A 121,896-nucleotide genomic window follows, 5' to 3' on the forward strand; every position below is an offset into this window, starting at 1 on the left:
ACTTGTACTATGGCCTGTAAGCCTCCTGGCCCCCATTTCTGGACTTTGGGACTCTCTGATTTGTGGACAGTGGCCTTTGGGCCCTGGAGATTGTATATATTTCTGGACTTCTTTTTGGACTTATTTCTGTTACTGGATTTGGACATTAATCATCTATTCCCGGATTGTGGACTTTGGACTGCTGCTTCTGGCCCTTGGACTCAGTACCTGCCTTGGGCTGCCGGACATCGGCTCCTGGACTGGCCCTTGGCCCTTGGACTTTGCATCCTGGACTCTGGCTTTGGATGCTGTTCCTGTGCTGCGTACTTTGGGAGGTTAATGTTGTTGTTGTTGGTTTTGTTTTTGTTCTTGTTGGTCTCAAGCCGCATGTGTAGTGGCTGAGTACCTTTTTTGTAGAATTCAATAAAAAAATTCATACCTAATCCTAACCCTGATTTCATGAGAGAAGGTGGCATTTTTTGGAGCTCCTGAGGATTGTTAGGTAAAACTTTAAAAGGTGCATTTAACATTTTGGTTATGCCTTCTGTCTTGCTTAAAGTGACACAAGCAATATTAGGAGTAGCACCAGAGTGGCTTCTAATTGACTTTCGATATAAAATGGCGATATATTTCCTGGTGACCTGACCCTTTCTCATTCCAGTGGCTCAAAGAATAAAAGCCGGTTTAAGCTGGAGATTTCCCTTCCCACTATTCCCTTTTACTCTTGTATCACACTGAAGTTGATTGCTTCGCTTATAGTTGCAAATCATAACATGTATAGAAATGTTAAAGCTCCCCAACTACCCCACAATCTTCTCATGTAAGTCTAGCAATATTAATCTGTCGTCACTTGAGGAGCGCCTGGTTGCAGCTAGGGGCTCCTGCTCAGTATCTCTTTTTGTTCCCATAGTCGCAGAGCGCTTATCTCAAGGACATGTGAAATACGCAGTCCCATAGTCTAACAGATATTTTATTTATTTATTTATTTATTTATTTTATTTCATTTTTAAACCGCCCATAGCGAATAGCTCTCTGGGCGGTGTACAAAAGATTAAAATTACAGAAATACAAAATATCACAATAAATAAACTGAAACAAAGAGATTTAAAATTGTAACATTAAACGCATTAAAATGCCTGGGAGCATAGCCAGGTCTTAACCTGGCGCCGAAAAGATAGAAGCGTCGGCGCCAGGCGTATTTCTTCGGGGAGGCTATTCCACAATTCGGGAGCCACTACAGAAAAGGCCCTAGATCGAGTAACTGTCCTCCGGGCTTCCCGATGGGTTGGTACCCGGAGGAGGGCCTTAGACGCTGAGCGAAGTGACCAGGTCGGTTCATAGCAGGAGAGGCGTTCCACAAGATACTGCGGTCCCACGCCGTGTAAGGCTTTATAGGTCAAAACCAGCACCTTGAATCTGGCTCGGAAGCAAATAGGTAGCCAGTGCAAATGGGCCAGAACAGGTGTTATATGCGCTGACTGGCTGGTCCTCGTCAGCAGTCTGGCTGCTGCATTTTGCACTAGCTGAAGCTTCCGAACTGTCTTCAAGGGCAGCCCTACGTAGAGCGCATTACAGTAATCCAACCTAGAAGTTACCAGAGCATGAACAACTGAGGCAAGGTCATCCCTGTCCAGATAGGGGCGTAGCTGGGCTACCAACCGAAGGTGGTAGAATGCATTCCGTGCCACCGTGGCCACTTGCGCCTTCAGAGACAAGGAAGGATCGAAAAGAACCCCAAGACTACGAACCTGTTCCTTCAAGGGGAGTGTAACCCCATCTAGAACAGGGTAAGCATCCACCATCTGGGCAGGGAAGGCATTCACCAACAGTGTCTCAGTCTTGTCTGGATTGAGTCTCAGTTTATTAGCTCTCATCCAGTCCATTATCACGGTCAGGCAGTGATTCAGCACATCCACAGACTCACCTGTAGAAGATGAAAAGGAGAAATAGAGCTGCGTGTCATCAGCGTACTGGTGGCAACGCACTCCAAAACTCCTGATGACGGCACCCAGAGGCTGCATGTAGATGTTAAAAAGCATGGGGGACAAAACCGACCCCTGAGGGACTCCACAATGGAGAGTCCAAGGAGTCGAGCAATGTTCCCCAAGTACTACCTTCTGGTGACGATCCGCCAAGTAGGAGCGGAACCACTGCCAAGCAGTGCCTCCAACTCCCAACTCCGCGAGTCTCCCCAGAAGGATACCATGGTTGATGGTATCAAACGCTGCTGAGAGATCAAGGAGAATCAACAGAGTCACACTCCCCTGTCCCTCTCCCGACAAAGGTCATCATACAGGGCGACCAAGGCTGTTTCAGTGCCAAAACCAGGCCTAAAACCGGATTGAAACGGATCCAGATAATCGGTCTCATCCAAGAGCACCTGGAGCTCTTTTGATGTTTCTACTTATGTTCTTCCTCTGCACCCCTTCACTTCCTCTACATGTTTTTAGGGATGATGACAATGAAATGCTCTGTTGTAGTTTATGACGCTGCTCCCCAATTTTGTAACTTTTCAGGGTAAAAGCTATATATTCTCTGACCTATCAATAAAACGGGTTCCCACGCTGACCTGCCTTTTGGCTTGTAAGTATTGGGTTCCCCTTTGCAAAGGAATTGTGTTGCGCTTACTTGATCTCTGATAGTGGGTTAAAATTGCACTCATCTCCGCACCCCCTCCCGGGTGAATGCGAGTTGAGGAGACAGAGACGGCTCGCGTGTTAACTTTGGACCTAACAGGATCCAAATAAAAAACATCACATTTTCTGAAATCCAGCCAACATGCCACTGCCTCAAGGCTTGTGGTAGGTGGAGAAGATTCTGGTGCATCTTTTGAGTCCAGGATGAACCCTGACAGTTGAGGAGATCCCCCAAAAAACACTGTTGAAGATGGACCCTCTAGGATTGCTGCAGAGGCTGCAGAGGCCTCCCTGGTAACAATGGCTGGCAGTGAGTATGAAGAGGGATTTTCAAAAGACCAGTTTTCCCTGGGAGGAGAAATGTTTGGAGTTCCAGTGATTGTAAAGGGTGGGGGAACCCCTGAAGCATCAGCAGCTGTTGTTGTGGGCCCCCAGGTCTCGTTAAATGAACCCACAAACATAGAAGAAGCTGACACCCCTAGGACTCCCATAGAACAAACAGAAAACAAAATGGCTGACTGTGATTCAGCAGTTTCTGTTAAAGCAATAGAGGCTAAGAGGACCTGTTGAAAGAAGCTAGCTGAAGATTTGCCAGCTGGAGAAACTTTAATAGAGCATGAAAGACTTCAGAGAGGGAGTGCTAGATGGGAAGATGTCAAACAGCAACAAATGCAGGCTGCTGACAAAAGACAAAAGGAAATTTGATCATAAACTAGAGACATTTCTTCAGAGCTTCAACAGGAGCTTCTGAAAATAAAAAGCGTTTTGCATAACATAATACAGGAAGAAACTGCTTTAAATAGCTTTTCAAATAAAGAAATTGAAGCATATGGAAAAGATAAATATGTGAAACAAAAAAGTATGCTGAGAAGATACAGAGTGGATTATGAAAAACAATATAACAAATACATTTCTGAAATACAATCTGGGGATTTTTTTTTCTCTTAAAGAGACATTACAAATAGCAAGCAGCCTGTCTGAGATTAATGTGGAAGAGACAGACAGATCTCCACATAAGCCACAGTTGATTTCTTCCGATCTTCAAGGCTTAATGGAAAAAGACATTATACAGTTTAGAGGGGAATCTTTAGAACTGTCATAAATGATAACAGAAGAAAATGTGAGTGAAGTAACTGAGGGACAAAATGCACAAGCTGTTGAGGTTTATATGGAAACTTTAATAAATCCTCTACAAGAACAAGTTTTGTTCCATCTTGAACTTAATCAGGGTGGTAGTCAACAACAAATAGAACAAAAATCTATTATTACAGAAATTGAAGATAATATGCAAAATAAATATGAAAACGTTGAAGAAGATGAGATGTCAGAGATAATGAATTTTGCTGAACAATCGAGTAGTGAAGGAGAGGATGATGAGGATAGAGGAGATGAGGAGTCAAAGGAGGGAGAGAGTAACCTCTCGGATATTTCTGAAGGAGAAGTGGAGTTAGAATTTCTCATAGACATTTTTGAAACTGATTGTGACATGCAAATGGCCCTCGATTCTGTTGGAGAACTAAAATCTGCTGTACCCAATGTGAAAGAGTCAAGGGAGAGACAAATTTTGGCAAAATGGACTGAGATATTACATAAAAATTTACCCAAGGTGGAAGATATTATTTTGCCGACTGAATTTGAAAAGCATGATATGTTGAGGCTTTGGGGCTACGTGGTGGCCCATGTGGCTTTAACCAATGTTCCGACAAAAAACTTGACCAAATATAGTCAGCAAAAAGTAGTACAATTTTTGAGTAGAACTCATAAGCCCTTAAAAGATGTGCTTTCAGGATTACGGGTAAGATTGCGACTGAAAGAACTATGCTATTTAAGATCACTAGCGCTCGGTTGTGTGCTGAGACTGTTAGTGGCGAGGAAGCCAAGGACGTCTATGGAGGTTTATCCCGATTGGCTAGAAGAAAAACATTTGATAAAATATTTCCAAGATATTCACAGAACCCGACTTATTGCGCCTTCTGATGCGGCTCCGCCCCTCTTTTGGAGCCAAATTGACGATAAGGACACTTATGCCGCCAAACAAGATCAGCCACACAGGGCCTTCTCTCAGTTCCATCAGCTAAATCAGCTCGGCTGGTGAGGACTAGAGGGCATTTTCGGTGGCGGCCCCCACTCTCTGGAACTCCGTCCCGTTTGATCTTCATCATGCCCTTTCCCCGAATGTTTTCTGCCGGACCTCAAAGACCTGGCTCTTCAGGCAGGCCTATGGGATTTCTGTGGCGAGTTAGTTTTGCTGCTGCTGTTAATTATAGTTCTTGGTTTTAACCTATTAATTATTGTGTTTAATTATTGTTATATTGTATTTTATTAATGGATTGTACGTTGCCTAGAGTGGCCGTTTTTTGGCCAGATAGGCGACTCAGAAATAAAATTTTATTATTATTATTTATTATTAGTGCCAGAAGAGGACTTTAAAACATGGTTGGAGAAAGTAATTGATTGTCTAAAGCAGAGGTAGAAAATCATAAAACAGAGACGAGGAGATAAACAAGAACGAGTGGAGTCAGCATTGGTGGCAGTGACGTCGAAAACCGAATCTGAGGCTCGGATTGAGATTTCAAAAGATCCCAAGAGGAGAACGGAAGCGGTGGCTGCGATCAATGAGGAAGAGAGACAGGCCCAATCGTGTCTTCTAAGAAAGCGCCCCCAACAGTCGGTGAGGTGATAGGGATGCAGGGAGATGTGGAAACAATGCAGGGTGGTAGATTGAAAAATAAAGGGAAAAGCAGACAGCTTATTGATAAAGGAGGGGATAGCAGCGACAGTAGTTCGGAGCAGGAAAAAACACCCGAGACAGTGAGAAAAGACTCAGAACTGGCTTGAAATGGAGTGAGGAAGGCGGTGCAGTAATCGAGAGTGCTGAGGATTCTATAAAAGATATACCTGATGAGTTGTTATTGGAGGGAATCTCAGTATTAGGACCAGAGGTGGGAGGTCCAGGGAAGGGCAATGTGGCTAATGCTGGTATGGCTTCTGGTGCTTGTGGGTTTTCTTCTTTTAACAGGAATGGAGAAGAATTCCTGGGATCGAGCTTGGAGCGGAAAAAAAGAGTGAAAGCACGACAAGAGACATTTCTAACTGACATTGAAAGAGGAGCACGATCAAAATTAACAACAGACAATACTCTTTTGAAAGGAGATATGAGGGCAGATGTCGTGAGTATCGTGGAAAGCTCTCGCTCACCTGTAACACAAAGATTTATTCAAACATCATCAGTGCAAACAGGACATGGAGACACCGGTGTAACTTCTGAGTCTTTAGGTCAGTCCCGTCCATGAGTCTTTAGGTCAGTCCCATCCAACTGGATCATGTCCTCCACAATTTTTTTCATATGCAAAGGTAACAAAGGGTAATACACAAGGGAAAGATGTTAATCCATTAATGCCCAGATTGTTTTTTGAGGGGGATGAAGAAGAATATTTAGAGGGGTTCTTCAATGCTGCTTCGAATGACAGAGATCCTAGAAAGCGATATGTTGTATGTTTTCGCTATGTAGGAACAGAGGTTGGAAAAGACACGAAGGCTTACCTTACTAAAGTATTTTTAAGGGATACTTTGAATTTCCCTAAAGAGGATGTTACTTGGTTCCAAGGAGACAGGTGTCTGCCTTGCTTCAGAGCATGCTTACAGACAATTTTGGATGGCCAGTAGGGATGCCTGTAGCGTAGATAATTCACTCTTAAGAGGTTATGAGATCATACCACTATTTTGTGGTGATACTAAAGTACTCACGATTAGTTTTCGTACTATGACTATTCCGGCACAGGATGTAGCAATTTGGGTGATGAAATATGCTGACATCCTAATGGGGCCTGATAAAAAGTATGATGAAGAAGTTTTCTGGACTGGAGAATACCGATGTGTGGTTTCTTTTAAAAACTGCACTGAAGAAGCTAGGCAGGGTTATATACCAGAGTATTTCTTTGTAGGATCGGAGCGTGGTATTACAAGATACAGTGGCCAACCTGCTGTTTGTTTTCAGTGTGGGGCGTACAACCACAACACCACTTTGCACGAAGTGTGGGGAGTGAGGCCACCAAACAGTACACTGTCATCGTGGCATTACATGCAATCTGTGTGATGAGGTGGGACACACATATTTTTGGTGCCCCATGGCATACTATAATCAACAAGATGCAGATAGATGGGCAAAGGCAGAAAAAATTGCAGAGGCAGGAAAACAAAAAGCTGCTGCGCAAATGAGAAGGAAGGCTAGACAGGAAGGAGGTATAGGAGTAGAAGAGAGGGAAGGTAGAGTACAACCTGAATATCGGGCAGAGTCTGATACTCGAGGGAGGAAAACCGATTCTACCTCATTAGAATCTATAGAAAAAAGTCTTCAAGAAAAGCAGGATGAATGGAGTATGGTTCAGAAAGGAAAAGGAGGGAAAAGTAAGCAAAAGACAAAGCATTTAGAAACAGTAGATAATGGGAAATTACTTCCTGATAAAAATAGATACCAAGTCTTAGGATAATTAGAAATGGTACAGGATGAAAGGTCAGATAGGAACTTAGATCATGGTATTACAGACACAGAACAGGAAAGTCAGATTGTAAATGAGGAGATGGCTCATGGCAACAAGGAAGGACAACAAAAGAAACAAAAAAATATTCAGGACAGAGATTTCATAAAAGAACAAAGGAAACATAAGGAAGAAATTAATCAAAAAGAAGAGCAGAGGAATGAAAATGATAGGGAAATAGATTCTCAATTGTTAGATTCTCAGTTTTTAGAATCGCAGCAAGAAAATTCTTTGCATACTGAGCCGGTTGCTGAATCTACAGGAAGAGAGGAGTTAGACAAATCGCAAGATGTTAATTTGTTACAAAGTTTGTGTGTACAGGAAGTTTTGATAGATGGCAGTCCGATCAGGAGCCCGTGAGGGGTAAGAGGTGCCGGGGGGGGGGTTGCAACTAGGGAACCCCTGGAGTGTAGCAGAGCCCCTGGGGGAGCATCAGGAGAGCTTGGGGGTCCCCAGGAGAACTGAGGTGTCGGCTGCCCCTTTGTTTGCTGAAGCCTCCTTTGGCTGTATAGAAATCCTTGAGAGTTCTGCAGGCCTTGTGGGGGGGGCAGGCCTACAAACTGCCAGTAGCAGTCTTATTGAGCAGGCCTGGGAGTGTTCCCAGCTACATGCAAATCCCGGAGTGGAGCTGCCACATGCCAATCTCAGTGTGCATCAAGCTGTTTCTATTTCTGTTCCTCTTCTCCTACCCACAGGAGGGGAAGAGGCGTCTGGGACCGTAGGGAGAGGGGAAGAGGGGGGAGCGCAGTCAGGAGAGGGTGGAGTACCAACCTCCTACACACACACCTCGCTTTTCTCCCAGGACCCGATCCCATCCCAGCCCTCATTGACTGCTGTAGAGGCTGTTTTTGCAGTACCCTTTGAAAGCCCCTCCACACCCCCTATGGAGCGGGGGCAAGGGGGCAGAGGGCTGTACGCTGCTGTCAGTGGCATGTCCCAGAAGAGGGTGGGCCCCCATGTGTCAGGCGACCCCCACCCCCTCCAAGGCAGCCCACAGAAGACCTCCCCGGCCTTTTCCTCCTGGACGCCTCTCTCCTTTAGGATGGAAGATGCTACTGCTTATGTTGTGGCGCCTGCCGCTTTATCAGACCCAGACAGGGCAGTAGTACATCCTGGAGCTGTGGGATGCACCCCCACCCTGTCCTGCCCCTCGCAAACGATGTTGGAAGCGGTCTTTGGCACCTCTCTGCAACTAGAGCTTGAGCAGACTGATGCTGGCGGCCCAGTGTGTAGCCAAGGAGTACCGGCGGGTGAGTTGGAAGAGATAGAACCAGATGCTCCAGTGGAGCTACGAGTGGGCAGCACTGGAACTGGACCTTGTGCTGGAAACAGAGACCCTGCCCATAGGGCCATGGCAGTCCTGCTCCCTGCTGCTGCCGGGGAGATGGGGTATCCAGAGCAGAGTGATGGAAAGGAAGTGGAGCAGGAGAAGCTGGTTGACCCTCTGGCCATGGCAGGGGAGGGAGGGGGACTGGGAGCCTCTTAGACCTCCTGTGCCTCCAGCTTTGGTAGCTGCGACACTGAACGAGCGACAGAGGCTGATGCCCCCGATATTGTGATGGAGGACGTCGAGATGGAGGTCTACGGACCCGAGGGAGTACCGGCAGCCGAGGGCGGGGCCAGGGAGGCCCGGATCCTGACACGCTGGAAGGAGCAATGACTCTGGATGGCTGGACTATCATGCCTGGCTGCTAGCTGCGCCTGGTGGGCCCTGGGACATGTTGAAACCATGGGGCTTCCTTGCCACCTACATTGTGGTGCCGCCGACCCTGCCGGCCTGAACCTGGCCAAACTCAGTTGCGATGCCATTCTCAGCTGGCTGGACAGGACACACCCAACAGTGCTAGCGGCCCTGCAAGGGAGCATCCCAGGCACCATGGAGAAGATGGCGCTGCATCGGTCGGTGATGTTGGCCGTAGTGGAACGGCTTCTAGTCGGGAGGTGTGCACGCACTTCCACCTGACAGCTGCCGGCCTGGCTTGAACTGGCAGCAATGGAGAGAATGGTTCAGAACCTGGCCAGGGGCTGGGAGGCAAAGGCCAGTGCTACTCGTTGCCCGCTTGTCTGGCAGTCAGTGGGCCAGGCGAACTCTGAGATACGGCACCAGGACTGTTGAATGGCTGTGGTGCCTAGTGGGACATCTCAAGTTTTGGCGACGGATTGCACAGCAGGCAATACCCTCACCAGGCGAGCGCGGCGCAGCGGAGAACACCTGTGGCAGCGCCCTTGGTGGTGGCGGAGGCGGCAATGACAGAGGGAGAGCAGAGGGAGCCTCCAACGATCACGACGGTGACTGACGGTCTGAGCCAGCATGAGCAGCGACCCCTGACGGCGGTGGCAGTGAGCAGAGGGCGAACAGTCTCGACAGACCCCAACTGGCACATGATGGCCTGGAGTGTTTTGCAGGGGGCTTCCTCGAGCGGGCAGCCCCCACAGAGTGGTGAGGATCAGGTGGGGTGTTGGCGGGATAATGAGGGGACTGTTGCGGTGATGCGGGAGGAGGGCAAGAGAGTGGCGGGAGGGGAACTCATGGAAGAAGCATGAGGAAGGAGGCAGGGGAGCACAGTATGGCAGGAGAGAGGCGAGGGGACAGGGAGGATGGAGGTTGGAGAGGATGAGGGAGGGGGGATCACTGGTCCAGGCTGCGACCCCGGTTCTCCCTCCTGTCTTGCCTTCCGTCCCTCTGCAGGAGGAACAGCGATGGCCCAGAACAGCTGACAGCAGTGATGCAGGGCTGGCAAAGGAGGACTTCCCACCACCCCAGCCCCACACCCCCAGCCCAAATGCTTGCAGCGAGGGCCCCAACCCCCGCAGTTTCAACAGCAGTGGCAGCAGTGACAGCAGCAGCGGCAGCAGCAGCTACGGCAGCAACAGCAGCAGCAGCTGACACGTGGCCTCGATGCTGATGTGGAATTGGCCACGGCTGTGGACTCTGCTGTGGGCACGGATGGTGGCTGTGCTAGTGGCACAGGCATGGACTTACAGATGGATCTGCCGGTGATCTCACATGGGAACTTGCCGCAGATGCTGCCCTCAGTGGTGGGGGAGGATGGAGAGCCGGCCACAGCTGGACAGGAAGAGCGCAACCAGGTGCTTGGTGTGAAAGGGGCTGTAGGGATGGTGGGACAGGGAGGGGGCAGGGACTCGGCAGAGCTGTGTGTGGGGGTTGAGGATGTTGGAATGTATGAGGTTCAACTCCAACTTGGTGGGTTGAGGCTGCACGGGGTTAATAAGGGTAGCTAGGGAGGAGACCTCCTGGTTGCCAGGCTATACCTATCCCTTTGATCCTGCCGTCTCTCCCCTTCCTGCTAGGCTGATAAGCAAAGGAATGTTGATCTCAGTTCCTTCCTGCCTTTCTCAGTGTTCTCTTTCTCTCGAGAGGGGAGCAGACATCTTCTCTTTGTCTCTCCTCTCAACCAGGATGAGGGCAAGTACTGGGACCAGTGCTCATTGCTGCAGCATAGCTAGGTAGCTAGTTATGGAACTCTTTCCTATCAAGCATGTACTTCCAGAATAAAGTAGTTGTTTCTTATTTTAAAGCTTAAAGTCTCTGTCTGACTAATTTGCAAGGAAGGTAGAATCTTAGCAAAGATTCAAACACACAGACTAAGCTCGGTCAATACTCTCCGTTCTGCAGTGCTATGCAACTTTGCTACACATCTCAACAGAGAAATTCTGACAGGTTGGGGGCCCAGCCATGCAAATGGAGATTTGAGCACTTAAAGGAGCTATTGTGTTTGAATCAAGGAAGCTATTAGAGACCTTCAGAGTTTTTAGTCAGTGAAGAGTTGAGGCTTTTACTTCAGGATGGCCAGCATGACAGAGGAGCGGCTAGGTGTCCAGAGACTGGAACCCAGAGGATGGAAGCTTTGGGAATTTCGCATGCAGAAACATCTGAGACAACAGAAGCTGTTAGAAGTAATTACAGGATCGGAACCAGGAGAAGGTGCTTCTCGGGAGGAACAAAGAATTTGGACTGAGAAAGACGAGAAAGTACAAGACCTCATCACTAAAAGTGTGAGTAATGCGCAGATTCCTTTTATTATGAATTCTAAAAATGCCAGAGAGATGTGGAAAATTCTTGAATCCCATCATACTCCGAAAAGCCAGGGACAATGTTAAGAAGCCTTATTAACTTGCAAATGAAGGATGATTCTTTTGAGGAACATCTTACAAAATTTATGGTGTTAGTCCAAGGGATAGAGGAAAAAGGCACAGTTTTGGAAGGACCAGTTCAAACAGCTTTATTTCTGGACTCCCTTCCAAAATATATGGAGACTTTCGTAGTTATAATGCAACAACAAAACAAAACTCTAAACGACATTATTTCTGAAGTTAGAGCGCAGTTCTTTCAGAAGAACAAAGGAAAAACTGATGCAAGAGAAGACGGAGTCTCCTCTTTCTTAAGCAAACAAACTGGCCAGGCTTCTAGCCGACAGCCAGTCAAATGCAGATTTCAGGAACAAAGGGAATTCAAAGGTGTGAAAGCCAAGCGTTGCTATCTATGCAATTCAGAAAAACACCTTAAAGACCAATGTGACAAGAAAGGGAAGCCTGAAAGAAATAAAGAATTTAAAGGGACAGAAAAGAAAAGAAAAGTGCAAAGGGCTTTCAAGTAACTCATGTTGAAAAATATTATGACAATAAATTCCATATTGATTCAGGAGCCAGAAGGGGCACCATTCCAAGATCACAACAGTGAAGAAGATGAAGTAGAAATACCATACAGCACTACAGATTACAGCAACATGCCAGCACTGGAGGACAGTGAGGAATCAGAACAAGAAGGGGAACCTGCACAGCCAGAAGGGGCAGCAGAGAGTCCTGTACCAAGATGCTCTAACCACACCAACAGAGGTGTACCTCCACTGAGACTGTCTTACCTTGCAAGAGCTGATGAACTTCCAGAGCCTGAGACCTGGAAACATATTGAAGCCTTACCCAAAGCTGAAGCTGAGAGGTGGAGGCAGGCAGCCAAGGAAGAGCTGGAAGCTCTACACAAGAACAAAACTTGGACACTTACCAAGCTTCCTCAAGGAAGGAAAGCTGTAGGTTGCAAGTGGGTATTCAAGAAAAAGCCAGATGCTGAAGGGAACATTGAGAGATACAAAGCAAGACTAGTGGCCAAAGTATGGACAAGACTACTATGAAACCTTTGCTCCTGTAGTCAAACATACAACAATCAGAACTCTCCTCAGTGTTGCTGCTAACAAGAAAATGCGGTGGAACACATGGATATAAAAACAGCGTTCTTGCATGGGGAGATAGAAGAGGAAATCTACATGCAACAACCACCAGGCTTTGAAATACAAAGAAAGGAAACCCTAGTATGCAAACTGCAGAAGAGCATCTATGGACTGAAACAAGCTGTAAGAGCTTGGAATGATAAACTGAACCAAATGCTCTTGAGACAAGGCTATAAAAGGCGAAGCAGACCAATGCCTATATAGCAGATTCAAGAACAAATGGACTTATATTTTGATTTATGTAGATGATTTACTACTGGCTTATGAGAATCCACAAGACAAGCAAGAGTTAGTAAATAATCTAAGCAAGGAAGTTGAAGTGAAATGTCTAGGCGACATCACGTACTACCTTGCAATACAAATTGAAAGAGAGGGTGATGGATCCTTTCTTCTAAACCAAAAACAAAAGATTCAAGACCTACTTGAGAGTCTAGGACTGAAGGATGCACATCCAGCATCTACACCAGTGGAAGTAGGATACTTGAAACCAGACCAGAACAATCAACCTTGGGAAGACAACGAAAGGTACAGACAAGCTATAGGGAAACTCCTGTACATCAGCACAATAACCAGACCAGATGTGGCAGTAGCAGTGGGATGCCTTTGCAGAAAAACCAGCTTGCCAAACAAGAAAGACTGGGAAGCAGTCAAGAGAGTGGCAAGGTATCTGAAAGGCACTGCAAACTTAAAACTAAAGCTATCAGCTACTCGAGATCCTAACCTTCTAGGATATGCTGATGCTGACTGGGCTGGAGACACCAAAGATCGCAAGTCAACCAGTGGAAACTTGTTCTATTATGGACAGTCACTTATCTGCTGGACAAGTCGAAAGCAAGAGACTGTAGCACACTTATCTACTGAGGCTGAGTACGTATCAGCTGATGAGGCATGCAAGGAAATGTTGTGGCTACGCAAGCTTCTGGTAGACTTGGGCATATCTGAACCAGAGCCTATCAGAATACTTGAGGACAATCAAGCACAGCTTGGAAGTAACTAGTTACAAGCAACGAATTACTTGTAATTCATTACTTTTTTGAGTAACAAGTGGGTAATTCCTTTACATTTTGATTGCAATAGAACTAGGAGTAATTTTACTACTTTTGTGGAGTAATTGTAACATTTCCAGAATTACTTTTGGGCATTACTTGGGGGGGGGAGCAGGGGAAGTCTTCTGCTCCTCTGATTTGTGGATGAAAATCATGTGCCTCAAACTGGGCTTCTGTGCAGTGTCACTCTTTCCTCATGCTCTGTGGATGGGCAGGAGGCGACGAGGGAGAAGGCGGAGAGTGAGGCGGGGTGGAGTGGAGAAAACAATTATTTAAAAAAACGGATAGTGGTGGTGAAGAATGGAGTGGAGGGGAAAAGGATCCAGAGGCCAAAAACATGGATAAAGGAGGAGAAGGAGGCTGCAGCAGAATGGAGATAAAGAACTGTAGAGGTGAAAGATGACGTGTGTTAAGCTCGCTTAATACTCTCCATTCCGCAGTGCGAGAAATTCCAACAGAGGATGCGGGAACGGATGACACAGGGTCGGGGGAGTGGAAGTGGCTGGTAACCAAGGGGAGACGCCACAAGGGGGTGCAGGAGAGTTGCCAATGCAAAAACTGGCCCTGAGCCAAGGGGGAGAACAGCACCAGCAGCAGGGGGAGCACCCGCAGCAACAACAGCGACAGCAGCAGGGACAGGAGGAACTGCCCGGGCAGGGAGAGTGACCTAGGAGGGACCATGAAGGAGTGCCACCTGAGAGAGCATTGCCCGAGGGGGCAATACCCGGGGCTGCTGCCCAGGCAGCACCCCCAGAAGGGGAGGCGCAGCCTGGAGGAGGTGTGGCACCAGGCCCCTCGCCGGCGGCAAATGTGGGGAGTGAAAGCAGTAGAGTCGGCCCGGGGTAAGGCCGCTCCTATGCAGCCGCGGCTGATGGGGGAGCCGGAGCGGCACCGAGAGGAACTTGGGAAAGGCCTGATGGACCTATGTGCAGCCCATCGTTGGGATCGGGCTTCAGCTTTGGTTTTGACTTGGAGACTGAAATGCTAGAGGATGCCTGGCGCCACCATAGCTGAGGGCGCTCAACTCAGCGAGCGCCAGGGCAACCGGCAGGATAGGAGGGGGGAAGGAGGGAACCTGAAGCATCCTCATGGAAGCGTTTAAGATCCTCTCTTGGAACATCCGTGGCCTCCGCACCTGGGAGTGCCGAACAGAGATTCTAAGGACCCTGCAACAGATGGGACCGCAGCTGGTGGTGCTCCAGGAGATGTGGTTTGCCTCTGAACGCGAACGCAGTCATGCAACTCTGGACAGCAGGCCCGTCTTACTGGAGCTATGCGCCAGGGTCACCATGCTCTTCGGGAGGCCGCCAGCTGGTGGCACCTGGAAGATCGACCGAGTCCTGGAAGCCGTGCCTGGGCGACTGCTGGTGGTGGACTTCGCGTTCCTGCCGATGACTGGCCGAGAGGGAGAAGGCCCTGAGGGTGCCTTCCACATCTGTGGGGTCTATACCCCAACAACGGGGGCGGGCAGACGCCACCTGTGGCCTTGCCTGTCTGCACAGGTATGCACGTGCGGCCACCTCATGGTGGCAGGCAACTTCAATAACCAGAGGACCGCACCATCATGAGGGGACGGGTACCTCCACCCGTGGTGGTGGAGGAGCGCCACTTGGCCGCCGGGCTCCTGGACAGGGGCCTGGCAGATGCAGCACTGTGGACCCCCAATGGGCTGGCCTTCTGGAGGATGGATGCTATGGGTTACCTCACAGGCAGGGGAAGGTGGCACGCTTCACCTTCCACCACCCTCGGGTGGCCAGCCGAGTGGACTGTGTTTATGCTCCGGAGAACTAGGCGGTGGAGAGCTGCTGCCTCGTAGCGTCGGAGTGGTCTGACCATGCCATGCTGGAGGTGGCCCTCTGGGTTGGTGGTGGCCAGCTGGGGGAGGCTGCGAGGGCAGGGAAGCAAGAGTGCCTGCTCTGGCGGCTGCACGCCTCAACCCTCAATGCCAGCGAGGAGCTGCGCCAGCAGCTGGAGACTGCCATGGTCATGGCAGGGACCCCAAAGATGGAGATCTTTGGGAGAGCTGGCAACGGCTCAAGTGCCTTCTGGTGGAGAGCTGCTGTGCCCATGCCCGGCGGACGGGCCACCGGGAGCTGCGAGACTACCAAGACACGGTTTATGCAGTCCTGTGGTGCCACTGCTGGCGGGATGCAGGACTACCTTTTCCAACTGAGGAACTCTTGTGTGCACAGGAGCGCATTGCAGCCTACCACGGGGGGGAGTGGCGGCGAGTAGCGCAGCCGCACCACTGCCGCAGCTGCACACCCCTCATGGCGGCCAATGAGTGGGAGTGGGCACGCACAGGGGCTACCGGCTCGCAGGAGACACTGACCTGCATGGGACTCCGCGATGGCCCAGAGGGGGAGTTGCAGACCACCCCGGAGGGAATGCTCGCTGTGCTGGAGCGTCACTTTGGTGGCCTTTTTGCCCGCAAACTCATCTCTACCGAGGAAGTCCATACCTTCCTCAAGGAGGTGGAGACCCGGGCAGGCAGAGGACCGGGGCTGACACAAGAGCAATGTGACACACTGGAAGTGTCCATCACAGCGGAGGAGGTGCGGGTGGCAGTTGGGTGCGGCCGGGTGTGCTTGGCACCTGGGCCTAACGGTCTGCCCTGGCGCTTCTATCAGACTTATGTGTCCCTGCTGGCACGTCTCTTTAATGCTGTGCTGCTGCGGGAGGAGGAGGGGCCGGCAGGGTTTTCCCAGGCGCTGTTGGTGCTGTTCCCCAAGAAAGGAGACCTCATGCTGCCGAGCAACTAGCGCCTCATTGCCCTCGCCAACATTGACAATCGTATCCTGGCTAGCATTCTTAATGCACGCCTGGCAGCGGTCGCTGCATGGGTCATACAGCCATGTTAGACGAGTGCGGTCCCCGGGCGGCGGATGACAGATTCGCTGTGCCTCCTTAGGGAGGTGTTTTCGGCATTGGCGACGGCAACTGGGTGCGGGGGCAGCAGGAAGGGGGGGCAGTGACAGGGGCCTTCTCCTGCTTCAACTTGACCAGGAGAAGCCCTTCGTGTGCATCACGAGTACTTGTGGTGCACGTTGCGCTGGAAGGGGGTCCCTGACAGCTTTGTTCGGATCCTGCAGTGGCTTTACCGGGAGGCAACTGTCGTCCTGCAGCTAAACAGCTGGCGCGATGCACTCCGGGGTCCGGCAAGGCTGTCCTCTTAGTGCTGTCCTGTACGTCCTGGCCCTTGACCCCGCTCTGGCGCTGGTTGAGGTGTCGGGGCTAGGGGGCTTTACGGTACGGCTACCGATCCCTTGACTAGGGGGGGAGGGAGCAGCCAGACAGGACGTGAACCGGCAGAGGGACTGCCAAGGAGAAGGTTGACGGAAGAACCGCATGTCGCCCAGATGGGGATGGTGGCTCATGCCGATGATGTCACGGTCCTCGTCCGCGAGCGCACAGCGGTGACAAGAGTCTTGGAGGCCTTCCACTCTTATGGTCATGGCTCGGGGGCAGGCATCAATCTGGCCAAAAGTTATGTGGTTGGCTGGCAGTGTATGGGCAGGGGGGAGCCAACCCAACTCACTACATGGGCCCTGGCGGAGGTGCTGATGGAGAGGGAGGGGTCGGAGCCTGCCGCGGCTACTGCAGAGGGAGAGATGCCAAGGCCATTGGTGACACCAGCTAAGGTGGTTGAAGGGTCTCCATCCTGGGGATCACCTTTTCCCTCACCAATGGAGCCAGCAGGATGCAGGAGTGGGAGTGCTGGGTGACAGCCGTTGAGGCCCGCCTGGCTGTCTGGAGTTGCTGGAGGTAGGGCACCTTTCAGAAAGTCGCCTTCCTCCACACCTGCTTGTACCCGCAGGCCACGGCATAGGCCCAGGTCTACCGTTTGCCTGAGGCTGTGCTCCGACGGGTGGACCACCTGGCCCTGAAGTTTCTATGGGAGACTATCCACTTCCCCCAGAGCAGGGCGGTAGCCTCCCACCCGCGAGAGCAAGGAGGCCTAGCACTGCCAGCCCTAGGCCCCACCTGTCTAGCTGAGTTCCTTGCTCAGAACTTTGGGCCCTGGAGGGACTGGGAGGAGAGCCTGGGGGATGGTGGACAGAGAGGTACTACCACTGCCAGCCTGGGTGGCGGCCTTTGCCCGCGGCTGGCACGATTTGGCCTGGGCGGCCTGATCGTGGGATGACGGCCAGATGCACTACCGTGCTGCAGCAGCATGGCGAGAGGCGGCGCCAGCCTACCTGGCGCCCCTCTTCACAGCCATCAAGCAATGGTCAGCGCGCGCAGAGTGGGTCTGGGCCAGCCCGCTGGCCAGCCGTCCGCTCCGCTGTCACCTGTATCAGCGGATGGTGGAGGAAGGCCTCTTCCACCCGGAGGCCGAGTGCTGGGCTGCGCAGACAGACATCTCCCAGTACCTGCGGGACACCCGCTATCCCTTCCCTCTGTTCCAGGAGCGGTGTGTCCCGGTGTGCCCCTGGGACATCCGATGGTGCTTTTTCCATCAGGTGGTGGCGGTGGAGGCCGGCCGGCCATGGGTGGGAGAGGGGGAACAGTCCTGCCGATGGCTATGCTGTGTCAGGGACCGCATGGTGGGCCACTGTCCGAGGGGGCGGCTGGGAGACTGTGCAGCACTTTGTTGCCGACTGCCCCGCTTCGCATTTGGTTTGGGAGGGGCTGGCCGAAGAGATGCACTGGCCAGGTCTGGCCCATCAACAGTGGGAAGTGGTGGTGTCAGGTCAGGATCAACTGGGGCTCGGGGAGCCACAGCGGCCAGGAGAGGGGCCTGCAGGAAGGGGGCGGGGCTGCTGGCAGGTTCCGTGGTCAACTATCTGGCTCCTCAACCTGCACGTTCTGCAGGCGCGAGGATGGGAACGTTTGACAGGCAAGGAGAGTGCTCCGGAAGGCACCGTGTGCCGTCCTGCGCGGCCTATGAATATGCGCGGATGCAGGTGGCAAGCTGGGCCCACCTCTGGCCCTGGATGGCTGACGTCCCTCCGCCCATCACCTGAGCGATGTTCACCCGCCTCTGGACTATAGCCGCTGCTGGACTTTACATTGACTTCGTTTTTCGACAAGTGCTGTACATTGACCTTGGACTGGCCGATGCTCTGCTGCTACAGCTGCTGCTGCACCAAACAGATTTGGACTTCGGAACTGTGGACTTTGGAGCGGACTTTATTGACTGTTTCTGATTTTGGATGCTGTTCCTGTGCTGGGTACTCTGAGGGGTTAATTTTGTTGTTCTTGTTCGACAGGCCACATACGTAGCAGCTGAGTACCCATTATGTAGTATGGTTTATTATTAATAAAAAAAATTCATGCCTAAAAAAAATCATCCCTAACCCTAATCTAGAGCTGGGAAACAGGTTCCTGCCACTTTTTCTGCCATTTCGGATCCTGCGCATCATTTTAGGGGGGGGTTGACACACTTTGACCACTTTTCATATTTTTTGGGACTCCTGACCCTCGGGTCATGTTTTTTGCCTTTTTTTTGTCTCCTGAGCTGCACTCAGGTTTGTCTAGAATCTAGAGCTGGGAGACAGGTTCCTCCCACTTTTTCTGCCATTTTGGATCCTGCACCCAGTTAGTTGATGATTTCCAAGGCTTTGAAGATCCTGTAGCTAACGTTACTGAAAATATTGTAGAGATGGCAAAGCAGTTAGAGCTGGAAGTGGAGCCAGAAGATGTTGCTGAACTTCTGGCGTCCCATACTTAGCCCCTCAGCAATGAAGATCTTCTGGAACTTGAAGAGGAGAGAGAAGATGTGCAGGATGAGGTTGAGACCATCGAACAGCCTGAAGGCCTAACTTCAAAAATTCTCTTGGAAGCTTTCCGTCATCTTGATAGCGCCATGGCTCTTTTTGAAAAGCATGATAGGGACTTTGAAAGAAGTTCCAAAGTCAACGCTATCATTTCGGGGGTTATGCCTGTTACAAAGAAATCTACAGGGAAAAGACCTACAGTTCAAACCTCCTTAGACACCTACTTTTGTAAAAGGCCAGCAGCAGACCATCAACATCCACTGAAAGTCCATCTCTAGCATCGACATCAGACATTATTGCTACTTCAAGTAGTCCATCCAAATCGCCAGCAAGAAAGCGTCTATCCCTTGATGACTCAACTTACATAACAGAAGATATGCCCTCTCCTTCATCCTTCCTACAATAAATTTTCATTCATCCATTTCGCAAAGATCAGCCGACATTAAAAGTAAGCTTACCCTTTTTCTTAAAATAAGGCCTACTGTGTTTATTTTAGTTATAAATGCGTTATTTATATCAGTTATGCCCATAGATGACAATTGCAGTGCAGTATATGCATCAATAAGTGAAAAAATGTAGTGCTTCACTTTACATTTTCAGTTTACGTACTTGCTCTGGACCCATTGCATACGTTAATGAGGGGTATTCCTGTAGCCAGTCCAGCAAAGTTGATGGTGAAGGATCATTGTTTCAACAATGGTAGTCTTTGATGCTGAAACAATGCCCTCCTTTATAAATCCATCTTGAGGAGAACACTTACAGGTGGCATTTAGAGGTTTTCAAATAGCAACTAAAAACTGATTCTGGCCCATCAGCTCACACTCTCTCATTTTGCCCATGCTCTTAGTTGACAGCGCGCACCTGCTTCTGTCTCCTGTATATGAACAGAACAGCAGCTGCGTAAGCACTTAGATCTTAAGAATTTCCCTTTTCATCCTTCGATACAGATCCCAAATGACTGTTCAAGCTATCCTGATGTTCAGCTGTAAGCTTCTGCTTTGGAACAAGGGACTAATATCACCACTTCAGATTTAAGAGAAAGTGAAAAAGACCAGTGTTGTCTGCACTGACTGGCAGATGTCTAGCCCTACTTGGCAGATGCTGGGGCCTGAAGTGGGCACCTTTTGCATGCAAAACAGGTACAGCCCTTCCCCAAAACTTTAGGGTTGGAGTCATTTCACAAGAGCTGCACCTTCTCCCCACTAAAGAAGTTTACAGCTCTGGGTTCCAGGAAGTCCCTAGTTTGCATGCTAAATAAATTATGCAACCTGTGCATAATTTATCCCGGTTTTACTAGGGCATAGAAGTTCTGCTTCAAAGCACTGGCAATAGATTCAGCCATCCCGCTTATGTTTTCAGCACCAGGTCAAGACTTTCCTCTCTCCCAGGCATTTTAGCATGTGTTTTAAATTGCTTTTTAAAAATGTGTTTTTAAATTTGTATATTTGTTTTTAATGTTTTTAATTGTTGTAAACCACCCATAGAGCTTCGGCTATGGGACGATATAGAAATGCAATAAATCATCATTATCATCCCTCTGACTTCTGAAATTTCAGCAGGCATTGGCCATATGTGGTATCTTTGTAGCCAATTTAAAAAATGTTTTGTTTATAATTGCAAACTGACATTTTCAGGAAACGTCAACTCTGTGGCTGGATGTTTTCTTTGTTGTCCCAAAGTCATGGCAAAATGCCCAGCCCTTTAAGGTAGGCTAGTATAATCACCAGTATGACGAGGCTGAAAGAGAGAGAAAATCATTTAATCCACTGAGGAAGCTCATTGCCAAGATGAGATACTAACTTTCAGGGATTGTGCTCTAGTGCTCTCTGGTGCATAAAACTAGCAGCTTGGGGTTTGTTCTGTTTTTATCCTATCACCAGATGTGGCAGTATGGAAAGGTAACTCGCACTGTACAAACTCTGGAAGGGTAGCAGTTATTATGATTTTAAAGTCATTTATTACTGATGCATTGGTATAAACATTCTGGACAGGTCAGGCAGGTTCAGAAGCCCAGAACAGCCTAACAGGATGACCGTGTGATTTAAAAAAAAAAAACTATTATTCCTATTACATGCTTTGAACTCAAACAAAGCATGCTTCACTCCCTGTCCCAGGTAAGGATTTCCCTTCATCACATATCTGCTATAAGCAACTTGTGCCATCTGAGATTTCTGCTAGCTGATACAACACACAAGGTATCATTAAGAAACTCGCAAAAACCTACCAATAAAGCGAATATCAAGCAGAAGGATTAGAAATCAAAATGTACATGGTGAGGGTTCTTTTTCCAACAGGTTAATGCCACTATGAAGTTAGGAAAAGCCTTTTTAATTCTTCTACGCCTATTCTTACACATGTGCATTGCAAAACAGAAACACAGCCAGGGGAAAGACATGAAATAACCTCATGCAACTACTACCCTGTTTCACCATTTACACATACAATCAGAATTAGCAACCATGGACTAACAATAGGATTTTTTTTATCTGTGCGGCATTTCACTGCAAAGAAAGATCATGTAAAGCTTACCATTTAAATATTGCATAAAAATTGGGGAAGAGGAGCTGGTATCTAACCCCATTTATGCTCCAAAGTAGGTAAATATCAATCTCTAGATTCTAGAAAGCCAACACAGAAGAAAAAAAGTAAAATGCCCTACTGGATGCAAAAACTCTTAGTGGGGATGGGGGACAAGAGAGGAATTGTTTTATACTTTTGTACACATTTGGAATAGTCCAAGTAGTTATTTTTTACCTGTCACCAAGGCACAACCCCAGCTAAACATCCTTTTAAAAAATACAGAATACAGAATGAAAACTTGTGCTAAATGCACACACAATCACAGGCAGTTCATGCAAATGAGATGTTACAAAAGCTCAAGACTTGTTATTTAGCAGATATTACATGAGATATAGCCAGGACTTGTTCTCCCTGCCCCCCCGCCACGCTCACCACACCTGCCCCTGAGATGTTCACGTCACAGCCCAAGAGACATTCTTCACTAAGCAGCTGGACTTGTGCAACACAATCTCATTTGCTTTAGAAACTCCATGAAGGGGAGATGCCTTTGCCACCAAGTCCATCTGAAAGGAGAGATTTACTGCTTTTCAGTTTGGGGGAACTTGAAAAGTTCCTTCTGGCAAGCCCCACATCTGTGTCCAGAGAGCAGTTAGGGAGCTAATATGCTGAGTCTCAGTGACAAAGGAGTCTTCATTCCACAAGGAGGCCAAATCTCTCTGCTTCTTCAAACTCTGCATTCATCTGGGTGGCCCACTCATCTAGCTCTGCTTCCTGAAAAGGCAAGGAAAGATGTTTCAGCAAAAAGGGTGGCTCCACTTTAGTGACAGTACTTGATGGCAAGCAGACCTGGTGCACCTTAAGTGCCAGAAAAAACAACAGTACCACTACTTCTAGTTTAGCATCGGAGAGCTCAGTGTTATAACAGCTGAAGGGGAAAAAGTGACATTCTGCACTAAGGTAATCTGAATTTTGCAACCTAGATAGATTATTAAATTTATTACCCAGCCTTCACCAGTAGGTCCCAGGACAGGTCACAACAATACAATATGCATTATTAAAAACGCACAACTAGAGAGGGTCCTAAATACAAATGGATAGATAGAGATATCAAGCATCAAAAGCCAGGGTGAAAAGGTGTGTTTTCAGCATATGAAGTGAAGGTGCCAAATACACCTCTGTGGGGAAAGAATTCCACAGCTTAGGGGTTGCCACAGAGAATGCCCTCTGCCGAGCCATGCCCCCAAACCTCTGAGGTTGGTATAACTACCAAGAGGGCTCCCTCCTGTCAATCTCAACACTATAAAGGGTCGGTGGGGAAGGAGGCGGTCTTTCAAGTATTTGGGGGTTGAATCAAGCTCCTTGAATTGGGCCGTTTTGGTATCCAATGTAGCTGTTCTAAAACAGGGGTTCTATGGGATCTAAATGGAACCCCAGCCAACAATCTAGCTGCTGCTGCATTTTGGACCAGCTGATGTTTCTGAGTCATCTTCAAGGTCAGCCCACGTACAGCACATTGCAAAAATCCACTCTGGAAATTACCAGAGCGTAGAGTACTGGAGCCAAAAGGGGCCAAAGCTGGCAAACCAGATGGAGCTGGGAAGAGGCCCTTCGGTGAATAGGCTGAATCCAGGAGCATCCCCAAGATACAGGCCTGATCCTTCCAGGGGAACAACCCATCCAGGACAGGCTGTCTCCCCGCCTCCTGGACTCAAGAACTCAGGGCACATATCTGCAACATTCAGCCTCAGTCTGTTGGCTGACATCCAGCCTACCAGTCCAAGCACTGATCTAACACTTCAACTGCCTCTCCTGATGGAACAGACAGATACAGCTGGGTGTCATCTGCATATTGTTGACACCTCACCTCAAATCTCCTGACGACAGTTCCCAGCAGCTTCATATAGATGTTAAATAGCATGGGGGACAAGATGGAACCCTATGGGACACCACAGGACATCTCCCATGGTGCAGAACAGTAGCTTCCCATAGCTACTTTCTGGATATGGCCCTGGAGGTACGAGTGGAACCACTGAATCACAGTGGCCCAACCCCCACCTCCCTGAGACACTCCAGAAGGCTACTGTGGTCATCAGTATCAAATGTCATCAGCCAGGGTCACCAAAGCAGTCTCAGTGCCATGGCCAGGCCTGAAGCCAGACTGGAATGGATCAAAATAATCCGTTTCCTCCAAGCACACCTGAAGCTGGACCTCCACCACTTTCTCAAGCACCTTTCCTGAAAAGGGGATATTTACCACTAGGTGATAGTAGTTTAACACTGCTGGGTCCAGAGAGGTCCCACTGCCTTTTTCAAGGCAGGTGGCACCTTCCCTTCTCCAGTGAAGCATTGATCACTCCCTGGACCCTCCCAGTCAACCCCCCACGGCTAGTTCTCAGCAGCCATGGTGGGCAAGGGTCAAGAGAGCAGGTGGCTGACTGCACTTCTTCAAGCAGCTTGCCTATATAAATGAAACTGACAGGACAGATGGGATAGACAGTGCTGTGGATGCCTCCATTGGGCTTGCTCTAACTATGGCATCCAACTCTGTCCAAATCTGAACGACTGTTCCTGAAGTGCGTCACAAAGCTGTTACAGCATGCTGCTATAATGTGTCCAAGCAACACTCTCATAACCGGATCACAAAAGCCCATCTATCACTTGGAAAAGGTCTGCCGGACGGCTACTTGTCAATAGTGCCACCCTGGCTCCTGCTGGGAGGAAGGGTGGGAAATAAATCAAATAAATAAAATAGTGGCAGAGAAGTAAGCTTTCTTTGCCACCACCACATGGTAGGCACAGAAATGTGTTCACACATTTTCAGTCAGATTCAATCAGAAATTTAAGCCACCTGTGTTCTAGCCACCAACCCTCCCGTTTCATTGCACACAGGCCACTAGAGTACCAAGGTGACCTACATGCTCCACAGCAACCATGAGGGCACTCAGAAGCAGTCGTGCCATGTCAGCCAGAAAATCCCACAGAGCATTCAGGAACCCATCAGATTCCATAAATCTCTGAGGGCAGACTATCTCAATGGGTCCCCCCACCTCTGCAGACAGGAGTAGTCACATTCAGTCCCTCACCAGGGAATGGTGCATCTGTGACAAGGGATTAACAATGAGCCCCCCAATCATTGCCCAATGGTTGTCATGGAGACCATGAAATCCCAAGTCAGCCAATTTGTGGCAACCTCAGTGTGCATATTGAAGCCCCTCAACACCACCGTGAAAGAGTTATCCAACACATTGAGACTACCTGTGCTAGCTTAGTCAGGGGTGGAGTGTACATTAACATCATTCCTGTTCTGTCTCTCTGGCCAGCAACACAATCCTAGACACAGTATGGAACATTCTTCTGATGAGGGAGATGGAATTTTTATAGATAATCACACACCCCTCTGACCTGGAATGATGCTGCACTGAGTACCAAGCTCATCCGCCCAGGTTGCAGTCATGCATGACAGTTTGGCTGCCTCATCCATGATCAAATAGTGAATAATAGATTGGACAGACCTGGCATTTAACAACACCACCACCACAAGGCCATCCCGATTCTGAGACACAGCAGGCAAAGTACAGGGGGCAAGGGACTTGAAGTAAATAGCTCTCCTCCCCCCATGCATATCTTTGCCCACCACCACATCTCCCCCATCTACCATCACAGGGCCACTCCCATCCCCGCCCTTCGCTAGACACTTCTAGTAAATGAAAGGAATACAGCAGAGGTTAGTGGCAAAGAAAGAAAACTATTGGACATAGCTCATATCCCGTCTTTCACCTGGGATAAGAACTTACCATTCCTCCCCATCTCCCACATCCAGGAAGGGCCCAGTTTCATGCTGGATTGGGCTTTGACTCCACAGGCATGAAACTACTTTCCACTAACACACTCCAGACCATCTCTGGCCTCCCACCCTGGAAATGGCCTAGAGAAAAGCACAACCACCCCACCAGAGGAAAAGACAATCACTAACAAACATAAAACACAGCCCCATAAAGCTAATTAAAAGGGGGTGAGCCCTTGCCCTTGTTGCACTCCAACAATACGACCCAAAGAGGCAACCTGCTTGGTATCGTCCCTGCTGACAGCACCACCTGCTGTTCCCAGCGGTCTTGGCTTATATCTTCCCCTTCCACAGCACCACCGCAAGGTGCGCTGGCTTGAGGAGTGTCTTGGGCAGCTGCAGCCACTGAGGTAGATGGAATACAGCCTCAGCAGGGACTAGTCCTGAAGTTAACTGTCTCCCAAAGACAACAGCCTCTTGGAGGGAGCTGCTTCTGCAAGAGGATAGGGGGCCTGATGTTAAACTCTGCACCTCTCCCTATCTCAGCTAACTGCCTCTAATTCACTCACCTCCTTATTTTCTTGCTTGCTATGTTTAATGGCACCCATTTATTTCAGCTGCGTGTTCTTGTGCATTGACAGGCTAGGTCATCAGCCCCTCTGTCCATCATGACAGCAAGATAGGCAATGTGCATTGCACTGTGTATGTGCCTGGCCCATTCCACACCTTAACAGAGTATCAATAGGTTGCAATTGGCATTAGACAGACAGGCAAGGGCCAGAGGGGACCCAAGGACTGAGCAGCATCTCCTGCTCTACCAGCCTGCCCCCGTTAAGATCATCAGCCAATGCCCTGCTCCATCTGAGGTGCGCTGACTTTAATGCCTGTGTTACGTCTCTTTCTCTGGCTCCACCTATAACACCATACTCACATCAAATTGAGGCATCTTCTTTTTCCTCCGTTTTTCCTTGACAAATGAAATACCCGGGATGTCAATGTCGAGCTCCTTGATGGTGCTAGGTTCTGCCACTGTTGACTTCTGGGTGGCATCTGCATTCACAGGAGACACGTTGACCAGCTCTTCTGGAACAAGGAACTTCTCAAAGCCAAAGAGAGTTTGCCGCTTAACGGGGCCGTGGTTAGGTGTGGAAGTATCCGAGTGGCCAGAGTTGGGAGACTCTTGCTTCTCCAGGAAGCTGCGGGTCAAGGAGATCTCCATGCGGCTGTAAGACCGGCGCACTCTTTTTGCCATAGCCAGATCTCGTTCATCATCTGGCAGGGATTCACCTGTGTTGGCACTGATTGGAGACAGGATGCCTGTCCCTGATGGCAGGGGTCCTACCTCGAGATCCAAAGAGCAGCATGGGGGAGAAGGCTTCAATTCCATCTTGGCATTACCCCCATCAGAACTTTTAACCTTAGTGGTTCTCAGAGGGATGTTTTCCTTGTTGTCTTTTAAGGAAATCTGTAAAAGGAGAGGCAAGCTTAGCCTTCAATAGGAATGAGTCCTACTGGTGACAGAAGTAGTATCCTGTACTGAATAATGCTGATAAACAGTACACAAGTCAGGCTGCCAAGTGATTGATGAATTTTAGTTGATTAATTACCTGCCATGTAACTGATCCATTTTAAGTCATTTGCATATCACCAAAGTATCTCCAAGGCACGTAAACTGATATCAAACACATCCATAAAATTGTAAATTAACAATGCACATTTTGAGATAAGCTGTGTACACATCATACATTAAAAGCACATTATTCCCCCCCCCCCAAGAATCCTGGAAACTGTAGCTTGTTATGGATGCTGGGAATGGTAGTTCTGAGGGATAAACTACAGTTCCCAGGATTATTTGTGGAGTAAATGCATGCTGTGGACACAGCCACAGAATCATCTTCTTTAAAAAGCAGAATTGCAGAGGCCTAAAATAATAAAAGCAAGTGTGCCCTTCACTCACAGCATCACTATTTAAAGCTCAAAGCCCTAAGAGGAAGGCACGACCTTAACGACAGAACCCACTGCTTCACACTTACCCTCGGACTCCTTCGGGAAGTTAAGGCCATCTCCTTTACCTGATTTGAAAAAAGGAAAAGAAAATCTAAATGAAACCTACAGTGAATCTTGTACAAGTAAACAAAATTGTCAAGGGGGCGAGCCTTCCTAATCCAGTTCTGGACTCCCCCACCTATGGATTATGGCTTCAGTTTGCCCAGAATCAGAGAGAAGACTTGTGAGAGTTTTTTCTTCAGTTTTACACCACAATCTTGAATTCCAAAGGGCAAAAAAGGCATTTAATTCAAAGTTTGTGTTACATCAGTACCTAACACTTTGCAGTAGATACGCCAGAGCAGCAGTGGATGCCTGATAAGCAAACCAATCCCACTGACTCACTTTGCCCTTTGTTAGGGCCTACTCTGTTTGGCAGCGTTTTGCGAAGATTTTAGTAGGGGATCTTTCCAACCCCTTTTGGGATATCCTTTGACCAGACTGAAGAATCTTTCACCAGATGCCAGGATATGAACTTGGGACCCTTAAGGAGCCAACCCAGTCCCGGCACCTCAAGGTCAAGGACCTGTGCCCTGCCACTTAAGGAGGCTCATTCTTTTCAGCGCACTTTCTCTGCAATCTTACCAGGGCAAAGGAGGTGGGAAGGAGGCGTAGCTCAGGGGTAGAGCACATTCTTCGCCTGCAGAAGGCCCCAGATTCAGTCCTCAGCATCGCCAGGCATTGCTGGGAAAGATCCTCTCTGGCAGCAGCTCTCTGGGGTTTCAGTCAGTGTAGACAACGTTGAGAGAGATGAGCCAGGAGTTTACCTCCCTATAAGGCAGCTTCCTGCGTCCCTCCTCTCACTTCAGTAAAGAGCTCTTCAACCTGATCTAACTGGCCAGCCTAAAGCAGTGATGTGGGGTGGCTTATTTTTCTGTGGAAAATTTTCCATTTCATAACTTCATTAGTAACAATGAATGGATGTGAACTGCAAATGCAATGAGGCAAACTTGACCATTTCAAAATCTTCAGTTTTGTTTACAAAATACAAGTCAAATAAACATTCTGAATTTTCTAGATCCATTTCAGTTGGGGTTTAAGCCTGGTTTTCGCACAGAAATTGCCTTGGTCACCCTGTATGATATCTTTGTCAGGTCCCTGTTAATCCTCCTTGACCTCTCAGTGGCTTTCGATACCACCGTCCAAAGTATTCTTCTGGAGTAACTGTCCAAGTCAGAGGTGGGTGGCACTGCTTTGCAGTGGTTCTAGTCCTACTGAAATGGCCATTGTCAGAGGGCGGTACTTGGGGACTGTTATTCAGGGCCGTGGAGCCTTCAGTGTGGGGTCCTACAGGGTTCAGTTCTATCAACTAAGCTGTTAGCATCTACATGAAACCGCTGAGTGGGGTCACCCAGAGTTTGGAGTACGTTGTCAGCAATATAATAATATACAGTTCTATTTCTCCTTTACATCTGCAAGTGCAGCAGTGGATGTGCTAGTTGCTCCATCCTCTTGATCACTTTAGACTGGCAACCGCTCTCCAGAATTTCAGATGGGAGCCGGCACATCCATTGCCTTAAAACAGCTTTCTTCGCCGCCGCCAGTACCTCGCAGTACCCCCAGAGGCAAGAAAGGGAGTGCACGCTATCACGGGGTGGCTAGTCCCTTTGGAGGCATTCAATGCATCATCAGAGAAAAGCAGACAGAGTAATCTTGGCTTTTGAAAGTAAGATATTTGAAGGAATTTCAAGTGAACAGTTCCTCTGCAAGTCTCTTGTCTCTAAGTTACAAAATGGAGGATGGCGTTTTTGGGAGTCATGAAGATCAGGTCTTGAAAAAGCTGAAGAAGAGCCAATTTGTGTCCTTTCAAATTGAGACTGTCTTACCTCCGGAGCAGAGCATATCTAGTATAAAAAACCTGGCTGAATGTGGCTCTCTTATCATGACACATTTATATGTTTTTTCTTTTTTTTAATAATGTTATTTGTTATTTAATTTTGAAAATTGCATTATTGTATTGATGTATTATGATGTTATATTCGTGTTTTTGTAAGCCGCCTTGAGGGCCTTTTGGCCATAAGGCGGGGTATAAATTTAATAAATAAATAAATAAATAAATAAATAGTTCAATGTCTGACCTCAGTAATGGACTGAATGAGAGCCAGCAAAATGAAACTTAATCCAGGTAAGACTGAGGAACTGTTAGTGGGTGGTTCCCTAAACCTGCTCTGGCCTGGGTTACACTCCCTCTGAAGAAACAGGTGCATAGCTTGGGGGTACTTCTGGATCTTTTATGTAGTCTAGTGTCACTTGAGGCTTCAGTGGCACGAAGTGCCTTCCATCTGCTTCAACTGGTGGCCCAGTTACTTCCCTTTCTGGACAGGGATAGCCTAACTTCTGTTGTCTACACTCTAGTAACCTCCAGGTGAGACTACTGCAATGTGTTATACATGGGGCTCCCTCTGAAGACAGTCTGGAAACTGCAGCTGGTACAGAATTCAGCGGCCAGATTACTGACCAGGGCAAGACAGCTGAAAGACATAACACCAATTCTGGCAAGGCTGCACTGGCAACCAATTCATTTCTGGGCCAAATTCAAAGTGCTGGTTTTGACCTGTAAAGCCTTATGCGCAGGGATGTGGAGTCGGAGTCGTGAGCAATTTTGGGTGGAGTCGGAGTCGGTAGAAATGTACCGACTCAGACTTCAAAATAAATTTTGATTGACAAATTTTTTAAAATATAAATTCAAAATGTCAAAGAAGCTTCCCATGAAGTCAGCTGTATTTGAGCATTTCACCATAACTCAGGATGGAAAACATTTTGTGTGTCAGTGTATGACACAGGACCCAGATGAAGACAAATGCTGTGATGCCAAGATCAGCACATATTCAGGCAGCAATAGAAATGCTCCTACAAGAGCTTCCAATTTAAAAAGACATTTACAGCCCTTTCCAGGGCTGTGGAGTCGGAAGCAATTTTGGGTGGAGTCGGAGTCGGACAGTAGAAAAACAGAGGAGTCGGAGTTGAAAGTTTGGCGTACTGACTCCACAGCCCTGCTTATGCGGCACAGGGCCCCAATACCTCAAGGACCACTTCTCCCTACACGAACCCAGCCAGACACTGTTTGCTTCATCTGAGGCCCTTCTCCGTGTGCCCCCTCCAAAGGGGGCACAGAGGGGGCAGCACAAGAACAGGTCTTCTCAGTGGTAGCTCCCCATTTGTGGAATGCTCTCCCCAGGGAAGCACGCACGATGCCACTGTCTATCTTTAGGTGCCAGGCAAAAACATTTTCATTCACCCAGACCTTTGCAATTTAATTTTCTATTTGGTTTTAGTCAGGTGGGGAGAAGTTGGACTTTGTTTTTATGTAGTCAGGATATTCTTATTCTTGTTTTTATATCTATTTTTAATAAGTCACTTTGAGTTTTCAGTTTGGAAAAAGTGACTAATAAATATAATATATAATATAATATCAATCTCTAGGGCATTTTTTCTTATAGAAATAAACCTGATTTCCAAAAAACAAAAACCCACATCACTGATCCAAAGAACTGTAGGTTGGAAAGGAGATCATTTGCTTGTGCTTGTCATCAGTTGTTAGAGACAGAGGCCTGAGTAAAGCAGCATGGGCTGCTCCAAAGTAGTGGCACTCTGGAGCCTGGACAGATTTTGCCCGAGGGCTAACGCTCCCTGGCCTGGCTGGAAGATCCTTATTTATTTAATGGCATTTTTACCCCATCCTTGCTCCGCATCACAGAAACAACTCTGCATGGTATGATCAGATGGGAGCAAGTTAATGGCAAAAGATTACCCAGGAAGTTGGAGCACAGGCTTGCCCAAGGTCTCAGCATTATCAGCTACACCATTCTAACTCTCGTCCAATTAGCATCCCTTCTCAACAGCATAAACACACACACTTTCATGAAAGCTCCCTAAGTCTCCAGCTCTCTATTCTCTCAGGGGCATTAATCCTACAGGGGCAACCCCAAATTCCCAACAAGAGAACATTCTTCAAGCATTATTTGGGCAGTGCACATGCAGACACACTAACATGCACTGCACTGGAAAAGATGTAAGCAGTTTACACTGCTTAAGCTTTTTATGTACTTATTTAAGAACATAAGAAGAGTCTGCTGGATCAGGTCAATGGCCTACCTAGACTAGCATCCTGTACTCACAGTGGCCAACCAGTTGCTTAGGGGAAACCCACAAGCAGGACCCGAGTGCAAAGAGGGAGGTTTCCAGCAACTGGCATTTGCAAGCACACTACCTCTGCCTATGGAGGCAGAGCACAGCCATCAAGGCTAGTAACCACTGATAGCTTTTTCCTTCATGGATTTGTTTATTCCTCTTTTAAAGCCATCCAAGCTGGTGCCATCACTGCCTCTTGTGGGAGCCAATTCCATAGTTTAACTCTGCGCTGTGTGAAGAAGCACTTTCTTCTGTCTATCCTGAATCTTCCAACATTCAGCTTCACTGGATGCCCACAAGTTCTAGTGTTATGAGAGAAGGAGAAAAATGTTCTCTATCCACATTCCATGCATAATTTTATACACGTCTATCATGTCACCTCTTACTCACCCATTCTCTAAAATAAAAAGGCCCAAATCTGCAACCTTTCCTCATAAGGGAGTTGCTCGATCCCCTTAATCATTTTGCCCTTTTCTGAACCTTTTCCAGCTCTACAATATCCTTTTTGAGGCGAGGCGACCAGAATTGTACATAGCATTTATTTAAAGATTTGTATAAACCCCAACAAATGCTTCCAAAGCAATGTACAACAAATATCAGAATACATATATGAAAAATCAACTACTCATAACAATCTAAACAACAGATTGTAAAAGCACTGCATTACGAACTCCCAGATAGTATACAATATACAATGGCCAAACCACTCTTCAGGAAAACCCCTCTTTAAACTATGTTTTCAACAGCTGCCTAAAAAAAAAAGTGCAAAGTGTTTTAAGGTCACTCTGAAGCCCATTTCTCAGAGCTGGGGGCAAAATAGTAAAGGCCCAATTTCTAGTTGATGTCATGTGTACCTCTGGGCTTATGGAACTCTTATCAGGGGAACACAATTGCCAGGAAGGGACATATGGAGCAAGGCAGTGCTTAGATAAACCCCATACAACAGATCAAAATGCAAAAAGGAAAACTTTGACCTGAGCCTGGTAACACACTGGCAGCTAATGCAGTTCTCTTAAGCAGATGTTATGTGCTGTTGGGAAGATGTCCCAGCCAACAGCCTGGCTGCTGCATTATGCACTAGTTGCAACTTCCAGACTATATCCAAGGGAAATCACACACAGCACTCTGTAGTAATCCAGTCTTGAGGTTAATAACGTCTGGGCCACAGTGGCCAAGCTATCCCTACTGAGGAACAGTGACAGCCATCTTACTATTTATTTATGGATTTATAAACCACTTTTCAGGGGCACCTCAAAGTGGTTTACATAAAACTATAAAATTATTGCTGTGAAGACAATTGGTTTGCTCAAACAAAATGGCTCTGTGGCAATGCATTATGGGGAACATCTTCCCTAGATTAAGGACTAAAAGTGCTGGGAAAGAGCAAGAGCTCACAGCTGAACTGAGTTAGCTGGAAGCAGAGCGAACATATCCGTGTTATCAGTTCCAAGGCTGGTGCCTCAAGGCCACTGGCCTGAAAAACTGTACATCCGTTAGGGGGCAAAAACACTGGAATATTCCATCACCAGGAAGCCCTCTGAACAGCTAAGAAGGTTCTAACCATTGGCAGGGTGGGGTTCCCCATTAAAGTGATTTGGTGCATTTGCTAAGTGCCCCATCTTGACTAATGCTATCCAAGATGTACATCTCTGGGGAGATGTGGAACCATAGGGTCAATCTGCCTCCCTTCCTATGTTCCTAGGCTAGGTTAGACAGACGTTATTTTTGCCTGTGACTTGAACTCTGTACAGGCATACCCCGCTTTCATGTATGCAATGGGACCGGAGAGTATACTTTAAGCGAAAATAACCTTTTTAAGTGAAGCAATTGTCTTCACTTGTACTGCAAGCAATCACCACTAGATGGCAGTGGCATCATGCCAATAAAGTATACGTTATTGCAAAGCGCGCCAACATTAAGCGGGGTATGGGGATGAATGGAGCGTGTACGTTATAGTGGGGCAACGTTAAGCGGGGTATGCCTGTATTTGGCATTATACCTAACCTTCTGGGTGTTTGGTTTAATTATTATGAGGTTATGTTTTTGCACTTATTTTCATTTTAATAAAGTTACTTCTTATTTCTTCTGTGTGTGTTCATGGCTAGAGAGGTTTTGGCTCTAAATCCAGTGCCTTGGCCAGGACGCCACAAGCTACTATATAACTGGGATTCTGGTCTGAGGCTCCAGGACACTGAGTGTAGTTTGGCTCTTGTCCTGTGGAATCTCTGGCAAGTCAGTCATCCTGGCACTTTGGGTTTCCCCTTGATCCAGAGTGGGAGACCAGGTGAAAGGGGTGGTGGCAGTCTACCTGCCTTGTTGGGTTGGCGTTTGGCTTCAAGTCAGCCCTAGCAAGGATGGCACAAGGTGTGCCTGGCTGGGACCAGTTATTCTGGATAGGGTGGCTGGCCCTGGATTCTTCAAAATTACAACAATAAGTACTGTGGGTTGTTTTTTTTTAAAAAAGTTACCAACTAACTAGAGTTGGTAAAAGCACTCCTAGCCACCGACTATCTGTGCCTCCAGTGACTGAGATGGATCCAGGAGCATCCTCAGAATGCATGCCTGTTGATTTAGAGGGAGGGAAGGCAACCCTGTCCAGAACAGGTAACTCAGCTGTTGCTTGGACATGGGAATCACTTTCCCATAGAGCCTCCATCTTGCCAGTTTATTGGCCCTCATCCCATCTATCGCAGCATCCATGGTCTGCCTGGCCCCATCTGATCTTGAACTGATGGCTTACAACCCAACTTAAGAGATTTCTATAGCACTATCATTTGAGGGTTATTTGGATTCTTTTAAGAACAAAGTGCAAGTGAGAAAGAAGAAAAAGTATGAGCAGATGCAAAGAAGGAGTTTCACACAACTATTAGACGTAGAGATAGATATTTTGGTAATAACAGCCTTGCCACCAGCACATGAGAAGCAGCAGCTCCAAAAATTCCTGTTTTGAGACAATTATTCAAAAGCGATTGAATTGTGTCCTGAGGTTACATAGAAGTTCTATTAAAGCTGCAAACCAATATTTTTAATTATTAGAGCAACCAGTTAGAATGCATAATTGCTAAGGAAACATGGGAATTTCAAAGCTGATTTGTTTAAAACAGTTTTTTTCTTGCATCTGGTCACCCTAACAAGAGGCAAAAAATGGTCACGTATAGAAACATAACGTGAAGGTGTTTCTGTGTTGCACTTTGGGGTCACAGCTGGGTCCTGAGTGTGAAAAGCTAAAGACCACTGAGAGAGAGTGTACATCTATGTATTGCTCCCTGCAGCAAAGGAAATACCACCAGGTTTGTAAAACTTCACATACCAGCCGATTTTGTGGCATGATCTTTTTCACAGTTATTGGCCGCACCACAAACGGACCAGGCTTCTGTGGAAAAGACAGACAACTCAAGTGAGAATTTAAAGAATCTTAGTAGAAAGGGTTACACTCCTTGTTTTCACAAAACAAAATCAGCCTCTTACCAAGGCCACTGGGATTTCAGTCTGGAAGCCACCTGTGGGAAAAGTTTCTGCCTTTTCTTCTATTCCGTAATACACCACATGCTTTGAGGGTAGTGCATAAATGCTATGCAATATCTTACAGTAGGGCCCCGCTTTCTGGCACTTCACTAATGTGTCAGTTTTGAATTGTATTCATGTTCCATATTTTCGGCGCTTGTTCCGTTTTTGTGGCGGAAAATTGCCAGAATACAGAGAGACGCTGAGTGCACAAACTGATGGCGCCCGACGCCCTTCTCGGACTCAGCTACTGAGCACGTCGTCAGAGCTTGGAAACGTTCCTTTTTTAAACTACAGTTGGGCTGATGGGAGTTGTAGTTCAAAAAAGGAATGTTTCCAAGGTCTGACAACGCGCTCAGCAGCTCAGTCTGAGAAGGGTGTCTGGCGCCATTTTATTGTCAATGGAGGCGGCAGAGGGCGAGCGAGCAACAGGCATGGGGGAGGGCGAGCGGGCAAGGGGGGCAGCAGAGGACGAGTCAGCAGGCACAGGCAGGCGGACAGCTCACTCCCTGTGATCCGCAACACCATAACGAGGGCGAGTGAGCGAGCGAGCAGGGGGAGAGTGCAATGCACGGAAAAGTGGAACATCAATCAGCTGTTGCGCGGGGAGCTTCAGGGGCCAAGCGCTGTCAGCTGGAGCTCCCCGCACTACAGCTGATCGATGTTCCACTTTTCGGCGGTTTTCGCTTTTCGGTGGGGATCTGGTCCCTGACCTGCAGTATAAGTGGGGCCCTACTGTATTTTGTTTTGATATCTACTGGATTAGAAGCACAATTTTCATTGCAAGAAAATGTTATTTCTTATAAGCAGGACTAGATCAAGATATTTTGATGCCAGATGCAAAAAAACACAAAACCAAGTGGAATCCCTGCATGCTGAACAAACGAGGCACAATTTGTCAGAAAACTCTGCTCTGCAAGCCTTCTAATGGAACCAATCACCTAGGGAGGTGGTGGTCTCTCCAACACTGGAGGCATTCAAAAAGCCACCTGTTGGGTTTTCCTGCATTGAGCAGGGGGTTGGACTCGACTGCTTTATAGGCCCCTTCCAACTCTACCATTCTATGATTCTAAAAATCAACAGGAGCTGGACCTCCATTCCTTCCACCTTAAATGATACCCAAAACTTGCTACCTGAAGTTGGCACCTGCCCTGCCTAACTATAAGGCCAACTACCATTTATAAGGCACCTACAGTAGCTCAGGTACTCACAATTACTAGGCACATCAGCAGTCGGAACAGCACCTTGGTAGCAATAGTCAAAAGTTCAAACAGAATAGGCCCAACTAGGGAAAGTGTACACCGCTGAGTCATTGGAGGACAATGATACCAGGTGCAGCCTAAGCAATTTCACTTCATTGCTTTTGAAGGCAGAAGCCAAGGTGACTTATTCCCTTTGTGGTGGGAAATGGAAGGAGCACTCCCTGCAGTCCTTCCGGCGTCAAGCAAAGACTTTCCTATTCCAACAAGCTTTTGGTACTGACGGTTGCTAAAGTTGGGACTGCTGGGAACTGCACTACTAATACTGAATTTTACTATTTTTAAATTGGTTTTTATTCATTTTTATCTAGCAGTATGATTGGTTTTAATACTGGATGTAGTTTAATTTCATTTTAATGTAGATTCTGTATGTTTTAATTATATGTGCTTTTATCTGGAAGCCGCCACGAGTTCCAGTATTGGAAGGATGGTGGGATATAAATAAAGAATAACTAACCAACTAACACTCTTACCCACTCCCCTGCCCTTTAGTACTGTAGTGCCCATCTCGATTTCTGACCAGAGACCCTCTGGATATTGTTGGACTGCAGCTTCCATCATCCTCGATTGTTGGCCATGTTGGCTGGGGCTAATGGGAGCTGGAGACCCAGCTACCTCTGGAGGGTCAAAGATTTCCCAACCATACCTAACCACATTGGCCCTTGGCATCATGGGTATCATTTGGAAGCAAGCCCATCTACCACATCCTGAGGGGATTGTATACAGAGATATGAGGGACTTTAGGGAGGATTGCGCAAAAGAAATAATGCTTATGCTTTGCAGGTTGATCAGCTCCAAGTTTCACAAAGAAAGTAAACAGCCTCACTAAACAGGAAAGTGGAGCAAGGTTTGTACTCTGGACGCAGCCATACCTTGCATGACTTATCACAGCCCCCCCTGAAAAACAAGACAAACGTTTTTACGCACCGGGCTGCACATCATTTTCCTTGCCCCCAGGCTTGGCTTCCCCTGCAACATGGACTGAGCAGCAGATGCCATATTCCTTTCAGACCTGCGCCTTGTGGGAGAAGAAACCACATCTGTGGAAAGAGAATGGAAGGAGGTTGTGGAATCACATATGTATAACTTTGTTAAGAGAACCCAAGATTTCTTTGGATCCATTTAGCCGTTATACAAGAGCAATCATTTTTATTATAATTTATTATTTTATTTTTATTTATTTTATTATGAGATTTGTTAGTCGCCCATCTGGCTGGTTGGCCAGCCACTCTGGGCGACGTACACGTTAAAACAGTATATAAAACAGTTAAAAGTTTAAGAACACAGTAAAATTAGCCCGTTCCACAAGCCTGCTTAAAAAAAAAAGTCTTCAGGGTCCGGCAGAAGCTCATTATAGACGGGGCATGGCGTAGATCATTTGGGAGAGAATTCCATAGGGTGGGGGCCACAATTGAGAAGGCCCTCTCTCGAGTCCTCACCAGTCTAGCTGTTTCGACTGGTGGGATCCAGAGAAGGTCTTCTGAGGCTGATCTTGTTGAGCGGCATCCCTGTCGATGCTGGAGGCGCTCCTTCAGATAAGCTGGGCCACAACCGTATAGGGTTTTAAAGGTTAAGACCAACACCTTGAATTGGGCTCAGTACACAACCGGTAACCAATGTAACTCCTTCAACACAGGAGTGATGTGATCTCTACGGCGTCCGCCTGTAATCAGACGCGCCACTGCATTTTGTACCAGCTGTAACTTCCGAACCGTTTTCAAGGGTAACCCCACATAGAGCGCATTACAGTAGTCTAAGCGAGTGGTGATCAGGGCATGTACCACCGGTGGGAGCAGATGATTGGGAAGGTAGGGGCGTAGCCTCCGTATCAGATGGAGTTGATACAGAGCTGCCCGGCTCACAGCCGAAACTTGAGCCTCCATGGACAGCTGGGAGTCAAGAACGACCCCCAGGCTACGAACCTGGTCTTTCAGGGGCAGTCGTACTCCGTTAAGCACTAGGTCTATATCTCCCAGCCTTCCCTTGTCTCCCACAAACAGCACCTCGGTTTTGTTAGGGTTCAGCTTCAGCCTATTCCTTCCCATCCAGCCACTCACCGACTCCAGACATTATTTATATTTGTTATATCATAACTTTATTTTAATAGTGTATCAACATCATCTACACCAGGAGTGGGCAGAAGGCAGGCTCTCTAGGTGATCTCAAGTAGATAGGCAAGGTTTTCAGACTGCCCAGCTTTAACAACAACTAAAGAACACCACCACCACGCCAAATTAGGTAGCTGAAAAAGGCTGTTGGCAGTGGGGAGAGACACCAGGAATTGAGTTTGACGCAGAAGAACTTCCGAGGTCAGTTCTGGTACAGATTGCAAATGCCTGTGGCTCAGAAGTGCCATCTTCCTTAATTCTTAGAGTATGTTTGCCTTGCTGACCCACTATTTTTCACCAGGCTCCTGTTGGTGGTCTTGGAGCTTCTAATGAAAAACAAAGTAGATCTCTCAAGCCTGAAGTCTCCCCAACCCAAGCTGAGGCTAAGCTAGATGTTGCATAATAAAAGCACAGTCCCGTCTTCAGGCTAGGGATGGGCAGACCCATTCCACCCGAAGATGGGACCTCCATCATGTTCCATTTCCATGCGGATTGTAAAGGAAAAATCCTTTAAAACCTGTGGGAAATACAAATGTTAAAAGAAGTAAAACCATAAAAAATACAAGACAGTCTGCAGACTGCAGTGCTGCCTCTGTATGGTTTTAATTACCCTTTCAAAAAGCTCCAGAAGTCATCCAGGACCCCAAGATGTTGCTTGCTGCTGCACACTTTGAATAGGACAGAACAAGTCCCCCTTGAAGTGATGGGAATTCGCTTGCTCTCTCAGAGGGAATCGTACAAAAAAAAAAAAGCACAGCTGCGCCCCCGGGAAACACTCGGCGCACCTGGTGAAGAAATCCGCAGGCTGAGGATCCAACGTGGTCACGGCCACTCAGCTCAACCCAGGCAAGTCCACTTGGGAATAGGGGCCCTGCGGATTCCTTCTCCCTCTTCCCTCCCGCTTAAGAGAGCAACACGCGATCCTCACTGTCAGGCGAGGGGGCTGGGGCTGCACGCGCGCCCAGACCCGGCTGTAAAGACTGGGGAGCAGAGGAGAAAGAGTCGGCCGACAACAGCACGGGCCCGCGTGCTCAGAAGTCCTGCTGCGGCCGCTGCGGCGCCCTCCCGGCAGGCACGAGCCGGGCTGCGCGGCCACCTCGGGCGCTCCCTGCGGGGAGGGAAGCCCTCGGGCGCCGCCACCCGCATCGGTCCCTCCCCCTAAAGAGGCTCCCGGCCTGCCGAGGGCCCCCCCGCGCCCACAGCCGCGCACTGGGCAGAAGCTCCGGGTACCGCCGCGGCGGAGGCCCAGGCAGGCAGGCAGGCCGCTCCGACCAGCAAGCGGGGACCGCTGGAAGCATAGATGAGATACCCTCAGCCTCACGGCCCCGTCCTCAACCGCCCCCCCCTCTGGGAGGAACCGAGGGCGTGCGCGTCGTCGGCTCTTCTCTCCCCAACTTCCCCCGTTGTAGTGCTCCTTTGGTGACGTCATTATAACGCGCGCTCACCTGCCCGGGCCTCCCCAGCGGAGCGAACCCGCCTCAGGCGCCGCCCGCCGCTGCCCGCTTCACCTCCCGCCATAACGGCCTCTCAAGTGCTTCGCCGTTGAAATCGCCCGCCACGGCTTCGGCGGAAGTAGCGTAAGGGAAGAGGCGGGGCCAGCTAAGCAAAAAAGGAACGATGCGTCGGTGCCATCTTGGGAAAAGCAAGGACAGCTCCCGCCTCTCTGTGATACGTTTCGCGACACCAAGCACGACGTCATCAGAGCGCGACCTCCCCGGAAGAGACGTGGCAACCGGGCCAACAGGCGAAGCGAGTCTCCTTCCTTTCCGGCATTATCATCGCCACGCCCCTCCCTTGGGATTCGCAAGTGTCGAAAACCCCCACCCCTCGCTCCGCCGGTCCCTTGAGCAGGGTGGGGAGCCGCCGGGACAACGGTAAGATAACGTCTGGGTTTTCCTGGTCGGGTGTGGGGAGGTGTTGTCACTCGGACGCCTGTGTTCCTTTCCTGATGGAGGGTGAGGGGAGACATGTTGTCCTAGCACCGGGCCCCTTATTGGGGGTGGTGGTGGTGGCGTGGCGGTTTCTCCTGGCACCTTTGGGTAGGAGGCGAATGGGCCAGGCCCGGCTTCCCTCCTATTCGGGCTGCTCCAGGGCACTTGGGAGGCTTCGGTTCGCAGAGAGAAGGCAGCTGCTACTCGGGGGAAAACATGTTTTTAAAACAGCCCGTCCTAAGCATGGCTTGCTGGGAAGTGTCTCCGGTAAGCTGGGCAGTAAATGGATGTAGCTCCGCGGCCTGGGAGGGTTTCCGGCAGAACTCTTCCTATGTCAGGGTCACAGGTGCTGCGAAAACCGGTGGGAGTTCAGCAGATCTGCCGCCTTTTGCATCTCCGTTTTCCTAGATGTTCCCTGCTGTGTTTCTGTCTGTTGTGCAGCTCTGAAAGGCGGAGGAGCACTACCAGGAAAAAAAGAAAGTAAAGGGTGGCCACCGGGAGAGCGGTGACGCTCCAGATTTCGAGATTAAAGTGCCCAGTTGGGGATGCAGTTAGAATGTCGGAGGGAGGGGGAGGAGTGGCTCTCTTATTTTGGAAGGAGAATGTTGTGAAGGGATAAGATAGTTTAGACTGTGGCAGTACAGACTCTGGACTCTGCTGGTGAGGAACGTGCAGGAACTGGGACAAATGAAGTAGATTTGGGGTGGACGTTGCCTTCTGCTGAGGGCTTAGAAAGGCTGCAGCCAGGCAAGACAGTAATCCCTCTTTCTTTGTCTACTTCTCTCCTTACTCAGCTTGCTTTGGTTTTGAGCTGGCACTGTGCTTACCACCATGGGCCTTTGTAAATGTCCCAAGAGGAAGGTCACCAACTTGTTCTGTTTTGAGCACCGGGTGAACGTCTGTGAGAACTGTATTGTTGCCAATCATGCCAAGGTAAATGGGATCATTGAATTAAGTATGGATGATTGAAATTGGGTTAGGGAGTTATTTTTTGCCAGGAGATATAATGTGACATGACCTTGGAAAGGGAAATATTGGATTGCAGGGGTGAAGAGAAATGTTATTTAAATTCTTCATTTTAGAGTTTTTGCTCTCCTCACCCCTCCTCCAGTTGTGTGTGTTATGTGGCTTCAAGTTGTGTACAACTTATGGTGCCCCTATAAATCAGCAACCTCCAATAGCATCTGTCATGAATCACCCTGTTCAGATCTTGTAAGTTCAGGTCTGTGGCTTCCTTTATGGAATCAATCCATCCCTTGTTTGGCCTTCCTCTTTTTCTACTCACTTCTGTTTTTCCCAGCATTATTGTCTTCTAGTGAATCCTGTCTTCTCATTGTGTCCAAAGTATGATAACCTCAGTTTCATCATTTTAGCTTCTAGTCATAGTTCTGAGTTAGTTTGTTCTAACACCCAATTATTTGTCTTTTTTGCGGTTCAAAGCTCTCCTCCAACACCACATTTCAGATTAGTTGATTTTTCTTTTATCAACTTCTTTCACTGTCCAACTTTCACATCCATACATAGAGATTGGGAATGCCATGGTCTGAATGATCCTGACTTTGATGTTCAGTGATACATCTTTGTGTTTGAGGACCTTTTCTGGTTCTCTCACAGCTGCCCTACCTAGTCCTAGCCTTCTTCTGATTTCTTGACTATTGTCTCCATTTTGGTTAATGTCTTGACAAGTTGGATGATCTCATTGTTGACTTTAGAAGCAAGAAAACAGAAGGCTGAAATATATTTACCTTTATGATGGGGATGAGGAACATGTAGCCTTCAAGATGTTAGACTACAACTCCTACCAGACCCAGCCAACATGGCCCAAGGGGCAGGGATGTTTGATTATTATGTCTGCATTAGAGTTGCTTTTAATATGTTTTTAACCCTTTTGTTTTTTTTAAAAAGATCTTTTTAAAGCTTTTTTAAAAATGTTTTTACATTGTTTTGTTTTAATGTATTTTAAGGTGTTTTTATGATATTTTAAAGTGTTTTTAGCATCTCTGTTTGCCACCCTGGGCTCCTGCTGGAAGGAAGGGCGGGATATAAATCAAATAATAGATAAATATATATATTTATATCTTGCCCTTTTTCCCAAAAGGAGCCCAGGGCAGCAAACAAAAATGCTAAAAGCACTCTAAAACATCTTAAAAAATATATTTACAACTCTCATAATACTAGAATCCATTGTGGCCATTCAGTTGAGGTGAATTCAGGGCAGACAAAACCCAGTACTACTTCACATGATGCATAGTTAAACTATGGAATTCGTTCCTACAAGATGAAGTGACGGCTATCAACTTGTTTGGCTTAAAAGAGGGTTGTTGTTGTGCTGGACTGCCTTCAAGTCGATCCCGACTTATGGCGACCTTACGAAGAGGGTTTTCATGGTAAGCGGTATTCAGAGGGGGTTTCCCATTGCCTCCCTCTGAGGATGAGAGGCAGTGACTGGCCCAAGGTCACCCAGTGAGCTTCATGGCTGTGTGGGGATTCAAACCCAGGTCGTAGTCCAACACTCAAATCACTACACCACACTGGCTGTCTAAAAGAGGATTAGACAAATTAATTCATGAAGGATAAGACTGTCAGTGGCTATATTCTACCTCCACTGTTAGAGGTATGTCTCTGAACACGTTTCTGAAAACCACAGGAGGAGAGAGTGCTGTTGCACTCAGATCCTGCTTGTGGGCTTCCCATTGAGGCATCTGGTTGACACTGTAAGAACAGGATGCTGGACTAGGTGGACTTTTGGCCTGATCCACCAGCCAGGCTCTTCTTATAGTCTTAAACTGTGCACTTCTCCATGGGGTTGTGGCCCCTCTCAAAACAGGCAGGCAGACGACCCTGCCAGACACCCCACACTCGTCTCCAGCTGCTTCCTGGAACCTTGATCGCTTCCAGTTTGAGAGTTGCCTAGCTTTCCCCGCTGCCTCTCCTTTCGCCTCTTACCAAGTATTTGCTTCTTTTCCAGTGTATTGTCCAGTCATACCTCCAGTGGCTTCAGGACAGCGATTACAATCCCAACTGTCGGCTGTGCAATACCCTCCTTTCCACTAAAGAGACAGTCCGGCTGGTCTGTTATGGTCAGTAAAATCTCTCTGTGCTCTCAGATTTGACATACATCCAAGTATGCTGGAGGGCCAGCAAGCTGGTCTTCTGGTGCCACCCAGCAAGTGATCCCCCTTGCCTAGAACTTGACATGCAAGTGAGGCAGCTTTTCAGTTGGCAAGGGGAATGTTAATTGTGAAAAGAGAATGGAAAATGAGGCAGAAACCTGCCTTGTTGGTGGAAGGGGTCCCCTACTCTGGGTCTGCCAGTAAGCCAGCACTGGATAAAGCCTGCTCCAAACAAATGGTTCAATTTTTTTATTATTTTAGACCTACCCCAAAAAAGGCAGGTGAAAACTTGGAACATGTTCTGTTTAACATGGGGACTGAGACTTTTGCGATGTAATACTCTGTTGTTTTGTTTATTTATGAACTTGCCTAGTTGCCTTTTCTGTATGCACTCTAGGCAACATATAATCATAAAACTAAAAAGTACAATAAAATAAATTTGAGCTTACATTAAAACAGGGAAAACATAAAATTTAGATTAAAATCCACTTGCTAAGTTCCAGATGAATTGTAGCTACAGCAGAGTGTCTCTGTGCCCTCAGCCCAAGACCTGCCTGGAGATGCATGCAGCCCCTTCATGTTCAGGTTGACCCTGACAGGCCCTCCTCCTCTTCCTTGTAGATCTCTTTCATTGGTCCTGCCTCAACGAAATGGCAAACCAGCTGCCGAAGAATACTGCCCCCGCTGGCTACCAGTGCCCCAGCTGCCAGGGCCCCATCTTTCCCCCGGCCAACCTCGTCAGTCCAGTAGCATCGGTGCTCCGAGAGAAGCTGTTGATGGTCAACTGGGCTCGGGCTGGGCTCGGGCTGCCCCTGGTAAGAGGTAGCCCTGCGGTGGGTTTCTCTGTTTTATGCTAGAGAGCACTGCTTGGGAGCATAAAAGCTGGCAGGATGAAACCTCCAGTTATTGGAAGGGATTCCTGTTCTGTTGCTGTATGATATGAAGATACTGGGGAGGAGCAAAAATGTATATAAATTACTGCTAAAATGTCTACAGCGATAATCTTTAATCTTGCAAGAACTGTAAATATATAACAAACCATTATTAGTGCTAAAGGCCATTAATCCATTCATAGTTTGTTACATCAGCTTCATGTTCAGGCATCATTCTGGATAGCTGAGATAGAGCATTGTATTTTAAGAATTTCACTCATATATTTACTGTACGTTCGTACTTTTTGTAACATGAAAGCTGAATTTTATCTTTGTATACATTTTGTAGTTTAGCAGCAATTTGTATGCATTTTTGCTCCTACCCAATTCTGTGCCTAAGTCTTTTGAGGCTGGGATTTGCATATCCTTTGAGGGGGGGGTCTAAAATGAAGATAAAACAGGGATGGCTACTTGTGGGGGGGTTGGGGAAGAGAATCATCAAATGGGGGGTGCACAGCCAGTTATCACAACAGGAATGTAGGAAGATGCCTTACACCAAGTCAGACTCTTGGTCCATCCAGCTTGGTATTGTCCGCAAGAGAGGTGGCTAAACGTTTTTGGTCTGAGGGCCACATTGGCCAACCCGCCAGGGGCCACACAGCATGGCTAGGTGTGACCAAGAGTGGGTATGTTCACACCACACCGTTGCACACTCTTTCCCCCCCAGCTGAAGCTGAATGGTAAGGTTATTGCCCCTGTCCACTCGTCAGTGGATTAATCTTCTGACTGGGAGGGGGTGATTTGCATCCCCATCATGGCACTGGGCTCCACCCACCCCAGAAGCTACTTTTGAATTAGGTTCTTCTTCTTCTTCTTCTTTTTGCTGCCACTACCGAAATTCCCTGCCAGTTTTCTTGGGTTGGGGCTCTCTTGGTAGATCCACCACCCTCAGAAATGTGGGGGATGGTAGCCTGGGAGTGGAGAGGCTTCCTCTGTGGCAGCCCCTAAACTGTGGGACTTACTCCCCACAGAGGCTCATCTAGGATCTTCATTGTACAGCTTCTGCCATTTGATGAAGCTACACCTCTTTACAGTTAAGGAATTATATTTTGTGCGACATCCCTCCCTTTTGCTGAATTTATATTTTTCTGTCCCATTTGGAATGGTTTTACGTATTTGTAATTGTAATTATTTACAATTATAATGCTGTAAACCATCCTGGGACCTTCAGTTGAAGGGTGGGTAAGAAATCTTAGACATAAATAAATGCGGGTAGGGAGCAGGGATACCTTTGCTGGACTAGGCCCCCAAACTGGGGGTTAGCCACTCCTGGTCTACACCAACTGGCACTGGATCTCCAGAGTTTCAGACAGAACTTTTCCAGCCCTGCCTAGAGATTGAACTTGGGGCCTTCTGCATGCAACACGTGTGCTCTGCCACTGAGTTAGTCTTTCCACAGCATCAGGGACAAGGATGCTGCCGGGGGGGGCAGTGGCCTGGCCAGTGCCTGGATGGGAGACCGCCTGGGAACCATAAGGAAGCCGCCTTACGTTGCTAGCATGAAAAGAAAGGCGGGGTATACATGTAATAAGTAACTAAATAAGAACGAATAAGTAGGGACGCCACAGATCTGTTGCCAAGGCAGAATGAGCATCTAAAGCATGCTACCAGATGAATGGCTCCCTAGCCATGTTTAGTTTCTGGGATTGGCTCATGTGGGAGAAAGAAAGTGGTGCAGCAGTCAGGACAACCAACCCCTTGATGAGGAGCCCACATTTGATCTGTGCTGCAGACCTTGGGGAGGAAAGAAGGGGGTCTGAAGCAGGCAGGTAAATGTGGCCCCTTGTCCTCTTCAAGGGGTTACCAGTTCATAGGGTTCCCTTTTTACTTCCCCCTGCAAGAGAGCAATGTGCTCTTACCACTTACATGAGGAACGAGGATCTAATTCCACATGAGGGCATGTGTAAACCATTTCCATGCATGGGGGGAGAGACATAGCCATGGAATGGCGGGCTGGGTTGTGTGCGTCCCTAAAAACCGGAAGATGTACCTCTGCTGGGTGGAAGACAAAGATTCATGGGCTAGGGCAGCAAAGGTACCCACACAAGTGTGTGATTCTCACATGCAGTCTGACACTCATTTCTAGGGATCTTATTGATGTTGAGACCTGTACGTACTCTAGAGTTTAGCGCCACAAGAATTAACTCAGACACAAAGATAAAACAAAAGTAAATGTATCATATTGGGAGGAAATTAGCTTATTGTTTAAAAGTGGAATTAGCAAATTTAAACAAAATCAAGAAACAGTATTGGGCTGAGTTTAGGAGAGTTTAAAAACAGTACAAGAGTTACTCTTAAAAGCATTCCTAGGTACATGCAGGAAAACTAGGATGTAGTCAGGGAAAGAGAAGGGGGTGGCAGGGAGAGTGTGGGTTGACCCGGAAAGGGAAAGGAAGAAGAGAGGTTTAGATAGTGATTTTGTGGGGCTTTGGGAGAGGTTTTAAGGCAAGAAATTGGAAGAGTTTGGGGTATGGCAAGGGGAATAAAGAGACCCAGACTCCCCAAGAAAGAGAGGCCTGATGGGGCTTGAATGTGGAAGGGAGAAGAGAGTGAGTTTGGCCTTGAGAAAGAGTTTAACACCTTTCCTTGTTCTGTGAGGCTGGAGTTTGATAGTGGAGGTGAGGGTTATTCTTAAGCAAAAAAGGGTGGGGAAAAGGAAGGAGAAGCGGGGGAGGGGGTGTCCACAGGAATGTTCCTGGGTAGAGTGGTGAGGTCTCTTGGATATACAAGGATTCCTAATAGGAGAGGTGAAAAGCATCACTGCTTGTGCTTGAATTGGGTTCAAAAATCAACAGTATATGGGTGTTAAAATGGATTTTTTTATGATGGTGCTAGCTGGAAAGAGTTTGTCTAAAATATTTGCAAAATGGCTCATAGAAAAATATTATTTTTATTATTTTATTATTATTATTTTATTGTTATTTCATTTGTTAGTCACCGCATACCTAGCAGTCTCTAGGCAACTTACAACAGATTTAAAAACATAACAATACGAAACAAATTTAAAAGCATACACTCTAAAAATTTTAAAACCCCAAAAAACAAAGACAGCACACCTCAAGGGCCAAAGGCCTGAATGAAAAGGAAGGTCTTTGCCTGGCGCCTAAAGATGGATAAAGAAGGCGCCAGGCATGCCTCCCTGGGGAGAGCTTTCCACCACTGAACAGACCCGGTCTCATGCTGCCACCCTCCAAGCCTCCCATGGAGCCTCCGATGATGAACGCAGGATCTGGGTCTGCTCGTACAGGGAGAGGTGGTCCTTGAGATTTTGAGGTCCTGGGCATCATAAGGCATTAGAGGTCAAAACCAGCACTTTGAATTGAGCTGGGAAACTAATTGGCAGCCAATGCAGCTGTGCCAGAATCAGTATTATGTGTAGACTGACTTACCCCAGTTAACAATCTGGCTGCCGAATTCTGCACTAGCTGGGGTATAACATGCAGTAATCTAACCTAGAATTTACCAGAGCGTAGACAACAGAAGTTATGCTACCCCTTTCCAGATAGGGTATTAAAATGGTCCGCCCCCAGAGACTAATGGATCCTGAAGGTTTTCAAAGGGCTCTGGGGGATTTTCCGGCTGATAGGACTGGCGCTCCTGCTGAAGCCCTGGTCGCTCTGTGGAATACGGAGATGACCCGGGCTGTAAACACGATCGCTCCTGCACGCCCTCTCCTGTGTAGAGCTCATACAGCTCCATGGTATACTCCGGAGCTGAGAGCGATGAAGCAAGATAGGAGGAGGCTTGAGCGGAAATGGAGACGAACTCCCGACGGATACAATTATGCGCTGGTTAGTGCTTCGACTAAGCTCTATGTAGGAGCAGTGAAGGCAGCTAAAAAACATCATTTTGCTGCCATTATTAAATCATCTCTTTGCCGCCCAGCGGAGCTCTTTCGAGTTGTCCGGGGGCTTCTCCATTCAAACCCTCCGGACACGGTGGAATCATCGGAGGCCCGCTGTAATCAGTTTGCCGATCACTTCCAGAATAAGATCTCATGTATCCGCCGGGACCTAGATTCTCAAGTTATAGCAGTAGATCCTAGTGAGATGTCCGGAGCACAGTCTTGTCCTGTTTTGTTGGATGAGCTTCAGTTGGTTCAACTCGAGGACGTGGACAAGGTGCTTGGACAGGTACGTGCAACCACTTCGATACTGGATCCTTGCCCCTCCTGGCTGATAAAAACTAGTAGGAATGGAACAGGTAACTGGGCCAAGGAAGTGATAAATGCCTCTTTACGAGAGGGAGTGGTCCCGGGCTGTCTGAAAGAGGCAGTGGTGAGACCACTCCTGAAAAAGCCTTCCTTGGACCCAGACAATTTTAACAGCTACAGGCCAGTGGCGAATGTTCCATTCCTGGGCAAGGTCTTGGAACGGGTGGTTGCTGGCCAGCTCCAGGCGCTATTGGATGAAACCGATTATCTAGATCCATTTCAATCGGGTTTTAGGCCCGGTTTTGGCACTGAGAGAGCCTTGGTCGCCCTGTACGATGACCTATGTCGGGAAAGAGACAGAGGGAGTGTAACTCTGTTGATTCTCCTTGATCTCTCAGCGGCTTTTGATACCATCGACCATGGTATCCTTCTGGAGAGGCTCGCGGAGTTGGGAGTTGGAGGTACTGCTTGGCAGTGGTTCCGCTCCTACTTGGCGGGTCGTCTCCAGAAGGTAGTGCTTGGGGAACATTGCTCGACACCGCGGGCTCTCCAATATGGGGTCCTGCAGGGGTCAGTTTTGTCCCCCCTGCTTTTTAATATCTACATGAAGCCGTTGGGAGAGGTCATCAGGAGTTTTGGAGTGCGTTGTCATCAGTATGCTGATGACACGCAGCTCTACTTCTCCTTTTCATCTTCTTCAGGTGAGGCTGTCGATTTGCTGAACCGTTGCCTGGCCTCGACAATGGACTGGATGAGAGTTAACAAACTGAAGCTCAATCCAGACAAGACTGAGATGCTGTTGGTGGACGGGTTCTCTGATCAGATGGTGGATATATACCCTGTCCTGGACGGGGTTACACTCCCCCTAAAGGACCGGGTTCGTAGTCTGGGAGTCTTTTTAGACTCTTCCCTCTCACTTGAGGCTCAAGTAGCCTCGGTGGTTAGGAATGCGTTTTACCAACTTCGGTTGGTAGCCCAGCTACGTCCCTATTTGAGTAAAGAGGACCTTACATCAGTGGTACATGCTCTGGTAACCTCACGTTTGGACTACTGTAATGCGCTTTACGTAGGGCTACCTTTGAAGACAGTTCGGAAGCTACAACTAGTGCAAAATGCGGCGGCCAGATTGCTGACAAGGACCAAGCGGTCCGAGCATATAACACCTGTTCTGGCCAGCTTGCACTGGTTGCCAATATGTTTCCGGGCTAGATTCAAAGTGTTGGTATTAACCTATAAAGCCTTATACGGTGCGGGACCACGATACCTTGCGGAACGCCTCTTCCGATATGAACCGGCCCGTGCACTACGTTCTGCTACGAAGGCCCTCCTCCGGGTTCCAACTCACAGGGAGGCCCGGAGGGTGATGACAAGATCTAGGGCCTTCTCAGTGGTGGCCCCCGAACTATGGAACAGTCTCCCTGAGGAAGTACGCCTGGCGCCGACTGCTCTCCTTCCGGCGCCAGGTCAAAACCTTCCTATTCTCTGAAGCATTTTAAGTTATACTGATTTAATTTTAAAAATGTTTACTGTGTTGGATTGTTGCTTGTATTTTCGTATTGTTTTGTTATTTATTGTATTTTTATGTTTTATGTTCACCGCCCAGAGAGCTATTGCTAGTCGGGCGGTATATAAATTTAATAAATAAAAATAAAATAAAATAAAATAGGAGCGCAGCTGGGCCATGGGTCAAAACTGATGGAAGGCACACCTTGCCACCAAGGCCATTTGAGTTTCAAGCAACAGTAATGGATCCAGGAATACCCCCAAGCTTCAGAGGGAGCAAGCCACAACCCATCCATCCCGTCTAAAGAACCACCCACTAACAGTGCTTCAGTCTTATCTAGATTAAGCTTCAGTTTTTTGGCTCTCATACAGTCCATTACTGAGGCAAGACACCAGTTTAGCACATCCACTGTCACACCTGCAGATGTAAAAGAGAAGTAGAGCTGTGTGGCATCAGCGTATTGCTGACAACACACTCCAGATTACTTCACTTAATGGTTTCATGTAGACATTAAATAGCATGGGGGATAGAATTGGACCCTGTAGGACCCCACATTGAAGGTTCCACTGGGCTGAACAGCATTCCCCAAGCACCACCCTCTAAGAATGACCATCCAAGTAGGAGTGGAACCACTGCAAAACAGTGCCACCCACCTCCAACTTGGACAGCCACTCCAGAAGAATACCATGGTCGGTGGTATCAAAATGACTGAGAGATCAAGGAGGATTAATAGGGACATGTGATGTTCCTATATTAATGTATATATGGTAAGTGTTGTTGTTTTAGAAGATACATGGTAAGTGGAGTGAAAGAGGAGGGGGAGTGAATGGGCAGTAGAATGCGAGATGATTGGCTGAGTGTTTAAAATGGCTGAATGTATAAAAGGAAGAGTGAGAGTCGAATCGGGGGGGGGGAGAAGAGAAAGAGTGGATTGCTTGGTGGGGTTTAGAGAGTTGTTTGCCAGGAGGGAGGTGGAGTTCGGATTAGTATTGAGTAAAACCATATGCTTATGTGCCTTAAGAAGAAATCTTGTTAATCTTGTTAGCTTTGTTATCTTTAATAAATACTTAATTTGGTTTACCAAAGGCCTGATCCTTGGCTGGGGTTTCACAGACCAGAAGGGAGGGTAAGGTAATGACCAAGGCTGAAGGGGAACTGTAACAAATGGTGGCAGCGGTGAAGAGAAATAACAATACCAGTATTCAGAGTCTCTGGGAATACTAGTATTAGGACGTTACTGGTGGTTGCCTAGCAGGGGGATCTGTTGAGATCTGTGCTAGAGCGGATAGGTAAACCAGAAGAGAGTGCGGTCCGGACTGGTGGAGTCCCTGGTGGTGCCTAGAGACAGGCAGTAACCACGCGCAGGTAGGAACCTGACAGGGAGAGCCAGGGAAGGGAGCGTCACGTGGTGTCAGTAGCGGTGGGATACAAACAACAGAGAATCCAGATACGAACCAAAGAGAGTCCCAAAGACACGTGGTGACAAAGGAGACTACGTCACAGGTGTTGGCTGTAGCAGTGAGATACGAATACTAGAGAATCCCTAACAGTGGTGTGGCAAACAGAAATAAAACAAGATTACTTGTGAGAGTGACTGGCAAAGAGTGTGTGGCAAAGAGTGAGTGAACTCAAACACCATGGCTGAATACATAAAAATGAAAAGAGAGGAGCTGGTGGAGAAGTGCATAACATTCAATTTACCTCACAAGGGTAAAGGGGTAGATGAATTGAGGGGAGCACTTATAGGATTTGCAACTGCCCAGCAAAAACAACCTGTCAGGGAAGAGACCCCAGAAGGATATTTAAGCAATCCCGCTTATATAGAGTACTTGAGAGAGAAGTTAAGATGGGAGGCTGAGGAAAAAGGCAAGCAGAGGGAGTTGGAAGCTGAAAGATTGAAGATGGAAGCTGAGAGAATGAGATTGGGGTTTGAGGAGAGGGAGAAGCAACGAGCAGTGGATGCCGAATTACAAGTAGAAGAGTTAAAATTTGAAAGAGAGAAGTTTCATTCTGATGAAACAAGAAAGGACAGAGATGGAGCAAAAATAAAAATTACTCCAAAGGACTTTGCTGTCTATGAGCCTGGTCAAGATCCTCAAATTTACCTCAGCACCTTTGAAAAAGCAGCTCAGTTGTGGGGGCTACCTGAAGATAAATACATGCAGTATTTATCAAACCTGATTAAAGGGGAATTGGCCAATATTAAAGGGGAATTGGCCAATACCAATATTTCCCCTCAGACAGGCCCGTCACCTATGCTGAATTCAAAGAAGCAGTGTTTAAAAGATTCAGACTGGGGCCTGAGTATTTTAGAAAGCTTTTCAGAAACTGCCAGATACAGACAGGGAGGTCTTTTGTGGAACTGGGAGCAAAGTTGATGGATATATTTGGAAAGTGGATGAGTAGTGCCAAAGCTCAGTCAGTGGAAGAGGTGAAAAGCCTCATGATACTGGATCAATTATACCATCAGTTACCACCAGAAATAAGGCTCCTGGTCAAAGACCGTTCCCCTACATCTGTGCAGGAGGCCGCAGAGATGGCGGATCACTTCGCCTCCAATAAAACTGGCTGGGTGGGGAAAACATCAAGAGAGTTTAGACCCAGACCATATAGTGCTGGCAGAAGGGATGTGGTACCACAGCGAGTGAGTCCTCCATTAAAATCTGAAGGGCACAGGACACCCCAGAGTGGATCTGTGTACCCTAAAAGTGAGGAGAAATTATGCTACAAATGTGGTAGACCGGGGCACCTACGTTTTCAATGTGAGGTTGCCAACCCCATTAGTAATCCTGCTCAGACAAGGGCAGTGAAAACAGAGCCCAAGGCTTTAGAAACAGCGAAAAAGGTTCAGTTTTGCCAGATAAACTGGACAGAAGTAACAGACCTTGATTCAAGTCTGAGAGAGGGTGTACAAGGGGCAACTTATTGGGCATTGCTTGACACTGGTGCCGCTCAGACGTTACTGAGGCCAGATTTAATAAAATCTGAAGAAATGTTACCTCAGGAAACAGTGACTATCCAAGGAGTGAGGGGTCAACCAGAGAGTTTGCCTGTGGCCCTAGTGAAAATGGAATGGAGAGGCCGAAAGGGCCAATATAAAGTTGGTATTAATGCCCAGCAACAAGAACCAGTAATACTGGGAAGAGATGTTATGGGGGCACAGGGGAAAATATATGTAGTGACCAGACAGCAAATTGGCAGAGAAAAAGAAGCCATATTGAGGGGGGCTGAAACAAACAGGGTGGAATCTGTTAACCAGCCTCAGGTCACCATAGCAACCACTAGCAGGCCAGCTGAAGAAGACAAACTGTATCGAGTGGTCTCTGGGGAAGAAGCAGAGCAATTCAGGGAAGAGCTGCATAAAGATATAAGTTTGAAGCAGATAAAGGAACAAGCTCTGACCCAACAGATTCCTTTCACTGACAAACTGAGGAATCAAGTTGTGTGTGAGAATGGGATTTTATATAGACTGTGGATGCCTGCTGAGAGAAAGGGTGAATGTGAACCAGTGAAACAAATGATGGAAGTAGTGAAAGAGAATTTGAGTCATGCACAGGAGAAGCAAAGTTACTGGTATGACAGAACAGCCAGAGAGCGTGTGTATGATGTGGGAGATATGGTTATGGCGTTCATACCCAGGAAACATGACAAATTACAGGCTAACTGGGAAGGACCATATACCATCAGATAAAGGCTTGACACAGTGACATATGTAATCACCACAGACCAATTAAACAAAAGCAAAGTGGTTCATGTAAATATGTTAAAGCCTTACCATACCAGGGATGCAAAGGTGTTGCAAGTTACCTTATTCCCTGAGGGAAGTGGGCCTGAACTTCCAGATTTGGTACAGGAAAGCAAAGACAAAGGAGGGGTAGATCAAGTGGAATGGTCAGAGGAGGTGAAGGAGGAAGTAAAAGAGGAGATTCTGAGAGCTTTGAAAACCTATAGGAATCTCTTTAGCAACAAACCTGGCCGAACCAGTATAGTTATACATTCCATTGATACTGGAGATCATGCCCCAATCAGATCTGTTCCGTACCGTGTGAATAGGAAAGTTTTGAATGAGATCAAAAAGGAGGTGGAAGATATGCTGGAATTAGGAGTGATCAGGGAATCCATCAGTCCCTGGGCCTCAAGTATTGTCCTGGTTCCGAAAAAAGATGGAACGACAAGGTTTTGCATTGATTATCGGCTAATCAATACAATTACTGTCCCAGATGCGTATCCTATGCCTAGGGTAGACGCTATGTTAGAGTTATTGGGGGCAGCAACCATTATCTCTACACTAGATCTCTGTAAAGGATTTTGGCAAATGGAACTAGACGAGCAATCCAGAGCCAAAACTGCCTTCAGTACACCAGATGGGTTATATGAGTTTGTGACCTTACCCATGGGACTAAGGAACTCACCAAGTTCATTTCAGAGGCTAATCAATACTGTGTTGCGAGGCATGTCAGATGTTGCAGTGGCCTATATCGATGACGTGGCCATTTTTAGCAAGTCGGTGCCTGAGCATGTCCAACACCTGACAACAGTATTGGAGGCCTTAAGAAAAGCAGGCCTCACAATAAAAGCTAAGAAATGCCAGTTAGGACTAAAGGAAGTAATCTATTTAGGACATAAGGTGGGGAGTGGGAAAATCACCCCCTTATGGCGCAGGGTGGAGGCAATACAAGCGTGGCCGATCCCCTTAACCAAAAAACAAGTAAGGGCATTTCTGGGTTTGGCTGGATTTTATAGGAAGTTTGTGAGAAATTTTGGGGAAATAGCAACCCCCTTGCATGAATTAACAAAGAAGAAGTGTTCTGAGCGTGTGGTATGGACGGATGAATGTCAGAAGGCTTTTGATCTACTGAAGCAAGCCTTGTGCCAAGGACCCATATTAATAGCACCAGACTATGAGAAACCATTCATCGTGGCTACAGATGCGTCGGACCTCGCGCTGGGAGTCGTCTTGCTACAGGAGAGAGAAGGCACCAGACATCCAGTGGCATACCTGAGTCGCAAGCTGACGCCGAGGGAGAAAAACTATTCGTCGGTCCAGAAGGAGTGCCTAGCGGTCGTGTGGGGACTGAACAAGTTGCGCCCATACGTGTGGGGACGAAGATTCACAGTGACTACGGATCATCGGGCCTTGTTATGGTTGCAGACTATGAAAAACCATAACACTATGCTGCAGAGGTGGTCCTGGGCCCTACAGGACTATCAAGTGGACTTCCAGTTCATCAAAGGCAAGGACAATGTACTGGCCGATGGACTTTCCAGGCAAGTGGCTGGGACTGCAGTGACGTGACCAGACAGAGGAACAAAGAAAGACATTTTCCCCATAGAGACTTTTATTTGTTAACGCGACGTATAAATCCTGGAACAGGAATAATACTCTGCTGTTGTTTAAGGGGGGGGAAATGTGATGTTCCTATATTAATGTATATATGGTAAGTGTTGTTGTTTTAGAAGATACATGGTAAGTGGAGTGAAAGAGGAGGGGGAGTGAATGGGCAGTAGAATGCGAGATGATTGGCTGAGTGTTTAAAATGGCTGAATGTATAAAAGGAAGAGTGAGAGTGGAATCGGGGGGGGGGAGAAGAGAACTGAGTGGGTTGGTTGGTGGGGTTTAGAGAGTTGTTTGCCAGGAGAGAGTGGAGAAGGAGGGGGGTGGAGTTCGGATTAGTATTGAGTAAAACCATATGCTTATGTGCCTTAAGAAGAAATCTTGTTAATCTTGTTAGCTTTGTTATCTTTAATAAATACTTAATTTGGTTTACCAAAGGCCTGATCCTTGGCTGGGGTTTCACAGACCAGAAGGGAGGGTAAGGTAATGACCAAGGCTGAAGGGGAACTGTAACAAATGGTGGCAGCGGTGAAGAGAATAACAATACCAGTATTCAGAGTCTCTGGGAATACTAGTATTGGGACGTTACTGGTGGTTGCCTAGCAGGGGGATCTGTTGAGATCTGTGCTAGAGCGGATAGGTAAACCAGAAGAGAGTGCGGTCCGGACTGGTGGAGTCCCTGGTGGTGCCTAGAGACAGGCAGTAACCACGCGCAGGTAGGAACCTGACAGGGAGAGCCAGGGAAGGACACCTCACAGGACACACTCCCCCATCTCTCTCCCAACATGGGTCATCATGCAGGGCAGCCAAAACAGTTTCCATGCCAATGCTGAGCCTAAACCCCAATGGAAATGGATCCTGCTGTCCAAGTGAGATGAGGAGAAGAGATTAACATATATTTTGGGCTCTACTGACAACAGCCTTCAGGCTAATGACAACTATTTGATTAGGAATTGTGAGGAGCGGTTAAGCAAAGAGTGATATTTGGGTGATCATATCTTGGCTAAACACTTGTAGAAGGACTCTGGTTATCTTTTGTTTACCTTTACATTGAGGGATGGCAGAGATTTACAGTGAAAGGGGAGGATGAACTTACCAGGTGCTCTTGCATCTCTCTAATTGCTTGGAACATGTAAGCCTGGCTTCCTGTAACGGTGTCTCTCTTGAGACCTCTCCAGGCCTCAATGTCCACCGGCTTGTATACTGTGGGTTTTTTTCTCCTTTTTCTATATCTATATCTATCTATCTATCTATCTATCTATCTATCTATCTATCTATCTATCTATCTATCTATCTATCTATCTATCTATCTATCTATATAATCTTTTATGTTTACTTTTAATTTTTATAAACTGTATGTTGCTTTGAGTGCAAAGTGACTAACAAATTTCATAATATAATAAATGGAAGCTTCCTTCTGAGGTGCAGGCTATCATAGCACCAGCTGGATGTTTTTGGGGTGCTTCCTAACAGTGGGCCTCTGAAGCACAAGGTCTGAGTTTCTTACCCCGTCATTAGCCTCAGTCTGGTTTTTTGCCTTTACTCCCTGCAGATTGATGAAATGCAGGCGGTCCAGGAAACAGATGCTCACGACACCACCAACTACACTGATTGGTCCAGCTTCACCAGTGAGTATTGCCGAAGTGGAAGGGGCCAGGAGCTGGGTCGGATGCTTAGCCGCTGGACGCCCTCACACAAAGTCATGCCCTCTCCATTCCTCTGGCAGTAGCTTTGTCTGCGCTGTAGAAAAGAAGTCCCATGTCTGCAAGAGCCTTGTGAGCCCAGCAGTCCTGGGGCTGTGCCACACCCATGGAGACAGCGATGCTAGGAAGGGGTTCCACAGGTCGCCTCCCGATGGCAACTGCCCCTCCCTCCCATGACTATGGCAAGCAGGGAAGGGGGTATCCCTATAGTTGCACTGTGCTTCTGAGGCCTTGGGGAGCGCATTGTGAAAAGGACAAGCCTTGGGGGAGTGGGTTGGGGGAGTCATCCCAGCATTTCTGTTGTGTGTTTGGGGCGCAGTGCCACAGCAGGAGCCGTTCCCCGCCTCCCCCCTCCTGCAGCCACAGCTGCCCTCTTTTCCCTCAGCTTCACGTTTGGAGCAAGGGGATTGTCCCTGATCTTGCGCTGAGATTTGGAGGGGTAGCACTGGGTTGGGGAGAAGGGATGTGGTCCTGGCGACTCCCAGGATTTGGATGGGCTGCCATCGCTGTGGCCTAACCCTGTGGAGTTCCCTGCTTAAGAAAGTGTGAGCCTTTTGCCCTTGCCTCACCAGCCTCTCTTTCTCTCCATATCCAGTCCTCAGCTCTGAGGAGGCTGTGCAGCAGAGCTCTCTGTCAGCCTTCTCTTACAGCCCAAGCTCTGGCTTCCCCTCCTCCTCCTCCCAGCAGCAGCAGCAGCAGCAAAGCCTGAACAACGGTGGCGTGCAGGAGCATCATCCGCACACAGTCATCAGCATGAACGCCTTGGGCAGTGACCCTGTCGCCATCCATGCAGGTATGCATGCAAGTGGGAGCTTTCACCAAAAGAAGGGAGTGGGGTGACTGGTTCCTCACCCCCACCCCTGATGGAATTGGAGCTGAGGGAAAGTCTTTTTGCATCCTGCCTCCCTGCCTGTGGCCAGCTTAAAAGGTTCTTATAGGGAAGGAGCAAAGCACTGTGGTGTGGAGAGCAAGGTTCTCATACTTCCGTTCCCAGAAAGGGTCCACTGTTCCTTTTAAATGTGGAGTGGACAAACAACTTTTGCCAGTGGGCTGTGTTGGTTGGTTGGGGGGCTTCCATCCTATTAACACGGCCAGTGGATGGGCAGAGATTTAAGATGGACAAAAGGGAAGACCTTCACTCAGCACAAACTACACTTTATGGAATGTCTACTAATACGGTACTAGATACAATTAGGGAGGAAGGTTGGTCTGTCTCGGAATCCATGAGTGCAGTGTTCCTCAGGCAGTAGGCCAGGGATCGCCACTGGGCCCCTAACGCCTCCTCACTCGCCTTCCCCAGCGAGTGCAGTATCCCAGTGAGTGCTGTACTGGCTGTGCTATATCCCAGCAGTGGGGAACCTTTGAGCCTTGGGCCTATTTATTATTACACCTGGCAGGGGTCCTAATTTGGCCCACAAGGCTGTTTTTCACAATTTGCCCACCCACCCATCCACAGGCTGAAAGAGGCAAAGGAACAAACAGGAGTTTCAAGTTGCTCTCGCAGTTGGCTCATTGACAGCGCTGACTGATCTGCACTGACTGCATACCCCTTTGAAGTTGCTCATTTAGAAATGGAGTTTGTTTCCCTTGCAAACAGTTATTTTTCCTCTGCTGACCACTTTGCAAATAGCAAGTGTCTGAATCTAAACCACACCTTCAAATGGACATAATGGAGCTCCCAGTCAGCACCAGTGAGCCCCTTTGAATTTGTCACCCAATGTCATAATGACTGCAGGTGACTGACAGGTAGGCAGCCCCATCCACTTAGCCAAGGGGCCTGTGGGAGGGGTCAGGATCTGGCCCATGCACTTGCTGGACAAGAGTGAAGGAAGGCAGGGAGAAGAAATTGCATGAGTAAAAATACTTTGGAAGGCACATTGGTTATGGTTGTACACCGCCCAGAGAGCTTCGGCTATGGGGCGGTATAGAAATTTAATAAATAAATTAAATAAATAAATTGGAGGAGGGGAAAATATAAAATAAAAAGCTTACCTTTGAGTCATTAAGTTCTGCCTGAGAGCCAGTATCTAGCTTGAAGAAAGCTGAGCTGTGGAACTCCTTGTCAAAAGGAAATCGCTGAGGTGAAGAATTTCGCAGTTTCCAAAGAAAGGTTAGTTATCAATAGGAAAATGATGTCCATAGTTGCCACCTGATTCTGCCAAACTCCGCCTCAATCTGCCACAGTTCTGTGATTGCCTCCTCCCCTGCACGGCCTTTTTCTGTCTCGTGGGTCTCAGCCATTTCCAGCCCTCTCATGTGGGCTCTGGAAGCATAAAGTTTGAAGATCTCAGCATAAGTTAGGTCAGGAGTGGAGAACACCAGGCCTGGGGGCCAAATTTGATCCTTCCGGCCTCTTTCCAGGCCACGCCCACTTACCAGCTCAGCTGCACACTCTCAAGTGCTCTTGCCTGGACGAAACATGTCTTGAACTGTCATCGTGGCTTTGGTTGGTCTGGCTGGATGATGGGAAAGCGTGTGTGTGAAAACCTCTGGCTGTGGCGTGGCTGGAATGAAGGCCCTGTATAAAAGGGAGGGTTGCATCCATTCTCTTGCTCCCTCTTTTATCCCCGGCCCAATCCTCCCCGGCATGTGGCCCCCAGAAAGTTGCCCGCGAGGAGTGAAAAAGTTTCCCCACCCCTGAGCTAGGTGAAATCTTGTTCAGACGTAGCATACCTCCCAAGACGAGCTGCTGGAGACAAGTCACAGGGGAAGATGATGGCTTCTGTGTCCTTATTGGGGCCACCTATGGGAGGAGGATGCTGGACTGTGTAGCACTTGAGTGTGATCTAGCGGGACTGCCTTTTCCACCTTGTTGCACCACCCGCTCTGCCACAAATTCTTTGGAAACTGTCTGAGCCTCTTTCTCTGGGTAAGAGGAGGGTTTTGTCTTCCCTGCCCCCCTTTGCAATAAAAGAGGTTTCCATTTGTTTGGATGTCAAAAGCCGCAGCCCGCATTCAGGCTGTGTAAGTTTAGACAACAGAATGAACATGGGTGGGGACCGCTAGCTGTTGCTTTTTTTGCTCAGCCAGGCCAACAAGGAAGGAAGAACTGTGGCTCTTCTGCCCCAGCCTGTGTGGTGGCAGCACCAATGATGTTTATTTAATGAAGTACAGGCATACCCCGCTTTAACGTTCGCAATGGGACCGGAGAGTATACTTTAAGTGAAAATCTACTTTAAGTGAAGCAATTGTCTTCACTTGTACTGCATGCAATTACCACTAGATGGCAGCGGCGTCATGCCAATAAAATGTACGTTATTGCGAAGTGTGCGAACGTTAAGCAGGGTATGGGGACGTATGGAGCATGTACGTTATAGCGAGGCAACGTTAAGTGAAGCAACGTTAAGCGGGGTATGCCTGTATTTTGACCCCACTCTTCAGCTGAAAAAGACTCCCAGAGCAGTTTACAAAGACCAGCAATCTAAAAGGCATGACACTAAAGGAAAGGGGAGCAGGAGAGACAAGGAAAAAAGCAAACTCGGGCACTAGATCTTAATTACAGAGGATTGTTTCCGGTGTTTGTCATATTCACAGCAGGCCTATTGAAATGAAAGGACATGACCAACTTAGGCTCGCCTGAGTAGAACTTGGCTGGCTCCTACCCAGAGTTCTTAAATCTTCATCTCCTTGCAACTGCACCTGCATTGGCCAGTGGATGGTGCAAGGTTGCTCTCCTTGCCGCAGTGTTCTTCTTCCCAGTGGCCCCTCTCGGTCAGCAGGAGAGGCCAGATTGTGTTGCCCTTTAGCTCTGCAGTCCCAGGGCAACTGCCAGTTAGAGCAAAGCATTTCTCTGGCAGGGAGGGGTGGAGCAAGCTGGGGGAGCATACATGTCTGGCATGCAGAAGATCTGGGGTTCAACTCCCACTGGCATCTGCAGTAGAAAGGGTGAGATAGCAGCAGGTGACGGAAAGACCTTTCTGTGTCCAAACCCCCCCACACACACACACAGACACACTGAGAGTCATGGCTAGATGGACCTGCTAGCCTGACCTGGGATTAAGCAGCTTCCTGGGTGCCCACTGGGCCGTCATCTTGCAAATCGGGGTTCTTAAAATGGGTTATGCCTTTTTGTGGGCACATTTACCAGCCTGTCTCCTCTCTGCCATTACCCACTCCTTTTCCGGTAGCCTCCTCGCCACGGAAAGTTTATGACACCCGGGAAGGTGGAGGCAGCAAAGCTGTGGATGCTCACGTGGACTTTGACGAAGACAAGTACCGCCGGCGGCCAGCACTTGGGTGGCTGGCCCAGCTGCTTAAGTAAGTTCAGGAAAAGTGGGCCTACTAGGATGAGGGGGGAGGGGAGGATGGAGACATGTGAGCCTCCCATGACCATGAGGCTGTTGCAGGATTGGGAGTGCTTTGGCACAGGCTTGGCTAAGAATGGAGAGACCAGGTGCTGACGGGGTCTGGGCTTGTACCAAAAGGAGGCCAGGACAGCTAAGCCCATAGGGAGGTCAAGAAGGTATGCCATGGTATCTGGAAAGGCAGTTACCCCCTGCCCCCCACACTTTTCGTGTGAGTCTTCAGTACATTCTGCTTCCACATTTTCAGACCTTTCATGAGAGCTGCATTGTTCAGAGCAGAAGTCAAGATGATATATAGAAAGCCAAATTCTGCCCCAGGGACTGAACTGTGTCATGCTTTGCTTGCAAGTGTGTCTGTCCACCCCTGTTCTGTTCTGAATTGTCTCCTCCTTGTAGACAGGCAAGACTGAAATCAGGGTAGCAGCCTGGGAGCTATGAATGAGATCTGTTTCTCCCTACAAATGTCCCCCCATTGCCCCCCACCCCACCCATCTTGTCTTCCTTTCTTGCCACTTGATGCTGAGACAGATTTTGCTTTGAGCTCTTAGGCCCTGCTTAAATGCTAATAACGTTAACATCTGTTTAGCCTTCTGATTACTTCCTATATGCTTTTTCTTTTAGATTGTGCCCACAAAGGCAGGCACTTGTCTCTTTAACCATTGCACAGTATCTCCTTTCCAAAACGGCATTGTTTCTTCTTATTCCATCCCTAATGCTTTCTTCCTCAGCAGAATTTTTGACCGCTGTGACCTCACAGCAGCTTTCCCAGTCTTTGTACTGCCTTCAAGTCAATTCCGACTTATGGCGACCCTATGAATAGGGTTTTCATGAGGCTGAGAGGCAGTGACTGGCCCAAGGTTACCCTGTGAGCTTCATGGCTATGTGGGGATTTGAACCCCGGTCTCCCAGGTCGTAGTCCAACACCTTAACCGCTATACCACACTGGCTCTCTGCCCAATCTTTAGAAGGAGCTCACAAACCAACTGTCTGGGTTGAGCCTGTCCTGTGCTTGAAGGATCTCTTTCTAGCACTTACTCTTCCTCCTTCCTTCGGCAGGAATCGCTTCAGCTCCAGAAAGCAACCACGCTCCCTGATGCAGAGGTTCATCATCCTCTTCCTAATTGGTGGGATTGGTTTCCTCACACTTGTTGTCGTCATGATGAAGCTGGGCCGGGCCTCTGCTGACAATGACCCCAACCTGGACCCCATGTTCAACCCGCACATCCGGGTTGGGCAGGAGTGAGAGGGGCAAGCCTCTTCCTTGCTGCATGCCCGTCTCTGACCTGGCTCTCCTGCCGCTCCTGGACCAAGGAGAATCCTGGGGCAGCTGGTTGGTTGCAACCATGGAAGAAGACAATGACCAAGGCCGCTCTGGCAAAGCTCGGACAAAGATGCTCTGGACAAGGGGTCGCCCTCTTCCTTCTCTTTGGTAAACTTCTGCTGGAGCTGGAAACTCTTTTGCACTTTTGGTGCCCAAAGGAGCAGCCTTTTGTGCTCTCATCCAAATGCCAGGTGGGCAGCAGGGGAGGGCCACAGATGGGTGGAGGCTGGCATTTGCTTGACAGCTCACTGTGACGCTGCAGAGAAGCGCTGCTTGGTGGCCCAGATCTTTTCCTAGCTGCCAATCACTGAAGCCCCCCCTGCCCACTTATTGCAGGGTCTCCATTCACTAACATGAAATGACAGCAGCTGCTGAGTAAGGTGAAGGTCTCTCTCCCTCTCCCCCCCCCCCGTTGTCACCAGCCTTGCCAGCCCCTTGCATCACTGTGGCTTTCTTCTGCAAAAGGCGTTAGGCTGGCTCTTTGCTCAGCTTTGCCAGGGCTGAAAGATCTCCTGTTTTGTTTGTTTTCCCAGTTTTGGTGTTCAAGATCATAATGGCATGGTGGAAACCAAGCACACCTCCGTGGCTGTCTTTCCCTGGCCTGCAAAGCAGGGGGCCAGTTTGGGGTGGGGGCTGCCTCTCCCTAATTTAACTGAGGCTTGCCTCAATACTTGGCTGTGGGGGGCCCAAATTCCAGGAACGGGAAAGGTCTCTCTGGATAGCTTGAGATCCCGGCAGGGCTGGCCCTTGTGGTTGCCCTTTCCTAGCCAAGTGCTTCACCTGAGAAACGGTTGCCTTATGCAGGCCCAGACAGCCTGCCCAATATCTTTCCCAGCACAGCTGTATTCTTAGGGAGCGAGTTTTGCTCAGCCCGTCTCTGCCACTCCAGGTTGCACTTCCCCCACGCACATGCTCTGTAACACCCTGGCAGTGACGGCAAACGTGAGGCTTTGCTCATCACCAGCTGCCAATCGCCAGTTGGCCCCAATGAAACATTTGTGCTCTCGGTCACTTGGCCCCTTTTGTGCCAGGGTGGAAATCCCTTTCATAGGACTTAGAAGGCTCAGTATTGGAATGCAGTTCTGGACTGAAACCTCAACTAAAACCTGGCAGTGCAACTTTTTTTTCTGCTTAAGGGTAGAGTTGCTGGGATTGTGGGGTGGGAGGTTCCATGTTTTTTCAAGCAACCCTGATTCATGTATTGGGGTACAGCCATTGGGGTGGAGGTGGCCTTGTCTCATCCCAATCAGCCTCCCCCTCCGGGCTTATATGCTGGTCCCTCTGGAGGGCTGGTGGCAAGTGAGTTGCTCTCCAAGTGGAGGGGTGCTGGTGCCATCAGTAGCAGTATGGCATGGGGTGTGGGGCATGCACCCCCATGATCCCTTGCAGCAAGTGACGGTTATTTCAGGAACGGTTATTTGGAGGTGTCTGTATGGCTGGTGACGATGCCATAGCAACAACACAGAGCAAAGTGGCCATGTGGCTCACTCACCACCTCGATTCTCTCTTGGTGAAAATGCAAGAGTTTATTACTCGGAAGCAATAGAGTTGTTTGTTGGTGTTCCATTAAACTCTCTTGGTTAACCCCAGGCTGTTTCTGCTGCCTCCTTTTTCTTCAAAGATGAACTGAGGAGTAGTGTTCCTCCTCTCCTTCCTTTTCCCCTCTCTTCGGAATCATAGCTCAGTACTGCTCCTCTCTGTAATCGATGGTAACGTAGTCCATGCAGAAACGGGCAAGGAAGAGGGCAAAATTCATGGCTAGGCAGAAAGAAGGGGACTGCATGAACAACTGCACGGAGGCAAACCGCTGCTTTTCCTCATGGAAGGATGGAGGGCTCCTAACTTCTGAAGTCTTCCACACAACTACCACCATCGTTTAGCACTATGGTGGTAATGAGCCTTTCCCTCTCATAGGCTGGCATGAGGTGATTGGGAGCACCCAGTTTTAAACTAATTAGGGTTCCTTGTTGCCTCAGAATTTAGGGGAACTCTGTTTCATTAAAACTCTAACACGGAGCTGCTTCAGTCTGAGCTCAGTTTGTCCGCTTAGCTGAATGTTGTCTCCTCTGCACTGACTGGCAGCTCTGCTGGGTTCCAGGCGAGGGACGTTCCCAGCCCCCCCGGGGACAAGCAGATGCTCTGCCACTGTGCTACACCTCTGCTCCTGGTTTGTTAATAAGCCAGGACCATAAGCTATGGTTTGATCCGGGCACACCAGAGTTCCACAAAGTTTGGCTATAATTCCCCATTTGAAAGTGGAAACAAGTTGTGCTGAAGGAGACTCATTCCCAAAGTGCTAATCCATGGCTTGGCATCGTATGCTAAAAAGGATACAGTGGGGGAGGGGGGAGCCAGGAGTCCCGATGGACAAAAGGGACCCAATATTTCTCCCCTCCTCCACTGGAGGAATAATGATTAATAATATATTTATTACCTTTAAAACGCATCACAAGAATGGGTCCTAAAAACATCGCACATGCCAAAGGCCAGCATGAAGACGTGCATCTTTAGCATACACCAAAAACTATACAGTGAGTTTACTTGTCTCTGGACACCGGAAAAGGTGGGCTGGCCAACAGGAGCCTGCTCTCAGATTCCCGAGCCCCAGAACAGCTTCAGCTGCTATGCGTGTTAGAAATCTGTGTGACTGTGTGAAAGACGTGGGAGGTCCAGGGAATACCCTCCCAGAAAGCTCGCATCATTAGGCTGAAGCAAGTCTCCTCTCCCTTGGTACAGCACCTTACCGAGAGATGTCAAGGCAAACCACATCAGCACATTGTCCTCTGCATGTAAGGTGTAGACTGTTGCCAGCTGTGCCCAGTAGAAGCTGGTCACGTGTGAGAACTGCAGAAAGCCAAGAGGAGCAGAAGTGAGAGTGGGGAAACGGGGGAAGAACTGTCTCTACCAATTGTCTAAATGTTCTTTGCCAGAAGGATTTATTGCAGGATTTCTTCATTCTGTTTGGCATGGCTTTCCCTCTGCTGCCTTTGCTCCTGAACTGGAAGTTGGATTTTTGCCCACATGGGTTTTGCTATGCTGGACTAACGGGAAATCAGCCTTCCAGAAAAATTACTACCCTGATAGGAGGAGAGAAAAGGATAGAACACATCTTTCTCTTCACCTAGAGGTGATTCTTGTGTGCACGTGGTGACCAACAGCATGGTATGGTGGAAATGTCATTCCTTTACACCCTCAGTCTTGCTCACACATAGTAGGAACTATTGAACGGTGAGATCTTGTACCTCATTGCCATTATGGTACACTTTGATGTGGGACCATCTGTAAGGGTCAGGTGAGGGGGTGGGGAGATGAAGCCTCTTCTATCCTCTAGGTGTTTTTTTCTCACATTTGTGAGAAAGTTAATTTAGGATCCTGGACCACATACGCAAGATCTCTCCTCATAAGCAGCATCTATTTAATCTGGAGTAATGACCACCCTGCTGGTCATATCCAAGTTCTCTCCCTGAAACTCTGTTTTCCTTAATCCAGAGTCATGGGAAACCTTTCTGGTTTTGGATGTGCAAGGGATAGAATTAGGGTCACTCTTAACCAGCAAAGGGTAAGTAAGGCAGGGTGTTTAAAGTAAGGGCAGGTAGAAGAAAGAGTAGGATGTATTGTGAGATTTCTGGGTGGTTGGCAGTATTTTATTTCTTAACAGTATTTTTAAAAGCTGCCCGATAACCATGTTTGTGGGGGTGGGGGGTCCTGCAATAACAAGCATGCATGAAAATACAGTTACAAATCATAAGAATATAAAATGTAGAATAACAAGATTCCAGCAACAGAATAAAAACTGCAATCTCAAACTCTCAAAGCAACACTAAGAATGTTTTAAAACAATTTTCAAGGTTTAACTTTTAAAAAAATGTTTAAAAGCCTGGGAAAATAAAAAGTCTTTGCATGGTGCCAAAAGTACCACAAAGGTGGTGCCAAGAGAGCCCCTTTGGGGAGAACATTCTATAACCGAGGTGCCACCTCCGGGAAAGCCCTGTGCTCCCCACTTGGCGGGGGCACTCAGAGAAGGTGCTCTGAAGATGATCTCAAGGTCTGGCCAGGTATGTGGGGCAAGAGATATTCCTTCAAACATGTAGATCAGAGGTAGCCAATGTGAGGCCCTCCAGATGTGGTTGGACTATACCTCCCATTATCCCTGTTGCCTGCTGGAGCTGATGGGAGTTGGAGTCCAACAAACCTCTGAAGGGCACCACATTGGCTATCACCGTTTTCTGACTCCTACATATGTCAACAGAAAAAACAAAGAGGTTGCCTCCCCCACAATACATTATGCTGTTGAAGCCATGAAAGGAGGAGAAACAGGAGAGGTGTTTTGCGTATCAGAAACACCTTCCTTGGATAAGCAGCATGTGCTTTATTTAAGTTCTAAGGGTGCATCCTGTCACCTTCTCCACCCCCACCCCAATATTATTTGGTGCCTAGCTCGTTATTGGGCTTCAGGGTTCCTGTAAAACAAAGCCCAGAAGCCTGAGGTCTGCCAGTTGCCCCTGGTTTAACAGAGAGGAAAGGACCTCTATTCTGTGCCATGCAGGTATAGTTTCATGCCTGCAAGATGGAGGTCCCTGCTGTAAATCTCGCCTCAGGCAGCAAAGGGGAGAAGAAACCTGAGCAGTGTATGAAGAACATATCAAGCCCCACAGCATTTTGAGTTAAACGACTGCTGTGGGAGCAACTGAGTAGTCCATCTCCCCAGCGGAAAGGTGCTAAAGCCATTTTGGATGCTGCTACCTGACAGAGTTGGAGTCTGCTCATGCTGAAGAAGAGTCTCGTGATTCAAGGTATGTTGGGCCCTAGCGTATTACACCTCGTGCACCTTTGAGTGTCACTCCTTTGTGCCCTTGCTTGACCCTTCCCCCTACCTCAAATTGGCCATTATTAGCTGCCTATGAGCTACCGGGCTAAGTTCAAGGTTCTAGTTTTGGTGTACAAAGCCCTATACAGCTTGGGACCAGGATACCTGAAAGACCATCTTATCCCTTATATACCCAGTCGATCACTGTGCTCTGCAGGTGAGGGCCTCCTGCAGATACCATCTTATCAGGAGGTCCGTTCCACACAACAGAGGAAGCGGACCTTTAGTGTTGTGGCACATGCCATTTGGAATTCCCTCCCCTTAAATATTAGACAGGCACCACCTCTGTTATCTTTTTGGTGCTTACTGAAGACCTTCCTCTTTCAACAAGCCCTTTAAGTAGAGACCCTATCCCAGCCTGCGTCTGTGTTGGAATTGCTTTTTAAGATGTTTTTAAAGCTTTTCTAAAAAATGTTTTTAAAGATGTTTTAATGTCTTTAAAGATGCTTTAATATATTTTAAAGTCTGCTGTTATGACATCTTAAAGTGTTTTTGGTGCTTTTGTTTGCTGCTCTGGGCTCCTACTTGGGAGAAGGGGTGGGATATAAATCAAATAAATAAATAAAATTATATCTGGGCCTCCACTCTGTCCCTCATCTGCTAAATGCGGGTAATCCTTCCAGCCTGACCTACTTTACTGGGGAGTTGTTCTAAAGCAGGGTTGGAAGGTCCGTGGCCCTCCTGATGTTGTTTGACTAAATTTCCTTATTACGCCTGACCATTGGCCAAGCTGGCTGGGCTGGTGGGGGCTGGAGCCCAACAAATTCAGGACCACAGATGTTCCACGTGTTGAAAAGGTTACAGCAGGGACAGCCAAGGTGGTGCCCTTCAGATCTTGTTGGATTCCAACTCCCCTCAGCCCAAGCAGCATGGCATCCTGGGACAAGTAGCCTCATTGACCACCTTATCCTCCATGAATTGGTCTGTTCCCCTTTTAGTGCTGTCCAGTTGGTGACCATCACCTACATCAGATGGTTGTGAATTCTATAATTTAACTTGGTGCTGTTGGAAGAAGTCCTTTATTAATGTCCTGAATCCCTCTCCGTTCAGTCTTCCTTGGATGACCTTGGGTTCTTGTATTAACAAGAGAGAGAAACTTCTCTCTGACCATTTCCTCCTCATCATGTGTAATTTTTTGCACTGGTATCATGACTCCTCCCCCTCCCGCTACCCTTTTTTAATATCTAAACTAAAAATCCCCAAATGTTGTAACGTGTCTTGATGGGGGAGTTGCTCCAGCACCTGACAATTTTAGTTGCCCTTCTCCAGCTCTACAATATCCTTTTTTGAGATGTGGTGACTTGTGAAGATTTGAAAGCACAAAATAAATGCTAGTTATTTCTGAAGGTTTAATGCATCAGTGTGCTGGTCATTATGTGCCATTATGTCCAGCCAGACCTCATCTATTTTCTATGGTCACAGTTGCCACCAGGCAGTTTTTATTATTGTTGTTGTTGTTGTTATTGTTATTTGATTTATATCCCGCCCTTCCTCCCAGCAGGAGCCCAGGGCGGCAAACAGAAACACTAAAAACACTTTAAAACATCAAAAAAGACCTTAAAATACATTAAAACAAAACAATGTTAAAAACATTGTTACACAAGCTGCTTTGAAATGACTGCCTGCAAGGTGGAAGAAGCGTAGGGGGAGGGATTGAACCTCTCACCAATAGCAGTACAGTAAAACGGAAGCTCATGAGATCCCCCCTTTGGGAGATGAGGAAGTGATATAGGTCGGCAATTATAACACCCAAGTGAATAAGAAGCAGGATGATGGAGCCAATAGTGAAGATGACTTTGCTCGGGAAGGTGAGGGTTATAAACGGATCCTTCCAGCTCATCCTCTCTGTCTATGTCTCTCAGCAGCCGGATGCTTCTTCTTTGATTGAAGAGAGTTGTGAGGAAGGAGGTGCTGAAGGTTTCTGGAGGGCTGAAAGCTTCAGCACATAACAAAAGCACATTCAGCCAACCAAGTCCCTGAGGGATGTGGGTCCTGCCTGGCCTGACGAAGTCATAAGGATCCAGAGGTTCTAGAACCATTGGCAACCTTGAAAGCTCCCAGAGTCCTTCTCGATCCCAGAATCCAGCCAACTCTCAGCATGTGAGACTGCTTTTCTTAAACCTCACTTTCCAGGGGGAGAAAGGCAGATCATGCAGCCATGTATAGAAGCCCAGTAGATGGGCAACTGAATCCCCCACTGCACTGGAGGGCAGCCAACTCGCTTAGGGACCGCAGCGCAAGCCTCATGGGTGCACACAGCTCTGACTTCCAACATCTTGCTGGCACCTGAGCCAGCTGCCTCACTGCCTCTACCTAATGAGGGGGCTGATCCCAGTGTTGTAAAGAAGGGATGCTTTGGTTCTCCCTCTTGCTCCATGCATCTCAGCCGTTGGGATCTTGTGTGTATAACCTAACAAAGCCAGGACAAACTGCCTCCCATTTTGCCAGCCGCTAGGTTGATTATTTATATATATTGAGTAGATATATCCTGCTTTTCAACTAGAATTCTCAAAGTAGCTAAAAACATCTATAAAACATAACAGCTCCACACAAGCTCCACTGGAGCAGCGCTCAAAAAAGCAAAGCAATCGGGCCCATGGAACAGACGGCCTATCAGACGCTCCCTCCCACAGTGCAGTTGCTCTAAGTTGGTTCTGTGGGAATCTTTAGTCCCCAGAACTGTGTCTCTGTTTCAATAGGCTGCTCAGATGAAGATTTTATACTTTGTAGCCATGGGAGATAGGACCCACAATTTCGTTTCTGCTATTCAGTTCTACCTCCATAGCTAAAAATGAGAAGGGGAATCACACAGTGAATAATGCTGGACTCTTCAGAATTGTCCGGGGCTATTACACGCTGGCCCCAGGGACATGGTAGAACCATCTGAGGCTTGCTGTAATGAATTTGCTAGGCACTTCTACGATAAAATCTTTAGCATCCACCAGGACTTAGACTCAGTGTTATAGCAGGTGAATCAAGTGCGGTATCCAGAGCACAGCCTTGTCCCGAATTCTTGGATGAGTTTCAGTTGGTGCAGCTTGAGGACATTGACAAGGTGCTTGGACAGGTTCGTGCAACCACTTCTGTGCTGGATCCTTGCCCTTTTTGGCTAATAAAAGCTAGCAGGCATGGAACAGCTGGCTGGGCCAGGGAGGTGATTAATGCCTCTCTGCGAAAGGGGGTGGTCCCTGGCGGCCTGAAAGAGGCGGTAGTGAGACCACTCCTGAAGAAACCCTCCCTGGACCCAGAAAATCTTAATAACTATAGGCCAGTAGCAAATGTTCCATTCCTGGGCATGGTCCTTGAACGGGTGGTTGCAGGCCAGCTCCAGACACTCTTGGATGAGACCGATTATCTGGATCCATTTCAGTCGGGTTTCAGGCCTGGTTTTGGCACAGAAACAGCCTTGATCGCCCTGTATGATGACCTTTGTCGGGAGACAGGGGGAGTGTGACTCTGTTGATTCTCCTTGATCTCTCAGCGGCTTTCGATACCATCGACCATGGTATCCTTCTGGAGAGACTGGCTGAGTTGGGAGTGGAAGGTACTGCATTGCAGTGGTTCCACTCCTACTTGGCAGGTCGCCTCCAGAAAGTGGTGCTTGGGGAACATTGCTCAGCACCCTGGACTCTCCAGTATGGGGTTCCGCTGTCCCCCATGCTGTTGGGGGACAGTGCTGTCCCCCATGCTGTTCAACATCTACATGAAACCGTTGGGTGCGGTCATCTGGAGCTTTGGAGTGTGTTGCCATCAGTATGCTGATGACACGCAGCTCTATTTCTCCTTTTCATCTTCTTCAGGTGAGGCGGTCAATGTGCTGAACCGGTGCCTGGCTGCGACAATGGACTGGATGAGGGCTAATAAACTGAGGCTCAATCCAGACAAGACTGAGATGCTGCTAGTGGGTGGTTCTTCTGACCGGATGGTGGATGTCCAACCTGTCCTGGATGGGGTTGCACTCCCCCTGAAGAAGAAGGTTCGTAGCTTGGGGGTTCTCCTAGAATCATCTCTGCCACTTGAGGCTCAGGTAGCCTCAGTGGCACAGAGTGCCTTCTACCAACTTCGGTTGGTGGCCCAACTACGTCCCTATCTGGACAGGGATAACCTGGCTTCAGTTGTCCATGCTCTGGTAAACTCTAAATTAGATTACTGCAATGTACTCTACGTGGGGCTGCCTTTGAAGACGGTTCGGTTTCCTCTTCTCCCAGGCATTTTAGCAAGTGTTCTATATTGTTTTCAATTTTTAAATTGTGTTTTAAATTGTTTTTTAAAAGATGTATTTTAAATTGTATTTGTTTTTAGTTATTGTAAACCACCCAGAGAGCTTCGGCTATGGGGCAGTATACAAGTTTAATAAATAAATAAATAAATTTAGGGTGCCGACAGAATGGGGGTCATGTACTTTTAATTTGAATGTGTCTGTGTGTGTTATGTGCCTCCATGTAGATTGTGACTTATGGCAACCTCCAGTAGCATCTGTCATGAACCACCCTGTTCAGATCTTGTAAGTCCAGGTCTCTGGCTTCCTCTTTTTCTACTCCCTTCTGTTTTTCCCAGCATTATTGTCTTTTCTAGTGAATCATGTCTTCTCATGATGTGTCCAAAGTTTCATCATTTTAGCTTCTAGTGATAACTCTGCTTTAGTTTGATCTAACAGCCAATTATTTGTCTTTTTCGCGGTCCATGGTTTTCGCAAAGCTCTCCTCCAACACCACATTTCAAATGAGTTGATTTTTCTCTTAATCCACTTTTTTCACTCTCCAACTTTCACATCCATACACAGAGATCAGGAATACCATGGTCTGAATGATCCTGACCTTGGTGTTCAATGATACATCTTTGCATTTGAGGACCTTTACTAGTTCTCTCATAGAAGCCCTCCCCAGTCCTAGCCGCCTTCTGATTTCTTGACTATTGTCTCCATTTTGGTTAATGACTATGCCAAGGTATTGATAATCCTTGCCAAGTTCAATGTCCTCATTGTCAACTTTAAAGTTACATAAATCTTCTGTTGTCATGACTTTAGTCTTCTTGATGTTCAGTTGTACTCCTGCTTTTGTGCTTTCCTCTTTAACTTTCCACCCTGCTGCCCAACAGCCTCCCTAACTGAGCTGACGGAGGTGGTCTCGGGTTTGGTGTTGCGATCCCCCAAATTTTTGGTATTGGGGGATCTCAACATTCATGCCGAGACCGCTTTGTCTGGGGCGGCTCAGGACTTCATGGCCTCCATGACAGCCATGGGGCTGTCTCAATTTGTTACTGGCCCTACGCATATTTCGGGGCACACTCTAGACTTAATTTTTGCTACTGGAGCAGGGGATGGTGATCTGGGAGTGAGGGATTTTACATCTATTCCTCTGTCATGGACAGATCATCGCCTATTGAGGAGTAGGCTCACAATGTTTTCCCCCCTCTGCAAGGGTGGAGGACCAATTAAGATGGTCCGCCCCCGGAGACTAATGAATCCTGAAGGTTTTCAGAAGGCTCTGGGGAGTTTTCCGGCTGATAAAACTGACGCTCCTGTCGAAACCCTGGTCAATCTGTGGAATACGGAAATGACCCGGGCAGTTGACACGATCGCCCCGGTGCGCCCTCTCCTCTGCAGAGCTCAATTGGCTCCGTGGTTTACCCCGGAGCTAAGAGTGATGAAGCAAGAAAGGAGACGGCTTGAGTGCAAATGGAGACGAACTCCCGACGGCTGTGGTCTTGCACTTGTGAAGATCTCTACCAAGCTCTATGTGAAGGCGGTGAGGGCAGCGAAGAAGCAGTACTTTGCTGCCTCCATTCAGTCATCTTCTAACCGCCCAGCGGAACTTTATAAGGTTGCTCGGGGACTTTTACACTCTGGTCCTCAGAACGCAATAATACCATCAATAGCCCGCTGTAATGAGTTTGCGAGACACTTCCAAGATAAGATCACAAACATCCGCCGGGACCTTGACTCCAATATTGTAGCAGTTGAGCCTAATGAGGTGTCCGGAGCACAGTCCTGTCCTGTTTTATTGGATGAAATTCAGTTGGTTCAGCTCGAGGACGTGGACAAGGTGCTTGGACAGGTGCGGGCGACCACTTCTGCTCTGGATCCTTGCCCCTCATGGCTAATAAAAGCTAGCAGGAACGGAACAGCCGGATGGGCCAAGGAGGTGATCAATGCCTCTTTACGAGAGGGAGTGGTACCACCCTGCCTGAAACAGGCGGTGGTGAGACCGCTCCTAAAGAAACCGTCCTTGGACCCTGAAAATCTTAACTATAGACCGGTAGCAAATGTTCCGTTCCTGGGCAAGGTTTTAGAGCGTGTGGTCGCTCACCAGCTCCAGGCTCTCTTGGATGAAACTGATTATCTGGATCCATGTCAATCGGGCTTTCGGCCGGGGTTTGGTACAGAAACAGCCTTGGTCGCCCTGTATGATGACCTCTGTCGGGAGGAAGACAGAGGGAGTGTAACTCTGTTGGTTCTCCTTGATCTTTTGATCAAGCTTTTGATACCATCGACCATGGTATCCTTCTGGGACGTCTTGCGGACTTAGGAGTTGGAGGCACTGCTTGGCAGTGGCTGTGCTCCTACCCCGAGAATCGTCTCCAGAAGTTGGTGCTTGGGGAGCATTACTCGAGTCCCTGGATACTCCAATATGGGGTCCCACAGGGTTCAGTTCTGTCCCCCATGCTCTTTAATATCTATATGAAGCCGCTGGGCGAGGTCATTAGGAGATTTGGAGTGCATTTCCAGCAATATGCTGATGATACGCAGCTCTACTTCTCCTTTTTATCTTCTTCAGGTGAGGCTGTTAATGTACTAAACCACTGCCTGGCCGCGATAATGGACTGGATGAGAGCTAATAAACTGAGACTCAATCCTGACAAGACTGAGATGCTGTTGGTGGGGGGGCTCTCTGCCCAGATGGTTGATGTCCGACCTGCCCTAGATGGGGTTACACTCCCCCTAAAGGAGCAGGTCCGTAGTTTGGGGGTCTTATTAGATCCGCTCCTGTCACTGGAGGCTCAAGTAGCCTCGGTGGCACGGAATGCGTTCTACCAGCTTCGGCTGGTAGCCCAACTACGACCCTATCTGGATAGGGAGAACCTTGCCACAGTTATCCATGCTCTGGTAACCTCTAGATTGGACTACTGTAATGCACTCTACGTAGGGTTACCTCTGAAGACGGTTCGGAAACTTCAGCTGGTGCAGAATGCTGCGGCCAGAGTTCTTACTGGGACAAAAAAAATGATCATATAACACCTGTCCCGGCCCAGCTGCACTGGCTACCAATATGTTTCCGGGCCAGATTCAAAGTGTTGGTTCTTACCTATAAAGCCCTTAACGGCATCGGACCGCAATACCTGGCGGAACGCCTCTCCCGCTATGTACCTACCCGGTCGCTGCGCTTGACGTCGAAGGCCCTTCTCCGTGTCCCAACACATAGGGAGGCACAGAGAACGATAACTAGAGCTAGGGCCTTCTCAGTGGTGGCCCCCGAACTATGGAACGCCCTCCCTGATGAGATACGCCTGGCGCCTTCTTTGTTATCTTTTCGGCGCCAGGTAAAGACCTACCTCTTCGCCCAGGCATTTTAAAAATTTAAAAATTTGAATTTAAAATTGAAAATTTGTAATTGTTTTATTGTGTATTGTATTTACATCCACTTGTATTTTAACCTGTTTTATTATGCTGTACACCGCCCTGGGAGCTTATTGCTATAGGGCGGTCTAAAAATGTAATAAAATAAATAAATAAATAATAAACTTTCAACAGCATTTGTTTCAAATCATTACTGGTTTCTGCTAGTAGTATGGTATTGTCTGCATCTCTTAAATTATTGATATTTCTCCCTCCAATTTTCACACCTCCTTCCTCTTGGTCTGATCCCGCCTTCCATATGATATGTTCTGCATATAGATTAAACAAATGAAAAATACACCCTTGTCTCACACCCTTTCTGACTGGGAACCTATCAGTTTCTCCATATTCTGTCCTTACAGTAGCCTCTTGTGCAGAGCATAGGTTGCGCATCAGGACAATCAGATGCTGTGGCACCCCCATTTCTTTTAAAGCATTCCATAGTTTTTCATGATCTACACAGTTAAGCCTTTGCTGTAATCTATAAAGTACAGGGTGATTTTCTTCTGAAATTCCTTGGTCCGTTCCATCATCCAGCATATGTTTGCAATATGATCTCTGGTGCCTCTTCCCTTTCTAAATCCAGCTTGGATGTCTGGCATTTCTCGCTCCATATATGGTAAGAGCCTTTGTAGCAGAATCTTGAGCATTACTTTACTTGCATGGGATATTAAGGCAAAAGTTCAATAATTACTGCATTCCCTGGGATCCCCTTTCTTTAGAATTGGGATGTATATTGAATGCTTCCAGTCTATGGCCATTTTTTTTCCCCGTATTTGTTGACAAATTTTTGTCAAAATTTGGATAGATTCAGTCTTGGTAACTTGCACCAACTCTACCGGTATGCCATCTGTTCCTGGTGATTTGTTTCTTCCAAGTATTTTATTATTATTATTATTAATAATAATAATAATAATAATTTTATTTATATCCCGCCTTTCGGCTAGAGGCCCTCATTTTAAGAGCAGCTTTCAGCTCACATTCTAAGATTTCTGGTTCTTCATCATATGGTTCCTCTGTGAATGAATCTGTCATCCTGGCATCTCTTTTATAGAGTTCTTCCGTGTATTGCTTCCATCTTCCTTTTATTTCATCTCGGTCAGTCAGTGTGTTTCCCTGTTGATTATTCAACATCTCTACTCTTGCTTAAATTTCCCTTTCATTTCTCTAATCTTTTGGAATAGGGCTCTTGTTCTTCCCTTTTTGTTGTCCTCTTCTATTTCTATACAATAAACTATTGTAATAGTTCTTTTTGTCCGTAGGTACTAGTTGCTGTATTGTTGCATTTAAGGTTCTGACCGTGTTTCTGTCTCCTTTCGCTTTCCTTCTCTCTTGAACCGTTTTAAGAGTTTCTTCAGTCATCCATTGAAGTCTTTTTCTCTTTTTAACTAGAGGTATTGTCTTTTTGCATTCTCCCTTGATAGTGTCTCTGACTTCACTCCATTGTACTTCTGGATCTCTATAAATTAAGTTTAAAGCCTCAAATCTTATTTGATCTTTATATTCTTCTGGGATGTTATATAAATTTATTTAAATTGTATCTCTGTCAGCTCCTGCGGCGAAGGGACGGCGGACCTTGACTCGCAGCAATTTAAAACAAAAATACGCTTTTAGAATTCGGGCAACGGACAGGCGTCGCGCCACAAGGAGCCTCCTCCAGCCCCGCCATTTACACACAGGCTGCCACGTAAGCCTGTTCATGCGGGCGGGGGGAAGTAGTCCGTCAACCCCGCCGCGGCCTCCGTCGGCCCTTCCCATCAGGGGCTTCTTGCTGTTTCTCTGCGCGGCCACCGCAAGGCGGCGCCAAAGAGACTGAGGGACGGGGCGGCCGCTCTAGGGATTCGTGGGTGCAAATGGAGTGGCCGCCGGAAGCGGAAGCGCTTCATCAAAACTTTGGTGCTCCCGGAAATATGATGCGTTGTTTCCGGGAGCTGATTTCAACTAAGCTTTATTGTTCCCGGAAGCGGCGCTCTTCGCCGATTGGGTCCCAGGGAGGGGAGCGCCGCCGGTCCCGCCAGCTGAGGGCGGCCATTGCGGCGCTTCCCTTTTCCCCAAGCGTGTCATGTCGGTGCCTCAGGCCGAGCGTGGCTCGGACCCTCCGGGTGGAAAGCGCAGACCGCACGGGATGCTGAAGCTCTACTACGGACTCCCGGACCCGTCGGGGGAGGCCTTGGCGGGCCCGCCCTGGGGGGACCTCGGGGGCCCCACCGACATCAACGGGCCTCACTTCGACCCGGAAGTCTTCCTCACCAAGGCGAGGAGGCGCCCAGGGATCCCCCGCCCGCCCCTTCCCTCCCGGTGTCCCCTTCCCTCCGGGCTGCCTGTTTGCAAAGCCGCCCCTCCCCCCGACTTGAGCAGGGAGGTTGTCAAAATGCTCTTTTCCAAAATTTCTGAACACCTTGAGCCGAGTGTCTCTGAGCATGAGTAGAGTGCTTTTTGCCTCAAAGGGAACACATTTGTGGTTGCTTTTCGTAAATGCAGGATGGTTCTCACTGGTGAAGGGAATCGGTTGCTGTATTACTGGCTTTGTAAAAGTAGAGCTAATGACAGAGCACCTCTAAACATAAGCAGAATGCTTTTCACCCCAAAGGGAACAGATTGGAGAGGAGAGGGGTGGTCTATGTGTCTGTGGCTGTACATCTCGGTTAATTACATTGTTTTTAGTGAACATATTAACCAGTTAAATGTGTATGTGTTGCGCTCGTCATCATCTCTAACGCACACAATTTCTTTTCTGCGGGCGATAGAATGCTTCTCCTAAAACAGTGCTTGGTATCTGAAGTTTTTATGACCACATGCATTTAAAATTATTTTTTAAATTATGAAATCCTGCTTACTGATTTATCAACCTATCAGTTAATCTAACAGACTAATCAACTAAATATCATAACCCTACAAACGTGTGTGTTTCAGGTATGTAAGGATACTTTATAAGGATCAATTGAAACTTGCAAAGTAGTAGGCTAGCTTTCTAGTTTCACAAAACTCTTCCTGAAGCTGCAAGCTAAACAAAAATGGGAAAGGGGTATGGGAAGAACAGAAATGGATATTGCTGGTAAAGGGTATAATGGAAGCCCTGCCTGAGTACATAGCAGTCTTAAGATGGTGAATTTGGAAGCTTTTTACAGACTATCAAAAGTTAGTTTGCATCCAGTGCAAAAGATCCCAGTGCTTCTGTGGTGAAGGGAGCCAGCTACTCTTATTGAAATAATGGGTCTGAGAAAAGAGCATGTCTGATGATGTGCAGAGTGTCCTCTCAGAAGCCTACCAGACCTGGTGTATAGTGGAGTGGCTAAGAGGCTGAGCTGTGAATCAGCAAGTCACCTGGTTTAAATCTCACCTCTGCCCTGAACTCACTAGGTGGGCCTTATCAAACCACTCTCTCTGTCTCTATCTCCCAGTCTGTAATATGGGGGAGTTAGAAAAAATCTCTCTTTTTTAAAACCTTATGTTATGGTGCTGCATTGCATTTCACTTGCAATGGCCTGGCCACCTATTGACTTGCCTGATCTTGACGTTAGGCTATTGCTCTATCTAGTGCAGATCTCAGCCCCACAACCTGAGATCAAGGCCTGAATGACTAAGCTTGGGGGGCTTCCAAAGGAGGCCCAGAGGAGAACTGACAAAGCGGGTTCTGCTGTTGACAGCAGCCATCTCTGTTCTGCATGGCAGCTGCGGAAGGAGTGCTCTCTGAGTCAGCTGATGGACTGCGAGACCGACATGGTGAAGCAGATCCGGGCCTTGGACAGCGACATGCAGACTCTGGTCTATGAGAACTACAATAAGTTCATCTCTGCCACAGGTGACCAGGGGCTTTTGTCAATGTGGAGCCCTCCTGAGCTGTGGGATGCTCCTAAAAGAACTGAGAGCTTTATTTGTGACTCCTCTTGGACTCTCTCTTCCAGTTTATTATTTATATTGGGTGTGGGGAAATTCTGACCCACAGAACCTCCCTATTCAGCCCACAGACTCCTCCTTCCTCCCCTCGCTCTGTGCAGCAAATAGGCTTAAACAGCTTCTGTTGGTGTCCTGGAAGCTCCTTTTCAAGTCTGGTTGCTGTTCGTGGGGGTGGGGTAGGGATACCTTGGGAGAGAAGGGTCAAGCCTCCACTCCCTTTGTGCTGCAGTCTGGCCTCCATACATTCGTGCCAATGGAAGGTGCTTTTTAAGCCTAATTGCTGTGCAGAGATTGGAGAGGGGGAGGCATCTGAGGTGGGGGAGAAGATAAAAAGAAAAGGGGGGGAAGAGAATGGAATTAATGGGCAGGGGTGAGAGTGTGTGGGGGGTGGTTCTGTCCCCACCCCTTTTCTGACAGTGCCCACTGATGAAAGAGAACCCCTGAATTCCCTGAGGGAATGTGGGGCAGGGAGGGGGTGCTCACCTTAGTTTACGTGGTATAAAAGTTTCCATAAGAAGAACCCTGCATGGTCAGACCATCAGAAGCTATCTGTTCTGGCATTCAGCCCCTTCAGATTCTTGGAGTCTAGTCTGGCATCTTGTTTCTGGTGGTGGCCAGCCAGATGCTTCCAGGAAGTCTGTAGGCAACAGCCCCCACGTCAACGCCACTGCAGTATTTGTCTGCAGCATCTGGCCTTCAGTGGTAGGTTGCCTCTAGAGATGGAGATTGCATTTAACTCTTACCATTTAGCCATTGGTGGAACTCTTATGCATGACAGAGTCAGACTCCATTTTAAAGACATCTAGGTCAGTGGCTATGACTGCATCTTGTGGCAGTTAATTCTATAAGAAGTATACAAAGTGCTTTCGGTCTGTGGCTGTTTGACCTCCTTCTAGCCGTGTTGGGAGGCCAGTTACTACTGTTTCCATTTTAATTATTATTGGTTATGTTATGTGGTTTTATGGTTGTATTTTATGCTGCTCTGCATTTTACTCAAAGAGCACAGCTATTGTCGTTATTAACTTGGTGGGGAACAGATGCAGAGAGAGTGGTTCACCCAAGGCGACGCACACTGGGGTCACCACCTTGCAAACTCTGGTTCCGAGAATTCTCTGCAGCGCATGCCTGTTGAGAGCATCTGAGCCCTCCTCCTGAGCTCCCTTTCCTTTTTCTTCACAGATACAATCCGTAAGATGAAGAACGATTTCAAGAAGATGGAAGATGAGATGGACTGTCTAGCGGCCAACATGGCCGTGATCACAGAGTTCAGCGCTAGCATCAGCAGCACTTTACAGGATCAACATGTGCAGATTACCAAGCTGTCTGGTAGGACAGAACGCTGCTCCTCCAGTGGCTGCTTATGTGGAACAAGGGGTGCCAGTAGCCCATTGGAGCAGATGCAGAGGTGGCTGGTGGGAAGGGGGGCATGTTCAGGGGCAGAGCATCTGCTTTGCATTCAGGAGGCCCTCCATTTAGTGCCATGCATCTCCAGGAGGAAGCTGTTGACTGTGGGAAGGTGGGATGGCCCCGGATGGGTTTCTGGGCACCAAAATACCTTGCATGCTGTGATCTGACTTCCTTCCTTCCTTTCTCCCGACATCAGGAGTCCATGCCCTCCTGCGCAAGCTGCAGTTCCTTTTTGAGCTGCCGGCCCGCCTGACCAAATGTGTGGCGCTGGAGGCCCACAGGCAGGCTGTTTGCTACTACAGCAAAGCCCACTCCATCCTCCACCAGTACCAGCACATGCCCTCCTTCCGGGGCATCCAGGACGACTGCCAGAAGATCATGGCTGACCTCGCTCAGAAGCTGCGCGAGAAGTTCAGGTAGGCCACAGAAGCAGGTGGTAAACTTTGGAAGAAGCCGCTTGACATGGAAGTCATTAATGGGGTTGTGTTTGGGGGTTCTCATGGGTGAGGCAATGAGAGCTGTGACCCAGAAGACTCAGCAATGTAGTATGGCTGCTGTGTGATTCTACCATACAATTTCTTTGGCTTTATCAGCTTAACTCTCCTGGCTTCCTTTCAAGGAACCTTGGGACTTGCAGGTTGGTGAGGACCCTGCAAAGACCTGCAGTACCCTGGGGAGAGGGGATGAATGTTGAAAGCCAGTGTGGTGTCATGGTTGGAACATCTAACAAGGATTAGGGAGCCCTGGTTCAGGTCCCCTACGCAGCCCTGAAGCTTGCTGTGTAGCCTTGGGCCACTCACTAGCTCTTAGCCCAAACTACCTCACTGGGTTGTAGTAATGGCAAAATGTCAGGGGGAGAATCTTTTGTGCCACCCTGGGCTCCTTGGAGGATAAAAATGTAACTAATAATAATCTAAAAAACAGTTTAAATCTGTAGTTAAGCGCTAGGAGTTGCTCCTCTTTTCTCCCCAGGGACGGGGGCTCTGGTGCCAAGGACTTGGCTGAGTGCGTGGAGCTACTGTTGCAGCTAGGAGAGCCGGCCGAGGAGTTGTGTGATGAATTTCTCTCTCATGCCCACTGCCGCCTGGAGGCTGAACTGCAAGCTCTGGAGGCAGAGCTAGGGGAAGGACAGCAGCTGTGCATGGCTGTCCCAGCCACTGACATCCTTGAATTCACCGACCGCGGCTGCAACAGCTTTGTCAGCAACATGTGCCTGGTGATTGCCTCGTACCAAGAACTGTTCATCAACCGGGAAGGTGCCCAGGCGATTTCTTGTATGGCCCATGAGAAGCTGGTGGCCTTTGTGGATGGCCTGATGGAGCATTATTTTGCCCTGGTGGAGCGGCGCATCCAACTGGAAAGGTGCGTGGGTGACAATTCTCTGCTGGTGAGGGCTCTGGACCGCTTCCACCGACGCTTGCAGGCCTTGGCCAAGCTCTTGCCAGCCTCACGGTCAGCAGCCAAGGGCACAGAGATAGTGGTGCGTGCAGCCAAGGAACGAATCCGCCAGTATCTCCAGGCCCTGCAGAGCTTCTATGTGGACTGCTTGACAGACGTTCGCCAGTCATTGGCTGCCCCTCGCCTCATAGGTAAAGACAGCCCCAACCTGGCAGAACTGCTTGGCACAATCTCGGCTTCCATCCTCAACCAGATCAAGTCAGTGCTCACCTATGTTCACTTGTTCACTGCCAAGGACATCACTTTCTCTAACAAGCCGTATTTTAAGGTAAAGAGTGAATGTTTTTGTAGGTGTATTTGAGAGTATGTAGTTTGTAGACTTGACTAGCAACAATAAATAAAAATGTATGCGTACGCACACATGTAAAATCACATTAAGGTGTAACTTGTGCCAAAACAAATCACTGAGATCTTTGGGAGAGTCTCTGTTGCTGCTTCCCCATGCCTGAGATGCACTGCTGATAAGGACTGGAAGCCATGCATTTAGTGTTGGGGAACACAGGACGCTGCCTTATACTGAGTCAAACCATTGGTCCATCCAGCTCAGTATTGTCTACACTGAGTGGCAGCAGCTGAGGACTGAACCTGGGACCTTCTGTGTGCAAGGCGGTTGCTCTGTCACTGAGCTATGGCCCTTCCCCAACTCCCCCACAACCGAGATTAGGCAGGCGCTCTCCTTGTTGGACTTCAGGTGCATGAAAGAGACTTTCTCGTTCCAGCAGGCGTTTTAAGGTAGTGTATAGTTTTATGATGAATTTTTATTGTATTATTTTATTTTTGTTTTGCACCACTTCAAAATGCTAGTGATTAAGCAGTAAATATAGGCCTCTCAATGCCGCTCACCCTCCGCAGGGGTCGAGGACCTATTAAGATGGTCCGCCCCAGACGCCTGATGGAATCTAAGGGATTCCTGAATGCGCTGGGAGATATGGAGCTGTCAGAAGGTCACTCGGTTGAAACCCTGGTGGTGGATTGGAATAGGGAGATTACCAGGGCGGTAGACCAAGTGGCTCCGAAACGCCCTCTCCCCCTGAATAGAACTCAGACAGCACCTTGGTACACACCTCGGTTGCGAGGTCTGAGACAGGAGGTGAGACGACTAGAGCGCCGGTGGCGGAAATCTCGCACTGAAGACGATCGGACACTGGTTAGAGTAGCAATAGCAGCCTACCATGTGGCAACAAAGGCAGCAAAGAGGGATTTCTTTGCTGCCTCTATTGCATCGGCAGAATGTTGTCCCAGGAGGTTGTTGCAAGTGGTCCGAAGCCTGGTCGGTCCAGTTGCGCAGGAACCCATGGAACATTCTAAAGCCTCCTGTGACATATTTGCTAAGCACTTTGCCGATAAAATCGAGCGTCTGAAGTGCACGATTCCGCACGCCGTGGATACAAGTAGTGGGCCAGAATCGGCCAGTTGCATTCCGGTCCGATGGAAGCGGTTTCAGCCTCTTCTCGCTGAGGAAGTGGACAAGGTGTTCTCTACTTCACAGTCTTCACAGTGGAAGATATAGGGCAGATCCCTGAACCTGAACTAACATTTGCAGGAAGGGATTCTGAGGAACTGAGACAAATAGTGGTAACAAGAGAGGAAGTTCTAAGCTTAATGGACAATATAAAAACTGACAAATCACCGGGCCCGGATGGCATCCACCCGAGAGTTCTCAAAGAACTCAAATGTGAAATTGCTGATCTGCTAACTAAAATATGTAACTTGTCCCTCGGGTCCTCCTCCGTGCCTGAGGACTGGAAAGTGGCAAATGTAACGCCAATCTTCAAAAAGGGACCCAGAGGGGATCCCGGAAATTACAGGCCAGTTAGCTTAACTTCTGTCCCTGGAAAACTGGTAGAAAGTATTATTAAAGCTAGATTAACTAAGCACATAGAAGAACAAGCCTTGCTGAAGCAGAGCCAGCATGGCTTCTGCAAGGGAAAGTCCTGTCTCAGTAACCTATTAGAATTCTTTGAGAGTGTCAACAAGCATATAGATAGAGGTGATCCAGTGGACATAGTGTACTTAGACTTTCAAAAAGCGTTTGACAAGGTACCTCACCAAAGGCTTCTGAGGAAGCTTAGCAGTCATGGAATAAGAGGAGAGGTCCTCTTGTGGATAAGGAATTGGTTAAGAAGCAGAAAGCAGAGAGTAGGAATCAACGGACAGTTCTCCCAATGGAGGGCTGTAGAAAGTGGAGTCCCTCAAGGATCGGTATTGGGACCTGTACTTTTCAACTTGTTCATTAATGACCTAGAATTAGGAGTGAGCAGTGAAGTGGCCAAGTTTGCTGATGACACTAAATTGTTCAGGGTTGTTAAAACAAAAAGGGATTGCGAAGAGCTCCAAAAAGACATCTCCAAACTGAGTGAATGGGCAGAAAAATGGCAAATGCAATTCAATATAAACAAGTGTAAAATTATGCATATTGGAGCAAAAAATCTGAATTTCACATATACGCTCATGGGGTCTGAACTGGCGGTGACCGACCAGGAGAGAGACCTCGGGGTTGTAGTGGACAGCACGATGAAAATGTCGACCCAGTGTGCGGCAGCTGTGAGAAAGGCAAATTCCATGCTAGCGATAATTAGGAAAGGTATTGAAAATAAAACAGCCGATATCATAATGCCGTTGTATAAATCTATGGTGCGGCCGCATTTGGAATACTGTGTACAGTTCTGGTCGCCTCATCTCAAAAAGGATATTCTAGAGTTGGGAAAGGTTCAGAAGAGGGCAACCAGAATGATCAAGGGGATGGAGCGACTCCCTTATGAGGAAAGGTTGCAGCATTTGGGGCTTTTTAGTTTAGAGAAAAGGCGGGTCAGAGGAGACATGATAGAAGTGTATAAAATTATGCATGGCATTGAGAAAGTGGATAGAGAAAAGTTCTTCTCCCTCTCTCATAATACTAGAACTCGTGGACATTCAAAGAAGCTGAATGTTGGAAGATTCAGGACAGACAAAAGGAAGTACTTCTTTACTCAGCGCATAGTTAAACTATGGAATTTGCTCCCACAAGATGCAGTAATGGCCACCAGCTTGGATGGCTTTAAAAGAAGATTAGACAAATTCGTGGAGGACAGGGCTATCAATGGCTACTAGCTGTGATGGCTGTGCTCTGCCACCCTAGTCAGAGGCAGCATGCTTCTGAAAACCAGTTGCTGGAAGCCTCAGGAGGGGAGAGTGTTCTTGCACTCGGGTCCTGCTTGCGGGCTTCCCCCAGGCACCTGGTTGGCCACTGTGAGAACAGGATGCTGGACTAGATGGGCCACTGGCCTGATCCAGCAGGCTCTTCTTATGTTCTTATGTTCTTACTGTGAAGCCAACCACTTGTCTGCTCGATCCTTGCCCCTCGTGGCTCATTGTGAGCTGCAAGGAGAAACTGGGCGAAGGGATCAAGGCGGTGGTAAATGCATCCTTGGAAGAGGGTGCAATGCCATCAGCCCTCAAGGAGGCAGTGATAAGGCCCATCTTGAAAAAGCCCTCCTGGGATCCCCAAGAGTTGAAGAACTTTCGCCCTGTTTCTAATTTACCATTCTTAGGCAAGGTGATAGAGCGAGTGGTGGCTAAACAACTACAGACGCACTTGGATGAAGCGGATTATTTAGATCCATTCCAATCGGGCTTCAGGACTGGACATGGAACTGAAGCAGCCTTGGTCGCCCTGGTAGATGATATGAGGAGGTCGTTGGATAGGGGAGAATATACCTTCCTCGTCCTCCTGGATCTCTCAGCGGCTTTTGATACCGTCGAGCACGGTATCTTATTAAGCCACCTAGAGGGATTAGGGATGGGGGGCACTGTTCTACAGTGGTTCCATTCCTATCTCTCAGGCAGGTACCAACGGGTGGCATTAGGGGATGAGGTTTCGGACCCTTGGCCTCTCACTTGTGGAGTGCCACAGGGTTCTGTCCTCTCCCCCATGCTATTTAACATCTATGTGAAGCCGCTGGGAGCCATCATCAGGAGTTTTGGGCTGCAGTGTCACCAATATGCGGATGACACTCAGCTCTATCTCTCATTTAAGTCCTCACCAGAGGTGGCTGTGGAGACCATGTCCAAGTGCCTGGAGTCCGTTAGTGGTTGGATGGGCGAGAACAGGCTGAAGCAAAATCCTGATAAGACCGAAGTGTTACTCGTGGGTGATAAGAGAAGGTTGGGAGACATCGACTTGGTGTTTAACGGGGTGAGATTACCCCTGAAGGATCAGGTCCGCAGCCTCGGGGTCATTCTTGACTCCCAGCTGTCCATGGAGCTCAAGTTTCGGCAGTGAGCCGGGCAGCTTGGTATCAGTTACATCTGATACAGAGGCTGCGACCCTACCCTCCTGTACAGCTTCTCCCGCGAGTGATACATGCCCTGGTCTCCTCTTGCTTAGACTATTGTAATGCGCTCTACGTGGGGTTACCCTTGAAGACGGTCCGGAAACTCCAGCTGGTGCAGAATGCGGCGGCACGCTTGATTACGCATAGCCGTCGCCGGGAACACATCACTCCGGTGTTGATAGATCTTCACTGGTTACCAGTGGTTTACCGGGCCCAATTCAAGGTGTTGGTATTGACCTTTAAAACCCTTTCGGCCCGGTTTATCTAAAGGACCGCTTCCAGTATCACCAATTGAGCCGCCTTACAAGATCAGCCACGCAGGACCTCCTCTCGGTCCCACCAGCCAAAACAGCTCGGCTGGTGCGGACCAGAGAGAGGGCGTTCTCGGTAGTGGCTCCCACCCTCTGGAATTCCCTCCCCTACGATCTTCGACATGCCTCCTCCCTGATGAGTTTTCGACAAGCGTTAAAGACCTGGCTCTTCAGGCAGGCCTACAGGAACTTTGAGCTAGATTAGTTTGTAATATTTTAACTGATGTTTTGATGTTAGTTTTAATTGATGGATGTGGTTGTATTTATTGTATTGTGTAGTGTATTTATTGTATTGTATATTGTATTTTGTTGCTGCTGTAAGTCGCCTAGAGTGTCCAAAAATTGGACAGATAGGCGACTAACAAATTAAATTTTATTATTATTTATTATTATTATTATTTAGATCAATAAAATTATATAAAAGCCAAACCCTCGGTAGGCTTCACCGTGACACCAAAAGAAACTCTATCTCAAACTTGGGTCTTGGTGAGTCCGTTGTAGAATGGTGGGACAAACACCCCGCTCCACCACCCACCCTGGATGTCTCCCTCCATGGGGTTACAGCAGAGCTTGGGGTGCCAGGTTTCTGTCTCTCATTGGTGTACATTAGGGATATGCAACTGGCAGCCTCAAGGCTCCACCTGGTCCAATGCCCCCCTCCAGACCTGCTAGTCCTTGTGACCACCCTTCTTATTATGCCCCTAAACCACTTCTCTCTCTGACATGAGGTAAGGGCTTTTAATGGCTTGTACTCCAATGTGCACAGTATTCGAGGCTTCCTGTCAGTTCAGGTTACAGTGGGGGGTAAGCACTCAATCTGGGCCCCATGGGACCCCTTTAGCTCCAGCCCTAAGTGATTGTTTTTTCCTCTGAAAAAGTTAAAACAAAGGCATAGGGCTCTTCTTCCACAAGCATGAAGAATAACAGGCTCTGCCAGCATCCCCTCCTTAAGGTATCCCAGCCACAGTCTCCCTTTGTCAGTGTCCTAAGGGATTGGGCGGGGAGACTCTGGCAGATCCTCTGCTCCTGTTCCTGTTGGAGAAGGAGGGTTAAAGTGCCCTTTGGCTCCACCAATAGGCTTACACCTGATGGAGCCAAGAAACAGCCAGTCTTGGTGGCCTTGGAATCCTTGTTCCATTTGTGGTCCACCAGCGGCTCCCCAGATGCTTTTGCTGTGATGCCTCTGACTTGCCTTGCTTCTTCCTAGGGCGAATTCTGCAGCCAGGGGGTCCGCGAAGGCCTCATTGTCAGCTTCATCAAGTCAATCTGCCAGACAGCCCGGCAGTTCTGTGAGAGCACAGGTGACAAAGGTGGCTTCACACCCCCAGCATTGCTGCTGCTCCTCTCCCGCCTCTGCCTGGACTACGAAACTTCCACCATCAGCTACATCCTCACGCTGACAGATGAGCAATTCCTGGTGCAGGTACGTAGCATGGAGGGAGAGGGAGACGGCCAGAACCATGGAGGGAGGGCTCCCCTGCTCAAAACTGAACTCCTTGTGACCTGAATAATGCCACGATTCCACACAGCTGCAGGAGAAGTGCAGAGCTTTGAACCTCACAATTCTTTCTTTCCTCTTTATCAAAAATCAAAAGCAAAACATGTTTCTAGCCCTTACAACTATGAAGATTTTATTTATGTATTTATTTCATAAATGTACATGCTGCCCTTCAATATAAATACTCGTATTTACATAGAAGAGAAATGAAAACAAAACAGACGAAAACAGCCGGTCAAAAAAGAAGCACAGCATTCAAAACACTCTCTCTTAAAGTACCTGGGGGTAGGAGTGGGGCACCTCTGAAGGGAGGGAATTCCGTAAGCAGGAGCACCACCTGACCGTGAAGAGCTCAGTGGCACAGGTAGGTTCATGTAGCGAAGATAATATCCTTGGGGGAGAATGGGGAACATTTCTGGGGTCTCAGGACCCAGAGGTATATATTAGAGACTTTAAAATATGAAGCAGTTTATAAATGCTTTTAAATAAAAAATAAATAGTATTAAATATTATTTTAATACCTTATAGCAGGTTCAGCCCTTGGCATCTCCAGGGAAGGCTGGGAAAGGCCACTGCCAGTCAGTGTGAGCAGTATTAGGCGAGGGGGACAAACCACTTCTTAATTCTTTGCTCAGCCTCCAAGAGGATAAAAGTCCCAAGGGGGTCTCCTGTCCATTGAGCAGAATTGTGCTTTGCTATGCATTCCCCTGGCACCCCTGCTCTCTGCTTCTGATACACTGTGCATAACATGGATGGTTCTGCTTCTGGCCTGTGTGCTTAGATTTATTTAATTAATTTATTTAATTAAGCTTATATACCGCCCGACTAGCAACTGCTCTCTGGGTGGTGAACATTAAAAATACAATAAAAATAACACAATACAGTATATCACAATACAAAACTGTACAAAAAATTGTACAGTCGAAAATCAAAATATAATCATTTAGAATTAACAAGAATTAAAATGCCTCAGAGAAGAGAAAGGTTTTAACCTGGCACCGAAAAGATGATAGTGTCGGCGCCAGGCGCACCTCCTCGGGAAGACCATTCCATAGTTCGGAGGCCACCACTGAGAAGGCCCTAGATCTTGTCACCACTCTCCGGGCTACCCTATGAGTCGGAACCCGGAGGAGGGCCTTCGTAGTAGACCGTAGTGTACGGGCCGGTTCATATCGGGAGAGGCGTTCCGACAGATATCGTGGTCCCGCGCCGTATAAGGCTTTATAGGTAAGTACCAACACTTTGAATCTGGCCCGGAAGCATATTGGAAGCCAGTGCAAACGGGCTAGCACAGGTGTTATATGCTCAGACCGCTTAGTTCTTGTTAGCAGTCTGGCCGCCGCATTTTGCACTAGCTGTAGCTTCCGAATCGTCTTCAAAGGTAGCCCTACGTAAAGCGCATTGCAGTAGTCCAGACGCGAGGTTACCATAGCATGTACCACTGATGTGAGGTCCTCCTTACTCAGATAGGGACGTAGCTGGGCTACCAACCGAAGTTGGTAGAACGCATTCCGGGCCACCGAGGCTACATGAGCCTCAAGTGTGAGGGAAGAGTCTAAGATGACTCCCAGACTACGCACCTGTTCCTTTAGGGGGAGTGTAACCCCATCCAGGACAGGGTATATATCCACCATCCGATCAGAGAAACCATCCACCAATAGCATCTCAGTCTTATCAGGATTGAGTCTCAGTTTGTTAGTTCTCATCCAGTCCATTGTCGCAGCCAGGCAACGGTTCAGCACGTCGACTGCCTCACCTGAAGAAGATGTAAAGGAGAAGTAGAGCTGTGTGTCATCAGCATACTGATGACAACGCACTCCAAAACTCCTGATGACCGCCCCCAGCGGCTTCATATAAATGTTAAAAAGCATGGGAGACAGAACCGAACCCTGCGGGACCCCACATTGGAGAACCCACAGTGTCGAGCAATGTTCCCCAAGCACTATCTTCTGGAGACGACCCGCTAAGTAGGAGCGGAACCACTGCCAAGCAGTGCCTCCAACTCCCAACTGCGCAAGCATCTCCAGAAGGATACCATGGTCGATGGTATCAAAAGTTGCTGAGAGGTCAAGGAGAATCAACAGAGTTACACTCCCTCTGTCTCTCTCCCGACATAGGTCATCAAACAGGGCGACCAAGGCAGTCTCAGTGCCAAAACCAGGCCTGAACCCCGATTGAAATGGATCTAGATAATCGGTTTCATCCAATAACGCCTGGAGCTGGTCAGCAACCACACGTTCCAGGATCTTGCCCAGGAACGGAACATTGGCTACTGGTCTGTAGCTGCTGAAATCCTCTGGGTCCAAGGAAGGTTTTTTCAGGAGTGGTCTCACTGCCGCCTCTTTCAGACAGCCAGGGACCACTCCCTCTCGTAAAGAGGCATTAATCACTTCCTTGGCCCAGCCAACTGTTCCTTTCTTGCTAGTTTTAATTAGCCAAGAGGGGCAAGGATCCAGTACCGAAGTGGTCGCACGAACCTGTCCAAGCACCTTGTCCACGTCCTCGAACTGAACCAACTGAAACTCATCCAACAAAACATGACAAGACTGTGCTCCAGACACCTCAGTAGGATTAACTGCTATTAAATAGGAGTCTAAGTCCCGGCGAATGCATGAGATCTTATGCTGGAAGTGTTCAGCAAATTTATTACATCGAGCTACCGATGTATCTGCCGTATCTTGTAGGCCTGGATGGAGTAGGCCACAAACCACTTTAAAAAGCTCCCGTGGGCGTGAGAGAGATGACTGAATAGTGGCGGCGAAATGTTGTTTTTTTGCCGCCCTCACCGCTCCTACATAGAGCTTAGTAGAAGCACGAACCAGCTCATAATTGCATTCGTCGGGAGTTCGTCTCCATCTCCGCTCAAGCCGCCTCCTGTCTTGTTTCATTGCTCTCAGCTCCGGAGTATACCAAGGAGCTGTATGAGCTCTACATAGGAGAGGGCGCGCAGGAGCGATCGTGTCAGCAGCCTGGGTCATCTCTGTATTCCACAGATCGGCCAGGGCTTCGACAGGAGCGCCAGTCTTATCAGCCGGAAAAAACCCCAGAGCCTTTTGAAAACCTTCAGAATTCATTAGTCTCCGGGGGCGGACCAATTTAATAGGTCCCCCACCCTTGCAGAGGGAGAAGGCTACTGAAAGTCTAAACTTCAGCAAGCAATGATCTGTCCATGACAACGGGAGAGATGTAAAACTCCCCACATCCAGATCACTATCCCCATGTCCGGTAGCAAAGACTTTGTCCCCTTCATCTTGAAGTCTTAGTGTCATTCGTGGTGCCATTTTAGGCCAGGGGTAACGAATGTCCCCCCCCTTCCGGTGATATTTTGGTCTCCAACCCCCATCAGCCCCAGCCAGTGTTGCCAGTGTTGATGGGAGTTGTAGTCCAAAACATCTGGAGGACACCACATTGTCTTCTCCTGCCATAACTCAGTGACCTTGAAATTAAGCAGAACTCTGGCAGAGCACCCACTTTGCATCCCTGGCGCCTCCAGGTAGGGCGTGGGAAGATTTCTGTGAGGAAATCCTGGACAGCCACTACCACTCAGTGCAGACAGTACTGTGTTAGATCTGTCAATGGTCTGACTCAGTGTAAGGCAGGTTCCTATCGGGGTCTGAATGCGATCTTCAGTAATTGGATCATCAGAGTCATCACTCCGTGTTAGGAGTAAGATAACTGCTTATACAAAATAGCTGAAATTGCATGGTAAAATATGCTAAATTTATGTAAATGTCCATTTGCTTAACATAGGCAGGCTGCAGAGTCCTGCTTTCCTTGGTACGGTTTTTTTTCATGCAGAGTCAACGTTGTACAATGAGGTTTGGATTCAGTAGCCTGTTAATCCTGCAGGCCTTGATATATTTGCTAGGATAGCCAAATGTAGAAGAATTAGAGCAAAACATTGTAACTGTAGAATCTCCTGTTGTTGTTTTTAAGCAAGGATAAGAAACATGATGGCCTTGTGCCTCTTGCAATTCGCAGCATCCCTGACTGTTGGCCATGCTGGTAGTGGCTGATTTGTCTAGCAACATCTGGAAGTGAACCTTCCAACACTCCACTGATTTTGGGTTTTTTTAGAATTCCTGAACAAGGAACCAAGTACAACGCTGGTAATATTTCTGCAAAACTGCCCAATAACACTGTTCTTTGGGCAATAGATATATAACATAAAAATACAATAGTTGCATCATAACAGTTTCAGGCAGAGAGAGGAATACAGACAGACATAAAAATATAATGCACATTTACTATTATTATTTGCATTTATATACTGCCCCATAGCTTGAAGCTCTCTGGGTGGTTTACAACAATTACTTTTTTTTTTTTTTTCAATAATTTTTATTCAGATTTTCATAAAACATACAAGACAAAATCATAAAACATTCAAAGACAAAAAACAAAATCAAAAATAGTTAAACAAAAAAAAAAAAAAAAGAAAAAAAAAAAAGAAAAGTAAAAAATAAAAAGTAGAAAATTGACTTCCCATTTGTCAAAGATCAAATCAGTTATAAGTCTATAATATATAACAATCCTGTCTCTTAAGTCATATTATAAAATCACTTTCCTCCAGTAGTTATCTTACTTAATCATCAAATCTCATAAACATTACTTTATTCTTTCCACAAAAAGTCAAAGAGAGGTTTCAATTCTTTAAGAAATATATCTATCAATTTTTTTTTCCAGATAAGCATATCGATTAATCCATCTCATTACTAATTATAATAATCTTATTGTCATAACCATAGTCAAAATAAACATTTCAATTAATCCATCACATCAGAATCTGTTAGGTTCAGTAATTTCAGTAGCCATTGTTCTATTATCTCTATTAGTTCCATTTTCCATCTTCCATCTTCAGTAGTCTTGTTAAGTCCAGTAATTTCAATATCCAATCTTCCATTATCAGTATTCCATAATAATCTTGCTGTCAAAGCCATAGTCATATAGTAAGAGTCTGATGGGAATTACCTCTATCCCAAATATTTTCTTGCCATCCATTCTGAATAGGTTGCTGAAATACTGCTGTAAAATCATATCTCTGTTCTTTTTTTCAAAATACACTGGGTCATCTCTTAAAAGTTTTTCCATTGTCACATGGCTGCAGTTAATTCCATAGATTTTCTCTATATTGGGCTCCATCACATCATTCCAGTCCAGAAGATAATCCATGCCATTGATAACTTTATCTCTAGAATCTTCATTAATTTCTTCAGAGATAACATTGAGTTCCAAACAATAGATTTTATTTCTAAAGTCCATAGACTCCAAATCTTGTTCCTGTTCCACGTTTGTTCCAATCTCCGGGATCTCCTCTCTCACAGGGACCCCTATTCCAGTCTCCAGGGTCTCCTCTCTCACAGGGACCCCTGTTCCAATCTCCGGGGTCTCCTCTCTCACAGGGACCCCTTCCAGGGTCACCTCTCTCACAGGGACCCTTATATCTTTAATCTCCTGCTTCATTTTACTCAATTCAATTTTCGTTATCTCAATCTCATCCATTATTTTCTGAAACATAGTTATTTCCAGATTCTCAGCCACTTTCTTAATTGCCATTTTAAAAAAAAAAATATAGGAAAACCACTTCTTATTTCAGCAACAATTGGGTTAATACTCCAAACTTGGTGACATCACAGTATAAACAGAGCAGACAGCCTTATCTCTCCAATAGTTAAGTAAACAAAATGCAGTTCCCAGGATCGAAACAATTAATGGCAATCGTCAAGAAACAGATTCGTCAAAATAAAATAGACCAAAAAGAGAGTAGTCTCAAAACAGTATAATATTTTTCAAAATAAAAATCTGGAATAGAAATCCCTCTTCTGTGTATATCTTTAGAATGCAAATCCAGGACAGCTTTTTGCAACAAAAACAGAGATAAGCTATTAATTAGTGCGTAGCAGAGAGAAGTTACGGCTCCCCAGTGAGATGTCAAAAACCGATCAATCTGGCAAATCTCTTTTAAACAGCAACAATTTAAGTCAAGTAAAAGAAAAATATAGAAAGAAGGGTGCTTGCCTGTTAGTGCGTTCTCTCTTAGAAGATAAGATGAACGTTCGCTTTAACAGATAGAGCTTGCTGTTGAAAATCCGTCCCACCTTCGTCGGCTGGACCTCGTCCCATAAATTAATGAGATCTGGTCGTCCCAACAAAAATAGGCTTTGAGGTTAATCTCTTCGTTTCTCCCTACCCGGGAGAAGTTTAATCAGTCAAAAAAAAAAGAAAAAACTGACTGATATATCTGAATAAGCTTCTTTTGAGGCAGGAGCCCGTCTCAAAAGCAGGCACAGGCTAAGTCACCCTTCCCGGAAGTCGGTGGTTTACAACAATTACAAACATTAAAAACAAATATGTAAACTTAAGAACATATTTTTAAAAAGCAATTTACAAGTTGCCGTAAACCCCAAAGAAACACGTAGAGTCCAGATACAAATCTGAACAACTATTCAAAAATCAGAAAATATATCCAGCTGTATAACCACTTAAAGGCTAGTATGGTATAAAAGTTAAACTAATTTATTTTAAATGTTTTATATAGCCTTTCATTTTAACAGATTCCTAGCAGTTTACATGGCAAAGAGTACTTAAAGTGCCTGAGTGAGTAAAGGAAGTATAGTGTTGGCACCAGGTGAACCTCCTAGGCCAGAGCATTCTGTACTCAGGGCATCACAGCCCACAATGCCTTCTCCAGTAGCTGCTACCCCCTACACTTCTGAACCCAGTTTCCTGAGCATGCCTTATTCCCAGAAGCATGGATCACAATTGGAATCAGAAACGCATCACAAAAAACTCTTCCTTGCTTTGTTTGAGAAGCCAGTCATGAAACAAGTGGGGGGAATAGCTTTAACAGAGCTTGGAAAAGTTACTTTTTTGAACTACAACTCCCATCAGCCCCAGCCAGCATGGCCACTGGATTGGGCTGATGGGAGTTATAGTTCAAAAAAGTAACTTTTCCAAGCTGTGAGCTTTAAGTATTATGCAATCGCCATAAACATCTTATTTTTTAAAAAATAAAGCCATAACAAGTAAAGGAAGTGGCGGAAGCAAGAATTGTACATGTTGTACCATTTGCACAATCTGTATGCTGGGCAGAGCTTGTTCGTTTCCTCATTGCAAAATTTGCGGGTTGCTGTGTAGAAGTTACGGGGCCTTCTCAGCCTCAGGGAAAGTCCTGGCTAGCTGACTCCATGCTTCTGGAGGGCTCCTTCTCTGTTGAGAACTGTTTTGTTCTCGGTTGAGCTCGGTCTCATGGGCTGTGGGATGTAGGTCACAGGTCCAGATTCCCTCCCTAGGAAATGCTGCTTACGTAGAATAAATACTGTATAATGCTGAAATGGGTTAAAAGTGGGGCCTTTTTTTTTTGAGGAAGCTTGGGACATAAGCATTGTGTCAAGTGATTCGATTTACCTAGCTGTGTCTGGGACGAGAATCTAAATGAATAAACTCTGCTTATGAAACTAGTCCTCAGTGCCATTTCTTTCATGGCTGTTTCAATCAGCTTTCAGTAAATCCTCAGTCTTTGAATCACTTCTTAGGGTGGAACCACCCCATCTTTTTTATTTTCTTTTTCAATAAAACATATATTTCGTTTCTCCAATGTGGTTCAAAAAGACATTCAGAGTGCAGATACCAATCTCAAAACCATTCAAAAATCAGCAAAAAGCATCAAAATATACCCTGCTTGGAATTGGGATGATGGTAGTTAACAGCACGAGCTTCGAGCCAGGAAGTCACTGGTTCAGATCCTGCCTTTGCTGGGAGCTCATTGAATGGCTTTAGGCAAGCCACTCCCTCCAAGCCTTTGTCACCCTCCAACTCCCATTTTGCTATTAATAGGGCTGGCCTACCTTAACAAGTTGTTGTGAGGTCTGCTGATGTATCTAAAGCTCTCTGATGACTCTAAAGCACCACATGAAGCTGTTGCTGTCAGGTATTGCCCTCTTCTTCCTCCTCATCACATGCTTGGCCCTTGTTGTGACAGGACCACTCCCCGGTCACCCCAGTCACCGGGCTGTGTGCTGAAGCCCGCGAAGCTGCACAGAAGCTGCTGAACCATTATGTGAAGGTGCAGGGCTTGATCGTTTCCCAGATGCTGCGCAAGAGTGTGGAGACACGCGACTGGGTCACCACCATTGAGCCACGCAACGTCCGCGCCGTTATGAAGCGAGTGGTGGAGGATGCCACCTCTATTGATGTTCAGGTTGGGAGGGGCCTTACGGACCGCCAGGCTCCATCTTTTATGGCAAACTCAGATATGTGATGAAGGAGAGGCAGTTGCAATGGGGAGGGACCTCTTTGTTATAGGGCATGTGAGGGACCCTCCCTTGGAAGGGGGGTTGCCTAGAAGCAAGCAGGCCAAGTTGCCGTGTTTCTTTAAGTTTCCAAAAAGAGGAGGGAGTTGGAGCTCTGATCTGCTTGGAAGGCTCTAGGCCCAGGCGGGCAGAAGCAGGCTGTGGTTACTCAGTGGTGGGAGTGAAGTGCCTCGTACCTCTTCTGATCTTCCTTTCTTACCACAGGCTCCCTTTGGAAAAGAGAATTGGGATGCCAAAAAGTGGCTTAAAAATGTGCAAGCTGGAAACACATCTTGTAATGTGTATATTTTGCAAGGAAACTGAGCCTGCTGTGTTTTGGCCTTCATCTCTCCCCCCACCCTCCCAAGCCCCCAGTCTGTTTGTTACCTCAGCCACAAGGATGAAGCTGTGCAGAGTTGTCCTGGTGGGATCACGTTGGCAGGGCTAAGGAGTGATTCTCCCAGGAAGCCATGTGGGCCCCAGCACCTCTAGTTTTAGAAATGAAGGCTAGGTATGGTCCCCCCACCCCCAGATCTAACAAGACTGAAATGCTACTTCCTCTCCATGCTAGTAACTGCCCCCACATTATCTCTCCACACAGGTCGGACTTCTGTACGAGGAAGGTGTGCGCAAAGCCCAGAGCAGCGACTCTAGCAAAAGGACCTTTTCCGTGTACAGCAGCTCCCGGCAGCAGAGTCGCTATGCACCTAGTTACACGCCCAGGTGAGCAGCACCCAGGTAGGCATTTTCCTGCCTGGGTTATGTCGGTTGAATGCAAATAGGGGACGACTTGAAACTTTCCTACTCAGCAACCCTTTCTCACCCCTCCTCCACACTTTGTCTGTTCCACACACTCATTAACTCTGTTCCACACACTCATTAACTGTGGACTCTGAGCTATCACACCATTATTTCATTTGTTGGTCTATATATTGTTCAGGAGATAGAAGAGAACAACAAAAAGGGTAGAACAAGAGCCCTATTCCAAGAGATTAGAGAAATTAAAGGAAAATTTAAACCAAGAGAAGGGATGTTGAATAATCAATGGGGGAACACACTGACTGACCGAGATGAAATAAAAGGAAGATGGAAGCGATGCACTGAAGAACTCTATAAAAGAAATGCATGGATGACAGATTCATTCGGGGAGGAACCATATGATAAAGAACCAGAAATTTTAGAATGCGAGGTGAAAGCTGCTCTTAAAATCCTTGGAAGAAACAAATCACCAGAAATTGATGGCATACCAATAGAGTTGCTACAAGCTACTGAGACGGAATCTGTCCAAATTTTGACAAAAACTTGTCAATAAATAGGGAAAACTAAACAATGGCCCACAGACTGGAAGCATTCAATATACATCCCAATTCCAAAGAAAGGGGATCCCAAGGAATGCAGTAATTATCAAACTATTGCCTTAATATCCCATGCAAGTAAAGTAAAGGTGCTTGTATCATGTGTTTTTTTTGTATGTACTTTTTGTTTAAAAGATATTTCTTTCATTTTGTTACTTAAAACGTGGACTTTTATTATTGCCCATAGCAATACAAGCATGGTTTGGTTTTGAAAGTGGGATTTGTATTCTATTTCTTACCTATCTATTTCTTACCTTGATTCTTGCATTAATTCCTTTTCGTTGGGATTTGTAAACTGCTTGGAGGTTTCTGTTGAAAAATTAAGCAAGCAAACAAACAGACAAAGCAATGCTCAAGATTCTACAACAAAGGCTCTTGCCATATATATTGAGCGAGAAATGCCAGATGTCCAAGCTGGATTTAGAAAGGGAAGAGGTACCAGATATACCACAAACATACGTTGGATAATGGAACGGACCAAGGAATTTCAGAAGAAAATCACCCCGTGCTTTATAGATTACAGCAAAGCCTTTGACTGTGTAGATCATGAAAAACTATGGAATGCTTTAAAAGAAATGGGGGTGCCACAGCATCTGATTGTCCTGATGCGCAACCTATACTCTGCACAAGAGGCTACTGTAAGGACAGAATATGGAGAAACCGATTGGTTCCCCATTGGAAAGGGTGTGAGGTTGTATTTTATCACCCTAGTTGTTTAATCTGTACACAGAACATATAATTGGAGGGAGAAATATCAATAATTTAAGATATGCAGACAATACCATACTACTAGCAGAAACCAGTAATGATTTGAAACGAATGCTGTTGAAAGTTAAAGAGGAAAGCACAAAAGTAGGACTAAACTGAACATCAAGAAGATTAAAGTAATGACAACAGAAGATTTATGTAATTTTAAAGTTGACAATGAGGACATTAAACTTGTCAAGGATTATCAGTACCTTGGCACACTCATTAACCAAAATGGAGACAATAGTCAAGAAATCAGAAAAAGGCTAGGACTGGGGAGGGCAGCCATGAGAGAACTAGAAAAGGTCCTCAAATGCAAAGATATATCACTGAACACCAAAGTCAGGATCATTCAGACTGTGGTATTCCCGATCTCTATGTATGGATGGGAAAGTTGGACAGTGAAAAAAGCAGATAAGAGAAAAATCAACTCATTTGAAATGTGGTGTTGGAGGAGAGCTTTGCGCATAACATGGACTGCAAAAAAGACAAATAATTGGCTGTTAGATCAAACTAAAGCAGAGTTATCCCTAGAAGCTAAAATGATGAAACTGAGGTTATCGTACTTTGGACACATCATGAGAAGACATGATTCACTAGAAAAGACAATAATGCTGGGAAAAACAGAAGTGAGTAGAAAAAGAGGAAGGCCAAACAAGAGATGGATTGATTCCATAAAGGAAGCCACTGACCTTACAAGCTCTGAACAGGTGGTTTATAACAGATAGCTGACTCATGGGGTTGCCTTAAGTAGCAATCGACTTAAAGGCACATAACAACAATATTGTTCAGGGGAATTGGCCACTTTTATGTGCTGTACAGCAGCTGGTTCATATTAGTCACACGATACACAATTAACCGCATGGCCAACAGATTGTGTAGATTAGTGTTGCCTCAAATCCAAAGGCTCAGAACTGGACTGAAGGACCAGAACTGGACACCTGATGTGTTGAGACATGGACAGATTCCATGCATTTGCGAACAAAGCCATAGTGCTGATGCGTGACAGGCCGATTTAAATATCAGAAGCCAGTTAAAAGCATGTCCTTAGGGCAGGAGTGCTGCGCATAGCCAGGTGTATTGGGGGCTGTCCACCTGGGGAAAAGGTGAGACAGCAGGGTCCCCTTCTCAGCTGGACCAGCTGCCATTTCCCTTTTCATCCGTGGCCAGTTCATCTGGTCAGTAGCCTCTGGGAAGAAAAAGCCCACGCGTGAGCTTGCATGTAGGTTTTTGGCTTGCCAGTGGCCTTGCTAATGTGGACATGTAGAGGAGAGGCCGGGCAGTGCCCTCGGAGCAGCTCATGTGTGAAGTGGGGGCTGTACCCTGACGTCATTATGTAAACAAGATGGTGCCCAAGTTTCCTCATTTTCCTCTCCCCACCACACTACAGTATATGCTGTTTTATATTGTTCACTGTCTTGAGCACATTGTAAGAAAGGGTTCTGTCTTGAGTAAGTGAAAGATAGATTTGATCGATAGTAGGGCCTCCAACCTTGCATGCTTTGCATGGCAACCCCTTCCCCTGGTTGCCAAAGCCCCCCTTCCCCAGATCGCCAGAGCACCTTCCTCCCCCCGCTCTCCATGCAGCCTTGTCTGCTCTCCTTCCCCTCCCATGGAAAGGAGGTGACAGTGACACTGATGCCTCCCATGAAGCAGCTGCATGGCTCACCCAGGCCACCCCCCCACTTGCTCCCCCACTTGTTCCCCCACTGTCCCCTCAGGTCTCCTTCCTTCCCCCCCCCCCCGCACTGGCTACCACCACTGCCCACACACTCTCCCACTGTCCGCTCAGCCAACTTCCTTCCTTCCCCTTCCCTCCCTGGCCTTGAGCCCAGCATGGCTATAGTTTGCAGTGCCACCTGACTGTGGCCAAGCAAAGTGTGATGTGACGAGTTCAACTCTTACTCATCACCTGAGCACCATGCTTACAGGAGGATCCTAGGTTCTGAGAAGAACGTTGAGAAGCAAAATGTGTGGGCATCTTTATAAGTGATTTCTGTGAAATGAGCCTTCCTGACTGCTCCCACATGTCAGTTTGTTTAGCCAATGAGTGAAATCAAACTGTGATTGAAAAGTGAGTTGTCTGGACACCAGGCAGTAGGAATTCCTAGGGTCCTAAAGAGATCCTGTTTTCCCATCCCTTTTAGTGCACTTTTCTATCTTATTTTCTTGTCGTCCTTGGAATCTCCGTAATTTGCCCTTCCTTTCCCCCTAACAGTTAGAATGCATCTTTCCTGTGGTGTGTCTCAGTCTTTCCGCCCCTGCTTAGCTATTTACTGCTAGTGGAAAAGGGAGGAGGAAGCAGGAAGGAGGGGGGCTCATGTAGGTGCAGCACCTCCATTCCCACTGCAGTCTGTTTTTGGGAAACAGACTCTGCAATTCGTTTTGTAAGGTGGGCAATTGCAACTCCTTCCTCTTGCAAGGAAATTGCTTCAGGGAGTAAGGAAAACTCCAGTTGCGTGACGGCTGAGTGCTTACAGTTTGCATCTTTATTGCAAAACGTACTGAAGAGAAAAGGCAGGCTTGTTTGTTTTCCTCCGCGTTCAAAATGGAGGAGAAATGTCTCAACAGAGCGGTAAGAGACCGCCTTGTGTTCCTTCTTAAAAAAAAATCCAAGAAGTTGTCCATTTTGAATTGCATGCATGTACACAATTTTTAGGATGCATTTGCATTTTGAAATTTGAGGCTTTGAATAGCCAAAAGACTGGACTTGGAGTTCAGCAGTGCACTGATACATTTGCATTCTTCTGCTAGGACTACGGAGCCCTTTTTGCATTTAGCACAGTCAGCAACATAAAGGAGAAAATATGGGGTGGGGGGGTTGTGTGCAAACTTAATTGAGTTTTTAAGAATTAAATGTAAGAGAAATTCCATGAAAAATAGCTTGGTATATGTGCTTGTGTCTTCCTGCATTCAGCTTTGTTGGATGGCCCAAGTTCTGGTATTATGAAAGAGGGAGAAAAACATTTCTCCACACTATGCATCATTTTATAAATCTCTTGCCGTGTTCCCTCTAAACTAAAAAGCCCCAAATATTGCAACCTTTCCTCACAGGGGAGTTGCTCCATCCCCTTGATAATCTTCGTTGCCCCTCTCTGAACCTTTTCCAACTGTACAATATCCTTTTTGAGGTGAAGTGACCAGAACTGTTCACAGTATTCCAAAGGCAGCCACACCATAGATTTATATAATGGCATTATCAAAGCAGCATTTCTATTTTCAGTACCTTTCCTAATGATCCCTAGCTTGGAATTTGCCTTTTTCACAGCTGCCGCACACGGGCCAACACCTTACTGAGCTATCCACATGACCCAAAGGTCTTACCCCTGGTTTAAAATCAAAAAGATTTTGGGTATCTAATGCAACCTTGCAAATCACTCCTTGAGAGTTTCTAGTCCACAACAATTGGCACTGGCATGGATACCTAACTTGGGTATTTTGTGCCACATCGAAGCCGCCCCCCCAACAGGAAAAAAATGAATCTAGGAGCTCCCCGCTGCAATCCTGACCCCTGTTTGGTGGAATGTGCACAGCCAGCGCTGCATCCATAACCCCACTGCTTGAACAGGCTGGAGCAGGTGGGAGGGAATGGCGCAGCTTCTTTGGTGCAGGGAAGAGGCCCAGATAAGGCCCAAAGCTGTCACATGATGGCAACAGGACTGGCTCAGGATCCAGCGAATCCTGTGCAGCCCCAGCCCCACAAGCGGCTCCACCGGCAGGGAGACTGCTAGCAGTAACAGGTTCATTGGGGCTCCTCCCCTACGGAGCTCTCCTGCTGTGACAGTAGAGCTCTCCTTCCCAGCAGCAGAGGCTGGGCGGAGAGGCACATCTGTGCTGTCCAAACCCCACTCCAGCATGGCAAATCGGGGATGATTGCAGTCTTGGGCTCCTGGACATGACCCTTAGTCCTACGGGCAACCAAGCCATCAAGCCTAACCTCGCTCACGTATTCTCTCCCCAAGTGCCCCCATGGATACCAACCTGCTGAGCAACATCCAGAAGCTTTTCTCAGAGCGCATCGATATCTTCAGCCCTGTGGAGTTCAACAAGGTGAGGAAGACTCTGGCAAAGCGAATCCTTCATGTCTCCCTGTGTTGCACTTCCTGAAGCTGTAACACAGTAACGGTATTACTTTAATTTATTACCACCCTTCATCCTGAGGTCCCTAGGCAGGTTACAACAATTTAAAAAACAGCCTGAAATACAATTGAAAACAACTTAAAATCACAAAAATAGCAACAATCCTAATAATGTACATGTGATGGGTCTTCTCTACAAAGATGCCAGGATCTACATCTTGGGGAAATGGGAGCTCTGAGGTACATATTATTATTGGAGCTGTCATTAGAAAGGACAGCAAGTTCATTTTTTCATTATTAGTAGTTTTTTTTTTACTAGAACTGCAGCACCTGATTGATCAGTACACTAATTGATTTAAAATAATATTGATTTAGTAAAATTTGTTAATCAGGCAGCTGCTCCTTAACACAGTTTGTTTTGAACACAAGTTCTTAACAAAAACTACAGATTGCATTTTGTCTTATTGGCGAGGAACAGAATGGTTGCTCCTTACGAAATAGGGCACCATCTAAGAACAAAGAAAGTAGCCTTTTTCTCCTTAGAATGATTTTGTCATCATCTGCAAATTTGTGCAGACCATTTATACACAGAACTATTGAATTCAATGGGGCTTCTAAGTAAGCAGGAGCAGAATTGTACATATGACTAAACTATTCAGATCAGGCAAGAGCCATATTTTTTTACAGCACAGGTGGCATCTGTTTGGGCTCTCCATCTCAATTTAGACGTCGTTTGGCTGTGGAGTTCCAGTCTGGTCCTCCCCACCCAAAGGTTCATATTCTCAGTAGAGCAGAGTTTGTGGTTGGATGCATCGCTTGATGCCTCTGCTCTGTGGGTACACTGAATAAACTGCCCGCCCCCTTTCTGTTTTTGAGGAGTGTTTGGCAATATCTGCCCAACCTGCCATCAAGAAAGGAGTGGATTAAGCCTTTATGGAGAGGCTCTTGATACTTTATTAGTTGTTTTTTCTATTTATAACTATCAAAATTGACAGAACGATTTGATGGTAGGAGGGAAGGAGAGTCACCAGACCCAAAGCCCTGCTGGGCTTGTGCCAGCAGTGTGGATGGAGGGGCCGGCGGCATTTGGCTGGTTGGCTGGTCTCATGGTGGGTTGCAAAACATATCAATTAAAGCATGTATAGTTTAAAATAAAATCCTAAAATAAACCCAGAACACAGCCAATGACAAAGTAATGGAAGAAAAGGAGGAAGGAAGACCTCCACTGGCTCACCAAGAGGCCTGGGAGAAAGGTGCGTCTTGACTGTGATGGTGCACTTCAGAGCTGAGGTGGCTCCACATTCTTTTTCAAGTCTTTCACGTCCATTTTCCCTAACTTTCTTTTCCATGGATTCCAATGGGAGGAAAAATCGATACATTCATCTCTGTTCTGGAGTCATGTCAGTGGAATGGAAAAGGTTTAGGTCCCAGCGATTCCCCCTATGCACTGTGGGGTGTCTCCTTTTTGCCAGTACTGTAAGCGGAGTAGCAAAGGTGATGGCAGTTTCCGTGCCCACAGCAGAGACATTTGCAAGAGCAGGCCTCCTTCGCCACCCACTGACCTCCTTCTCTGCCTTCCCAGGAACCAGAGGGTTATGCTGCAAAAGCTTTAAAAACTGAAATGCCAAGACCAAGCCTACAAATGTCACGTGCCCATAGACCCATTGAAATCACTGGTTGCCTTACTGTTGTTGCTAGGTAGTGAAAAGAATCTGGAAATATCAAGGGGTTTTTTTGGAGGGGGGATTTTTCATCAGAATTCCAGAGATGAAATTTGTGCTTCTTGGCTCTGCTGGGTTTTTTATCCTCCTCTTCTTCCGCTCAGGTCTCCGTGCTCACTGGCATCATCAAGATCAGCCTGAAGACTTTCTTGGAGTGTGTCCGCCTGCGCACCTTTGGGCGCTTTGGCCTGCAGCAGATCCAGGTGGACTGCTACTACCTGCAGCTCTACCTGTGGCGCTTTGTCTCGGATGAGAACCTGGTGCATTTCCTGTTGGATGAGATTGTGGGCAGTACAGCCCACCGGTGCCTGGACCCTGTGCCCATGGAGCAGAGCGTCATCGAGGTCATCTGCGAGCGCGGGTAGGGCAGTGAGAGGGGGCTGGGCCAGGAAGATGGAGGCATTTCTGCCCCGTCTTCTCTGCCATCTGCAGTAGGCCATGCTGGGTGTGCAGGGGGAGAGGAAGGGGCATGTCTTGCTGTTGAGGCCTCAAAACTGGGTGACGTGAATGTGCTAAATAAATAACAGCTTAGTTGAATATTGCATTATTTGTGCTGCACCCAGGAAACTATAGCTCTGGATAAAATAAAACTGTCAGTTGCTTATTGTACGATTTCGTGAGAACATTGGAAGAACCCTGTGGCTGGATCAGGCCAAAGGGGGCTCAGCATCCTGCTCTCACAGTGGCTAACCAGGAGTATGTGTTTTTATTATTACATTTGTATCCCACCTTTCCTCCAAGAAGCTCTAGGTGGCACGCATGGGTCTTCCCCTCCCCGTTCATTCACAACAGCCCTGTGTGATAGGTTAGGCTGAGATTGTGACTGGCTCAAGGTCTCCCAGTGAGATTCATGGCTCAGTGGGGACTTGAACCCTGACCTAGGTCCTAGTCCAACTCTAACCAGTACACCAGCTCTCGCCAGATGCCTATGGGGAGCCCCCAAGCAGGATATGAACACAACAGTGCTCTCATCATTTGTGAAGCCCAGTAACTAGTATTCAGAGATTTACTGCCTCTGACAGCGGAGGCAGAACGTAGCCAATGTGGTAGTAGCCATTGATAGCTATATCTTCCATGAATTTGTCTTACCCTCTTTTAAAGCCATCCAAGTTGGTGGCCATCACTACATTCAGGGAATCCGTCCTGAATCAAAACTGGATGACCCCACGTTCTAGCATTATGAGAGAAGGAGAGAACCTTTGTTCACTTTCTCTACATCATGCATAATTTTATACACCTCTATCATTCTCTTCACCCCTTACGTTGTTTCTAAACTAAAACGCCCTAAATGTTGTAATGATGCCTTATAAACTTTCCTCCTAAGGGAGTTGCTGCAGCCCCTTAATCATTCTGGTTATCCTTTTCTGAGCCTTTTTCAGCTCTACAAATATCCTCTTTGAGGTGACGAGAACTGTAGACAGTACTCCAAATGCAGTTCTACCAGACATGTGTTTAATAGCATTATGATATCAGCAGTTTTATTTTCAGTCCCTTTCCTAATGATCCCCAGCATGGAATACCTTCTTTTTTAGCCAATGCACACTGGCCTGGTATCTGATTGGCAGCCAGTGCAGTTCCCACAGCACAGGTGTCATGTGTGCATCCAGATGCTTCACCCAACCTGGCTGCAGTATTCTGCACCAGCTCCAGCTTCCAGACCAATTCCAAGGGAAGCCCCACAAAGAACACATAAGGTTACAAATGCATGAAGGGCAGTGGCCAACCTGTCCTTGTCTAGGAAACGGTGTAGTTGGTGTACCATCCTAACTTGGTAATAGGCACTCCTCTTCATGGAGGTTACCTAGGCCTCTAGTGACAAAGATGGAGGTAGGAACACCCTCAGATTATGTACCTGTTCCTTCAGAGGGAGTGCATCCCCATCCAGAAGTGGTAAACTTCCCAACTTCTGGACCTGGAGACTGCTTACCTACAGAGGCTCCGTTTTGCCAGGATTCAGATTGTTTGTTGGCCCTCATCCAGCCCATCACCGCATCCCGTTCAAAACAGTCACAGCATTTCATGGTTCAGATGTAACAGAAATAGAAGTGGGTCTCATTAGCATACTGATGACGTGCCCCAAATCTCCTAATTATCACTTCCAATGGTTTGCTGTAGATAGTAAACAGCATTGAAGACAGAATCAGTACAATTGCCAAAGGCAGACACGCAATCACCCAACACTAGTTTCTGAACACAGTCCTGTAGGTAGGAGTGGAGCCACGGTAACGCAATGCCACCAAAGGTAATGCGTTTCATAGACAAGCTATGCTAACTCACTACAGTCCCTAACTAAGCTACCTAGGGATACTCTGCAGCGTGTGAAGAGAGCTGACTCAGCAACCAGGTCGGGGGCACCGCCTTAAGTAGGGAAGGTCTTCGCTCGCAATCTCTGACTCCTTTGAAGTCCTACCTTCTCGCAAGGGGGGGGGGGCGAGCCTCCGCTGGCTCATTTGACAGTACAGGCTCAACAGATGCCTCAGGAAAGCGTTTGAAGTGCCAGGCGGGGGGTGGAGCTGGCGCGCCTGCCCACTCATTCCCCAACAACTCTGTTGGGGAGTCTGTATGTGGAATGAAGTCTACCTTGGCGGGAGAACTGTGGGAACTGGCAGGCTGTCAACTACTCTCCCTCCCTCATTGTCCTCAAAAGTCTCATCTGCCTCTGATTCCTTCCCCTGCTCTATTTGAGGAGGCTGGGACTCGGCCAGCTCCCCACCCTGATCCCCCTAGGAGAGCTGGGGCTTAACACACAGATCTCTTGACAATTGCTGATGGTCATGGCAGACCACATAATGATTTTTCTGTCACAGGATTATGGCCCTAGATGTCTTTAATTGTATTTGTATTGTAAGTGTTCTTCACAGGCCACCTGAATGAAGCTCACACACCACAGTTAGGGAACCCCTGCTCTAGGGTATATCTGGTCAGCTGTTCATAGACTCTTACGCCACTTGTGTTCTAGCCTTCATCTGACCTGGTTTATAACGTAAAAAACTTGGATCTCTGAGCGTCACAATGTCAGAGAGGGCACTCAGGAGCAATTGTGTCACCAGCCCAGTGCGTCCCGCTATTGGCCAAGGCTTCAGTGAGATCACCAGCTCTGGCTCTTGGAAAATCCCTCAAGTATTCAGAAATCCCTGGGATTCCATAAATCTCCAGGGATGGACAATCCTAAAGGGTCCCCCATCCTTATAACACCAAATGATAACAGATAATGGTGCGATCATGATAATGGGATTAATTCAACCCCGCCTCAATATTTCAGACTACACCAAGTTGAGGGTAGTGCCCTGCCTTGTGTGTTGGACCGATGAGAACTTGGAACAACCCCATGGTTGCTGTGAATTCCTGAGCTGGCCCAGTTAAGGTTGCCTCAGTGTGGATACTGAAAAAGGCTGAAGATGCTGGGTCCTCCAATACCACACTCTAGACCACATCTGCCAGCTTGGTCATGTGTGCCGTTGGGCAGCAAGATGGGTGGCAGGCACACCTTCAGCAGCCCCATGATCTCGTCGGACCAATGTGATGCCCTTTTGAGCAGGATGGAAGTTCTATGGACCTTAGCAACTAACTCCCCCTCTTGGCCCTCAAGTCAAGGCTGACAGTGCACCAAGCACTCAAGTGGACAAGGAGTAAACTCCACTCCATCCAACTTGCCCATCTTAGTAACACATCAGGTCAGCTTATGAGCCAGCTTGGCATTTAAAAGCAGCAGCACTAGTTGGGCCACTAGTCAGGATAATGCCAGTAGTGGAACCAGCCTGAAGCTTTCTGATGCATCTAGTTTTTCCATACCTCTGACCTTCTCCTCAATACACCAAATCATCCCCTACATGTGATCACTTGTAAAGGGGCACCATCAGCCCCTTCTGACACTTTTGTGTGCCTGAAACCGGAAATAAACCAAAAACGTTTTAAAAAGCAACGGAACAAGAAGATAAACATAATGCTGAATACAAGTACAGTTATAAGATATTTAATTTTATACAACCATATGGAGCAGTGACTCAGAGATGCAACATGGCAGACTACCCATCTTGAACTGGTTTCTTGCCTTGAGCTGATGACTGAGGTATATATTTTAAATAGTTTGTATTTTCAGACCAGAACTTAGAACTGCCAAAATAAGACCCACAAATGGGATGGGGGGGCTATCTTTGGAGGTGGGGATTCTACTAGCAAAAAAAGTGTGGGCCCAATCCACCAAGAAGTTATCCTGAGCCAGCCCTGCAAAAGTGACAGAAGTTGCACAAGTGCACCTGCTCTTTCAGAGCAGAGAAAGATCTCTTAGACAAGGCCCATATCGTCTCTGCTGAGTGGCAGCAGGTCTCTAGCAGAGAAGAGTCCTTCCCATCTCTTGTTAACTAACCTTTTAACTGGAGGTGCCAGCAGGGGTTGAATCTGGGCCTTTCTGCAAGCACTGCTCTGCCACAGAGTTATAGTTGTCCTCAAGAGAAGCATTTCCTCTGGAATCCACAGCCTGGATTCCCTGTTGGGACAGGCACAGAGCCAAAGGTAGATGTCTTTGCACAATGACATCTAATTCAACATGGTGTCGTAATAGTGTCGTGTGCCATTGCAGAAGCTGGTGCAGTTGGGTAATGCCAGGAACAGGAAATCCTGCTGTCTTTTGGGTGGGGGGCGGCGGCATTATGGTATGTATTCAGGGATTACATACAAATGCCTACAGTCATTTCATGAAAATTGGAAGGCAAACTGGCAGCCAAGCAAAATTCCTGGCACTGGGGGGGGGGGTACATCTCACTAATCAGATGCATTTCATGACTGTTCTGGACAAGGCATCCTGGCAGGACAGTCCTCTGTTCTGCTGTAACAAGGTTCATCACCTGACATTTCCTGTTATACCCAATGATGCAAGGCACAGGGAACCTGCCCCTGCCCACAGTCAAATGGTTTGATGCTCAGTTTTAGTTATCTTTATGGATCTGCACACCTAGGAAATCTTGCTCATGAGCTGGTATCTTGGGGCTGGAACAGAAATATCTGTTGCCCTTGGGGAATTTCCCCATTTTGCAACTTTCCAAATCACATCTTGAGTCAACAGCAGGCTGTTGACGTGGGTCCTGGAAGGGCAGCTGACCTCCATGCTCTGATGATGTTTATATGGGGCAATGACTGCACCAGCCCTCAAGCAAGAGAGTGAGCAAGCGAGAGTCTCTTCGCACCAGCTTAACACCATGCTGAGGTTTCACCAAAGATGCCCACTTTGGAGGACTCAGAGAGGTGAGTAATGGGGCAAAATGGGGTTAAGGTTCAGTCCCCCAATATGATCTGTCTTCTTTCTCAAGAGCCTAAAACCTTTCCATGGCAGGTGAGACTGAGACCTCCAGGCTGAGGAAGGATTGCTCACTGGAAGAGGGTGACGGTCCAGGACTCAGTGGCAGATCAGGGATGCCAACATTTTATACAACGCCCTTGCTCTGGTGGTCTGAACATCAGCTTGATATGGAGATATTAGCAAAAAATCATGCTTATCTCCATACTGCAAAAAAGCCCAATAGCAAAAAAAACATCCTTTAACTGCAGTTTTCTCCACAATCAAAAGAAGCTGCTAAAGATACAAGCAAAATAATGGCCTCTTATCTCAATGACAGAGACTATGCTTTGCAGGCAGAAAATTCTTCAGGGTAGTGTAGCTAGTTTGGTGTATGGTTAAGAGCGTTGAACCTGGAGGACCAGTGTTCAAATCCCCGTTCAGCCATGGAGCCCATTGGGAAACCTTGGGCCACTCACTAACTTATATCACAGGGATGTTGTGATGATAAAATGAGAAACGGGAGACCCATGTATGCTACTTTGACCTTAGAGGAAAGGTAGAAAAAGATAAAAGGCTCTTAGGCAGCAATGTTAGGAAAGACCTCAGCAGAACACCTTGAAGAGACAATGCTAGACCACTTAGTGAGTTTGTGGCAGAGGTGAGATTTGAACCTGGGACTGTCAGCAATGAAATTATACCAGTTCTCTGCCCAATCAATCATCAAGGCTTCTCCATGCCCCTTGAAACTCTGGGAATGGTACTTTTTCAGAACAAGTAGAACTAGAAGAATGAACAGGGAACTGACAAATATATTTTTCTCTCTTAATTTCCAGCCCCTTTCAGTAGGATCATATTTTTGCTGCTGGTCTTGGGGTACACCGTTGATGCCTTACCCCAATGCTATCATACTAAGATGTATTCTCTACTGGTAGCCAATTGCCAAGGCCAAAGGCACAAGGCAGTCCCCGAAACCACCCCCTCCACTCAGGTCCTCCTGCTGAATTTCAACTTCTTTTCCACCATCTTGCAGTCTTCCTTTCCCCTGTTGACATCCCTGAAGATGCTTTCTCTTGGAAAGCAACAGGGAGGATCCCTCTTTGTTGGAGAAAGGGCCTTTCAAAACGTGTCCAACATCATGTTCCTGGATCTTGGAGGCAATAGGAACTTGATCTTACACCCTGCAGCTTTCAGCGGCCTCACCAAACTCGAGGTGTTGCTCTTGGATTTTAATGGTTTTGATGAAGGAGTGCTGGAAAGAGGCTATTTCCAGGATTTGGTATCCCTGAAGAGGCTGGATCTTTCTGGAAATCGCATCCGTAGGCTGAGGCCTGATTTGACTTTTCAGGGGTTGAGGAGCCTGAGTATCCTTCAGCTGAAGTTCAACAATATTGGGACAATCTGTGGGGAAGACCTACAAAACCTCAAGGGGCACCATTTGGCCTTGCTTGACCTGTCCTCCAATCGACTGCTCAGCCATCATGCCTGCACCAACCCTTTCCACAATATCACATTGGGAACCCTGGACATCTCTTCCAACTCATGGAATGTGAAGGAAGCTGAGCAGTTCTTCACAAGATTAAATGGTTTGCAAATCCAGAACCTCAAGATGCAACACTCAGCAGCCATAGGGAGTGGGTTTGGTTTCCATAACCTAAAGGGCATCTCGGCCAGCACCTTTTCTGGCCTGAATGGCAGTGGCATTTTCTCCCTTGACATGTCCTATGGCTTCCTCAATGAATTAGTCTCCTCTGCCTTCTCAGGGTTCTCAGACCTCAATATCCTGCTTTTGAGATCCAATCAGATTACTAAGATCCAGGACAGAACCTTCATTGGGTTGAGCCAATTACATGTTCTTGATCTGTCCAACAATCTGCTTGGGGAACTGTACACAGAGGCGCTGCAAACCCTGCAGTCATCACCTCTCCAACATCTCATCCTAAAGTCCAACCATATTGGAATTGTTCAACATGATGCTCTGGTGGGGCTGAACTCCCTGCAAATCCTTGACCTTCAGGACAATGCTCTCTTGAGGGTCCCAAAGGGGAAACTCCCCTCCTTGCTGCACCTGATGCTTGGGCAAAATAGGATAGGGAGTGCCTGGGGCCTAGAGCATCTTGGCAAGAACCTGACTCACCTTGACTTCTCCTCCAACCGCCTGAGTGACTTAGGGGAGCTCTGGGGTCAGCTAGGGAAAATGCCCACCTTGCGTTTCCTGAATCTCTCGAGCAACCAGCTGGCAAGGTGCTTCAGTGCTGAGAGGGGTCCCAGACAGCTTAGAGAATTAGATCTTTCCTATAACAACCTGGAAAACATCTGGAAAACAGATAAATGTGTGGATATCTTCCAGCATTTGGAGAGGTTGGTAGTCCTGAATCTCAGTTCCAATAGCCTGCAGGGCTTGCCAAAGGGTCTTTTCCAGGGTTTAGTGTCTCTACAGACTCTGAGCCTCACTGCCAACCTGTTGCCCATGCTTCCAGAGGAGGCATTCCACAGCTTGAAATCCTTGCGCAGCCTCAGCCTCCATGGTAACCCCATAGTGACCCTCTCACCCTCTACATTTGGGTCACTGGTGCAATTGCAATCTTTGGACCTGAGAGAGTTGTCTCTGTTTTGTGATTGTAGACTTTATGACTTCCAGCGCTGGATGCAGGACAACAACGCAATATTCACTGCAGCTGAGACAATGCTCACATGCATTCAGACCAGCCCTCATTTCCTACACATCTCTTTGCCCACATTCCTCCACAGCAAATGTGCCAAATAATGGGGGGGTGGGACATGGGGTGAGGGCCTTGACATTAGCCCAGCGATGCCAACTCTTGATGCCAGCCCTGCATTCCCCTATTCCCACTGCTGCCACTCCAGGAAATGAACACAAAACACAAGAGATGCCTGAGACCTTGAGACAGACTTGGTGCCTTGAGGATCCTTCGCACAACAGGATGTTGGGCCTCAGAACCAGATGCGGAGTTTCTGTCCAGCTTTTAAAGATGTGGGGCTGGATTTTTGAGCTTTGTGGGGGAAATGACAGATGGAGACTAAGGTTGCCAGCTTCTTCCTCTCTCTTTATTGCCTCTTCTTCTCCATCTTTCTGAGTACCCTGACACAGCAAAGATGTAACAAGCAGGGCTTTTTCTTTTCTGGCATGGAAATGAAGTGAGGGGGAAATGCATTGCTAGCTTAATGGTGTGTGTGTGTGTCTGTGTGTTTAATAATAGCATTGACATTCAAGGCATACCATATTTCAAACTTTTTTTTAAAAAAAAATGTTTTTAACACTGTATTGTTTTAATGTATTTTAATATCTGTTTTTATGATGTTTTAAAGTGTCTTTAGCATTTTGTTTGCTCCCCTGGGCTCCTGCTGGGAGGAAGGGCGGGATAGAAATTAATTAATTAATTAATATATTGGTTCTGGTTTTGCTTTTCCCAAGGAATCCTTAAAATGGTTGCTGGACAGAATGCTGAAGTTGGTTACTAGTAGTTTCTTAAAAAAGAAACTATGGGGATCTTTGGCTAACAAGTCTTATCTATGATAATTAAAAGTGTGAGTTCCATGGTGAGGATCAGTAAGAAAGAGCTTTAAAATAAAACTGCCAATATTATAATCTGTATACAAATCTATGGTGTAACCACACTTGGAATACTGTGTAGGGTTCTGCATTCCGCATCTCAAGAAGGTATATTGTGGAACTGGAAAAGATTCAGAAAAGGGCAACCAAAATGATCAATGGAGCAACTCTGCCCTATGAGGTTAGGTTACAACGCAGTTTCATTTAGTTTAGATAGATCATTTTAGCAGTTCATTCATATTGAAGGGTACAGCACCCCCTGGTGGTTATATGCACTCACAGCCACCATTTTTCCTGGAACCACAACAACAATATTAATAATAAAATTATTTTTGTTGTCTGCCTCTCACCTGGAATGCGGGGCCTGAGAAAGAGTATATAGATTTAAAAATACAACGCATACATAACACCATACACAAATTTAAAAATACAAAAACATACAAAGAACCATACAAAAACAAATCCATAAAATCCTTAAAAACATCAGTATGAAGGGGTAAAAATTTAACTAAATGCTTGAATAAAAAGATTATGTATGTAAATAATCAACAAGCCACTTAGAATAGCACAATCGACAACAAACAAACAATGGTCCTTCCTTCATCACTGCCAAAATTTGGATTCAGTCTAGGATGTGGAGGTCTTCTCATCATAATCTGTGTACAGTTCTGGTTGCCTCATCTCAAAAAGGATATTATAGAGTTGGAAAAGGTTCAGAAGAGGGCAACCAGAATGATCAAGGGGATGGAGCGACTCCCTTACGAGGAAAGGTTGCAGCATTTGGGGCTTTTTAGTTTAGAGAAAAGGCGGGTCAGAGGAGACATGATAGAAGTGTATAAAATTATGCATGGCATTGAGAAAGTGGATAGAGAAAAGTTCTTCTCCCTCTCATAATACTAGAACTCGTGGACATTCAAAGAAGCTGAATGTTGGAAGATTCAGGACAGACAAAAGGAAGTACTTCTTTACTCAGCGCATAGTTAAACTATGGAATTTGCTCCCACAAGATGCAGTAATGGCCACCAGCTTGGATGGCTTTAAAAGAAGATTAGACAAATTCATGGAGGACAGGGCTATCAATGGCTACTAGCCGTGATGGCTGTGCTCTGCCACCCTAGTCAGAGGCAGTATGCTTCTGAAAACCAGTTGCCGGAAGCCTCAGGAGGGGAGAGTGTTCTTGCACTCGGGTCCTGCTTGGGGGTTCCCTCAGGCACCTGGTTGGCCACTGTGAGAACAGGATGCTGGACTAGATGGGCCACTGGCCTGATCCAGCAGGCTGTTCTTATGTTCTTAATCTTTGAAGTCTTTAATGAAGTTTTCCTCTGGATGGAAGAGAAAGGAAGAGAAAAGAGACTGAATTATGTCAGCTTTATGTGTTTATTTACCACATTTATGCTCTGCCTTTCATGCAAAGGTCCCAGGCCGGAATCTCTCTCTCTCTCTCTCTGCTCACAGCCCTCAACACATCTTTCAAGTGGAGGGAGATGGGAAGCTGAGCTGGGAACCACTGTCTTTTATTTCCCAAGACGAAAGTCTGATGTTGGTGTTGAACACTGTAGTTTGGGAAAGAAGTGGCTTCCCCTCCCCATCCGCACTCTCCCACCCAAACAAAGTGGCAGTGGGGGGGGGGAGCGGCAGCCGGATGGGAATGGAGGCCCAGGTTGGTGCCAGGAGGACCTATCTGCAGCTCTATGCCAAGGGTCCACTTGAGCCTGGTGCCAGGCCTGGACTTAGCAACAATAACAACAACAACAATAATATTTTTATTATTTTCTTCTCACCTGGGGTACGGGTCCCAAGGAGATTACACAGTTTAAAAATACAGAATATACATAAAACCAAGCAGAAATTTAAAAATACAAAGCATACTTAAAAGAAAAACCTTAAAATCCTTAAAAATGTCAGAACACCAGGTTAGATATTTAGCCAAATGCTTGAACAAAAAGATTAGTCTTCAGCAGCAGTCTAAAAATGGGAAGAGAGGGGGCTGAAAATGGGAAGACAGGGGAGGGCATTCCATAGTCTAGGGGCCACAACAAGGAAGGCTCTGTTGCATGTGTTCACCAGTCAGGCTTCAGATATAACAAGAACTCACAACACTGGCTTAAATGTTCTCCAAGGTATAGGAGAACCGATCAGATTTTCCACAAGACTTCGTTGAGTTGTCGGCGGCTGGAATTGATCAGGAAATCCCTGAGATAAGAAGGCATGCCGATCGGCTGAAGACGGAGTCAGGATTTCCACGCAAGCTGTACTGGAAAAAAGCGAAGCGTTTCTTTTTTTCTTCTTAAAAAAAAAACGTTCTTAACCAGCGAGCCTACTTCTGTCTAAATCTAATCATTCGGCTTAAATTACTACAATAAAAGGGATTTGTTTACGAATCAGCAACTGAGAAACCTGGGTGAGTCATACTTTTTCTCTTTTAAATATAATTAAGGAAGAAAGAAAATCTAAACAACTTATATACTTTTTTTACGACAAAAAGCTGGCCTGAATTTGGAGTTTTAAAGTTTAAAAACGGATGAGAGGTAATTATTATATTTTGGACTATTTTTCTCTTTGGACTATTTCTTTTTGGATGAATCCGCTGCTCGTATATGTTACTAATTGTTTGGTGTTGGGAACCAGAATTGTTTTGCATTCTTGGATGTAGATAAGAACTGTGCTGTGCTGGCTGGACTTCAATAACAGGCCTGGAATATTAACTCTTTTGTTGGTGGAGGAAAAAAAAAAAGAAATAGACTGCCTCTAGGTTTTGGAACAGTGATTAATATCAGAAATTAAAGGCTTCTCTTGAAAATGACAACTAAAAAAGCAACTAAGGCCCAGGAGCGAAGAGGTTCTACTGATCCACAGGAAGGGGCTATACCCCCAGATATATTTCAAAAAATAATGGAAGGGATTAATGATATAAAACAGGAAATGAAAACTGAATTGACAGATATAAAAGACTATATTAAAACACAAGTGGATGAGATTAAAGGGACAATTGGGCAAATAAAGGAGGATGCAAAAAACACTAAAGAAAAGGTACAAATCTTGGAGAATAGAACAGATATATTAAATCTGGAATTAGAAAAAAATTTGGACTACATGGCTGTGACTGAAATGAGAAATAAAGAACATTGTTTGAGATTCCGTGCAATTCCTGAGGAAACAGGTGAAGACATCAGAGATAAAATTGTTAATGCTCTAGTAAAATTTCTGGATTTGAATGAAGATCGGATGGAATTTGAAATAGACAAAGTGTATAGAATTAATTCCAGATATGCAACAATGAATAAAATTCCAAGAGATGTGCTTGTTCATTTTATAAAGAAGACGACCAGAGATATGGTATTACAGCAACACTTTAAAAATACCTTTAAAATTGATGGTAAGGAAATACTGGTGATGAAAGAAATTCCTATTAGACTTTTACGTAAGAGAAAAGAATATGCTTTCCTTACAGAGAAACTTAAGCAACGCAAAATTCAATTTAGATGGGATGTTCCAGAAGGAGTGATCTTTACATTCAGACAACAGAAATATAGATTGAATACTGTGCAAAAAGCAAGGGACTTCTTGAGAAAAGCTTCAAAAGATATGGATGAAGATAAACTCAAAGATATGGATATAATTCCTGGGGAACAAAGTCAACAAAGATATGCAGAGGAAGGGAAGGAAGATGATGGATTAAAAGGAGCATCAGGCACATTTTAAAATACACGCTTAAAGATGGATTACAAATATCTAACTTGGAATATAAATGGGAGCCAATACGGCGCAGAAGAGAAAGAAAGTGTTTCATTATTTGAAAAAATTAAAATTGGATATAATTTGTTTACAAGAAACTCATATTAAGAAGAAAGATTCCAAATATTTGATTTGTAAAAATTTGGGTGAAGAATTTATTTCGGCTGGACCAAAAAAAAAAAATGGAGTTGTTCTCTACATTAACCCACAATTGCTTCCTAAATTGGTATTACTGGATGATAGTGGTAGATTTGTGGGGGTTGAAATTACTCTACAGGGTACAAACATTTTGATAGTGGGTATCTATGCCCCCAATGAAGATAAAACAAGGTTTTACGCAGGACTTATGGAAAAATTGTGAGAGTTTTCATATGACCATTGGTGCGTTATGGGTGATTGGAATGGGGTAATCTCACCAAAAATTGATAGGCTTTCTGAAAAAAATATCAAAGAGACACAGGGTAAATTACCGAAGATTTGCTTTGAACTGATGGAACATTTAGAATTGGTGGATACCTGGAGATATATAAATGATAATGCAAAGGAATTTACTTATTTTTCAGAAAGACACAAAACATTCTCGAGGATTGATATGATTTGGATGTCTAAAATTTTAGCGAAGGACATTTTTAAAATGGATATATTACCAAAAACTTTTTCGGATCATAACCCTGTGATATTAACTTTAAAAAAGAAAAATCTTGGATTTAGATGGAGACTAAATGAATCTTTATTACAGAATGACAAAGTAGTACAAGAATGTAAGAAGAAATTAAAAGAGTTTTTTGAACATAATTTACATAAAGGAACAAGTGAAAATATCGTTTGGAATACAAGTAAGGCATTTATGAGGGGATATCTTATTAAATGTAACTCTGAATTAAAAAAAAAGAAACAGAAAATGCAATTAATTTTGGAAGAAATAAAACAAAAAGAGGAAGAATTGAAAAAGAATCCAACTAAAGTTTCTATTGTAAATCAAATCAAAATGTTACAGAAGCAAGTATCAATGCTGACAGTTAGAGAAATTGAAAGAAAACTAAATTTTGCTAAACAAAGGACTTTTGAATTTGCAAATAAACCTGGGAAATGGTTAGCATATAAATTAAGAAAAGAACGTCAAAAAAATATCATTTTAAAGATACAAGAAGGAGATGAGACGTTGACAGATAATGTAAAAATTAAAAAGATTTTTCATCAATATTATTCAACATTGTACAAATGTCAGGAAATTCCATCTGAAAAAATAGAAGAGTATATATCTAAACAGAATTTGCCTAAAATTACAGACTTTCAGAGACAAGCTATTAATAGCCCTATTACGTCAAGAGAGATATCTGAAGCTATAAACAAAATTAAATTAGGAAAGGCACCAGGACCAGATGGGTTATCTGCAATGTATTATAAATGTTTGGAGGAAGAACTCTTACTACCTTTACAGTCTACAATGAATCTTATTTTGCAAGAGGGAAAGATACCGGATAGTTGGAAAAATGCTAATATAACATTAATACCTAAAGAGGAGCAAGATTTAACTAAAACAAAAAATTATCGACCAATATCTCTATTGAATAATGACTATAAAATTTTTACAATGATCTTGGCAGAAAGATTGAAAATAATATTGCAACAATTTATTCAGGAAGATCAATCAGGGTTTTTACCTAAAAGACAATTACGTGACAACGTCAGGAATGTCTTGAATGTCTTGGAATATTTAGAACAACGAAATGATAAACAAGCAGCTTTGATTTTTTTAGATGCTGAAAAAGCATTTGATAATTTGAATTGGAAATTTATGTTTCAGGTTTTGGAGCAAATGGATTTTGGAGACAATTTTATAAAATGGATTAGATCGATTTATACATCTCAGAAGGCTCAGATAATTGTTAACAGAGATTTAACGGATTCATGTGAAATACAAAAGGGTACAAGACAGGGATGTCCTTTATCTCCCCTTTTATTTATTTTGGTCTTAGAAGTGCTGCTTAGAGATATAAGGCAAGATAAAAGAATTTCGGGATTAAAGATAAAAAAAGAAGAATATAAACTGAGACCATTTGCTGATGATTTGATAATTGTACTAGAAAATCCTTTGGAAGGAATTAATGTATTGATGGACAAATTAAAAGAATTTGGACCGTTAGCAGGATTTAAGATCAACAATCAAAAAACAAAGATGTTGGTGAAAAATTTAACTTTAAGGGAACAGAAAGAGTTAATGGACAAGACAGATTTTACAATAGAGAAAAAGTTGAAATATTTAGGTATCATTATGACAAATAAAAATTCAAAGTTGTTTCATAATAATTATGAAAGATTATGGACAGAGATTAAGAAAGACTTGCTAAAATGGGATAAACTACAACTGTCATTAATGGGTAGAATATCTGTGATAAAAATGAATGTATTATCGAGAATGATGTTTTTGTTTCAAACAATACCTGTAATAGCCTCTGATTTACCTTTTAAACAATGGCAAAAAGATATCTAAATTTGTATGGCAAGGAAAAAAACCAAGAGTTAAATTTAAACTACTACAAGATGCCAAAGAAAGAGGAGGACTGGGATTACCAAATCTGAGACTTTATTTTGCTGCCTGCTGTCTAGTCTGGATAAAGGAATGGATCTTACTGAGGAATAAAAGACTATTGGATTTGGAGGGCCATAATTTGAAGTGGGGATGGCATGGATATCTATGGTATGACAAAGTAAAAGTAAATGCAGACTTTAACAATCATTTTATAAGACGTCCTCTGTTGAAAATATGGAATAGATATAAACCAAGGTTTTATTCGAAAATACCATTATGTGTCTCAAGTCAAGAAGCGTTTTATAGAAGAGAAATGGCTGGAAAAGAGAAATGGTTAACTTATCAAGAACTATTAGAAAATGTACATGGAGAATATACAATGAAAGAGAGAGAACAACTGACAAAGGAAGGATATAGTTTTCAATGGTTTGCCTATTTACAATTGTTTGAAAGATATAAAATGGACAAGAAAATGTATGGGTTTGAAATAAGTAAATCTGATTTTGAAATAGGATTGTGCACAAATGATGAAAATATAATTGCGAAAATGTATAAACTCTTATTGAAAATGGATATGGAGGAAGAACAAGTAAAAGAGTGTATGGTAAAGTGGGCAAAAATTTTTGGTTATAATATACAAATAGATCAATGGGAAAATATGTGGAAAAAAGGTTTGAAATTTACACTATGCTATAATCTTAAAGAAATTTTTTATAAAATGATGTACCGTTGGTACATGACTCCAGAAAAGTTGTCAAAAATGTATAGTAATGTTTCTAATGTTTGTTGGAAATGTAAACAACAAGAAGGATCATTTTATCATATGTGGTGGTTATGTAAAAAGGCAAAATCATTTTGGGCACAGATAGGTAGGAAGATGCAAAAAATTCTAAAGATAAATATTCAGTCAAAACCAGAATTTTTTTATTGGGTTTTATGGATAAACAAATAGAAAAGAAATATGGAAGAATAATATTATATATGATTACGGCAGCAAGATTATTATATGCACAAAAGTGGAAAATGGAATCAACACCAACAATGGAAGAATGGCTATTGAAATTAATGGACTTAGTAGAAATGGATAAATTGACATGTTTACTTAGAGAAAAATCGACAGATACATTTCTTAAGGAATGGAAGCCTCTCTTAGACTTTTTGTTGAAAGATCAAAATAAAATGATGATACTGGGATTTGACGATTAATTAAGACAGCCTATGGAGAAAAGGGATTCTGTATGTATATATTAAGGGACAGGTTTGATGTATATTATATACTTATAGCTGATCTGCGACAAATCGGAAGTCAACTATTTTATTTTCATTTTTTGTTGTTGTATTGTTATGTTTTTTTGACTTTGTTTTGTTTGTTTTTGGAAAAATTTGAATAAAAATTATTAAAAAAAAAAAAGAACTCACAACACACCCTCTTTCCTGGCTCTCGTACAATGGGCATGACTAATATGGGGTAGGCGGCAGACAGACACCTAGGTCCCAAACCATTTAGGGCTTTAAAGGTCAAACCCAGCACATTGAATTGTACTCAGAAGCAAACTGGGAGCCCATGTAGCTCTTTTAGCACAGGCATAATGTGCTCAAAGTGGCTCTTTCTAGTTAACATCCTGGCAGCTGCATTTTGAACCAGCTGAAGCTAGGAAGGGGGCAGGAGAGTCTAGAAAATCAATAAAGGGAATCTTTAAGGGTTGGGTTACCTCTCTGGCCACCTTGACTGTGCCAGAGACCACCTTGACTGTAAGTGTTACAAGACCCTCTCCCTGCTTGCTTGCCTCTTTCCACCTGACCTGGGTGGGTGGGACCCTGGCAGACTGATAAAAGCTGCAGCAGTCAAAGCTGCCAGGGCCAGCTCCTAAGGGCGGCCAGGTTGGGCAGTGTCCGAGGGCCCCTGAGGCCCAGAGGTTCCCTGAAGGGACCCTCCTTAGGGTGGGAGGGTAGCGCTCCCATTCTGTGATCCATGGCAGCATCGGCTCTCAACCCTGCCGCAGATCACGGAAAGGGATCTCCCAGGCACCTCCCCCATACAGTCAGCGTGGGATTCAGTAAGCCTACATGTCCCACCTACCTCTCCCGTCCTTGTAAATGACATGTAAATCAACCAAGACGGTGGTGGAGGCTTCCCTAGGGACTGATGCCCCCACCACCATCCTGTGATGGTAGACATGTACGCACATGCCTGCCATCAACCAAGATGGCTGTAGAGGCTTCCCTAATGGGCTGACGCCCCTGCCACCATCTTGGTTGATGGTAGGCATGCACGCATAGTGCACACATCATTCACAGCGACAGAAGAGGTAGGTGAGGTGTCTGGGTGAGCTTATTAGCCCTACACCACCTGTATGAGGGGGCTTGGGCTATGGCGCCATGGGCCCAGGGCAGGCTGGTGCCCAAGGGCCCA

At 46.6% G+C, this 121,896-nt stretch overlaps 5 protein-coding genes across 8 annotated transcripts; 3 read left to right on the plus strand and 2 right to left on the minus strand.

Moving 5' to 3' along the window:
• Positions 1-21,099: 21,099 nt before the first annotated feature.
• CDCA5 (cell division cycle associated 5) lies at positions 21,100-40,226 on the minus strand. Of its 3 annotated transcripts, none has more exons than XM_061606007.1 (6): positions 39,963-40,223; positions 37,337-37,449; positions 34,957-35,019; positions 27,503-27,541; positions 26,401-26,934; positions 21,100-22,456 (listed from the first exon to the last, which is right to left on the minus strand). In XM_061606007.1, exons 1-6 carry the CDS (start codon positions 40,033-40,035, stop codon positions 22,376-22,378), a joined length of 903 nt encoding a protein of 300 aa, XP_061461991.1. In that variant the 5' UTR covers positions 40,036-40,223; the 3' UTR covers positions 21,100-22,375. The 3 variants fall into 3 exon arrangements, with proteins under 3 accessions (XP_061461991.1, XP_061461993.1, XP_061461992.1); XM_061606009.1 differs by lacking the exon at positions 39,963-40,223 and adding an exon at positions 39,128-39,467; XM_061606008.1 differs by lacking the exon at positions 34,957-35,019 and having other exon boundaries at positions 39,963-40,226.
• ZFPL1 (zinc finger protein like 1) lies at positions 40,142-64,402 on the plus strand. The gene is made up of 8 exons (XM_061606006.1): positions 40,142-40,391; positions 41,243-41,381; positions 43,417-43,528; positions 44,183-44,376; positions 57,038-57,113; positions 57,784-57,981; positions 61,316-61,445; positions 62,549-64,402. Exons 2-8 carry the CDS (start codon positions 41,280-41,282, stop codon positions 62,733-62,735), a joined length of 999 nt encoding a protein of 332 aa, XP_061461990.1. The 5' UTR covers positions 40,142-40,391; positions 41,243-41,279; the 3' UTR covers positions 62,736-64,402.
• Positions 64,403-64,494: 92 nt separating this feature from the next.
• On the minus strand, positions 64,495-69,520 carry TMEM262 (transmembrane protein 262). The gene is made up of 3 exons (XM_061606706.1): positions 69,347-69,520; positions 65,558-65,657; positions 64,495-64,571 (listed from the first exon to the last, which is right to left on the minus strand). Exons 1-3 carry the CDS (start codon positions 69,518-69,520, stop codon positions 64,495-64,497), a joined length of 351 nt encoding a protein of 116 aa, XP_061462690.1.
• A 7,680-nt stretch (positions 69,521-77,200) lies between these two features.
• On the plus strand, positions 77,201-104,906 carry VPS51 (VPS51 subunit of GARP complex). Of its 2 annotated transcripts, none has more exons than XM_061605917.1 (10): positions 77,201-77,549; positions 78,968-79,097; positions 80,372-80,518; positions 80,796-81,015; positions 81,572-82,325; positions 87,889-88,104; positions 96,158-96,376; positions 97,069-97,190; positions 102,532-102,619; positions 104,474-104,906. In XM_061605917.1, exons 1-10 carry the CDS (start codon positions 77,358-77,360, stop codon positions 104,732-104,734), a joined length of 2,349 nt encoding a protein of 782 aa, XP_061461901.1. In that variant the 5' UTR covers positions 77,201-77,357; the 3' UTR covers positions 104,735-104,906. The 2 variants fall into 2 exon arrangements, with proteins under 2 accessions (XP_061461901.1, XP_061461902.1); XM_061605918.1 differs by having other exon boundaries at positions 102,532-102,694; positions 104,474-104,563.
• Positions 104,907-109,503: 4,597 nt separating this feature from the next.
• On the plus strand, positions 109,504-114,044 carry LOC133374704 (toll-like receptor 5). The gene is made up of 2 exons (XM_061605886.1): positions 109,504-109,610; positions 110,478-114,044. Exons 1-2 carry the CDS (start codon positions 109,565-109,567, stop codon positions 112,406-112,408), a joined length of 1,977 nt encoding a protein of 658 aa, XP_061461870.1. The 5' UTR covers positions 109,504-109,564; the 3' UTR covers positions 112,409-114,044.
• Positions 114,045-121,896: the final 7,852 nt, after the last annotated feature.

Source organism: Rhineura floridana, chromosome 22 (genome assembly GCF_030035675.1).
Source record: "Rhineura floridana isolate rRhiFlo1 chromosome 22, rRhiFlo1.hap2, whole genome shotgun sequence".
NCBI classification, from domain to species: domain Eukaryota; kingdom Metazoa; phylum Chordata; class Lepidosauria; order Squamata; family Rhineuridae; genus Rhineura; species Rhineura floridana.

What these genes read in the sequence shown, in the direction of transcription:
- CDCA5 (XM_061606007.1), bottom strand. Translation starts at nt 40,035, where the DNA reads ATGGCGGGAGGTGAAGCGGGCAGCGGCGGGCGGCGCCTGAGGCGGGTT. An exon ending in GGAAAATGATGTGCAGCCCG is followed by an intron (nt 35,020 to 37,336) that starts GTGCGTAAAAAC and finishes TCTTTTCCACAG; the next exon opens with AAGCCTGGTCCGTTTGTGGT. An exon ending in CTTCCCGAAGGAGTCCGAGG is followed by an intron (nt 26,935 to 27,502) that starts GTAAGTGTGAAG and finishes CTCCTTTTACAG; the next exon opens with ATTTCCTTAAAAGACAACAA.
- ZFPL1 (XM_061606006.1), top strand. Translation starts at nt 41,280, where the DNA reads ATGGGCCTTTGTAAATGTCCCAAGAGGAAGGTCACCAACTTGTTCTGT. An exon ending in CTGGGCTCGGGCTGCCCCTG is followed by an intron (nt 44,377 to 57,037) that starts GTAAGAGGTAGC and finishes TACTCCCTGCAG; the next exon opens with ATTGATGAAATGCAGGCGGT. An exon ending in CCCTGTCGCCATCCATGCAG is followed by an intron (nt 57,982 to 61,315) that starts GTATGCATGCAA and finishes CTTTTCCGGTAG; the next exon opens with CCTCCTCGCCACGGAAAGTT.
- TMEM262 (XM_061606706.1), bottom strand. Translation starts at nt 69,520, where the DNA reads ATGAGCTGGAAGGATCCGTTTATAACCCTCACCTTCCCGAGCAAAGTC. An exon ending in GTTTTACTGTACTGCTATTG is followed by an intron (nt 65,658 to 69,346) that starts GTGAGAGGTTCA and finishes GGCTTTCTGCAG; the next exon opens with TTCTCACACGTGACCAGCTT. An exon ending in GTTTGCCTTGACATCTCTCG is followed by an intron (nt 64,572 to 65,557) that starts GTAAGGTGCTGT and finishes CTTTCTGCCTAG; the next exon opens with CCATGAATTTTGCCCTCTTC.
- VPS51 (XM_061605917.1), top strand. Translation starts at nt 77,358, where the DNA reads ATGTCGGTGCCTCAGGCCGAGCGTGGCTCGGACCCTCCGGGTGGAAAG. An exon ending in TAAGTTCATCTCTGCCACAG is followed by an intron (nt 79,098 to 80,371) that starts GTGACCAGGGGC and finishes TTTTCTTCACAG; the next exon opens with ATACAATCCGTAAGATGAAG. An exon ending in GCACCTAGTTACACGCCCAG is followed by an intron (nt 97,191 to 102,531) that starts GTGAGCAGCACC and finishes TCTCTCCCCAAG; the next exon opens with TGCCCCCATGGATACCAACC.
- LOC133374704 (XM_061605886.1), top strand. Translation starts at nt 109,565, where the DNA reads ATGCTGAGGTTTCACCAAAGATGCCCACTTTGGAGGACTCAGAGAG. An exon ending in ACTTTGGAGGACTCAGAGAG is followed by an intron (nt 109,611 to 110,477) that starts GTGAGTAATGGG and finishes CTTAATTTCCAG; the next exon opens with CCCCTTTCAGTAGGATCATA.